This window comes from Aspergillus mulundensis (assembly GCF_003369625.1).
Source record: "Aspergillus mulundensis strain DSM 5745 chromosome Unknown scaffold_2, whole genome shotgun sequence".
NCBI lineage: Eukaryota > Fungi > Ascomycota > Eurotiomycetes > Eurotiales > Aspergillaceae > Aspergillus > Aspergillus mulundensis.
The window spans coordinates 3,395,789-3,500,232 of record NW_020797890.1 but is presented as its reverse complement, the minus strand read 5'-3'; the positions used below and the strand labels follow the sequence as shown (position 1 = coordinate 3,500,232).

At 48.0% G+C, this 104,444-nt stretch overlaps 29 protein-coding genes across 29 annotated transcripts; 17 read left to right on the top strand and 12 right to left on the bottom strand.

Moving 5' to 3' along the window:
- Positions 1-16,526: 16,526 nt before the first annotated feature.
- On the bottom strand, positions 16,527-17,654 carry DSM5745_03770 (opsin family protein; the record flags this gene model as incomplete). The annotated part of the gene is made up of 4 exons (XM_026745786.1): positions 16,527-16,743; positions 16,793-17,280; positions 17,327-17,393; positions 17,443-17,654. The coding sequence occupies 4 exons, from the start codon at positions 17,652-17,654 to the stop codon at positions 16,527-16,529; spliced, it is 984 nt and encodes a 327-aa protein (XP_026606652.1).
- A 664-nt stretch (positions 17,655-18,318) lies between these two features.
- Positions 18,319-23,235, bottom strand: DSM5745_03769 (uncharacterized protein; the record flags this gene model as incomplete). The annotated part of the gene is made up of 3 exons (XM_026745785.1): positions 18,319-21,521; positions 21,772-23,124; positions 23,172-23,235. The coding sequence occupies 3 exons, from the start codon at positions 23,233-23,235 to the stop codon at positions 18,319-18,321; spliced, it is 4,620 nt and encodes a 1,539-aa protein (XP_026606651.1).
- A 453-nt stretch (positions 23,236-23,688) lies between these two features.
- On the top strand, positions 23,689-27,446 carry DSM5745_03768 (putative kinesin family protein (BimC); the record flags this gene model as incomplete). Its single annotated transcript, XM_026745784.1, has 5 exons — positions 23,689-24,150; positions 24,208-24,848; positions 24,897-25,950; positions 26,002-26,454; positions 26,502-27,446. 5 exons carry the CDS (start codon positions 23,689-23,691, stop codon positions 27,444-27,446), a joined length of 3,555 nt encoding a protein of 1,184 aa, XP_026606650.1.
- A 429-nt stretch (positions 27,447-27,875) lies between these two features.
- On the bottom strand, positions 27,876-28,952 carry DSM5745_03767 (uncharacterized protein; the record flags this gene model as incomplete). Its single annotated transcript, XM_026745783.1, has 1 exon — positions 27,876-28,952. The coding sequence occupies one exon, from the start codon at positions 28,950-28,952 to the stop codon at positions 27,876-27,878; it is 1,077 nt and encodes a 358-aa protein (XP_026606649.1).
- A 1,072-nt stretch (positions 28,953-30,024) lies between these two features.
- DSM5745_03766 (sulfurtransferase) lies at positions 30,025-31,110 on the top strand (the record flags this gene model as incomplete). Its single annotated transcript, XM_026745782.1, has 2 exons — positions 30,025-31,004; positions 31,056-31,110. The coding sequence occupies 2 exons, from the start codon at positions 30,025-30,027 to the stop codon at positions 31,108-31,110; spliced, it is 1,035 nt and encodes a 344-aa protein (XP_026606648.1).
- A 653-nt stretch (positions 31,111-31,763) lies between these two features.
- DSM5745_03765 (uncharacterized protein) lies at positions 31,764-33,093 on the top strand (the record flags this gene model as incomplete). The annotated part of the gene is made up of 2 exons (XM_026745781.1): positions 31,764-31,884; positions 31,943-33,093. 2 exons carry the CDS (start codon positions 31,764-31,766, stop codon positions 33,091-33,093), a joined length of 1,272 nt encoding a protein of 423 aa, XP_026606647.1.
- A 944-nt stretch (positions 33,094-34,037) lies between these two features.
- Positions 34,038-34,506, top strand: DSM5745_03764 (RPEL repeat-containing protein; the record flags this gene model as incomplete). Its single annotated transcript, XM_026745780.1, has 3 exons — positions 34,038-34,198; positions 34,279-34,425; positions 34,500-34,506. 3 exons carry the CDS (start codon positions 34,038-34,040, stop codon positions 34,504-34,506), a joined length of 315 nt encoding a protein of 104 aa, XP_026606646.1.
- Positions 34,507-34,882: 376 nt separating this feature from the next.
- Positions 34,883-35,865, bottom strand: DSM5745_03763 (translin family protein; the record flags this gene model as incomplete). The annotated part of the gene is made up of 3 exons (XM_026745779.1): positions 34,883-35,495; positions 35,558-35,575; positions 35,633-35,865. 3 exons carry the CDS (start codon positions 35,863-35,865, stop codon positions 34,883-34,885), a joined length of 864 nt encoding a protein of 287 aa, XP_026606645.1.
- A 249-nt stretch (positions 35,866-36,114) lies between these two features.
- Positions 36,115-38,855, bottom strand: DSM5745_03762 (beta-mannosidase; the record flags this gene model as incomplete). The annotated part of the gene is made up of 5 exons (XM_026745778.1): positions 36,115-36,891; positions 36,941-37,176; positions 37,228-37,658; positions 37,710-38,663; positions 38,722-38,855. 5 exons carry the CDS (start codon positions 38,853-38,855, stop codon positions 36,115-36,117), a joined length of 2,532 nt encoding a protein of 843 aa, XP_026606644.1.
- A 3,356-nt stretch (positions 38,856-42,211) lies between these two features.
- DSM5745_03761 (putative C6 transcription factor) lies at positions 42,212-44,641 on the top strand (the record flags this gene model as incomplete). The annotated part of the gene is made up of 4 exons (XM_026745777.1): positions 42,212-42,435; positions 42,485-43,168; positions 43,262-43,604; positions 43,652-44,641. The coding sequence occupies 4 exons, from the start codon at positions 42,212-42,214 to the stop codon at positions 44,639-44,641; spliced, it is 2,241 nt and encodes a 746-aa protein (XP_026606643.1).
- Positions 44,642-45,247: 606 nt separating this feature from the next.
- DSM5745_03760 (glycosylphosphatidylinositol-alpha 1,4 mannosyltransferase I) lies at positions 45,248-46,765 on the top strand (the record flags this gene model as incomplete). The annotated part of the gene is made up of 3 exons (XM_026745776.1): positions 45,248-46,324; positions 46,378-46,485; positions 46,595-46,765. 3 exons carry the CDS (start codon positions 45,248-45,250, stop codon positions 46,763-46,765), a joined length of 1,356 nt encoding a protein of 451 aa, XP_026606642.1.
- Positions 46,766-47,261: 496 nt separating this feature from the next.
- Positions 47,262-49,079, bottom strand: DSM5745_03759 (uncharacterized protein; the record flags this gene model as incomplete). The annotated part of the gene is made up of 2 exons (XM_026745775.1): positions 47,262-48,547; positions 48,590-49,079. The coding sequence occupies 2 exons, from the start codon at positions 49,077-49,079 to the stop codon at positions 47,262-47,264; spliced, it is 1,776 nt and encodes a 591-aa protein (XP_026606641.1).
- Positions 49,080-50,067: 988 nt separating this feature from the next.
- On the bottom strand, positions 50,068-52,368 carry DSM5745_03758 (DNA damage response protein RcaA; the record flags this gene model as incomplete). Its single annotated transcript, XM_026745774.1, has 5 exons — positions 50,068-51,823; positions 51,883-52,034; positions 52,086-52,165; positions 52,222-52,284; positions 52,332-52,368. The coding sequence occupies 5 exons, from the start codon at positions 52,366-52,368 to the stop codon at positions 50,068-50,070; spliced, it is 2,088 nt and encodes a 695-aa protein (XP_026606640.1).
- Positions 52,369-52,567: 199 nt separating this feature from the next.
- Positions 52,568-54,457, top strand: DSM5745_03757 (Y-family DNA polymerase; the record flags this gene model as incomplete). Its single annotated transcript, XM_026745773.1, has 2 exons — positions 52,568-52,708; positions 52,760-54,457. 2 exons carry the CDS (start codon positions 52,568-52,570, stop codon positions 54,455-54,457), a joined length of 1,839 nt encoding a protein of 612 aa, XP_026606639.1.
- A 1,068-nt stretch (positions 54,458-55,525) lies between these two features.
- Positions 55,526-57,250, top strand: DSM5745_03756 (uncharacterized protein; the record flags this gene model as incomplete). Its single annotated transcript, XM_026745772.1, has 1 exon — positions 55,526-57,250. The coding sequence occupies one exon, from the start codon at positions 55,526-55,528 to the stop codon at positions 57,248-57,250; it is 1,725 nt and encodes a 574-aa protein (XP_026606638.1).
- Positions 57,251-57,904: 654 nt separating this feature from the next.
- DSM5745_03755 (uncharacterized protein) lies at positions 57,905-58,579 on the bottom strand (the record flags this gene model as incomplete). The annotated part of the gene is made up of 1 exon (XM_026745771.1): positions 57,905-58,579. One exon carries the CDS (start codon positions 58,577-58,579, stop codon positions 57,905-57,907), a length of 675 nt encoding a protein of 224 aa, XP_026606637.1.
- A 963-nt stretch (positions 58,580-59,542) lies between these two features.
- DSM5745_03754 (DnaJ domain protein) lies at positions 59,543-61,175 on the bottom strand (the record flags this gene model as incomplete). Its single annotated transcript, XM_026745770.1, has 5 exons — positions 59,543-59,698; positions 59,754-60,769; positions 60,823-60,916; positions 60,973-61,016; positions 61,070-61,175. 5 exons carry the CDS (start codon positions 61,173-61,175, stop codon positions 59,543-59,545), a joined length of 1,416 nt encoding a protein of 471 aa, XP_026606636.1.
- Positions 61,176-61,955: 780 nt separating this feature from the next.
- erg9 (bifunctional farnesyl-diphosphate farnesyltransferase/squalene synthase) lies at positions 61,956-63,528 on the top strand (the record flags this gene model as incomplete). Its single annotated transcript, XM_026745769.1, has 4 exons — positions 61,956-62,020; positions 62,086-63,145; positions 63,193-63,375; positions 63,424-63,528. 4 exons carry the CDS (start codon positions 61,956-61,958, stop codon positions 63,526-63,528), a joined length of 1,413 nt encoding a protein of 470 aa, XP_026606635.1.
- Positions 63,529-64,138: 610 nt separating this feature from the next.
- Positions 64,139-64,781, top strand: DSM5745_03752 (hemerythrin domain-containing protein; the record flags this gene model as incomplete). The annotated part of the gene is made up of 2 exons (XM_026745768.1): positions 64,139-64,204; positions 64,266-64,781. The coding sequence occupies 2 exons, from the start codon at positions 64,139-64,141 to the stop codon at positions 64,779-64,781; spliced, it is 582 nt and encodes a 193-aa protein (XP_026606634.1).
- Positions 64,782-66,502: 1,721 nt separating this feature from the next.
- DSM5745_03751 (A4/G1 family peptidase) lies at positions 66,503-67,342 on the top strand (the record flags this gene model as incomplete). The annotated part of the gene is made up of 1 exon (XM_026745767.1): positions 66,503-67,342. The coding sequence occupies one exon, from the start codon at positions 66,503-66,505 to the stop codon at positions 67,340-67,342; it is 840 nt and encodes a 279-aa protein (XP_026606633.1).
- Positions 67,343-69,553: 2,211 nt separating this feature from the next.
- On the top strand, positions 69,554-70,618 carry DSM5745_03750 (homocysteine S-methyltransferase family protein; the record flags this gene model as incomplete). The annotated part of the gene is made up of 1 exon (XM_026745766.1): positions 69,554-70,618. The coding sequence occupies one exon, from the start codon at positions 69,554-69,556 to the stop codon at positions 70,616-70,618; it is 1,065 nt and encodes a 354-aa protein (XP_026606632.1).
- A 1,520-nt stretch (positions 70,619-72,138) lies between these two features.
- Positions 72,139-73,583, top strand: DSM5745_03749 (uncharacterized protein; the record flags this gene model as incomplete). Its single annotated transcript, XM_026745765.1, has 2 exons — positions 72,139-73,376; positions 73,466-73,583. The coding sequence occupies 2 exons, from the start codon at positions 72,139-72,141 to the stop codon at positions 73,581-73,583; spliced, it is 1,356 nt and encodes a 451-aa protein (XP_026606631.1).
- Positions 73,584-73,784: 201 nt separating this feature from the next.
- DSM5745_03748 (Fatty acid synthase subunit alpha) lies at positions 73,785-79,277 on the bottom strand (the record flags this gene model as incomplete). The annotated part of the gene is made up of 5 exons (XM_026745764.1): positions 73,785-73,904; positions 73,950-78,580; positions 78,627-79,063; positions 79,108-79,134; positions 79,183-79,277. 5 exons carry the CDS (start codon positions 79,275-79,277, stop codon positions 73,785-73,787), a joined length of 5,310 nt encoding a protein of 1,769 aa, XP_026606630.1.
- A 639-nt stretch (positions 79,278-79,916) lies between these two features.
- On the top strand, positions 79,917-86,168 carry DSM5745_03747 (Fatty acid synthase beta subunit; the record flags this gene model as incomplete). The annotated part of the gene is made up of 3 exons (XM_026745763.1): positions 79,917-85,542; positions 85,594-85,709; positions 85,761-86,168. 3 exons carry the CDS (start codon positions 79,917-79,919, stop codon positions 86,166-86,168), a joined length of 6,150 nt encoding a protein of 2,049 aa, XP_026606629.1.
- Positions 86,169-87,138: 970 nt separating this feature from the next.
- On the bottom strand, positions 87,139-87,771 carry DSM5745_03746 (FAD-dependent oxidoreductase; the record flags this gene model as incomplete). The annotated part of the gene is made up of 1 exon (XM_026745762.1): positions 87,139-87,771. The coding sequence occupies one exon, from the start codon at positions 87,769-87,771 to the stop codon at positions 87,139-87,141; it is 633 nt and encodes a 210-aa protein (XP_026606628.1).
- Positions 87,772-88,252: 481 nt separating this feature from the next.
- On the top strand, positions 88,253-90,246 carry DSM5745_03745 (uncharacterized protein; the record flags this gene model as incomplete). The annotated part of the gene is made up of 3 exons (XM_026745761.1): positions 88,253-88,835; positions 88,867-89,078; positions 89,182-90,246. The coding sequence occupies 3 exons, from the start codon at positions 88,253-88,255 to the stop codon at positions 90,244-90,246; spliced, it is 1,860 nt and encodes a 619-aa protein (XP_026606627.1).
- Positions 90,247-91,113: 867 nt separating this feature from the next.
- On the bottom strand, positions 91,114-91,961 carry DSM5745_03744 (uncharacterized protein; the record flags this gene model as incomplete). The annotated part of the gene is made up of 2 exons (XM_026745760.1): positions 91,114-91,426; positions 91,459-91,961. 2 exons carry the CDS (start codon positions 91,959-91,961, stop codon positions 91,114-91,116), a joined length of 816 nt encoding a protein of 271 aa, XP_026606626.1.
- Positions 91,962-94,023: 2,062 nt separating this feature from the next.
- On the top strand, positions 94,024-95,340 carry DSM5745_03743 (fungal specific transcription factor domain-containing protein; the record flags this gene model as incomplete). The annotated part of the gene is made up of 3 exons (XM_026745759.1): positions 94,024-94,202; positions 94,251-94,788; positions 94,834-95,340. 3 exons carry the CDS (start codon positions 94,024-94,026, stop codon positions 95,338-95,340), a joined length of 1,224 nt encoding a protein of 407 aa, XP_026606625.1.
- A 1,018-nt stretch (positions 95,341-96,358) lies between these two features.
- DSM5745_03742 (putative Polyketide synthase (JCVI)) lies at positions 96,359-102,754 on the top strand (the record flags this gene model as incomplete). The annotated part of the gene is made up of 2 exons (XM_026745758.1): positions 96,359-97,042; positions 97,091-102,754. 2 exons carry the CDS (start codon positions 96,359-96,361, stop codon positions 102,752-102,754), a joined length of 6,348 nt encoding a protein of 2,115 aa, XP_026606624.1.
- Positions 102,755-104,444: the final 1,690 nt, after the last annotated feature.

Here is a 104,444-nt window from a genome sequence, read left to right as displayed (position 1 = left end):
TATAATAATATAAAAAGTTAATATTTTTAATTTTTAATTACTTAAGTATTATAATATTTACTAGGTTAGTTAGGCTTCTTAATAAATATTTAAATAGCTTAAAAAACTAGTTACTAAGCTATTTATTTATATTTATACTAATTTTATTTTTATAAAGCTAGTAATAAATAAAGATTAATAGGTAACTTACTTTTATAATAAGTTTTTTAAAATATACTGGGCCTATACTTACTAGTTTAAAAGTAATTATAAAAATATTATTAAGTAATTTATATAAGTTATATAAAACTATTATAAAGTTACTTTAAAGTTTTTATTTAATAATAATAAACCTACCTTTAGTAATAATATTTCTAACTTTACTATTTTTAAAAATATTTTTTAAAACTAGTTTGCTTTATACTTTTTATTTTAAAATAATATAGCCAAGCGCTCCAAAGGCATTTTAATTTAAAAAATTAAAATAATAACTTTATATAAAAATATTTTACTAGATATATAGCCCTAGGTTATAAAAGTAGTAGCCTATATTAATAATTAAATTTTTATTAAAGCTATTAATTAAATAATTTTATAAAAAAGACTTACTAGTAAAAAGCCTTATATTTTAAGTATTTAAATTATTAGGTATTTCTCCTGGGTAAGAAAATCCTAAAAAAAAGCTTTTATAAAATAAAGCCAAGGGCCTTACTTAAATATTTTATAGGTTATTAAACCTTAAATATTTAATAAATTTAGTTTTTTTAAGATTAGCATGTTAAAGCTTATAAAAATATTATTTTTAATAAATCCTAGCTTTATAATTTATAAAAACTATTTTTTATTATTAATATTTAGATTAATTTTTTTTAAACCACTAGTTAAGATTTTTAAACCACCCTCTTGCCACTGTATTACTAAAAATATAAATTTAAATTTAAACTTTACTAAATTTTTTTTAAAAAAAAAAACAAGGGTATTTTAATAATAAGCAAGCTAAGGGTAGTAAAAATATTTAAAAATAAAAGTATTAAAAAAAATAAAAATAAAAAAAGATTTAGGTATAAGGTTATACCTAGGCCTAATTTTAGTAAAATTAAGGCCTTTAATTTATTAAAAGGCTTTTTACCTTTTTTTATTTTAGACCCTACTTTAGAACCTTAATACTATAAAATTCTTATATAAAAATTAATATTAGTTAGTTTTTTTAATAAGCTACTATAACCTTTATAATAGGTTACACGCTTTTAAATTTAAAGGAATTTATTTTTAAACCTAGCTAGTTAATAATTATTATAAAAAGCAAAGCAAGCTTACTCCCAAACTTTTATTTATTTTATTATTAAAAATATAAGGGGAGGCAAAAAACTAAGAATTAAACTTATTATTTTTTTTAAATAATTAATTAAATAAAAGCTAGTATCTTAAAATAATTAAAAAGACTTTAAGTTTTATTTAAATACTTTAATAAGTTACGCAAGCTATATTATTACTATAATTACTTTTAATTTTACTTTTTATAACTATATATAATTTACCTTTTCTACTTTTTATTAAAACCTTAAAAAAAATGCCTTTATTAAAATAAATTACTACCTTTTCTTAAGCACTAAAAGGATTTTAAGAACTATTTATTTAAGGATATGTTTTTTATAGCTATTAACCTTAAATTAAATAAACTTAAAAAAAATAGGAGTATAAAAGGTAATTAATAAATAAAAAGCAGGTTTAAATAAATTAATCCCCTTACTATAGGTATTTATATATAAGTTTAATATAAATAGCTACTTTTTTAAAACTAAAACTTAAATTTATATATATAAAAATTTTAAATTAATTAATTATAAAAATAATTAAGTAGCTATAGTTTTTACCTATTTTTTTAAGTTATTATAATACTTATTACCTTTTTTAACATAAATATAAGATAATATAATATTATTAATACCTTTTTTAATACAGGCCTTAATAAGCCTATATACCTTTAATTTTTAAATAATTATAAATAAAAAAAAAAGCTTTTAAAAGCTTTTAAAACTATTTATAACCTTAAAAAGTTTTCCTACTTTTAATAACTTAATTTAGCTGCTATTTTATATAAATTTAGCTTTATTATAATTCCTAAAAAAAATACCTTTTTACTAGTAAGCTAATAATTTTTTTAGTATATATAAATAATTTTATTTTTATAAACCTTCTTACTAAGCAAGGCTATTTTATAATAGCTACTTTTAAAAAAAACTTTTAGTAAAGTACAAGCTTTAGTATTTTAATAAAATTAAATAATTTTTAAAAGTTTAAATTTTTTAGGATAGGCCTTAGCGCAAGCTCTAGCTTTTTTAAAACTTTTATATTAAAGTTATTATAAATTAATTTTACTTAAATATTATAATTTAGCTATTTTTTACCCTGCTTTTATTACCTAGCAAGCTTTATTTAAATTTTAATATAATTACTTTTAAAAATATTAAAAAAATAAGGTTAAAAATTAAATTTATTAAATACGCTAGTACCCTTACTTATTTAAATATTTTTTATATAATAAGCTACTTATTAAAACACCTTATTAATCCTATAAATTATTATTAATATATAATAAATTAACTTATTTTTTATTTTTATAACACACGCTTTTTTACTTTTAAATACTTTAATATAAATAGCTTTAAAAATAAGATTTTTATTAAAAAATATAAAATTTATAAGTTATACTTTAATATAATATTTATAAATTACTTTAATTAATTTTTTAATATAGGCTATATTTATAAGCTATATAAAGATTTAATTAAATAAAAGGCTATAAAGTAGTGCTTAATTACTATTTTTATTATTAAGGTTAAGTTACTTACTTTTACTAAGGCCTTTAAAATAACTTACTAGTAGTAAAAAGTTTTTAAAATTATATAATTTAATTTTTAATACTAGCTTTTAATTTAATATAATAATAAATAAATAATTAATATTTTTATTAATATTAATATATAACTTTACTTAAAGCTTTATTATATTAATATTTATAATTTATAGCTTAGGCAGAAAGTTTAATATAAAAATTTTTATATTAAATAAACCCTTATTAACTAAATAATTATAAATAGCCTTATAAAAATACTTATTAAGTAATAATACTAGAAATTTATTAAAATACTAGGTTTAGTAAATATTTTTAGCCTTATTTTTAATTAATTTAAAAGTAAGTAGGTGTTAAGGGGGCATGTTAGCTAATAATAAAAATTACTTAATTTAATAAAAAAGTGTTATAGCGCTTTAATAACACTTTAATAATACTTAAGTACCTTAGGTAATCTTAATTAAAATACTATAATACTTATTATTAAATTACTTGCCTGTATAACTATAATATTTATAGTTTTTTAAATATTATAAAGTATTAATAAAAGTATTTAAAATTCTTACTATTTTTAAAAGCTTAAATTATTTATATAAACCCTAGTTAGCTCCAGCTTTTAAATATTATCGTGTTTCTTATTTAATTCTCCAGTATCTGTTTAATTAACAGCTTTCCTTTGCACGGTATTCAAAGGGCCTCATAGGCCACCATCCACCCGTGGGCCGTGTTCTCCACCCTCCCTATATCTACAGGCGCGAGGGTGTACTTAGACGCGACCAAATCCTTCAGGCCCAGGAGCCCAAGGTACCATCCGCAGAATCACAGCAGACAGAACAGAAGCCGTCATCAACGGCGCAACTACGAAGATTGCAGGTTCGAGTCCTGCCCGGGCCATTTCTTTTTTATTATCTCTGTTGAATTTGATGTATTTACCCCTGGACCTGACCCACTACGGCCACCGCCGTTACCGGTACCTATCGTCCATCCAAGATCCACCCCCGCAAAAGTGTGGGCGACCACTGACGATTATCGCGAATTGGTGTATTTGTTGTTCGAGCAGGGGACTATATCAAGCTTTGTGAATCAATATCAAACATATCGGCCAGGTAGCTCAATGGTAGAGCGCTAGTTTTCAAATACGCGTCTCCACCCCAACAGCGATGGGTGTACATTCACGATCATCGGCGCACCGCGGTTCAGTTTTGGGGTTCGGCTGAGAAAAGCGACATCATGCCCGGACATTATCGATCGATTCCTGAAGACGCAGAATAACTAGTGATGCAAGTTCGACTCTTGCCCCGGCCATCTATATTTTTTTTTTCTCCATGATAAATCGACGCTGTCGAGTTGATGGCACGGGCTTGACGCCACAATACGGTACTTGGTCGGAGATAAGGCCAGGAACAGCAGTGTATGAACCCAAGCTAATGATAAATAGGTCAGTACTATATTGCCCCTGTAGTAAAGAGAATAATCAACGCGGTCCTTGACGCCAAGATTCCATGCACAAAGTCAGCCAGCATCCTGATTCCTGATATGATGTTGAGGTGATGGATCAGGTATACACAAGGAAGATTGAGAGAAGATTTAGATTGCTCTGATGATATAGGCCAGGTAGCTCAACGGCAGAGCGCTAGTTTTCAAAATACGCGTTCTCCATCCCAGAGTCGGGTGTACATTCACGATTACCGGCGTCCCGCGGTTCAGTTTTGGAGGTTCGGCTGAGAAAAGCGAAGTGACATGCAAAGGTATCTTTCCTGAAGACGCAGAATAAACTAGAGATGCAAGTTCGACTCTTGCCCCGGCCATCTGGAGTTTTTGCTCTATCAAGAATAAGCATCGACGCTATCAATTAAATTCAATGCGCCTAATGAACCGGATGACTTTCTTAGTGCGACCAAGTAAACAAGATAACTTTCTAATAAAGCCTTATTTTGGCCCTGTTATATAACTTGCCTAGTAATTTACTAGTAAAATTATTTTTTAAGGCTTAACCTTAGCTAAATAAAATAATACCCTTATTTAATAAAATTAATTTTTTATAATCCTAATTAAATTAAGCATTTTAAAGCTATTTTAAATATTTAAAAGTTATATTTATATTAATAAAATGCAGGAATCTTATTAGTTAATTTAAAAAAAAATAATTATTTAAAATAAATAACTTTACACACGTGCTATATACTTATAAAAGCCTTATATACTTACTAGTTTTTTTTTAATATAGCTAAATTAAAGTTATTTAAAGTAAAAATTATAGTAATTATAATAAGAGCTATAATAAAGGCTTTATATATTTACTAGTTTTTTTTTAATATAATTAAATTAAGGCTATTTAAAGCTAATATTATAATAAAGGTAACTAAAATAATAATAATTTATAAATTTCTTAATATTTATTTCTTAATCCCAGGAATTTTTATAAATATTAAATAAGTAATAATATTAATATATAAACTTAATATTAAAGGCTATTATAATATTTTTATTATATAATATATTTTAATATAATTTTATAAAGCTTTAATACTTTAGCCTAGGTATTTTTTTTATATAAAACTTTTATAAAATAAAAATAACTTTTTATATCTAGTAATATTTTTTTTAAAAATTTTTTAATAGTTTTTTAATATTTAGCCTTAATATTATTAGCTAAATAGCCTTTAATTTCTTATATTATTTTTTTTTATATTTTTTTTTTATTTTTTTTAGTTCCCTGTTAGTAAGTGGTGGGAAATTTAACTTTATAAATTTAAAAAGGACTTAAAAAGGTTTTAATTTATATAAAAAGCTTAAAAAAGAACTTGGTGTTAACTTTAAAAATAGAAAAGGTGTAGAAGTAGGAATTTAAGGCAGAAAAGTAGGAATTTAAGGCGGAAAAGGCGTAGGAGTTTATGGTAAAGGGGTAATATATTAAAAATTATAAAAAGTTTTTATACGCCCGCTGGCCCCTAAAATAATAATATATTAGTTAAATTTAAATAAAAGGTAACCTTAATTATACTATATATAGCCAAGTTTATAATATTTATTATAATAAATACTTTTTATTATCCCGCGCTGGGTGGCAGTAAATTAATTTTTTTAATATTTTTAATAGCTTTAATATTTTTAAATTTATTTTATTTTAAGCCGCCCGCGGTGTATTAAATATAAAGGTGCTTTATACTTAAAATTTCTAGCCATGTAGCTATTAAAAATAGGCTTTAAAATATTAATATAAGTATTTTTATAATTTTAAATATAATAATAATTAAAAATAAAATTATTTTAATTTTTTTTTATTTTATATATAGCAGCCAGCGCGTGGCTATAAAAAAATTAAATATTTTATTATTTTATATAGCTATAGGTTTACATAGCAAGGTTAATTAAATATTTATATTTATTATATTTAACCTTTATAAGGGTATTACTTAATTGCGCGAGGACGGAACAAAGTGGAGGCCCGCGTATGATAAATTGTAGGTCCCGGCTCCTAGTCACGTGAGCTTTATTAGGGATTATGTAAAATAGTAAAATAACGCTAATTAACTAAAAAAAAGGGTAATTATATAACCTTAATATATTACTTAAACTAAATAGCGCTAATTAGCTAAAAAAAGGGTAATTATATAACTGCTTTACTTTGCTTTAACCTTATAATATAGTTTTTTTTATTATATAATAATTTAAACCTTAACTTTATAATCTTTTTTTTGCTTGCGGTTTATATAAATAAGTTTAATTATAAAGCTAATTATATTTTATAGCTGCTATAAAAATATAAAACTTATATTTTAATTTTAATAGCACCCGGGCTGCAAGCCTTATAGTACTTATAATAAATATAAAAATAAGGCATGTTTATACTACCTTACATGTATATTATAGCTATTAATATATAATAAAAAAAAAGTAAATAGTTTATTATAGCTATAGGCCTTTTTAACCCGCCCCTTTAATATTTTTTTTTTAATATAATTAATTTAAATATATAACAAGCGTGCCTGCTATAGCTAAAGCTAGATTATTAATATTATAGTATATACTTATTTAATAACTTATAATAGGTAAAAAAATATTATAAGAATATAAAATAATAGCATATATAATAAATAGCTAATTAAGTAACTTGTATAATTAATCTTAGTAAACCCTGGCTTTTTTATTTATTTTTAACACGCCTATTACTATTAATTATATTTACTACCTTTATACCCCCTTTTATACTTATAATAGCTATATTTTTATTATTACCTATACCTTGCCCGCTGGGTAGGCACCCGCAGCCAGCCATTATTATTAATAAAAATAATATTAAGTTAAATATTAATAGCTTAACCGCTGTAAGCTCCTAGTTTACTATTAAAAATAATTTACTTTTATTTTTATAAATTACTAAAGTTAACTTTAGCCCTTTTATACATATAAACCCGGACCATGCTTTCTTACTATATTTATTTTTTTTAATTAATTTTATATATTTAGTTATTATAAATTATAATTAAAAATTATTAAATAACTTTTATTACTAGCTTAACACACACTAGCTAAAAACATGTAGTTATTATTAAAAATAGTGGTTTAATATAAACCTTTAAAAAAGGGATAATATTTATAAGTATTATATATTAGCTAACCAAAACTAAAAGATTTTTAAATTTAGTTTATAAAATAAAATAAATCCTGGTAATATTTTTTTTTACCTCCTAGAATTAATATAAATTAAGAAAATATTAATTATAAAAGTTTATATATTTATTAAGGTTTATTATATTTAAAATTACTAGTATTTATATAAAGGCTATATTATTAACTTTTTATAAAATACTAATTAAGTATATAAATAGCTCCTGCTTTTACCTAAGAAACTTAAGGTATTAATTTTATAACTATTTAATTTTAGTATAAACTAGGGAATACACTTATAATTTTATTATAATTTTAAAGTATAATATTAAGTAGTTAAATAGTAGCTAAATTACCTCTGGGTAAATTATTTAGGGTACTAAAATATGGTTAAAAATAACTATAATTTTATATAGTTACTAAAAAATAAACTAGTTAATTATTTTATTTTAAACCAAGAGCTAGCTAGTAAGCTAATTACCCTAAATAATAATTAATAGGTAAACCCTAATAATATATAGGCACCTAATATAATTATAGTACCTAATTTACTTATAATAACTATAAAGCTTAAGGCTTTATAAGCCATGGTAAATAATACTATTAAGCTAGTGCGTAATAACCCTTATTTAACTTTTTTTTTATTTTATATAACGCTATTATTTAAGTTTAACTACTTATAATAATTACTATTACTAGTATTTTTTACCCTTTTTTTTTATAATAATATAAAGCTAGTTATAACACGCCCGCGCGAGGTATTATTTATAAATTATATTAAATACCTACTTAAATATAAAAGTGGCTATTTTGCATGGTATTCCCAGTTTTAATATATTTACTTTAATATAATTTATTATTAGTAAATAAATTAGCAAGCTAGTTTTTATATTTATAACCGCGCGCCTAGCTAGCAAGATATTTTTATAAAAAAGTTATAAGCAGCTTTTTAATTAAATATAGCTAAATTATTCACGCTGCTAAGTTTTATTACTAGTTTTTTTAAAACTATTTATAGTACGTGGCTATTTTAGCGTAGTAAGAAAAATGGCTTAAAAGCCATAATTAAAAATATTAGTAAGCGGCCTGTTTTTTATTACCATGCGTGTTATTTTAACCACTTATTTTTTAAATAGGCACGGCTTACCTATTTTTAATATTTTTTATAGCTAATTTATATTAGGATAACCTAATATAGTGGTTACTTAAGTATAAAGCATGGTATAATAGTATAAAGGCTATTTATAAATAAATTACATGGTGTAATTTATAAGATAATTCTTATATTATTATAACATGGTTTTATTATTACTACCGCGTGTTTTTTAATATAGTTATTAAGCCTAAATTTAATATTATAAATAATTAGTCTTGCTATAAATAGCAAGGTTAAGGTTTAACTTATAATTATAATATATATTAAATATAATCCGCCCCTATTTTTAATAGCCTTTAATAATTTAATAAGTTATAGTAGTTATTTAAGGCTTATTAGGGCGTGTATATTATGGCTATAAACCCTTTTTATATATAAATTATTATTACTAATATAAATTATAAGGCTATTTAACTACCTTAGTTTTAATAGGAAAACATACTTGCTTATTTTACGCAGGTTATAAACCATGTACTATATTATTATTATAATATAAATTATTATTAATAAAAAAATAAGTAAACTAAGTAAGTTATTTATTACTTTTATTTTCCTATGGCAACATGGTATAATTCTTAGTTAATAAAATTAACTAGTAATATATATTATTATTTTTTTTAGCCTGTAATAACATAACCTTAAATATATTTAATTTAATTATTAGCTTAGGGTGGCTTGTAAATTTAAACATGGCCATATATATTAATAAGCGCTTTTTACTTTATTATATTATTAAGTATATTATAAAGCCTAAAAAAAAAATAAGGTTATATAAAAAGGTTATAAAATTAGTTTTTAAGTATGTTAATACGCGCTGTTTTTTATTATTATTAGTATAAAAAATAATAAATATTTTAATTATAAAGCAAGATTAGTTTACATAGGAGGTTTGCTATTATTTACTAGGCCTATTATTTTAAATATTAAGCTATAGCGTGGTTATTATTTTATATTTTATAAATTAGGAACAAGATAACCTATTTCTACTACTAAATATAGATTATAATAATACTAGTAATAAAAAAAATAATATTAAATAGGGTTTAAATATAGTAGCAAAGTATATATAATAGTTACTAAAGCTTATTAATTTAATATTATTATATTACATGCGCTGCTATACCCTATAACCTAAAGTATATAAAAAGGTTAAAAGCAAGATAAAAAATTATATTATTTAATACTATCTAATATATAGCCAAGTTGCAAACCTAAAAAACTTTACCTATATTAAGTTAATACTTTACTATTTATTTATTAAGATAAATAACCTGTGTATGGTTAATAAATTAGTATTTAATAACTTTTATAACACGTATAAATATTACCGCAAACACCACGGCTATAAAAAAAATAGTTATATATAAAATAATAAAAATATAAAAAATAAAATTAATTTACTAATTTAAAATAATAACACTAGCCTAACTACTAAGGTGCTTTTTTAAAAGGCCATGGTGGCTTAATAACCTGGCTGTAATAATAATCTTTTTGCAGAACCTAATAACCTAGGCTAGCGTGATATTAATTAATAATATAACTAAACTTAGTATATAAAAAAACCTGGTTTTAGTCTAAAATTTTAAGATTTAGTAAAGGTAAATTACCTAGTAAATATATTAGCTTATTTATTAATTTATTTAAATAGCCTAAAGGTTAAGCAACACTAGCTATATAATATTATAATTAAATATTATAAAAGTATCTTGCAGTTGCGTGGTTTACCAGTTCTTTATATAAATAATAAGTAATAATTTATTTTTATATATTTATTACTTTTACTAAGGTAGTTATTAATTAATTTAAATAGCAAGGCTAGTATTAATAAATCTTATATTATTAGCCTGCTATTTATAACCCTAAAATATATAGCTTTTTATATTAATAATTATAAAACCTTTATTATTATATAGGCTGTTTTAACTAGTATTACCATGTATAATATTAATAACTAAACCTTATACTTACTATTTTAATTACTAGTTATATTAAAAGGCAAGGGGGGTTATAATTACCTATAGCCTTTAATATTATTAGCCTTACAGGCAAGTTTTTATAGCATGTTATATTTAATTATTAATAAGAAATTTATAGTAGGTTTAAAATAACTATATTATATTAATTAATAATATTATAAAATCTTTTTAAATTATAAAGCTAAACCCTTTAGTAGCTTAAATATTATTTTAGCTAGGAACTTTTACTAGCTGCCTTTAATTAGCTAGAGCCCTTTTTTTAAGGCCATGTTTTTACTTGTAAATAAAAAAAAAAGGCTAGTTAATATTTATATAATTAATTTAATTTTATTATTAAGCTAAATATTATTTATTACTAGATTACAAGCTCTTAAATAACTTATGCATTTATTCTTATGCTAAAGCACTTAAAAAAATATTATTATAATAAAAAACTAGAAACTTTTTATAACATAAGTATAGGCTAAGTTACTTACAAGCAAGAGTAATACCTTTATAAATATAATTTATATATATAAAAAAAAAAATAATATACACTAGTATAACTATAATTATATATTAAACTTTAGTAAGCCTATAATTATTTTACAGGCTAATTATATTAAATTTAGTGCTATAACTATAAAAATAAACTAGGCTGGAAACCTAGCTAAAAAGCTTATGGTTTTTTTTAACTATTATATTATGCTAATATAAAATATTTAAATAAAAAAAGGTCTTGTAAACAGTACTATAGGCATGTTAATAAATATTATATAGCTATTAAAAACTATAAATCCTACTTAAAAGGCGCTGCTTGCTTTAATAATAACTTTTAACTAGTATAATAGTTTATATACTAAGAAAAATAATAACCATAATATAGTGCTAATTTTTTATATAAAATAAGACTTTTACTACCATGGTGTTATTTATACTTATATATAGTTTTTAGCTATACTAGTGTATATAATAATAATTTATAAGGCTTAGGGTGTTACTATTAAATAAGCTATTTTAAACCTTACTATATATAAAAAGTTTTTACTAGGTTTTATATACATGGCTATATCACGTGTATAATTACTTAAAAAATTATTATTTAAAAAACCTTTTAGCTATAACTAGTTAATTAGCGGCTTATTTAATACTAAAAAATAAAGGTATAAAAATAATTATTTAAGGCGCTGCTAATATATATTTACTATAATTATAAATAATATCTCTTACTACAAGAGTAATAATAATATAGGTATAAATTTAAAAATAAAATAATAATTTAAACTAGCTTTATTAATTAGGGTCCGGCCCTATAAATACTAATTATTTTTTAATAACTTTTTATTAAACTTATTTAATAAACCGGGAAACTTATCCCTACCTTCCTTTTTATTTACTAGTAAACCTACTTTTTTTATAAACTTAGCTATAATACTAAGGCATGTTTTAGTAAATGCCTTTTAGGCAGCGGCGAATGTGTTTTTTTAAGTAATTATTATATTAAATAAGTTATAAAGCTACTTAGCGCGGCCGCGGGTTTATAATTAGGCAAGAGTTAATATTTAAGTAAATACTTAGCTATTTACTAAGTAATATTATAACTACTTTATGGCGCGGCTATTATTTTTTTTTTTTTTTTTATTTTTATATATTTTTTTTTTACGGCACGGGCGGCAGTAACAATATTTTTAATATTAATTTTTAAATTATTATAGTTAATTATTAGCTTTATAAACTATTAGTTAGGGTACTTACTATAATAATTATAATATTTACTTTTTAAGGTGTAATAATAGTTAGCGCAGGTGCTAGATAGTAACCTATTAATAATAATATAACCTATAAATAATTTATTTTCTCCCATATATTAAACACAGGGTAAAAAAGAATGCTTTTTAATAATTTATATTATAATTACCTTTATATTACTAGGTAATATAAAGGTGGCCTCCAGGTGCTTAACCTATAACTTTAACTTTTATATTAATAATATTTTAGCTAGTGCTTACTAGCAGTAGTTATTTATAACCTTAGTATAATTTATAATATATTACACGGCTAGGGCGCCGGGTAATAGTTTTATAATAATATATAAAAATATAGTAAATAATATAGTTATAAATTATTTTTTATAATAATATATTAAAAAAATAATATAATTAAATTTAATTTTAAAAGGTAGCTATATTAATATATAGCTTAGTATTATAAAATTAAGTTTTAAATATTATAGGGATAAATAAGGTAATAGTTATTTATTAATTATTAAAAGTAAAATATAGCTTAAATAATAATAAAATAAGGCTATAGTATTTAACTAGCAGGCTATAAACTATAATAACATGCTTTAAGTAAGGCTTTTAAAGTTATTTAATAGTTAATTTTATTAGTTTAAAGTTAGATAAAAGGTGTTAATAAACTAAAATAATATTAATATTTTATTAAATACTTACCTTTAAACGCTAGATCTCCGCCTATGGTTTATATAAGTTATTTTTAATAATATTTATAGTTAATTATACTTAATAAGTTATAATAAATTTAAACTTTTTTATTACTAGGGTCTAGCCCTAGGAAAAACAAATTAAAAAAAATTACTTATTTATTATTATTATTATATTTAACACCCTTAAAACTAGCTTTATTAATAAGGTTATTTATTACAAGGGCTATAACGCGGGCTATAATAGCTAGCCTAATTATAGTAATATTAAAGTTTATTATTACTATAATTATAAGCTAGTGTAGGTAGCAGGTAAATTAAATAGTATATATAGGTAAGGTAACAGTATTTANNNTTTTTTTTTTTTATTTTATTATTATTATTATTGTTATTATTGCCCGGCATAAAAGCTAAATATATTAGTTAATATACTTATAAGTAAATAAAAGCTATAACTTATATTTATTAGTATATTATACACCTAAACTATTTTAATAATAATTTATATAATTATTACTAAAGTAGCCTAGCATAGTAATATACTTTATAAATAGCTTATGGCCTTGGGCGTAATACTTATAAATTAAATTATTTTTAATAGGTATATTAATATACTACTTAATAATAGCTTCCTAGTTAACAGGGCGGGCTATAATTTTTTTTATTATATTTTTTTTATTAATAGGCTTGCGGAGCGCGAGCTCGCGCTATAAATAATATAATTACTTATAAAATTTTTTTAAAACTATTAATTTATAGCCTAAATAATTTATTATATTAGTAATATAGGCTACTAGTAGCTAGGTTAGTAAAAAAGTAGGCAAGTAAATAAAAAAGGTAGTGCTATTATTACCTTTAGTATTAGCTATTATAATAAAAAAAATTTAAAAAATTAAGGGTTTATAAATTATAGGTTTATATAGGCGGGCTATATACTACTTATATAATTTATTTTTTTATTATTTTTTAAATATTTTTATTAAATTTACTATTATTACGGCTATTAAAAAAAGTGTTACTATTTAAAATAAGCTGTTAATAAAAGTATTAAATATTAAATAAGCTATTAATAATAGTATTTTTAATATTTTAGGTAAAATAAACTTTATTCCGGCCTCGCGCATTACTCCCGGCATTAAAGCTTGCGCCCTAGAAATAACAGGACCTACATATAATAATAAATAATTTTTTTACTTATATATTTATTTTTTTTAAAAAGGCTTATACTAAAATTAATAAATATAATTAATTTAAACTTAGCCCCGCGGTATTAATAAAAGGTTAATATAAACTTTTTTTATATAAATTATATAGTCTTAAGTATAAGTAGCTTATAATAATAAATTTATAAAAAGTTTAAAAATTTTATAATATTTAAAGTTATATAATTATATTTTAATATAAAAATAGTATAATAAATTTAGTGCTTAATAAATAAGTTATTATAAATATATTAATATACCTTATTATTTTATATTTTAATAAAACTTTTTAAAATTTTAAACTTATTTTTAAAGTAAGCCTTCGCGTATTAAAAAAAAGGTATTTTATTATTTTATTTAGGTGCTTGCTATAATATTATCTTAAGTTTTTATAAAAATATTATATATATTAAAGGCGTGTTATATTTATTAATTTACCCTTTAATACTTTTTAAAGGCCTTTCCCACGGTTAAAAATAATTATAATTAAAGGTATATTTAAGTTATTTTTATATAGCCTTTTTAAATAATAAATAAAGTATTTTTAGTGGTTTTTTAACTTGCTAAAAATAATTATAATTATTATAAAAAATATATAATTTTTTTTATTAAACAAGCTAGCTACAAGCAACTATATATTTTATAAGGCCTTTTAAAAAATTATATTTAATATTATAAATTTTTAATAATATTTAAATTTTTATATAAAGGCGCTTGGTATAATAAAGTAATAAGTAAATATATTAAAGTATATTTTATAATATTATTACTTATTAAAATTCTTATTTATTAAGCAGGATAGCTAGGTAGGGATTTATTTAAATAAAATAACTTTATTATTATTAATTATATTATTAATTTTATTTTAAATCTTATAATTATAGCATACTACAAGCTTATAATTATAAATTAATTTTTTTACTTTTTAAAATACTTTCGCGAAGGTTATTACGCTATTTATTACTTACTTAATTTATAAAAAAATTAGTTATTTTATTAAAATAGCGCCTTTTTAAGGTTTTTTATAAAAATTATATAAATAATTTAAATATTATTAAATAAAAAAAAGCTTTTTTTTTAATGGCCCCTTTACTATAATTTATTAAATTTAAACCTAGTATTTATATTTTTTACTTTATAATAATAATATTTAATATTTTAAATATTTTTACTTGCCTTAAAAATATTAAAAAAATATTTATAATTTTAAGCATGTTATTATAAGGTAATCCAGGTAATATTTATATTAAAAATAATTATTTTTAAATACTAAGTATTAAAAAAGTACGCCATAGTAAAATTAAAGTAATATATATAAAATTAATAAAAAAGTTTAGGAGTAAAGTTTTTTATTTTATTAACTTTATAAATATTAAAAGATTTTAGGGGTAAAGGCCTTAGTAATAAAAAAGGTAATATTAATTATAGTAGTATTTTATTAACTAACAAGCTTTTTTATAAATTTATAATTACTAGCTAAAACACGGCGCTAAACTCCTTTAGGCCATTTTTATCAAAAAGTTATCTAATTCACTTGGTCGCGCTAAGAAAGTCATCCGGTTCATTAGGCGGAATTCAATGAATGGCGGGCGCCTCAATGCTTGGTTGGAAGCTAAGGCCAGGCTCCACCTGGGCAGCGTAATGATGAATCCATAGGTCAGTACTATACCTACGTCACTGCCCTGAATAAGAAAAAGAAATCGGCGTGGCACTGACATCAAGGTATTAGGCACAGAGAATCTCCGGTATATGATGTTGAGGTGCTGGATCGGTTAATCGGACAGATTGGAAAGATGTCCCAATAATAGGCCAGGTAGCTTAATGGTTAAAGCGTCGGTACCTAGCGATCCGGAAGAGGCCGGCCACGAGAGCCCAGAGTGAGCCCATGGACGGCGTCTCCACCCGTTTAGGCTTCGGGGCGGGTGTACGAGGATGACGGACTACCGAAGTTGCAGGTTCGATTCCTGCCCTGACCATTTGGACGTTTTTTTATTCGCTCAAGCAATGAGATAGGTCATACAGAGTGTGCGATATTCCAAAATCATGCCATTGCGTGTGGCACATTACTGAATCCAGATAAAATAAATACAGAAGGGCTAGCTATCATAACCATGAATCGTAAATTCAATGTCGCATAAACATCCAACCCCAATCTTCTCTGCTCAAGCAAATACCTCGCTTACATCCCGTTCGTTTTGGACAGTCTGCCCTTTCTGCTCATCCTCACTACTCTCTTCTTTATCCAATCGACTTGTCTCTGTCCCCCTGAGATTGAGAAGCTTGCTCCGTACGATAGACTTCTCTCGAGTCACCATCATCGACGCTTTTAAGCGCCCTCCTCCTCGTTGATGCGGATAGCGCCCTCGTTGCCGAGTCCGCTGGACCAGAAACCGTCGACGTAGAGGTTAGTTCCAGTGGCGGCATCATTGGCAATGACGAGCCAATAGCCAAGAATGCCCTGGATGATAATATCGTGGATAGCAAACAGAATGGTCTCGCCAGTGAGTCCGACCTTGAGGGAGAGTGGACCGACAGCAAGGGTACTGAGCTCCGTTAGCATCATAAGTCCACAACAAGGAAGTAGAGACATACATCGGGTACAGAGCATGGGCCACAAGTGCCACAGTCGCAATAGCCGAGAAGAGACGGCGGGTGTGAGAGTCCCGGTTGTTGGCGGCACGAGTTCCCTTGACTCCGATGTGGTAAATGACGGTTATGAAGGCAATAGCGCTGAGGGCAAACCAAACCCACTTGCGCGAGGTGTTGGGGGCGTAGGTGCCGAAAAGACCAGTAGCCAACATCACCCAGTCGGCGGCAATGGCGGCAAAGAGCGATGCGCCGGGGAGGCCGGAGAGAAGGGTCAAGGCCGCAAGGATCAGAGGATCCGTGATGAACCAGTTGACATAGCGGAGCCAGAGGATCTGTCGGATGATGCCATACTCGGTGTCCGGAGCGTGCTTGTGCTTGTGGTGGTAGGTGTCATGTTTCCAATCCATGCCCTGTCCGGTAGCGAGAGCGAGGTAAATGATAAACGAAACGGTTGTTGCGGTAGCGACGAGGTAGTGAACGACACGCTTGGGCTAGAAAATGTCAGCGGCTGCACCTAATTCTTCCAAAGTAACTCACAAGCTGCACGCGATTGCTAAGAATGTAGAAAACGAGAGACGAAAGCGCCATAAGCACAGTAACAACCCTATTCCAATCAGCACAGTCCACCTGCCCAGAAGCAAGGCTCGTCATACCATAATGTCCGCTTGGCAGCTGTATCGATGCCCTGGATGGATGGTCGGTCCGGGATTACCGTGGGAATGGGAGCCACCGAGGAGGTGCTGGTCCATGTTGAAGTCGATGTCGAATGGGTTGGGATCGGGTCCGGGTAAGGAATGGTCTTGGTGACGATCTCTGTCAGCGTCTGCGTGACAGTGACTGTCTTTTTGAGGGCGTCTTCGATCATTTTGGCGTTGTCAATCATTTTTTGCGATGTTCGTACGGACTATTCCTCCGCTCAAGCCGTGCGTAGCCGTTGTCAACGGACCCCGGGGTCAGACTAGATTTATAGGCGTACAGCAGCCGAAAGCAATGATGACCACATTCAAGGTCTCGATCTGGGTGGAGCGAGGACCGCTGGGTCGACCCAAAGCCGTAGATTCCATTCGCTGAGGGGTGTTACCCCGGGGTGGCATGGCATCGGTGGTCTTACAATTCCATCGTCATACTGACAGAAATGCGTCGTCATCGAATCGCGAGCTCGCCGAAGCTGCCTGGTTCTTGGGCGGTGTCATCGCCGTGGATTGGCTCGAGAGGTGAGCTTCTTCCGGTAGGCTCTGCAGGAGTTGCAAGCAGAAGAGCTGCAGGTCAGCTGAGAAGGCTCCAGTGGTCATCGACGCGGGAGGATGGTGTCTTGGCGGGGCCGGGACAGGTTCCGGCCTCGCCACTGACGACAGTCGCTGCACTGGATGTTGGAGCACTCTTCAAGATGCGCTTCTATTGCTAATATTCACGACTAAAAATATGGTCGAAATCAGGGATGCACCCGGAAGCGTGACCCCGCTAATATACATGTCTACTGGAGAAGCTGTCAAAATCAAGGATGGGCACGGTGCGGAAGAGCGTTCCGCTCACGCTGATCCACCCAGTCCCTGCACGACGTCCTCGCAGCGATCGCACGCCTTGTCTTCGGCGGCCTCTGCGTCTGGAACCACGTAGCGCCAGCACCGAGGGCATTTTGATGCTTGCGGGCTGAAAACATAAGCTGTTCCCTTTGCGCCATTGGGCAGCTCATAATCCTCGCTGTACTGCCATTCGGCATTTGCTATTTCCTCGGGGACCGTTTCTTCGCTTCCGCTCAGTGTAACAGAAGACACAACAAAGACGTCAGCAAGCTCCTCCAGCTTTCGTTGGAGAACGGACTGGCTAGCAGTGCTCGGGAGCTGGATGTGCACGAAAGATTGCAAGGATGAGCCGGTCTGCTTGTTGCCTCTCGCCTTTTCCAGCATGTTCTTGATAACGGAGTGAACGGAAACGATTTCCTGATAGTCTCCACTCAGAGAAGGGTCCTGCCATTCTGAGTCAGGCAGTGCGACAGTGCGTTTCAGAGGGTGCTCAAGTTCGGCTTTGAGCGCCTCCGGCGTGTGTTCCCAAGTCTCCTCCACCAGCAACGGCGTGATGGGACCGAGGACTTCCTGTAGATGCCGGTAGATGTGGAACAGTATCGTTTGGGCAGCTCGCCGGCTAGGGCTATTTTCTGCGTAAGTATACAGACGGTCTTTGATGGCTTCCATGTAGAAAGCAGAGAACTCGAGGTTAGCCCATCGGTTGACGGCACTGACTGCCTTGTAGAATTCGAATTTCTCGCAGGCTGCTCGAGCAGCTTGGGTCATTTCGGAGAGGTGGAGGAGGGCGATGCGATCCACCAACAGTAGTTTATCATACGCGATTCTGTTCTCAGGACGGAAGTCTGAAAGGGCACCAAGAAGTAGTTTGAAAGTAACGCGGTACTTGTGCAAGCTAGTATGGACTGTTTGTAGGACTTGCTTGCCCATGACAACGTCGCGGGTATAGTCACTGCTTGCGGCCCACAATCGGAGGGCGTCCGGGCCTAAAGCGTCGTAGACCGGTTTGTCATTCTCGGATTGCTTCTTTCCCTTGCCCTTTTTCTGCTTCAGAGGTGGAAGAAGAGTTCCGGCCATAATGTCCTGAGGTTCCATGACATTGCCAATCGACTTGCTCATCTTCCGGCCCTCCTCATCGAGCGTAAACCCATGAGTGATCAAAGTCTTGAACGGGGCGCGTGGGGCATCAGTTTGACAGGAAGCGAGCTGGTGTGCTATGTAGGTGAGGAGACCTGACTGGAACCATCCGCGGTGTTGATCGCTACCCTCGAGATAGACATCGGCAGGGCGCCCATGCTCGCCGTAAGGAGTTTCAACCTCTGCCCAGCTAGTGCCGCTGTCGAACCAAACGTCCATAGTGTCCGTTCCGCGTTTGTAGGCAGATTCTGATTCTCGCAACGCAGGTGGAATCCAAGCAGAGTCATTGGCATCGTCCGTCCACCACGCGTTGATTCCACGTTCGTCAATGACGCTCATAATATGCGAAACACTGTCTTTAGTAAGCACAGCCTCGCCCGTGCCGCGGTGGTAGAGTGCGGGAATAGGAACACCCCATGCCCGTTGACGGGAGATACACCATTCACTTCTGTTCTTGACGAAATTCTCGAGCCTCTGGCGTCCTGCCGCTGGTACAAACTCGACGTCGTGGAGAGACTTGAGTGCACTGTCCTGGATATCGGCCACGTCGGCAAACCATTGCTCAGTAGCCCGGATGATGATCGGTCGTTTGGACCTCCAGTCGTAAGGGTACCGGTGTTCGTAGCGGTGCTGCGAGATGAGTTGCCCTTGTGATTTGATGTAATCAAGTATAGCAACATTTCCGTCACCCTGAACACTCTTGCCGCTCAGCCGTTTCGGATCGTCGGGCATCGCAAGATCGGTGAATTTCCCGTGATCATCGACAGGCGCAAATGCAGGAATTCCGCGGGCAAGGCAAGCTTCGTAGTCTTCCATACCGTGTCCAGGAGCGCAATGGACGAGTCCGGTTCCCGAATCTGCGGTCACAAAGTCTGCAGCAATTAGCGGTTGCGGGTCCGAATTGGCTGCTTTGAACAAAGGCCGGTACATGGTGTTGTCTGCTAGCTCTGAGCCGAGAATCACTGGCACAATCACAGAAAGATCCTCCTTGAGAAGATTTTCAAGAGACTCTAGTCGAGACTGCGCGACAAGAAGATGACCATGAGCCGCGGATTCGACAATCGTGTATTCCAGCTCCGGGTGAACAGCGACGGCAGCATTAGCCGGGAGGGTCCAGGGGGTAGTTGTCCAGATAACAGCACTGATTTTCTTTCCATTCAGCAGGGGGTCCTGCTCCAGGTGTGAGGGTACTTTGACCAGTGGAAACTTCACAAAAGCAGCCGTAGAAACATGATCGTCTTTATATTCCAGCTCTGCCTCCGCCAGCGCGGTGCCAGTCGAAGGCGACCAATAGACCGGTTTAAATCGTCGATAAATGAGACCCTTCTCGACCATTTCGCGAAAGATACCAAGTTGCCGTTTCTCAAAGTCCTTGTCCATGGTTTTCCAATGATTTTCCCAGTCCGCCATTATCCCAAAGCTCCGGAATCCGTTCATTTGCTTCTTCACCGTCTTCTCCGCAAGGTTGCGTGCGATCTTCCTTGTAGCAGCGGCTCCAACAACGCCGCTCTCATCCTGGACATCTTTCCGCGCCTCGAGGGCTTTCAACTCAATGGGTAGACCATGGCAGTCCCAACCGGGCACGTAGCGCACCCTCTTTCCCGCACCGAGCTGTACACGGCAGATTATGTCCTTGAGGATTTTGTTCAGAGCGTGACCGACATGGAGGTCACCATTAGCGTATGGGGGGCCATCGTGGAGGACAAACGGTCGATCCGCAGGGCGTTCACGGCGTTGCCAGGCGTAGAGCTCGTCGGTGCATCGCTTCAGGTATTTTGTCTGGTCGGCCGGAGTTACACGCGCCGGGAACGTCGACTTTGGCAGCTTCAGAGTCGACGACCACGACCGCGCCAGCGTCCGCGGCAATTCGGGCATGCTATCGCCGAAGCATATCCTACTTGTAGGACAATTGTGTGAAAATGTCGAGGTTGCGGCGCAGAGGAAAGGTTGCGCTGCGGATCGGAGCTCCAGAAAATAACACGGCTTGGCGTCGGTTTCGAGAAGACCCACCCCCAACAAGGTCGGCTGCAAGGTAAGATTGAAGTCAACCTCAATGAGTAATGGATCGTAGTCTACGAAGTACGTACTTAGTATTACTAGAGAGTCTAGAAGTAAGGTGAATTGGGCTAATGATTTGCCAGTGAATAAGAAAAGAGCCGCGTGAGTTTCGACTGTAATATTGCATGATGCATCAATATATAGTTAAACAGCTTACTGCCCCATTCTTCATGACCTCGAACAGAAGCCCGGGAAATCCAAACAGCTCCGTGTTTCCTAAGCCCCCATCATGTCCACCTTGAGCTCTTTGTCCTCTCCCTGTACTTTCCTCCCATCCACCGAGGAACTCGACGCTGCTTTCAGGACTATCGCCCCATCCTCTGTTCAGCACCATAGGCCTTTCAAGAGCTCGTTCCTCCGCAGCGCTTGCATATGAGCCCTTCCAAATCCCTCTAAGGCGCCCGGAGATCTGGTCATATGGTGTTTCTGAAGTAACAGATGACGCGGAGGAGTTGACAGAGGGGTTAAGTTCAATTCTCCAGCGACTGCGTCTGTACCGGTTGAACGGATACGATCCCGGCACGTTTCCATGTAGAACAATCTTAGTCACGACTAACTGGGATGAAGGCGAAGGGGGAGTTGGGTCATCAAGATCAGAGCTGGGAAATGCTGGCCCGGACGTGGTCGGGTGTGATATGAAGGCATCAAAACCATGGTGAAAGTAGTTGAAGAAGCATTCCGACGGTAATGACGAAGGGTCCAAAGCGCTTGCCTGCGAAAGGCCCTCGTCCGAGTCGTCACTGACACTGTTATTTGACGACTGGTCTGTATCATTAAATTCAATTCCTCTACCTGATGCTGGACTCATGTGGATCATTTCATCCCCGCGGTGACCGCCAGCGGCACGATGGATGGAAATCCTGCGATCGTTCCTACGGTATATTGCATCCGGGGGTCCGAATTCCGCAATGAGATCCTGGGGAGTAGTTTGCGATAATGTTATATATGCTGGTGGTGTTGATCTCCGAGAAACCTCGAGTTTACCAGCACCTAGAATGGTAAACTCTTCGATTTCATCAGCCACGAATTCTTTGCTCTTGCCAGCGAGAGCAGGAGATCGGGGATATTGCGGCTGCTGCGTGAACAATTTAGCTCGAACTTCTGGCCATGATGAGCCTTGGAAAATTGACATAGACGTCGCCGGTAGAGCCGCAGAAGACGAGAGCAAGGCCACAAAGTCGCATTCTTCCGACCAAGCCGAGTCCTGAAGAGGAAATGAGAAAGCGACACCGGGATATGAGAGCACATATGTGCCATACGGGGACGGTGGTGTCGGCGGTATGTATTCGCCAGGATATGAAGGGCCGAAGAGGCGGTTGTAGACATGGCGGAAACCCGGACCCTGTGGGGAGGTTGAATGCTCTTGAGGTTTGGGCGCTCCCTTCAGCACTTCCTGGTTCTTGTAAACTAGGGGTATTTTGGCAAAATCCAAGACTTCTATTAGGCGCAACCTTTGATCGGGGCCATCGAATCGCAAGCGTAGACCGTTTGACGGGAGTTGCAGGGTGACTGGTTGCTGTAGGGGATCCAATGCGGAGTACGCGATATCGATCGCGGGGTAGGTTTGCGGGTGGGCTTTGATACGGCTCAAGACATTATGAAGGGAAGCACCGAGCGCTACGAACATCAGTCGCTGCTGGAAAGGTAGATGGGGGAAGACAAACTGATAAAGCCCAGTCCTTTTCCGGGATAGATCTGAGCCTGTGGTGAAGCTTTTGAGGCACTCATGATAAGCTGCGAGGCGCAATCATGCCGTGAGGGGTAAGAAAAGCGAAAGATGCTAGGATGATTAGCAGTTTGAGGCCGGCTCTTGAAAGTAATTTGTGAGTTGATAATACAGGATTCTTGAGCTTTGTTTATGTGTATCCAGGCATGTCAGTAGCAAGATAGTAGTGGTGTCAAGACTCAGCTTGTATGAGTCCGGTCAGATGGGGATCGGGGACTGAATCATGTGAGCGGAGGGGATGACTGGCCGATCCAAGTCACATGACGGTCCGTGCGCTGGCGGTGCGGTTTGTTTATGTTTTCCTTTTCTGGCCAGCGGAACAACAGCCGACAAACCACCGGAACGATTATTCGGCGATTACGATTCCTCATTCGAATTCTGTGCCTATCTTACTCAATTAAACTTATGTCTAGTCATTGTTCTAGTATCTAGTTGCGACCGTCTTCACTCCCATCATGGCCGGCCCCCAGCGGGCTACTTCTGGCCTTCCTACAAGGCGAACGACCACGCGACAGCCGACTCGACGGGCGGGTTCTGCGATACCAGAAGGACGGACCTCCACGGTGTCACCAGCACTATCTGCGAAAGCGCCCGCAGCCAGCCGGACGCGCGCATCGAAGCAACCGACCGAGCCTGCGAGCGTAACTGCGAAGCGAAAAGAGAGGGACATCGAGCGAGAAATCAACGAAGACACAAGCATACATGTGGTTGTACGATGTCGGGGGCGCAACGAGCGGGAAGTGAAGGAGAACAGTGGGGTAGCCCTTCAGACCGAGGGAGTTAAGGGGCAAACCGTTGAGTTGTCGATGGGCCCTAATGCAGTATCCAACAAAACCTACACGTTCGATAAGGTATTCTCCGCAGCGGCAGACCAAGTCACGGTATACGAGGATGTTGTTTTGCCGATTGTCACTGAGGTATGATCGTCACAAGTGAGATCGACCGCGCGGAAGGCGATGCTGACTACTTTGCAGATGCTGGCTGGGTACAACTGCACGATATTCGCATACGGACAAACCGGTACTGGAAAGACGTACACGATGTCTGGAGATATGACGGACACTCTGGGTATCTTATCTGACAACGCCGGTATCATCCCTCGCGTTCTATATTCATTATTCGCCAAGTTGGCGGAGACGGAGAGCACCGTGAAATGCTCCTTCATCGAACTTTACAACGAGGAACTCCGAGACTTGCTTTCGGCAGAAGAGAATCCGAAGCTGAAGATCTACGAGAACGAGAAAAAGGGCCATATGAGCACGCTAGTACAAGGGATGGAGGAGACGTACATCGATTCTGCGTCTTCAGGTATCAAGCTCCTCCAACAAGGGAGTCACAAGCGTCAGGTTGCTGCGACCAAGTGCAATGACTTGAGTTCTCGAAGTCATACAGTATTCACTATCACGGTCAACACTAAGCGGACGACAGAATCCGGAGAGGAATACGTGTGTCCAGGCAAGCTGAACCTGGTCGATCTGGCTGGTAGTGAGAACATTGGGCGAAGTGGTGCTGAAAACAAGCGCGCGACGGAGGCCGGCCTGATCAACAAGAGCTTGCTTACTCTTGGTCGTGTGATTAATGCCCTCGTTGACAAGAGCCAACACATTCCTTACAGGTACGTTCCAGCAACAACGGGGAAGATTAGGCGCTAACAACTTACCAGAGAGTCGAAGCTCACGCGCTTACTTCAAGACTCCCTCGGAGGGCGGACCAAAACATGCATCATTGCTACGATTTCGCCTGCTCGAGGCAATTTAGAGGAGACGATCTCCACGCTGGATTATGCTTTCCGAGCGAAGAACATCCGCAACAAGCCGCAGATCAACTCCACTATGCCGAAGAAGACGCTTCTTCGCGAATTCACGGCAGAAATCGAGAAGCTGAAGGGAGAATTGATAGCGACCAGACATCGTAATGGAGTGTACATGTCGGTGGAATCGTATGAAGAGATGACCATGGAGAATGAGTCGCGAAAGATTATTAGCGAGGAGCAGCGAGCCAAGATCGAATCTATGGAGTCCAGCTTGCGCCATAAGGTGCAAGAGTTGCTTGCCTTGACGGGTAAGTTCAATGACTTGAAGAGAGACAATGACGACACACTGGCCGCTCTATGTTCGACCAATGATGTCCTCCAACAGACCGACATTGTCTTGCAAAGTACCCGAGCACAGCTGGAAGAAGAAGAGATGCTGCGAAGTGCCCATGAGCAGACTGAACACCAGCTTCAGGACGTTGGCCAAGCCCTCATATCGACCCTAGACCAAACCGTTCACGATATCGGCAGCCTACAGTCAAAGTTAGATCGAAAAGCAGAGCTGGATGCTGCCAACACAGCAATATGGCAAACATCGTCTACTGAGGTTTCGGATGTGACGAAGCAGATTGATCAGCGAGTCGAGACCTTCCAAACGCAGCACGCGGAGCTCCTGGAAACAACGGCAGCCAGAGTAAACGACTTCATTGCCACAGAACTCTCTCACTTTGCGTCCACACGGTCCGATCTATCCGGATACACCCGATCATTGGACATGGCCTACAAAGATGCCAAGGCCGAAACATCTGGCGCTCATGACGACATGAACAATGTGCTTGAAGAGATCAAGGACTTGCGTGAAGAAGTCAAGTCCAAGGTGGGGGAGGGCCTGAATGGTTTATCTGCTGCCGCAGCTCGGATATCCGAAGAGGTTATTGGCGAATTCACGGAGTTCCACAGTCAGGTAAGAGTTAGGTCTTTGCTATGCTATCCTGCTTATTGCTAACAAGCGTAGTTGCACGCATCTTATAGTAATCTCGGAAAGGATCTCAGGTCCATATTTGAGACGATGACTACGCACCTTGCAGAACAAAGGAACGAGATAGACAGGCTAAGGGTTGAACTTCAGAATGCGAACCGCCAAAACATAGAAACGACACACAAGGCTTCTGCCAACCTCGCACAAGCTATCGAAGATGAGCACGTTGCCGCGGAGGCCGAAAGAAACCTTTTGATGGCACAGATCAAGGCGCTGGTCGAAGAATCTCGCCAGAAGCAATTTAGCCGTCTGAAGAGTAAGATTGATGGCGTCAGGACGGAGATTTCATCATCGGGAGAAATGTTAGACCATGCCACCACGCATCATGATCGTCAAGTCGATGAATGGGTTTTCAAGTCCGAACAGTTTGCCAAGGACGTTAACGCCTCGAAAGATGAGGTCAAGACAAGACTGCAAAGTGACTGGGAGGTGAGTGTCTGCTCTGCAGCTCTTGTATATTCTTACTAAGTGTATAGGCCTTTGATCAGCGCAATTCTTCCATTCGAAAGGCGACAGAATCTGTCCACAAGGAGACGGTACGCATTGTCGACGCTCAGATGGACGACATGGGGCGACAAATGGAAGCCCTGGACGATTTTGTGGCCAAGGCACGGTCTCAGAATGGTCATTACCGCGATGCGCATATTTCTACACTAAATACTATCGCCAACGATGTCCGCAAATCCTACTCTTCGATTGAGGAGCGCGTTGACGGCTTGACCGACCGAATGAACCAGTTCCAACAGGAAGCAACCCACCAACATGCCACCCTGGAAGGATCCATTGCTCCACTCTCAGAAGATGTTCGGAAGCCCCTTTCGGACCTTTCTTCCACTATCCAAAATCGGTCTCTGGAAGAATATGTTGCGACTGGCGTCACCCCGAAGAAACGGAAATACGACTACCCTTCTGTCCTGCCAAGCACGGAGCCACATGAGACTCTCAGGTCTCGACTAAGGACGACAAAAGATATGGAAGTTCTTCCATTCAACGACGAGGATAGGCTGTCCGTCCCCGTTAGCTCTCCAGGAAACTCCACCCCGAAAGGCTTCGTCTACAATGATGCCGAGGACGAGGTAGGAACTCATGCACCATCTGTGACCAACGTCAACCCCTCCAACACTGGGCTTAGGGAAGTCGATGCAAACGTCGCCGTCAGACCGCTCGTGTATAGTGTGGACGACAAGAATGCAGCAGACCAGGACGGTTTCCCTGCTGCCAACTCGGACGGTGCAACAGGAACCGACGGCATGGATGAACCCCCAACCAAGAGGCGCCGCTCAAATTCGGCTGCCGTTGAGACTAAGCTGCCAAACAAAATGCTTGCCAGGAGGATGGCTGGTATGATGGAAGGGAGGGAAAATGTCCCACCCCCTGGAGTTTCTAGTGGACGTAGGCTGAGAGGCCGCCCGTCGCCTTGACAGCCTTATTTGTCAGGGCTCTTTACTTTCACACTTCGTGTATTCTTATACCCTAATGCTTTTCTCTGGGTCTTGGTGCCTGGGCGTTTTGAGGAATTCGGGAACCTGTATCCGGGTTTTAGATCGTACTGGTACAATGTTTCTCCCAAGGCTTTGTTTTCCCTCACTTGGGCTTGTTTTGGGTTTTGCTTTCGGGGCAGGCTTTCTCTTCTTGGTGCCAACTTCCTTTGGCTTTTTTCTGATACCTTTTTTGATTATCGGGCCAGTTTTGACTTAGATACTTTCACTATCTTCGTGATTTCACCTGTTCCTTTTCAGTAAATATTTCGGGATCTTGTAGGGCATGGGCTAAGACGTCTTATTGTGCTATCATTTGATCAAAGTTCATGCCACTATGAATTATTATAGATCAACACGTTCCTGCCGTTGTTACTGGCCCTCAGGGACAGCCTCTGGCCCATGGACTTCTTCTCTCACTTCACGGTCGACGCCGGGGGCACCTTCAGTATCCAACTCTCCAAGCGCGCTAGGGTCGTGAAGAGACCCTTCGAATTCTGTCGGCATCCCCCGCTCCCCGTTCTCAATTACCAATTTCAATTCTTCCATTCGCCTGGCAAACTGATCCATCATCTCCTCCAATCGCTGTGAGCCCTGTTCCTTGTCCCTGCCAAGCGTACCGGTTGGTAGACCCGAGGTCCCCTGGACCTGGAGCATGAGTCCACCGTTCGCGGGCTTCTCGCCGGATGAGTTGTTCTCGAACGTAGGCGCCGGGAGGAGTTGTGTGTTTAGGACTTGCCAGGAGGGTGAGAGACTGTGTGCAGATGTTATCGTGAGGTGTCCTTGTGGGTGCGGCTGGTCTTCCGAGGTTTGGCCTTGCGCTTGAACTTGGGCTTGCGATTCGGGTGACGCTCCCTCGGGGTAACCGTCCTTGGGCGCAGGCGGTATATGGTCCATATCAAGGATGATATAGTTATCCCTTACGCCTGGGATGGGATCCGGAAGGAGAGACTCCTTCCTTTCCTGACTAGCCTCCTCGTAATGTTCTTCTGGGTCCTGTTCTTCTGATCCAGCTGCAGGATGTTGGGTTGCCACTTTTGACTTGCCCTTTGACTTTATATTCGGATCAACATCGTGTTCGGGCTCCAGCGAGCGCAGCGCAGCCTCCGTTACTATGTCTGTGTCGTCATCAGAGAAGATGTAGTGGACAGTTGGGTGGTAGTATTCCGAGGTGTGGGTGTCTTCGATCAGGGTGAAGAATGGTTGGGATAGGATGTGCGGCAAGGATAAAGAGGGGCTTTCGTGGTATGGCTGGGCATGGTCATCTTGTTCGGCTTGGTACGAGTCGGTGTTTGCTCCGATGTGCGGGCTTGGGTGGTCTGGGGTGTCGGTTGGCTGCGGTTGCGCGACTTGGTTGATGCTGTGCGGTCGGGAGGACGGACGTCGGAGAGATTGCTTTGATGTAGACGTGGAGAGGGCGGGAGATGTAGCGAGCTTTGGAAAAGACATGGCCGACAGATCTGGCTACATGGTCACGATGGTTGTGGGTTGAAGGTTGGGAGGAAGCGTTGAAGCTCGAGAGCGGATGAGGAGAACCTCTTATCGATAAGCGCGGTCAGATGACTTGGCCAGGCCAGGCACAAGATCCATCCATCCTGGATTCGTGGTGGACATAGACACAGTAGGAGAAATACGATGAGTATCGAGATGAGTAGATGGAATTTGAGAACAATGCAGTATCATTAGACAAATAAGGTATACAGAAAGGGTATCATATCAATCGCGCAACTCCAACGCCGTATCCACTTTGATGAAGTAGTGAGCGAGTTTGTCATTCGTCGTTTTGTTTCCATTCGAACTCTAGTCAAGTTTTAGCAGATGTCAAAATGATTGGAGAGCAGAGCATACTTTGCCGGCACATAGGACATAGACCTTTGGAAGACTCTTGCTGGATCCAAGTCATGAGGCAGTGCTAAACAAAGACATCAGCTTAGGTGAGAGACTGGTGATACTCGGTCATACCATATGGAAGGAGTGGCCGCACTTCCCAAGCACTATAGCGCAGAGTTAGAACCGGACCAGCTTTCCTCATCATGGGGACTGCTCACGCAATGAGCAATCATCGCCGGGAAATTTGCAGGTCGGACAAGTGCCGTCGAACTGGACGCGACAGATGCCGCAGACCTCATCCTCGGGCATATCCCACCGCCAGGTGGCGACCGCGTTCCATTCTTTGAGAGTGACTTTCATGGCCGATAGTAGTAGACAGAAGCGTCGGTGACGTGATGCTCGTTGCTTTTTGGCAGCGAAGGAGGGAAGAAGATCGGTGGATCTAGCGATAAGAAAGGGCAGTTTCCAGGGTAATTCTCACATGGGGGAGATTCGGGAGGGCGCCGACTCCGCATCGCCAACTGATAAGTCTCCAACACAACCATCACCAACCACCACAGGGGCTCTTTCCCTCTTCTCTCCGCGTACTTTAGTGTCTAATTCCATCATCTTCATCTCCAACTCCAATTTCCATCGACCCACAGACCAGGAATGTAAATACTAGTCATTTCCCCTCGCACATTCAACAATCATGGCTCTCGCAGCGATCCGCAGCTCTTTCCTTTCACCGACCCGTTTCATACGACCGACGATGACGGTGTCCCAGCAAATACGAACCCAGACGCAGACTCGTCAGGTCTCATTCTCATCATACCTTGTCACTCCCAAGGAGCTATCAGAAGCTCTGAAAAAGAACCCGTCTACCAAGATCTCTACATCTCCTCGCGTGATACCTCTATGCGCAGCCTGGTTCATGCCCAACGACCCTGAGGGCCGCACAGGGATCGATGTTTTCCGTAAACACCGAGTACCGCAAGCCCGCTTCTTTGATTTGGACGCGATCAAGGACACCGAGTCACCCTACCCACATATGCTTCCCACCGCGGAGACATTCGCCCAAGCGATGAGCGAGCTGGGGATCCGGCGTGACGATGAAGTGGTAGTTTACGATACAGAGGAGCTTGGTATCTTCAGCGCCCCCCGTGTCGGCTGGACTCTGAGAGTGTTTGGACATCCCAAAGTTCATATTCTGAACAACTACCGGCTGTGGGTTCGCGAGAACTACCCGACGGAGACCGGCGAGCATCACAAGCCGGAAAAGACGAACTACCCCGTACCTAGCTACGACTCAAAGCTTGTAATTCCTTTCCGCGAACTGAAAGAGATCGCCAAGGAGCACCGCAAGGAGGGTGCGAAAGAAGTAGAAATTCTTGATGCCCGCTCCAAGGGTCGCTGGGCAGGAACCGACCCTGAACCGCGCCCGGGTCTATCCTCTGGACATATTCCTGGATCGACCAGCCTGCCATTCCAGGAATTGCTGGATCCGGAGACTAAGACATATCTCCCTCCGGATCAACTTCGAAAGGTGTTCGAATCGCGTGACCTGGATCCGACCAAGTCTATAATCAGCTCCTGCGGCACTGGTGTGACGGCTACTATCATTGAGACAGCATTGGGGCTGGCCGAATATGGTGACCCTAGCCTTCGAAGAGTATACGATGGAAGCTGGACGTGAGTTGTCCCTTTTGAATGTCACTTCTCAGATACTTACTATATGAGCAGGGAATGGGCCCAGCGTGTCGATGAGAAAGATGGATTGATTAAGAAAGATACCTAAGCAGACAGCAGCGCTGATCTGCTTCGTCTGCCGCTTATTTCTGAAAGCTTGTCTGACTCGGTGGTTGTCGCAAGTAATGCATGTCTCAAACTCGCGTATGACTGACCGGTAGTCTATCCTGTAGACTGTAATCACCGGCAATGCAATAGATGTACTCACTAGCAAAATATTGAATTGAACTTGCCAAAGCCAAACAAAGATAACCATTATGAGAGTTTGCTTCAGTCTCACTGCGGTGCTTAGTAAGAATGCAACAGAAGGTCCGCCAGTTGATCCGATACTCATTCCGCGGCTTTCAGTGTTCCATCACTTCGGCCGCACTTCTACCTCCTACGTCAGCCAAAACACAAGATGCTGCCGATGAAAACTCTTCATGAACTAGGATCCGACTGTGAGTACCTTGATTCTGGCCTCGCTGTTGATGGACGTGGCTCATGCTCAAATCCTCCGTCCGCGCGCTACGCTACTACCCCCACATTCCTGATCTCTCCGCCGACACCGATCCACAACCTCCTTCAAGCTTCAGCTGACCGAGAATTATAGTCGCAGTTTCTAGAACAGGCTATCTGGAGTAGGGCGTCTGCGCCTACAGCCGCCTACCGATTACACAACCACCTGCGTTTGCCGACTCCGCCACCGAACCGAACACCACAATGTCGGCAGGACGCAAGGTCTTCCACTGTGCCGTGGACGAAACGGCACTAACGACGAACATCAGCGAGATCAAAAAATGGGCGACCAACGGGGCTATCACTCTCATCGTCCCTCTTTACAGTAAGGCCGCTCGGATTTGATCCCCGCCTGCCTCGTCATCCACTCACACTATTTTCAGCTCTCGAGCGCCTTCATGCATTGAAGAAAGCCGGGTCGCAGGTCGCCATCAACGCTCGAGAGGCGGTCCGTTTCCTTGACCGTGCAACCTCGGATAAAGGCAACGCTGCTTCCGAGAGAGTCATATTGCAAGGGCCGATGGAGCAATTTGAAAACTGGAGTGAGGCAGAGAAGTTTTTCTTGCCGGAATTCGAGGAGGAGCCAGAAGCTGCCGGGGCTCCCGTTTCGGCCGGCGAGCCGACTCAGCAGGACAAGCGCGTGGGAAAGGATGGTGACCGCAGGAAGAGCAATGGCGCCACCGACGAACTTTCGCGGATGCTGCTCAGCAAGCTGAACTTCAAAAAGGATTCCGATGCCGTCTCAATCACCTCTACGGGCACTCACAGCGGCCCCGCCTCCCGGCCGTCCTCCAGGAGCTCTCGGACAAGTCCAGAGTTTGCGAATAGTCATGCTACGAATGGGGACGAAGCGAAGGACTTTAAGAACAAGGGACACCGCCGCACCGCCTCCGGTTCTACTATCCCTGTGGTCCCGCCCGTTCTGCGGCCTTTGATCAGTGCACTTCTATGGCAAGTGCACAAAAGTCCCGATGCTTCCAATGCTGCGAAGACGCCTATTCTAATCAGCAACGACCGTAATACGCAAATCTGGGCGCAGAAGTTTGGCATCGGCGCCAAGAACATCCACCAGCTGCGGACTTCCATTCAATACGAGGAAAGAGAGTACAAGAACCGATGCAAATACGTTGAGAAAACCCAGACCGCAGAGCCAAAGCCTTTGCTCTCTTACGAAGAAGAGAGCGACGAGGACGAGCTGGTGTTCGTCCCCCGCGGTCGCGGCAAAGGTGCATCGAAAAATGGTAATTCCCGTGGGGGCAACAACCGCAAAGCCTCAGCGCCAGCAAAGCCTGCTGTGCAGCCTCTGGAGACCACGGTAGAGATTCCAACCCAGCCGATCGACCCGAACTCATTCAGCCGGTCGCTGGGCGTGACCCCGAAGCCGAAGCAGGCGACGGTTGATCTGAGCACCCAGGCTGGTGCTTCACGTGGCATCGCAGGCGCCTCGCGGAACAATGGAAACAGTCGGCGCGGTCCCGCGCGTGGACCATCCCGTGGTGGCAGCCGTGGTCGTGGCAAACTCTGGGTTCCTTGATCGTACGATGCAGGTCCGTCGACCTTAGTGTGTTGCGACGGACTGACCATCAATACAACTTCGCGATAGACCAAATGGTTGCTCTACGAAGCAGGAAAACGGTTGTATCTGCCTAGCCCGGCTCAGGTTCTCTGTCAGTTTCCTTTATGGGTGAGACAAATGGGTATTGCGCGGATGACCATGGATGCGAATCTCGGCGGATGAACGTGTCAAAAACGGTACTATTTCTCCCCGGGTCAGTCACGGAGCATTGTGATACAGCCTCGATGGATTCAGATTCGCTTCAGGTCCAGTGCAGGCGTACCACTTTGCGTTCCTATGACCGCTCATATCATCTCATGCCTTTACTCCTTTACTTTCGGTTAATCTTGGAGAAATCGGGGCTGCTGTTTCATTTGCGACATGGGTGAATGTATATTCCCGTGTCCCGATCCGATCAGCATGCCTTAAAGAGCTAGGCTATTCAACATGCTACTCTTACTCAATTACCAACACCATCTATCTACAAGGACAGGTGGAGTGGGCCGCCCCTCTTTATTGTCCCGCGTTGATTATTGTCGGCATCGCCAGACTGAAATACGATGCCAGTTAGTTCTTTGAATCAATACATTACTGTAGATTACCAGGACTTCTTTATGAGTAATCTTCCTCCTGCAAAGAGCGTCAGTCTACCCCGCGATGATCCCGTGGAACAGTCCAATCACTTGACCAGCCACTGAGCCACTTCCCCTCATCGCTGCGACAACCATGCCGTAACAACGAGACTGCCCTGCCCTGCCAGCAGATCGTACCTTGATATCGTACATATATGTAGCCCCTCCTCCCCCTCCTACTGCTTAGTCTACCCGGAGCAAACCATACTTGCAACCAATCTACTCCATACCACCCACCGGAACCACACTATACCATATCAACTCATCTAAACAACCAGCCATCTACTTACAATGTCCACCTCCCTCGACACCTCCACCCCCACCGTCGACACAACCTCCCTCGCCATCTCCCCCATCGAACGCCGCGACTCCCTCGAGAAGCACCTCATGACCCGCCCCGACCCGCAAGACCTCAAGGACAGGCACATCCTGCTCGATACGAATGTTGCTCCGTGCGCACCACATCCATTCCACCCTCCGTAGCAATGCTGTCTGGAGTAACGTGGGGCTAACAAGGTTCCCCGCGTGACAGGTCGATCCAAGCAATGCGCCAGAAGCTCGATCGCCAGCAGGTCTCGGATAACCTGAAGAAGAATCTTGAGCATCGGCCGGAGAGGGATGAGCTTGTTGAGCGTGAGTTTCTTATTCTCGACCTCTTGTCCTTTGTTCGGGGGGAGGGGTAAGCTAATCGTCGGACTTGGGGCGTAGGTCATATCCTTCCTGCTGACGAGAAGGCGCCGGTTGATCAGTGAGTGAGTGATCTTGGAGATATCTGAAGTCTTAGTATGATGCGGACACGGGGATGAGATATGATTCTACGAAGCGGAAGGATATGACGTTTCTATCAGTATAATGGATGATTGCGCGCTGTCTATACTTGGGCTGCTGGAACGGCTGGAATTTGGTCGATAGGAAATAGGTACAGTCGCTGGATCAACTGGATAGTTTGGTTCATTCATTTGTCATGATCTTCTCTCAAACAGTGGAAATATTGGAGTACCTAATCCGGCACATATAACTTACATCCATCATCATACCTAACTCATACCAGATCAAATCATGCCATACCATAGCACACCATTAAACGCACCAACCCAGACTCACGTCGTAGCGAAATGGAAACATCGAAGACGAGATCAATAAACATCCATCTCCACCGCTGCCGACAAATCCGGCTTCCAACCCTTCGGCCTCTCACTTCCCCGAACCAGAATTCCGTACGCCGCACGCTCGACCTTTTCGACACTGTTCCCCATAATTTCCGCCTTCTTCCCCCAGTCGCGCATAATCTGGTAATCGTGACGGCGCGGGATAGTAACGCCCTCGAACTCAGCCCTGATCTCCCTCAGATCACGCACAACACCAGCCTGCGCGGGAGGCAATCGTGGCAGCCCATCAGACGCATCAGTATGACTCCCCGCGGAAAGCGACGTGACAGCGAAGCGCATAAGTTCACCCGTAAGATCGAACAGGCCCATCACGTAGTCGTCTTCTGTAACCAGAATTTCGGGAGGAAGGTGTTGTGCCACTTGGTCGCGGGTAATGAGAGTTTGCGTCTCGAGGTAGTGTTTGAAGGAGAGGGCTTCGATGAACTCTTGGATTCCGCCGCTGAGATTGCGGAGGTAGCGGTAGTTGTTTAGGCCGCGGGTTTCGGGGACTGCGGAGACGAAGAGATCGTTTATCTGCGTGAAGCGAGATTCGGTGTCTTTGAGGATGGAGGCGGGAATAGGTGCGTTGGCGGTTCGGACTCTGCGTTATGTAGTTGTTAGCATTCTGTTCGGTTGCGAGGTTAGTGGTGGTAGGGGACGAACCGCTGGAGGGAGAAGATGCTGTTGGGACAGGTGTGTTAGCTTGTTCTCGATACGAGAATGGAATAAGGAGCTTACATTTTCTTGCTGAGCGCAGTGATATCACGGCTGATCTTAATCAGTCGCTCGCGGCGGTCGTGGTGCTGGTCCAACTCGTCGCGGAAGCCCTCGAACATTGAGAGGATATTTGGTGAGGCCTCTGACTTTGCCATTGTCGCTGATGAAGATTGCTGCATGTAGTCGTTGCGGAGCGGTATGCCTTCCCAGGAACGCTTGGTCCCCGTCGTAGGAGTGTCCGTATTTTGCTCCATGTGCAGTGCGGAGTAAAGTGGGAGAGGAGCGGAGAGGAAGTTATTCTGGAAGATGTCATTCAGCGCGCTTTACCCGATTGGGATGCTATCGATAAGATAAGGCAGGGCCTGTGGAAGTCTGAAGACAATATATGGGTTGGATGCTTGTAGCTTATTGTTTCTACCTGCGAGGTGTTGGAAGAGAGGTACCATTGAGATCAGTACATATAGAGATGAGTGGCATAACGGCAGAACATGTAAGTCGCGCTATTACTGCCCAAGGAATTTGTACTTGAGCGGCGCATCACCAGGCTTCAGTCCCTTGACAGTAACGAACTGGTCATCGCCAGGGACGATGTCGATCGCACTGTCACTGACACGGACATTCTCTCGCTCCTCAAAAACTAGACACTTGACTGGTTTGCTGGTTCTCAACTCGAGTATCTGCTCGTCTTCAACGTCGGAAATCGTGGTAACCACTAGTCCTCGATCCGAGAGATCGAGATACTTGAACGGCTGCGGCCAATCGACATCCCGAGCCACAAGCTCGCCACCTATCCATACTCTAGCGGCGAGGACATGTGGTTCATCGACTTCATTATCAATTACGCCGTCCAAGATGTTAGTGGTACCGTTGGGTGCAATTGTCACGTCCTCATGGACGACGGCCTCACGGATCTCAAGACCAGTCTTGATCGAGATAAACCTTAATTCCACTTGCCCAGTTTGTTCTTTGCGCAAGCTGCTGACGACCCATAGCTCGTACTTGCTGGCTTTCGGTGGTACTGCGTGGGATACACTCCAGTCGTGGTGCTCTCGACGTACGCCGATGGCGACTGGCTTCAAGACGCGGCTAACGGCATAGAACGCGGGCTTAGGGCGCAAGAAGTAATCCACGATGGCCCAGGAGATGGTGGGCCAGCAATCGTTCAACTGCCAAAGTAGAGCGCCTCCGCAATGTCTTTCATCTCCCCACTGGCGACGCCATCCGCGGTACCCGAACATCATTGTTTCAGCTTGGACGACTTGCGTGAGGTAAACATAGGTCTACAGTTGTTAGTATCATGTGTCACGGACTGCAAATCGAGGTACCTACCTCCAGGTCTGTTGCTGTCCGTAGATTCTCCACCAGGTACGTGGCAATCCTTCGTTCGTGGCCATCCGCTTTGTTGTGGAAGTCCAGAACGTGCGATTGGGGGTATTTGTCGGCTTCGTTCTCGACAAAGTGGTCAATCGTGGCAATGTGAGGGAATGCTTCCATTCCGAACTCGCTGTTGAAACGGCCTCCAAGAGTATCGAATATTTGGTATTTTTCCTGCGTCCCATGCCATACTAATGATCCCATTAGTTAAGAGCATGACAATATCGCGGGGCGGGACTCACCATTCCACTGGTGCATGTCGCCAACTGTTGGGTCAGAGGTGATTTTGCCGTCGCCCCAAGGGCTGCCAGGATGGTAGTATATCGACGGTATTATTTTCTTGACAGCCCGTGGCAATATGTGCTCGTAGATGTAGCGAGCCGGGAAGTCCGTCTTCAGCCAGCTGTCCGGATCCTTGTCTTCGTAGTTGTAGGTGAGACCTCGTTGTTCTTGTACCTGGTAGTCCTCGTTGTTTCCGACCCAGATAACGATGGAGGGATGGTGACGCAGGCGGCGCAGGTTGTATTCGGCCTCTTTCTCAATCGACTCGAGTAACTCAGGCCAAGTCGGATAGTTACCGCAGCCGAACATGAAATCTTGCCATACCATGATGCCGACCTCGTCACAGGCTTGGTAGAAGCTCTCATCCTCGTAGATGCCTCCACCCCAAACCCTATAAAATTTAGACCAGGTTCATATGCTTGAATCGTTAATAGCAACTTACCGAATCATGACTTGATGGCCGGCAGCCATCAACTCAATCCATTTCCGGTAACGATCCGACGTGATGTTCGTCAAGAGGCTATCGGCAGGAATCCAGCATGCACCGCCGCAGAAGATGTCCACGCCATTGATGCGGAAGAAAAACGATTTTCCATGCTTGTCTGGCTGCTGAATGACTTCCGCAGTCCGAATCCCGAACTTCTTCGCGACTTGATGGATTTGCCCTTCGTCTCTTTTTAGAGAAACCGAAATATCATATAAAGTTTGGTCTCCGTAACCATTCGGCCACCACAGAGAAGGATCCTGCACGTCGAACGTCGTCTTTGCCACATCCCCTTCCAAGGAAACCACCTCTGTCCCGATTTCCTGGCCTTGAAGGCTCAGCGTGAAAGTCGCTGTATACGAATTGTTGGTGTCGCTGGTTTCAACTTCTGCAGTGGCAGTAATGTGCGCATTCGAATGACCGTCGTCCAGGTCCACCTCTGTCCAGAGATCTGAAATTCTCGTGGAGTAAACTTCAAGGCGAACTTCTTTCCAGATACCTGCCGTCATCAGCACTGGGCCCCAGTCCCATCCCCAATGATACTGGGCTTTTCTGACGCTCAGCCTCGCAGGGTCTCCATTGAAGCCGACCCATTCATGGTCCGGATACTGGTTTCGGAGCTCCCGAGCTCGAAGCAGTGCACAATCGAATTCAATCTCAATGGTATGATCTCCTTCCGTATCCAACGCTTCAGTTACATCTACCCTATGGGCAAGGAACATGTTGTCGCTCTCCAAAATCACTCGACCGTCGAGCTTGACCTTGGCAAAAGTATCCAGTCCATCAAAGACTATGAAGATTGAGGATCCGGCAGGGATAGTTGGTTTTTGAAAGACATTCCGGTAGGTCCACGACTTCTCATTGACCCATCTTGCGCTCAATTCGTTGAAGCCGATGAATGGATCCTTCAGTCTTGAACAAATGGTGAGATTAGCACTTGAAAAAGCATCGGTCGCCGAGATATACGCACTTGCCGTTTGCCTGTAAATCTTGCTGGACAACAGAGGGGACAGTAGAGACTGGCAACCAAGCTTCAGGAGACTGATCTTCACTGTCCTTGAAGCTCCAGCCCGAGGAAATGATATACTGTGCGTAACTGGCCATCTTTGCTCTTCTGCGCAGGTAGCAGTGGCCCAATTGACAGAATATGGCAGCGAAAGAGGGAGGTTGAGAAGGGACCAGAACAGATTTAACTGTCTACGGCGGTCGTTCAATGAGGGGGTAATCCCGCAACTCAGAGGAGCCAGTCTTTCTAAGCATTGTCGCGGCTGTCCCCTCTTCTGCTCTGATAGTGCTCTGGATGAGAGCTACACGGAGGAGAGGCCGTGCCTCAATTGTCCGCTTAACCTGTTTGGGGGCCACGAGGGCAAGGCAACCCCGCTCCAGATCTGGTTAGGCTGTAACTCGGCTCTTCTCCAGACAACCTCCACTCCACATCCTCCAAGGTCCGGCATCTTTTCGCCTGGGACACCTGACGATTCCAGGATAGAGATCCCTGCCGACGCGCCAGATATCGGTCCATTCCGATGCCCATATTCCCTGGGTCGCTGTCGATTTCACGGATTATCTATGGAACAATGCCAGAACATACCACCTGCCTTCTCTCCGCCACCGGTCCACTGTTGCCCCGCATGGTGGACTGTTTTGGGAACGGCTGTCGCTCCGTCAAGCTCCTGCCAGCGTCTTCTTCGCGTTGAGTAGGTAAGCAATGGCTTTGTGGTCCATGGATAAAGGCTTTCGAAGTCCAAGCAGTTTAAGCGGAGCTTCGCCTCAAACTCGACTGCCGCATTCCGCCGGCTCACTACCTAGTTAGCAGCCTCAAAACAACCCTGCAATCTCTGCCGGCGAAAGGGTCGACTTTAGGCGAAAAGCTCCAACGTTTCGACGCTCGCTAGGATGATCTTCCATAACACCGCTTCGACCACATTCCTCGGGCTATGTCAGACTCCGGATTCTCCATCCATATACGTGCTTGTGGAATGATGTCTTGTCTGGTCGGTCTTGGCCACAATGTCGGCCCCAAATAGCCCAAATCAAGAAGCTCGGTAGACCAAACACGAGCAAGAACTGGTCGGGACCTGCCTGAGATAGGCGCTTTCGGGTTGCTCATCTTGACAGTGATTTGACGGACGGGGTCAGTGCTCCAGACTACCCCTCGTCGCTTAAAATGATTCAGAAATATTGGAGCCACTAATTATCGGATGGTCTGACAGTCTAACGCTCAACGGCAACTTGCAAGCCCCTGCGGTACTTTACCCTGATTAGCAAGCCACTCATAGTTTGCGAAGCTGGGGAAGACTGTGGGCCACCGTCCTTCATCACGGCTCTTCTGATCATCGTCAGACAATCACAGAATGTGATTCTGACCCTCTCTGCGGCTGGCATATGCGGTAGCATAGAAGAGAAAGCCCTTGCGATCCATCCCTCGGTCCCCATGAGCCGGTATCACTCCTTGTCCTCAAGCGAATCCTCCGGCCCAGAGGCGGGAGGTCAATAATCCAGCAGAGTACCTCTTTGTGAATCTCGTTGATAGCCATAAGCACAACATCCTTCTTGCGCCATGTTGCCTTCGGGTCGTCCCGTCTCACAGCGAACCCCGAAGCTTCCGACAGGAGTAATCTATCCACATCAGGCAGACTTCCGCTGATCGAAGACCAAGTTCTACGGCGTCCGCCGTCATTAGCGGATCCTGAGCCTTGAACTTTCGTGGATGGCTATAGCAGAGTCACACCAAGTCCGCGCCAAATCCCTGCAATATCAGCCTAAACACCACGAGACACCTACATCACAGGCCGCCACGGCATCAAGTCATGTTCGATTGGACTCTTTCTTCCAAAGGCGGCGGCATCATTGGCGGCATCGCTACGACCACAATATCCCTGAGCCACAAGTGTGTGTCTGAGCGCTCGGAGCCCAGATGTTAACCCAGTCTCACGAAAACCTATTACTCCTCGTGATGTAGGGTAGGAGTATCCGGTACGTTCTGAGGTAAGGCTGACGCTTTACCCATTTTGCGCGCGCGATTTCAGCAGTTGGCCACTGACAGATGACTGCTAATAGACATGGCAACGGCACCCGGTCTTTCGTCTCACTGCCTAGTGGGGTACGGATGATGGTAGTCCGTGGTACACTCTCCGCGCTCTACCTGGTGATATCGGGTCATCCGTTCACAATGCTCTCATCGTCAACTTTCCGCCTGTCTCTTGTTTTGCCACTGTCTTTCTTCTTCCCGAAGCATTTCTTAGGCCTTTCCTGGTTTGTCGCATGGGACTAATTGTACGAGCACCACAGCATCCAGTGGGCTTCGTGGACGATCCCTTAATCTCCCTGATCCCGTGAGCGCATGGGATATGCAGCGTGAAGGGACTACTGCAGGGCTAACATACATAACTGTGACCTAGTTGCGCAAGCTCAAGTTCAGCACCATGCATTGCGTCTCCTGCATATTCTCCAGATCTTGGAGAGGAGAATAATCGCGCATAGCCGTGGATGATAGGCCGATAATATTTTTTATTCGCCACCCCCAGGATTCCTGCGACCGCTGGGTCCTGAAGAACTTCTAAGTAGGCAGGGACACGGATAATCAGAGTCGAGAAGACCATGTCATAACCATACTCGAAGAGCTTCAGGACGAAGTTGATATCTCTTCAAGAGCCGTATGCTTGGTGTACCGCTTTTTGATCCCTCTTCCGTCCGAGAGGATACTCTAACAAATCATAAAAATGCCATTCAGCTGGCCAATGCCTAAAATGCTTGGCTTCATTTCGATGCAAATAATCTCAAGCGAGGACAGGACGATTAGGCAGCGGTCAGAAGGGCCGGGCAAGCGGCAGGAAGCTTACGACCAGTCATGCTGCGGTGCTAGCACACTGCCGGCAGCACCGTTCTCCCCCCTAGCGATAACAACGTGAGGCAAGGATGCCATCCCCATACCCTGTCGAACCTTGTAAAATTACCATGATTATGGGCCACTTGGGGCACGAAGCAGGGATGGGGCAGCGCAGCCTCAAGTAGGGCTACCGTCGGATGCGGGATAATCGCCGGCATCCCATGCTGCATGAATGATTGCGGGGAAGACAAGAATCAGCATCAGCATGAGGAAGTTACAGAAGAGGGACCGAGGGGCGCTGGCGATCTCCAGGGACTGGCCGTTGACAGGAAGAATCCGTACCAGGCGTATTCTTATTATCCACCCTACATTGTACTCTTGTTCGTTCCCTCCATTTCAGCGCTACCTGTGCTATTTTTCCCTTTCCTCTTTAGCCTGTTTCCCCGCCTTTTCCAGACTTGTCCTTCCTCTCCGCTGGTGTTGTGCTTTTTCTACATCTACAACACCACCCACTTTCTCTCATCGTACCATGCGTGTCTCTTAACAACCCGGATTCTCTGCGCCTCTGGTCGATTTTACGTCCCCCCTTCATCAAGCTACTGCCCCTCCATGTTTCTCCCTTTCCTTAGCAATGTTTCACACCTTTGAGGGCTTCGAAAACCCGGCCGCCTCGACTCCCGCCCGCACAGGTCGGGAGCGGCAGCCCTCCATCGGCCGTCGCGTCACCACCCTTCGTGCCTGTACCTCCTGCCGTCATCGCAAGATCAAATGCGATGGTGAAAAGCCCTGTGAAGCTTGTAGGTGGTATAAAAAGGCCGAGCTTTGCCATTATTCGGACCCTCGTCCATCTCGGAGGTAGGTGGCTGCTTTTCCGCTCTTTCTTCTCCGTGCCTCGGCTCCGCAGCTTACCAGGCGCCTGGAACAGGCATGTCGAGAAATTGTCTACGACGCTAGACGAGTACCGGACCGTCCTAGAAAAGCTATTTCCCGGCGCGACCCCTGAAGCCTTGGCTAATTTACCACGCGAGAAGCTCCTTGAAACGCTGTCTCAACCTCAGGCGCAGGTTGCAAGCACTGGAGCACGCCAACCATCACCCGCAACATCCGCTTCTCACGATGCACACGTCTCGCCAATATCGACAGAAGATGGGAATCTGGAGTCACTCCAGGCCATGCCTGAAGAATCCAACGATCCGCGCAATCTGAGCAGCGAGATCGCGAACACGATTTCTGACGATGTCAACGCTTTGTCGCTTTCCACGAGAGGTCCCTCCTCATATCTCGGCGTCTCGTCTATTAATGCGGTGCTCAAAACGATAGTGTGGCTGGATCCCGGCTCTGCTTCGTATTTCGCCAGTACGCCCCCAAGCGCTCGGCGTCGAGGTTCAGTGGCAGACCTATCCTCATCAGATGGTCAACCATGGGCTGCCCATGATCAACCAGGCACGCCTCCTCAGGTCCATCTTCAAGTTCCCGAATCGCAACTCCTAGATGCCTACTTTACCTATGTTCAACCTTTGACGCCGATCTTGGACGAGCAGTCATTCCGCGAAACATACGCTGCAGGGCACCGCAAAGACGACCGGTGGTATTGTTTGCTGAATATCGTCCTCGCCATGGGCAGTATATGTGCTTCCACCTGTGATGATATATCACACAAGATATATTACTCACGGTGTAGGGCGTACTTGGATCTAGAGTCACTCGCGTCATCTCACCTAGAAACTGTTCAGACTCTTGGGATCCTTGGAGGTTGGTATCTTCATTACGTCGCGCAGCCCAACCTCGCCTATTCCCTCATGGGTGCCGCTCTTCGCATGGCTGCCACCATGGGCCTCCACCGAGAATTTGCCGAGCAATCCGATACATCTAATAAGCAGAAGGCAGCACAACTTGACCTCAAGCGGCGCATTTGGTGGACACTTTTCCTGATGGATTGCTGGGGTGGTGTGACTCTAGGGCGCCCAACTATGGGCCGATTTAGTCCCGCAATTACAGTCAAGCTTCCTCATTACAGGGAGTCGGTAAGCAATCTTTTCAAAAATTAAGCATCGTATGCTAATCGAATAAGGGAAATGTGCTCGATATTCTACCCCTTCTCGAGAATGTTCGCTTTTGCAAGATCAGCAACCAAATACAAGATGCGCTGGCTGTATCTCCGTTGACAAAATACAACGAAATCCTCCACTTTGATACGCAGCTCGTCGAGTGGTACAACAGCCTCCCATATATTCTCAAAGACCATGAACCATGTCCTGAATCTATCGCGAACACCCGAGAAGTCACGAAATGGCGGTATCACGTTCAACGTATCCTGCTCTACCGCCCTACTCTGTTGAGCTATGCCATGCGGCGTGTTCCGTATATTGCTCTAAGGTCGGAGGAGCGGACGGCGATCGAAAGATGCAGAGAGATAGCCGAAACTGCCATTAGGGATATCTCTGCTACCGCAAAGACGCCCCAAATGTCAGGTTGGAACGCCGTGTGGTTCCTCTTCCAAAGCACAATGGTCCCACTACTAGGACTATTCATCAACGACAACACAGTGACAGATCCCCGAGCTACCACAGAGGCCTGCCAAGCACAGGTCCAAGACGCTTTACTCGTTTTTGCGCGGTTACAGCAAGCAAGTCCAACCGCTAGAAAAACCCTCGACGCAGTCTCCAGAATTTTTGAGGCCAGTAAACGTGGCCCCAGTATGGCTGCCGAAACAAACAGCATCAACAGCTCTAACCTGTCCCCTACCTCCCTTCTCATGGCACCTAATATCCTCCCATCTCAGAGTGATATGGGGCGAAATTTCATGGTCACCCACGACAACGGTTTTACGGACCCATTTCCTCCTTCGACCATGGACGATCCTAATGGTCAGTATCTATGGGATTTCCTCAGCTGGAGCGATACAAATCTTGTCCCGATGGCGGATATGGAAAGCATTAACGATGGGAGCCTAATTGGCTCCGATGACAAGCACTTCAAGTATTCAAATACTGGCTTCTTCGGAAATCAGTTATCCGAACCACCTTTCTTCACCAGCCCGTCTATCCCTTATTACTCCTGATGAGCTCACTTTATCTTCTACTTATACTGGGATATTGGACCCTCGCTGACTTTCTTGACTATCTTCTATGTGTTTCCTTCACTATAACCCTCTATTATCACAAAGCACTTATACCCTCACTTTTATATATATTTCCCGTTTTTCTATACCCGGACTTCGATCTCCGCTACTTTCAGCTGGTTCCCTGATACTTTGAACATCAAATACCAGCAAATGTATATATCTATATCCTATAACCAGGGCTGGTGATATGGAATATTTCATACCTTTCAGTTGCAATAGTTTCCCGCGCGTGGATTGTCCGTAGAGAGCGCTGATCATGATACTTACTGCTGAGTCAGCAGGAGTTGAAGATGCCAAAATGCCCAGAATTTCCAGCAACTCTCAACCCACGCCGACTACAATAATAATAAATAATCGCAATGTCGGCAAAATACTGAACAGACACTGGGTAAAGGATCTCAATGATTCACCGGCCCGAAAAGTTACTATTCTAACTTTCATTGACGGCTACAAACTGTACTCGCCCTGCTACGGCTCCCCACGGGCATGACCTGGCCCATACTTGAGACCCCGAAACCATAAAAGAATCGCCAGGAGAAAACAATGGCATCGATCTTCAAAAGGGCGTCCACTATTTACGGCGCCGCAATCGGCCTGCGCGTCATTCTACTATTCTACGGAGCCTGGCAAGACGCCCACTCAGCTGTCAAATACACGGACATCGACTACATGGTCTTCACCGACGCCTCGCGCTATGTATCTCAAGGACAGTCCCCATACGCCCGAGACACATACCGCTACACCCCCTTGCTAGCGTGGATGCTTTTGCCCACGACCTGGGCCATCCCGGGCTTCTTCTCCTTTGGCAAGGCGCTCTTCGCGCTCGCGGATGTCGTGGCCGGCTGGCTAGTCGCGAAGTCGCTGGTCCTAACGCACGGGATGAGCCCCGAGCGTGCCCTGAAGTACGCGAGCTTCTGGCTGCTGAATCCGATGGTCGCGAACATCAGTACGCGCGGGAGCTCAGAGGGGCTACTGGGGGTTCTTGTTGTCGCGCTGCTCTGGGCCGTGCTGAATCGGAGGGTTTACCTTGCGGGCGTGCTTCTGGGGCTGGGCGTGCACTTCAAGATCTACCCGTTTATCTACGGGGTGTCGATGCTTTGGTGGTTGGATGATACGAGAACGAAAACGGGGACGGGGACGGGGACGTCGGAAAGTCGGGAGCCCGAACCCAAATCCAGAGCCACCTCCAACGAGGACGACAGGAACGGAGGCACCCCTGTCGGCGTCTCGCAGATCATCAGCTTCGTCACCCCGTGTCGGATTCGGCTGGCCCTCACCTCCCTGCTCACATTCGCTGCCCTCAATGCGGCTATGTACGCGCGCTACGGAACGCCTTTCCTCCAGCACACTTACTTCCATCATCTAACGCGCATCGATCACCGGCATAATTTCTCGCCTTATAGTACCCTCCTCTACCTGACTGCCGCTTCTTCAGCCAACGCCACAGGCCTCACGGGCCTTAGAGGGCCGAGCGGTAGCTTCGAGTCTCTGGCGTTCATCCCGCAGCTGCTCCTCTCTGTTGTTGTTATCCCGCTCGTCTTAGGAAAGAAGGACCTGCCGGTCACGATGCTCGCGCAGACATTTGCGTTCGTGACGTTCAATAAGGTTTGTACGAGCCAGGTATGTGTTCTCGTCCTTAACCAGGAAGACTTGCTTTGCTAAATTAGGCACAGTATTTCCTCTGGTACCTCATCTTTCTCCCCTTCTACCTCCCCACTTCGTCTCTCCTCCAGAACCCACGTTTGGGAATCACGGTTGCTGCTCTGTGGGTAATCGGCCAGGTACGTCTGTTTGATAGCCCCGTCGTTTTTCCCCTTCCATCTTCCTCCATTCATCACTTCTCCCCGTCAACCGAGATTGACGGCTTGCTGATGACGTACTTGACGACAGGCTCTCTGGCTGCAGCAAGGCTACCTGCTCGAATTCCTGGGCGTATCGAGCTTCGTCCCCGGGTTGTTCCTGGCGAGCTTGGGATTCTTCGCGGTCAATGTTTGGATCCTGGGCGTTATAGTGGGCGATGCTGGGGGTTTAACAGGCGCAGAGAAAGGGAAGGTGGAATGAGTGGTCGCTTACTGCGGAGCGAGAATACCACGGAAGTCTATCTGCCTATATGGCTGCATGGAATAGGCGGGTAAGAAGAAGCCTTAGCCATTCTATCCGGAGGGTTGAGAGCTTGCATGGTCGTGATTGGGGTGTACAGTATAATATAGCATATAGAGATGAACAATCTTATTCTTTTAATGAAGTTAAGCTTTTTATTATTGAGTTACATGAACTAGTCAGCTAGCTAGCTATGCCTGTCAAGCAGATTCTCCTTTCCTTGTACCTGTACCTGATTTCGAATTGCCATCCATATCATAGCATATCATGTCTTTTGATGATGAGTGCGTGGTGAGCGCGATGGCTCCCACGTTGAGATAGAAAAGAAAAATAGGAAAAACAAACGTATTATGGTATCTTATAATCCTACAATGAAAACGATGAGGGCGAGTCGAGTTGGGGAACGACCACCGTGAAGACGAGAATATCAGAATATGCTCAGACTGCCTTTCCCCATTCACACGCCGTGCTTCGGGACGTCCGCGATGATGCGGTACGTGGAAGCATGGATGCTCAGTGGTCTCGTGCGCGGGTATATCGCGCCCACGATCTGGTTATTGCTTCCGTACTGCGCGCAGATGCCGTCTGTGAGTTTGACGAACTGCGCTTCCGGACGTACCTCATGGAGCGCTTCGAGAATCGGTTCATTCCAGAGACCCGTGGCCTGAGTGTCGACTAGCTGGAAGTAAGGGTTGAGCGGGGGACAGGCGGAGTCGAGATCGATGAAGCGGATGCGCATGTACTCTAGTTCCTGGTGAATTTGAAGGCCGTTGATGGAGGCTATGACGAGTTTCTCGAAAGCGTGGATGAAGTTCAGGTTTGTGATCCCGGAAAAGTCGTCGAGAAAGGGTAAGGCCGGGTAGAGCTTTTTGTCGCGGCAGCAGGTTTTCACTACCAGATCGAGGGACTTGAGCTTGGATTTTTCTTTGGGGCGAGTTGTCATGAAGGACTTGGTAGACTCGAAGAGGCATGCGCAGACTTTGCCGGTGAATGTAAGGGATTCGAGGCGTGGGGCTACTTCTCCGAGGAGGCGGCAGAGGTGTGGTGGGTTGACGCCGTCGCCGAGCCAGCGGTTCTGGGTGTTGTCTTTGTTGTAGAAGCCTTCGAGGCTGATGTTTATGTGAAGTAATGAGGGGGGGAGGCGGCGAAGGATCCCGGCGATGGTTTCGTAGCCTTCAATCTTTGGCTTGGCATACGAACAGTGCCACTCGCGAATGCTCGGTAGTGCTTGCGATAAAGTCGTCCAGTGCTGCTGGTCTCGCATGATATTCCAGGCTCCGCGCATGACGAAGGTTTGGACGTCTGGCAGTACCGGAAGCCGTAAAAGACCTGTACGTCCGGCGGGATCTGTTCTGAAATGCCGTACCATTGGGGGTTTTTTGCAATGACCTCCTTCCAGGGTAAGGATACGAGCCCCCGGAAATACAGTCTGCACATGGAGAAACATCTCTTCTAACGTAGCATTGTGGCTTGCATAGTGATATTTGTAGTCAGCCATTGGGTTGGAATGCGGATCTTCCCACGCCATTGTAGCCTGAAGAGCAGCCATATCCGTCAACTCCGCATTCTCATCATTAGACCTCCGTGGAAGCTGACGGGAGGTATTTCTGATCGCCCGCTGGCCCCAAACCGGTATCCATATCTCGACATGACGAACATAGGGTGCCAGATGGGGATGCGCACGGAACCAGCGTGCACTTTCCTCCAGCTCATCTGCGGTTCCCTTGAGCTTGACTGTGACGGCTAATGTTAGCACGAGCAGTTGACAGAAAATAAGCTACTAACTGTGTCTGTAGATCCGATCCTGCACCAATATTCTCCATACAGGCAGGATCAGAGCAAGATTCGACAAAGCCTTTCGCCTCGGATGCCTTAAGGATTTGTGCCAACTCTGCGTAGAAGATTTCCCACTGACCCCGGTAAAGGTCGATGTACGCTCCCCAAACAGATGGTCGAGGATAGTCTCGTGGATTTCGACCGGGAGGTGCTCGAATCGAATTTTGGACTGGCATATTGATGTTCCCGCTAACTGCACATCCTCCATCTCGGTATCCACAGGCGACTGGGGCCACCCCGGGGAATCCGGACCCACGGGGACGGTGAATGATCCTTCATGGGTCGATATTCCGGCGCTTGTACTTCGATTTGATTTTGAGCACGATATCGAATTTGAAACGGAGGAAGCTCTCGGGAGGGCATTGACGGAAACAGGTCGAGGGGGTGGTATCGCGGAGATCATGAAGGGAGAAGGGGACGGAAGTAAATCGGCGGTCATGATTTTTTGTGGAAAGGGAGATTGCCTAGAAACGCCAAGCAGAATTCAAGATCGTCAATCGTAAAGAGAAGAATGGCTAGGGGAAAACCCAAGTCAGCAAGCCAGAAATTAGAGAGAAGATGAAGAGAAAGAGGGCGTAAAATGGGAAAAGAACGAGAAGAAGAATTGACACCATGATGCTGAACATACTCAAGGCAGATTTTGAACTGTCGTACGACGGAGCAAGCAGGCGAGAGGAGCACGAGGGCGCCGCTATATTTGATGAGGGGCGATCAGAAGAATCAGCAAGTCGAATTACGCCCGGCCAGCGTGCTCCATGGTGGAGATGATGCTGCGTTGGAAGCGTCTAGTGTTGGTGGACGGAGAAGAGCAGCACCGGGAATTAGGCCGTCAGGCAGCGTCAGGAAAAGCGACTTCAGTGGATGATGCGATCGTGCAGGGAGCGATAAGGCGCGAGGACAGCAGCAGAGTCGAGATGGGGCGTCAATTCGTCGGCAGGTGAAGGAGAGTAGAAAGAGGGGAGAGGAGGCGAGGATACGAGATTCGAAGATCTGAAGAAAGCCTTGAATCGGGTCAGATGATTTCACGCCGTGATGCCATCGTCCACAGCCAGAAAGTGCAGTGTATTAATAGCAGCCCCCTTGTTCGAGATTCATTCCGAGGCCTTGAATTTTGGTATCACTTTGATGATGGGGCTCGTTCCCACTCGAAATTACTGTCGGAACAGGCTCCCCTGCAGCCGCGGATTGGAGGATCGAATATTCGACTCGTTGACAGAACTCCTGCCAGTCGATCCCAATTTAGTGACGACATCCAGATCAGGATAACCTTCACACCATCCAGTTAGCGCCTGTTTATCGCTTAGCGCCCTGTATAACTGACACGCTAGACGCCTACTTCATACATAGCTTGTGGCTGAGTAACACTCCGGACGCCGTACATTGATAAGGATATATACAACAGATAGAGAGAACTAAATGATTGGAAATCATCGCCTGCGACGAAACCGAAATTTAAGCTCGTCATCACTATCCGAATCCCGCTCCTCACGGACTCGTTTCTGGCTTCTCTGCGTCGTCGTCTTTTGCGACTCCTTTCGCGCAGCTGCTCGAGGCTGCGATGGCTCACTGTCTGGGACCTGGCTGACCGCACGGTCTTCGTGGCTTTCTCTGGTGGTCCGGTCTGAGGAGCGATTGTTGCTCACCCAGTAATGATCTCCAATACCAAAGTCCTTCCGTGCCACTTCCTCCAATGGAACGATAACAGTCTGAAGACGGAGACGCTGCTGTTGTCGCTGATCAGAATCGCGGTTGCGTCTCCGAATGAATTTCTTGAAGTTCTTTCGTCCATTCCACCGCTCATCCCATCGATCGTTGCCTTGGTCTACTGGCTTGATCGCGACTTCCATTTCCTCCACAATGGCGAGTCCCCTTAGTTTCTCGACATCCACATCTTGTAAAGAGGTCTGAAGTAGTTCCTCTTCTTGTTGCCGTCGCTGACGAGCAGCATCCTCTTCCGCCTCTCGGTGTTGTCGGGCCGCCTCTAAGACATCCAGCTTTTGACGCTTGGGCCTAGGAGCCTCCTCTGGTTTGTCACGGGTGCTGGAATCATCCAAGCGCCGCTGAGAGGTATCACCCAACCGGCGTTTCATTGCGGTAGCTCCAGGGAGCAAACTCGAGACCAGGTCCTCTTCCTCCTGGAAGTTGTCAATCTGCTGGGACGGTTCCTCGGATGGCGCGTCTATTGACATCGGTTGCATTTCCTCTATAGGGCCATCTGCCTCTTGTGTATAGACTGGTATAGAATTGATGTCGAAGCCGTCGTCGAACGCCTTCATTTTGGTGACAAGCTTGCGCACTCGAGTACTCTTGACCTTCTTCGGGGGCTGACTCACTTCTTCAGACGGTTGGGAATCAGCAACGGCTTGCACAGTATCACTTGATGGTGGAGCGGGTGTAGGTTCAGATGATGGAACAATCTCATGGCGTAGTGGCCGACATAAGATCGAGGCATCGTTTCCAAGAATCGCATTGAGAAACTCATTCTGCTGAATGACCCGTTGATCAGTCATAAGAGCAACTTCGTTACCCAGCTGCACGGCCCAATCTTGATTCCCAGTTTTTGACTTAAACCGTACAAGCACCACTCCACCTTCATAATTCCTCTGAGACCCGATGCCTTTCTCGCCTGCAGCGTTTCTCATGAACTGTACAACCTCGTCTGGAGAAGTAACACCCTCCTCCACGTCAAAGTATAACGCTTTTCCGTGTCCATTGGTGATGGGATCCTTTAGAATTTGGTGCTGTGACTTGTCGCAAAAAACAAAGATATAGTCTTCGAAGACATTAATTCGGTTGAGGTTCGGCGCGAATGACTCATCTGAGCCGTCGAAGACTTCTTTTCCCGGAGGTGGGAGGTACTTATTTGCATTGGGCCACGCGGCGTCAAAGTCAGCCTCTAGCGGAGACAGGCTTTCCGGACTGTCCAGGTCACTCGGAGTTGACGCGTAGTCTAGGGCATCAACGAAAGAGTAGTCCACAATGTATGTACCATTCACTAACGCTTGTAGCCCTTTGGCGGTGTTTCGCTTCGTTTGGACAACATGGGTTGTCACATTGATCAGGTAATCCTCGATGGTCTTGATATCGTAGCCTTCGAGCCGGTCGCGGAAGCGGGCAAGGGCGTTTTTATTGCTTTCTTTGGAGGAGAAGGAGAAACTCAGGACTTTCGGTTCCCATTTTATGCTAAAGACCACCCAACAATGAGCGACCTGTCCCGTATTTTGAGCTCAGCGAGCACTTACCGCAACGGATGCTCAGACTTCCCCAGGTAGATTATATGCTCCACACCGCTCAACTTCTTGCTGCTCCCTTTTATTTTTTCGCCATCGACTATTGTGCCAGCTTTCGATTTTTCGTCGGTAACGAGGATTTCGGATCTTGTCTTCGTTCGCGACTAGACGCAAGCAGTCAGAATGGGAACCAACAATCCACAACTGCCTCATACCCCATCCCCGGCCTTAACCTGCGATACTTCAATCGTCAAATGCTTTCTGGATACTGAATCATTTGGAACAGCTTCTCGAACTACACGAAAGTAGCCGTTAGTAGATGACTAGCAATGGGCCTAAGCGTGGTCATACCGCCATCTGCCTTGAAACGACCAAAGAGGTACTTCTTTCCGGGCCGCAGCCACAAGCGTTTCCCTTTAAGTTGTTAGCACGTAAATACACGGATGATCGCACATAATCACCTTCAAGAAACTCTCCCTCTGTGTCGAGGATCCACATGAGGGGCACAGTCAGCGCAAACGAGTCCCTAGCATGTCGGTGATGATGAGCGCCAACGGATTATTGTCGGGCGCGGGCAACTGCCGCGGTTCAGAACGCGTGTTCACGTGACTTTCTACCTAATGCTGCCTAGTTTGGAAATGATATCAACGAGCCTCACCCACTGCGGGTTACTTTTGCATTGCGTGACGATGATTCCATGGAGGAAGGAAGAGAACTCAGGGGCGATGTGCCCGTAGACGACGACAAAAAGTCTCCCGGTGTTGACGAAACGCTCAAATATCAGCTTCTAGGTCCGTCCTTAACAAAGGCGGGCCAGGACTCCGTTGACCAGCAGAAGGTAGGCTAAGATGCCCAGCGTGTCACTTCAAGTTGTAACTGAGCATAAAAGGTCTCAGAAATTATCTATAACGCCTCAAAAGGCTCCAAATTCTTCAATCATGAACAAGCCCGTGATGGTGTCCTTACCGAGAAGATACAGCGGATTCTCAATGAGAAGTCGCGCCTTGAGAGCCTGAATTTATCTATTGATTTGCGGTTAGCGGATCAGCTCTTCGCCGAGCTAGAGTCAACCCGAGACCTCTCCCAGTATGTGGTTCACGTGGATTGTGATGCGTTCTTTGCCGCGGTCGAAGAGCTGGATAGGCCGGAGCTCAAAACCGTCCCCATGGCGGTTGGAAAGGGTGTTTTGACGACATGCAACTACGAGGCTCGAAAGTTCGGCTGCCGGAGCGGCATGGCGTCTTTCGTCGCGATGAAGCTATGCCCACAGCTTGTTTGCCTGCCGCAAAACTACGAAAAGTACACGGCGAAAGCTCAAGAAATCCGCGCCATAATTGCTCAATATGACCCTCAATTCGAGAGCGCGAGCATTGACGAAGCGTACCTGAACATCACAGCCTACTGCAGCGAAAACCAGCTCGACCCGGAGGAGGCTGTTAATCGCATGCGCGCTGTAATCCTCGAGACGACCAAGATCTCGGTTTCTGCAGGGATTGCAGCAAACGCAAAAATCGCGAAAATCTGTTCAAATCGCAATAAACCAAACGGCCAATTTCGTGTCCCGAACGATAGGGATGCTATCATGGACTTTATGAAGGACCTTCCAATGCGCAAAGTTAATGGCGTGGGTAGAGTGTTCGAGCGAGAGCTCGACTCAATCGGTATCAAGAAATGCGGCGACATCTTTGCGCAGCGTGCCTACTTGGCAAAATTATTTGGCGAAAAGGCACTTCACTTTCTCGCCCAATGCTATCTGGGATTGGGCAGGACGAAAATTCAACCAGCCGAAAGCTACGAGCGTAAAAGTGTGGGCACGGAGAGGACATTTCATGAAATCAGCAAACGAGAAGAGTTCAGAGAAAAGCTCTGGTCTTGCGCTCAAGAGCTGGAGAAGGATTTGTCCCGAACACAGTTCATGGGTCGTACCTTGGTCCTCAAGGTCAAGCTGGCTACGTTTGAGGTTTTGACCCGGCAACATCAACCCAGAAGGGCCGTGTCATCTGCGAAAGACCTGTTTACATCTGCCCTTCCAATGCTAGAGAAACTCGAGAAAGAGATCCCGAATATGAAGCTTCGTCTGCTTGGTATTCGGTGTACAAATCTCGTGAGCACCAAGAAATTCGACATTGGTTTCTTCGGGGCCGCTGCACGGAGAAAGCCTGCATCGGATACGCCTAACGACTTCACCGGGGATCAAGAAATCAACGCGGAAGAAGCTTTTGAGAAGGCGGCCCGTGAGGAGCTCCAGGATGAGATCCATGATTTGGAGAAGCTCAGTCAAGAAACATCGGAAACTGAAGGCGGCCAAAACGAGAAAAGCCCAACGCCGACCACCACAGATAAACTGCTGGATCAACCGGAGTACTGGGATTGCCCTATCTGTTCAATGCCCCAAATCGCGGATGACAGGAAGTTCAACGACCATGTCGACTACTGTCTATCAAAACAAACGATAAAAGAGGCGGTCCAGGGCGATTCGCCACAATTTCAGCCACAAGCCCAGCCGACACCTGCCAGTTCACGGAAGAGAAAGACCGCTTCTCGAGACAACGTAGACCCCCGGCAGAAACGTCTGTTTTTCAATTGAAAGGAGAGGCTTTACTCGTATATACTCGAGACCGGCTGAGGCATCTATAACGCGGCGACGAATTGGCTCTACACCCAGGCTTGAGGGCTAGGCCTTACAATGGTTTAGATACGATAGGAGAACTCGACCCACGTGGTACCTCGTTAATGATTCTCTCATCCAGCAGAGCGTGCTCTATATGCGGTCCCAAAATCGCCGCGGCTCAGCTTTGACTAAATGACCCACCCACTACGGGGCAGCTCTTTGACATCTGGAGCAGGTTCAGCACAGGTTGAAGGGGACGTTGGTAAAGCCTTGGTAGCGCATGAAGGTCTGGCGCAGTGAACGGCCGCGGATACGCACCTTCGTGTCTTAGAATTAAGACACTACGTGAGACCAGCCTAGATCCCATGCCCCTTACCTCAGGCCCCTTCCGTTGCTGTACGGCGATTCGAGCACCTGTTGGACAGGCAGGGATAGGGATAAACCTGGAGGGGATACCCAACACATGGCTCCCGTGCATCACTGCGCATGCATGTAGCATCAAATGTATATGTATATAATAATAGACCTGGCAAGAATAAGATCAGTTCTACTTCTCCGGCCGTTGATCAGCCCATATAGGCGGGGCAGATACGGAGTATGACCCAACAACCGGAGTGTCGGCTCAGCCAAAGCGACATTTCCCGGTAACTCAAGGTATCAAGGGTCACTCGAGAACAGGATTATATCGGATAGACGATTGTGTCATTTGTATGTGCAGTCCAGGCTGCTGAGCCCCTTGGAAGCGGTTACTGTTGCGGTGAAAAGCGACTAGACCGCATTTGGCGGGGATAAACATCTCGGTCGGCGTGGTGTTTGGCGGCAAAATAGTTAGTTCCACGCTTCGTTCTCGTCATAAAATCTTCATCTCGACCACCTGACTGCCTCCTCTGTCTCTTCCGTCTTATCCCAAGATCTCGCGGGTGGCCTCACCTCAATCGGACCTTCGCTATCGGCTGGCTGGTGCCACCATGCTTGCAGATCTTCGAGGAGTGCCGCAATGCCATAACAAGCCGCCATTTTGTCTGCCCCTCGAATCTAGCAGCAATGACCTACGATAAACAGAGCAATGGCCACCTCGCCAAACCATTTACCCCGACCCTCAGCGCTGCATTCAGCAGAGCGAACACCAAGTCTCCCCTGACTCCGAAACTTGCCAACCCGTCGACAGTCCGTGCTCCCAAACGGCTCGCTCCTCCAGATCATCCCGCAACGACCCCCGCGAGACAGAACCCCGAACCCTCTTACCTTAATGCGAACATCACACCGCGATCCGGCTCGAGGAATAGCAGACGCGATGGGCCTATACTCTCCGCGGGCAACACGCCCCTGCACTCTCCACAATCCTTTGTCCAGGCATCTCCAGCGAACGGACCAACCCCCAGGGCTTACCGCACTGAACGCAGCCCAGCTCGAATTGGCGGGAAACTCGAACTCCCACGGACTGTAAGAGCAAAGACCTTGACCGCCGATTTGAGCACCGCCTCTCGTCCTCACTCCACCGAGTTCTCGGCTGCGTCTCCCATGTTCTTTCACGCTAGTGATGCACGTTCGGTATCGAGCTCCTCCGATGCGGATACCCGGTCAAGAGTATCGGCGAAGTCGTCTTCACCTGCTACATTCATATATGCGAATGGACAAGAGGAAAATCAGCATCTGGCTGAGGAAACTTCCAGACGGCGATCGTCAGGATTGTCCCGGCCTGCGGTTGTGTCTCGACCTACAGCTTCACCTCGGATCAAGTCTCCCCAACTCAACGCTTCGTCTCCTCGAATCTCTGATAGTATCTCTTCCGTCGGCGGACCGCACCTTGACGACTCACCTGAGATACGTTCGCCCGTTCATAGTCCCCCGTTAAGCACCGTCCGACCTGTGCCGGTAATAAGCCACACCAAATCCTCAAGCCTTGATACTGCGCGCGGTACTCCTATTAAGGAAACATACGGGGAGGTCCTACGCCCAAGTTCCGTAACAGTGTCTACTTTGGACTCGCAGGTTGAAGAAAACAATGCTTCAGACGCTCTTCCCGCTCTCAGGCCGCGCATTTTCAGCCACGGATCTACAAATTCTGTGGATAGTCACAATGACGGATTACAGAGTCCTGTTAAGTCAGAACATGGAGGAAGCAGCGGACCGGTCCTCAGCGCGCGGGTTGAACGCAAGATCTTAGATCTAGAGATCAGCAATTCGTCTCTTTTGGCCATCAACCGGACACTTGAGCGCGAAATGAAGAAGCAGAATGCGGAGCTACGGAGATTTCGGCGACTTAGTCGCTCTGGCCGTCTTTCCGTGGCTCCTTCTCGGTCCGTTTCCGGTACTCTATCAATACCAAGCGAGATTGATGAAAGTGGAAGTGAAGTCTCCTCGAATCACTCACAAGAGGAGCCGTCTGAATTCAGCGACGAGGAGTCTATGCTAGATGAAAGCTCATTAGGACCCGACTCGATTGCCGAAGAGGACGCGAAACACGGAAACAAGGATGAAAAACGATTCCTCATTGACCTGGCAAAGCACCAGGAACTCCTGTCGGACAGCCAGAAAATGAATCAGAGCCTCAAAAGATGTCTTGGATGGACAGAGGAGCTAATCAAAGAAGCACAAAAGGCACTCGCCTACAACGTGCATGTCAATGATATCCAACTGGGCGGACGGGTTCTCAGTCCCGATGAGTACGGGGATGGGGAATCCGGCCGGGGACTCCTAGCTGCCGTCTCGCCCGAAGCCGAATTTCCTCCTATGGATCCTCCTGGCGAGGACTCGCCATCGATATGATTATATGCCTCTCGTTTTCACATTTCGTTTGTTAGCGATACCCTATACAGCAACATCAGCCGCGCTTAAGAGCTGCGCTTTCCGAACCCTGCGAATCGCAGATAATCTGTTTCAAGTTATCTTACCCATATACGCTGCAACGGCCCCTCTTCATCGGGACATACTATTTTGGTGTTTTTCTACTTATCACTATGCCGGCGCCTTTTCGGATCACTTTTTCTCATCCTCAACTCCCTTCTGATACTGTGGTTTATACAAGCGATAGAATTTTGCGGTTGTTGATTAGCTGTTGATTAGCTATCCCTGGCCTTTGCGAGATACCCGGGCGCAATAATGAATAATACGAGATGTATATCTTTGTCTTGCAGCTGCTTGGAGCACATTACTTATTGAGCAGGATCCAAATGGGTCATATTATTTCTTCTGCTGCAAAACCTGAAATAAAAGAAGTGGACACACTTCAGTTCAATTACAAATGCATGAAAACATGAAAACATGATCAAATATTTCCTTTCTACCCAATCCAAGAAGTAAAACATGCATTTTGAAAAGCCGGGGTATAACGCTCCAATTCTCAACTCTACCTTTCTAACCTCCCAGTTTCCAAGAACCCCTCTCCCGTCTAACCGGACCAATTCTTTCTCAGAATCAGCGTCAGCTTTCATCAGCTTGACGCTGAGCAACCGCCCGAATCGACCGATGCATCATATCGCTAATCTCTTCAAGCGACATATCTAGAATCTCATTTGCCAATTCATCATTCCGCCTCGTCTGGCGGGCTTCTGGAGATTCCGTCACTTGACTTTGAGTTCGTCGACGGTTGCTGCTCGGTCCAGCCAATCTCGAAGTTGAGGACCGGATATCAACCCAGCCATCTCGACCCTCGCTCTGAGACCGCTGCGGCTGCGGTCGAGACTTGGATCCATGGGAACCAGATCCAGGTGACCTGTCACGGCATGGAGAAGCAGGAGGAGATGGAGATGGGAGCGGCGTATTCGTGATGATCTGGAAGTACGCCTTTTGCTCTGGGTTCGCGGAGATCAAGCGGATCGAGGCGTCGGTTTTGGTATTTTCGAGCGCGATCCAGTCGGATCCGGCTTGTTCTTCGACTGGACTTGAAGGCCGGGGTGTGAAATAGTGCTCTTCTTGCGCACTATTCTCTTCCCCGGTGGTCTCCGTTGTGGTTGTGGTGGGCGGGTTAGGGCTATCATCGCCCGACCCCTGCAAGGAAGGGACGTCGAGGCGAAGGAGGTAGCGAAGGATGGGCCAGCGAGAGGACGAGGCGCTATCGTACGCGTCGAGGTTGAGGTACTCTGCGAGGCGCGACATGCTGTGTGCTTTGTAGTTTGGCTCGTTCGAGACTGGACTCGTTGGATGGTGGTTGTTGAGTGTGACTTGGTACGGGTCTTCGTGCAGATGAGGTGGCAGATGGATCCCTTCGATCACACAGCACACGAAGAGGCAGGCAAGGAAATAGGAGGGCAGAGTCGTATGAGTTCAACGAGGTGGACTGATGAACAATGAGTGTACTTGCTCTCTCGCTCACTGTTGAAGGTAGATAGGGACGGGGATAGATGAGTCTGAGAGGAAGAGATTGAGGAATCAAGACTAGTTTTCTACTAGTCCACTGCTGTACTGACTCAACATTAAGTTTTGATATCTGCATGGTAGTGAAGTTTCTGTTCTCAATCAAGCTGTTGACAGGATCGGACGGAGTGGCCGAGGTTTCCTGCTATGAAGCTCTTGGTAGGGAAGGTATGGCTGCCCGTGGCTGGAGCTGTGTTCCGGCCACCACTATGACTCTACATAGATCTGGACTCTACATAGATCTGTAAGAGGCGTCAGGAGGTCCACCATTCATGGCTTACGGACTTAGTTTATCTTGGTCTACCATGGGCAAACTCTTCATAGTCGTGAACGTTGCGTGAGAGCTATGGAGGGGAAGTTCTATCGGCCTGTAGGTATAAGAACTTTGCTTGAAGATTTTAATGATTAAAAACTTAAGATATGATTCAGGACGCACGTCACCACAAACCAACGGTCGATAATGTATGTTGTCATAGCAGAGTGGGAATGCACTGCGGTATCGATATATATCATTTTATAGATACAGAAAACGTGCCAGCATCATGGAGGTTGATTGAATGTACCGAAGAACAGCACGCTCTAGGAGGGAATAACAATTCGCTACGACGGAAGATACATCTGGCATATTTATCCAAAGCACATGGGGAATAATCGAGCGGAAGAAGTATATAAAAGCGGGTGGAGCGAATTAGGAGCGGCAAGCAATTACGCCTCAACCTTGGGGCTGGAGGCTGGTTCCGGGTCTGAGTGACCGTGCTTCTTCTTCTTCTTTTTCTCGTCCTTGGCCTTCTTTGCGGTGGCATCCGTCATAAGCTGCTCGAATGCCATGTAATCACCTTCGTCGTCTGGGTCACGCTCGGCCTAGGAAGAATCAGTATGCTGTATGGCTACATATGAAAGTGTGGAACCGACGTACCTTTGAGTAGATGTTGCCGGCAATGATCATGGCATGAGCCCGCTCGATGCGCTTCTCCAACTTGATCTTCTTGTCGCCCAACACCTTATCGCAAACGTCGCGGAGGACGCTCTGGATCTCAAGCTTGCTGCCACGCCAGGCGGCCGCGAGAAGCTTTCCAGTTACCTTTACGGAGTACTCTGCTCGCATCTCATCGGTCCAGTTCTCGCCGCCCTTCTCCTCGAGTTTAGCCATTTCCTCCATTGTCAACTGCGCGTCAATAACAGTCGAAATGGTGGTCCAGGCTTCCTTTGCGAGAGTACCCTTGTCCTTGAGCCGGGAGAAGAATCCGGAAATACCGAGGAACTTTTGCGACTTCAGGAAGGAGGTGGCTTTTGAAACATATGTAGCGCCAATGGCGTGGAGGATCTCAATACCGAAGGACTGGATCTTCAGGTTCTCCACCTCAAGTTTGATCTTCTCCTCAAAAGCACGTGTCACGTCGGTTCCCTTGTCGGTCTCTGTCCATACGCTAATCTTATCGATGAGTTTAGTCGCCAACATTTCCACTCGCTCCTCGCGCGCCTTCTGTCGCTCAAGCTCGAAAGCTTGAAGCTTCTCAGCCTGCTCGCGGGTAAGACCGCCCTTCTTCTTTTCCTTCTTCCGTAGTTCGCGCTCCTCCTCTGATACACCGGCTGCCTGCATGCGGATATCTTCATCTGACTTATCCGTGATAGCGTGCTGGCCCAGACGAGGGCGAGGAGTGCTTGTGCCGGACGGGGCGGGAGACGGCGAGGCAGCGCCGGCGCTTGAGCCCGCACCCGCAGCGGTACCTGCGGCGGCACCTTCGCCGGCAGGCTTGCCCTCTTGTTCATTAATATTCAGCTTCTCTTCTGTCTGTGCAGCTAGGTCTTCTTCAGCCTCCTCCGTTGTGATTTCCATCCGAGTCGTAAGGTCCTGCAGCAGGGATATCTCGCCGATAAGGTCGAAGAATGCGTCTCCACCAAAGATCATACCGAAAAACTCGTTCGGGTCCTCTGCTTATTGTTAGCGAAGCTCGTAGAGCGCAATAGTCCGACTCCGAACGCACCGAAGCCCTGGTCCGGGACAGCCCCTTCCTTGCCGTGGGTATCATAACGCTTGCGTAGTTCGGCATCACTGAGGACTTGATAAGCTTCTCCGATCTGGCAATAACCATATATTTAGTATCATCTTGAGGGTTGGGCCGTCAAGAGCATACCGCTTGGAATCGCTCGTGCGCGGTCTCATCGCCGGGGTTCTTGTCTGCCAAGCCAGTTAGACAGGAGATAACGCCATTTATTAGCCATGAATCTCACCAGGATGAGTGACGACGGCAAGCTTTCGGTATGCCTTCTTGATTTCGAGCTCTGTAGCAGTGGGCGGCACGCCGAGGGCGTCGTAGTAGCTGGTATCAACGACCATTTTGGGATGCGGGCAAGACCGCCAGTTGAGTTCCGGCTGATTCCTGGAAGTGCTAGCGGTATCCAGTCAAAAGACAAAGTTCAAGAGAAAGAGACTAGAACAGTGAGACGAGGTCTTCTGCTGCCCCAGGGAAATCCTGCTTGAGAAGCGGAACTATTGTATGCGTGAGTCTTATTATTTTTTTTCTGCCTGGTGAGCTTCCGAAGGCACTTTCGTCATGGCGGGGAGACGAGGAGAGGAGCGGTAAGCGGCGTTACGATATGTCATAGATTACAGCCTGTGCCCCTTTACTATGGCCAAAGGGCCCGTGTCAGAGGTATTGGAGCGTTCCGGCCGCCGAGATGACCCGTCTCTCCAGACCAGACTAAAAACGGGGCTTAGTGCATCCATCAAATTTCTTCTGTTGTCTTCCACCACTCAAATCCGCACCCTCTCCTTTCCCCCTTCTTACTCCTTCTTCTCCTGATATATCTACCTGTCCTTTGCCTCCCCTTCAGCCTCTCCCGGAGATTCCTACCTTTCCGTCTTACTTGCTTTTTCGCCTGCGCTCCCATCACCCTGGCCCTCTTCGTCGCAGGCCCTCCCTCTATTCCCTTCCAATTGGCTTAGGAGCTTATGTACATTACTTTTCTATCGTGTACTAATACGCCAATTTGCTGCTAATATTCCTTCTTCCCGGCGTTTTTCCAACCGCGCCGCACTCTTATTCCCATCCTCCTTCCGTACAGCTCATATTCCTTCACCTTCCCATTCGCGTGTAATTTATCCCCGCTGAACACCATGGGCTTCGGCAACTACATTTATCTCGCTTTTCACCCATCAGAGCTGAGATCTATTGTGCAATGGTTTGTGCTGCTCCCTCCCACCTGTAAGGGCGCAATGGCTGACAAACGCTTTTGGGGACGGTTAGGAAAGTCTGGCACAACCCCGTCCATGAACGCGATGAGAAGAACGAGACAGAGACACAGAAGGCTTGCTTCAAATTCCTGGACCTGACGAGTCGGAGTTTTAGTGCTGTGATCAAGGAGTTACATCCTGAGCTGCTGCTGCCAGTCTGTGTGTTCTACCTGACACTTCGCGGGCTGGATACGATTGAGGATGATACGTCGATTCCGCTCGAAACCAAAGAACCTCTGCTGCGCAACTTCAAAGACTTCCTAGAACAAGATGGTTGGACCTTCAATGGAAACCGCCCGGAGGAGAAAGACCGTGAGCTGCTGGTTCAGTTTCACAATGTCATCACCGAATTCAAGAACATGAAGCCCGCCTACCAAGTCATCATCAAGGATATTACAGATAAGATGGGCAACGGTATGGCCGATTACGCACGTAAGGCTGCTTTTGACGATGCTAGCGTAAAGACCGTCGAAGAATACGACCTTTATTGCTATTACGTCGCCGGTTTGGTCGGTGAAGGATTGACTCGCCTGTTTGTTGAGGCGGAGTTCGGCAACCCTGCCTTGTTGAAGCGTACTCGCCTTCACAAGTCTATGGGTCTTTTCCTCCAGAAGACCAACATTATCCGTGACATCCGCGAAGATGAGGACGACGGTCGACGATTCTGGCCCAAATCAATCTGGTCCAAGCATGTTGACAACTTCGAAGATCTTTTCAAGCCTGAACATCGAGACGCGGCCTTGAATTGTAACTCGGAGATGGTCCTGAACGCACTGGAACATGTTGAGGACTGCCTCTTTTACCTTGCCGGTCTCCGCGAGCAGAGTGTATTCAATTTCTGCGCTATCCCTCAGGCCATGGCCATTGCGACATTGGAGCTTTGCTTCCGCAACTACACCATGTTTGAGAAAAACATCAAAATTACCAAGGGAGATGCCTGTCAGCTCATGACAGAGTCAACACAAAATCTGCGGGTTCTCTGCGACGTTTTCCGGCGTTACGTGCGCAAGATTCACAAGAAGAACACGCCCAAGGATCCCAACTTCCTCAAGATTAGCATGGTCTGTGGCAAGGTATGTACTTTCGTCTTCGCTATCGAGACATCGCTAACTGGTGTAAGATTGAGAAATTTATCGAGAACATCTTTCCATCGCAAGATGCTGAGGCGGCCAAGCGCCGCGTGGCAGGCACCTTGTCGGAGGCTGAGGCTGAGAAGGCCCGGCAGGACGCGGAGACACGTAAGGATGTTATGTTCATGATGGCTCTTATGGGTGTCATTGCTCTACTAGTCACCGCCATCATGGTATGTTTGCCCGCCACTGTTTTGCACCAAAACACTAACTTTTTCCAGATTGCTACCGCATGGGCTCTCGGCGCTCGGTTTGACCTCGCTTGGCAGGAGCTCAAATCGGGCAACTTTAGTCCGAAGAAGTCAATACAGCACGGCGAGCTCTAATACACATCACGAACCGATACTAATTCTAATATACCCCTTCCCAGGCGGCACGACACCATGCCTTATGATACGTATGCAGATATACTACTACTAATATCATCTACCTACCATTTCCGCCCACCCGCCGCAAACCTTCGTCCAACAACCTGTTGAACTAGCACGGATGTCAAATTGCAATCCAGCCTTTCTATGACTGTGGTTGTGCCGAAGAAGTGCTGATATGGAGTGGATTTATCCGACCAGTGAGTACTAGATTTATGTCCTGCAGCTGGCAACGGCTGAGATGGCATACGTCCATTGAAGATCTGGAACATACTGTATACATTTTTCACATTCGTATGAATATAATTCTCTCAATCTACTTTTACTCTATCTCCACGTTCTGCGACCTGACGCATGATATCTCGTCCCGCATCCGATTACCAAGGATTATAAATCGCCTTGTCCTCACAGGCCCGTCAGCTACGGGTTTTCATTTTCATCCGCTCTGCTCTTTGTATCTCTCAACAGCCCTCTAGCTACAATTATTATTTACCCATTTGCCTAAGGGTTATATAGCCTTCATAAAACACCAACAGACCAAAATACCCAAGCAAAATCCACTCCAAACATGGAACCCCTCTCCCCAGCCGACTATCAAATCTACAATCGCCTCGCTTCGCAAATGGAGCATACCGTACGCCCATTCCCTATAACACAAAACCAGAACTACCAATCAATACTAATAAACAACCCAGCACAACGACTTCCGCACAACCTGGAACGACCTCAAAGCCGCTTGCGCCCCATCTCCCCCTCCATCCCCATCCCCTCCACCACCATCAACACCAGCAGAAAACAACGTAGAAGAAGACGACACCTCCGACTACGACCTCATCCTCACCGGCCTCTCCTTCTGCTCCGGCCTCTCAAACCACCACGCCATCGAAGAGCGCCACATCTTCCCGCAGCTCGCTACCCGCATGCCCGAGTTCGCGCCCGGCGGCGAACTCACGGCCCAGCACGAGATTATCCACGACGGCCTTGTGCGGCTGCGCTCTTATCTTCGGGGTTGCGAGCGCTGGCTTGAGGGGGAGGGGCAGGGGTATGGGTGGGGTCTTGATAGGGGAGTTTTGAGGGGGTTTTTGGAGGGGAAGGAGGGGGAGTTTGAGAGGGTGCTTTGGCGGCATTTGGATCGCGAGGTGGAGTTGTTGAGGCCCGAGAGTTTGAGGAGGTGTTTTGGGGTTGAGGAGGTTAGGAGGTTTGTTTTGTAGGTTGGAGGGATCTTTTTAGGATCTGGATGAAGGCTTGGGGTATGAATGGGGCCTGGGCTCGGAGGGCAGACTTGGAAGAGAAGGGGAGAGATGGATATAATAGCGAGTCAGGTTGTGGATAGTTGGTTTAGTCAAGCTAGTGTACTCACTCTGCTCCAAGCCAAATGCGATATCTTGGTGCCTCTATGCTTTGATTACGGGCGTTTTTGTTCTCAGTTCATGTTGAGGGAATACCCATAAGGGCAGACAAACCTGTCGATGCTCCGGCTGGGTGTCTTAGACGCTTGGATAGGTGCATCAGCCAAAATGAGAATGCACACGAGGCATAAGCGAATTTGTAGGATATCATGAGAGTCGTCAACTTGTCAGACAGGACTCAGGAGTAAGTCTCTGGTTTCAGCCATTTACCTAGATATTATAGATGTTATCAAGTCAGTCAGAGCGTGGGTAAGGTGCTCCGGCCTTTGAGGAATGGTAGCCCTAGTCAGGAATGTGCTCTGGATACCCATTCCATTCCAGTTAACCTGTCCACCGTTTCCAAGCGTAAGAGCGAGGGGAGATGAGAGTGATACAGGTCATTGTTGCCCCCAATTCTAGGGTTGGTGAACGTGCTGGCTTGGTCGGTATACACTAGATATTTGTGAAATTGATGCGTTATGGCTCCTGGTATTCGCGCGACAACCGCTAGAGTAGAAGGCACCAAATCTACTCCAGAGTATGTAAGGTTGGAGTTTTTGACTCTGGAACCTACTTTCTCTAGTAAATGGCGCCGAACGACCTCGATGTTAGCAAGCAGCCGGTAGGCCTCGTGCGATGGTCATCGTTCAGGGTAGATACGACGCAATAGCAATGCTTTCCTTTTAAGTCTGATGTTGGTGGCTGGTCAGTTAGGGTTCGGGAGCAGCATTCCTCAGGGTGACTGGCCAGCGCCCAGCGGTCTAGCCTGCTGAAACCGGTTCCAAATGACCATATCAAATCAAAGAAGTCCCCGCCGCGCCCAGAGTGAGTAAGGGGTAGATTGAGGTGAAAGTGATATCGATCTGTTGACCAACAAGTAACAATCAGGTGGTTGAGTTAAAAAAGCCGAACCGCCTTCAAACTTCAAGCTTCAAGCTTCAACACTATTGACTCTCGGGAATTTCTGTCAACGTTGAACGATCAGACGATTGATTGTCAGGCTCAGGGGCGTTCGCACTTCAGTTCCCCTAACGTTCATGAGCTTAATCTTGGCTACCTTCTCCATCGGGGTTGGCGGGTGGGGAGTTCCAGAGAATTAGCAATTTGTATGGAGCAAAGGGAGCCGCTGCTAACCCGAACGAGTAAAGGGTATACAATGCCGAATTTCGAACTATGAGAAGCTTTGACGCAACTATTGAAAAAACGGGATCCGGTTGAGAAGCTATGGCCATGGAAGAGCCGTAGCTAAGGTGTTTCAGGGTAGGTTGACGAGATGCGGAAATCCCGGCCACGCGTAGTATCCCTTTGCGGAGTGCATTATTTTCCGCATGCGATCGTCATCTGCGATGGAGTATGGAGGGGAGGGGATGGCCGGGTAGAAGGCTTTAAGATAGCATGGACGCGCTGCGATGCTACAGGTTAGTTTGTTCTCTCTCCTCTCCTCTCTTCCCTCTTCCCTCGACTCCTTCTTGGGCCGTTTTGTCTCGTCTCGCCTAGGCGTTGCTCGTCCTATATTCAAGCTTCAGCAAAGCCATTCCGCAAAAATGAAGTTCGACCTCACCTCAACCCTCCTAACCACAACCACGCTCTTAAGCGGCGCGCTCTCCCTCCCTCAAACATCCAAGCTTGCCTCTCGTATCGAAGCCCGCTCCCTAAACCGACAATCGCATCCTCTCACCCGCGAAGATGGCCGGCAGTCGGGAAATCAGACAGGCTTCCGAATGGCCAACACAGCCGCTGTAGCATACAGCAACAACTGGGCCGGCGTTGTCCGCGAGAGCGCACCTCCAGGAGGCCCCTACACAGCCGTCAGCGCGACATTCACGGTACCAAAACCCACAGCAGCGCCCAACACAGCAGGAATACAAGCCGGCTCCGCGTGGGTAGGGATCGACGGCGACACCTACAGCGGTGCAATCCTGCAGACGGGTGTGGACTTTTACATCGAGAACGGACTCGTTCACAACGATGCTTGGTTTGAGTGGTACCCCGACTACGCGTACGACTTCAACCTAGCTGTCAACACAGGAGACGTGATTGTGGCCAAAGTCGAGGCACTCTCGCCGAGCGAGGGGGTGGCTATCATTGAGAACAAGAACACAGGAGAGACTGCAACGCAGACGGTTGGTGCGCCTAAAGCCGAGGCGACGCTGCAGGGGGTGAATGCGGATTGGATTGTCGAAGACTTTCAGTCCGGTGATGCGATTGTTGCCCTGGCAGACTTTGAGCAGGTCACGTTTACGGGATGTGAGGCGAAGGCGCAGAATGGAGACTCGCTTGGGCTGGATGGGGCGACGATTATTGAGCTCCAGCAGAACAACAAGGTGCTCACACAGGTGACGGTCAAGGGAAGTAGTGAGATGACCGTTGAGAGTAAGCTGTGAGGTTGCTGTATAATACTATTGCGTTGCCATATAATTTGCGACTCGATTTGGCGGATATATACTCTTATGTTGTAAAGCCTGGTACATACGACCATAGGGTGTGGAGAACAGGGCTTCCCGTCCGCTCAGCCGTACTTAACCCACACGCCGGCTGGTTAGTAGTATGGTGGGTGACCACATGCGAATCCCAGCTGTTGTATGTTTTTTGTTTTTGCGACCGGCGACTGATCAACCAGAAGGTTGCGGTGGAGTAAACCGTGGTTAGTTAGGGCTCGCTGCGCGAAACCGTTTTAACATATGAAGTTGTATTCTATGACTCCGTAGGTACAAAGACCTTTCCAACGATTTTTTCAGATTTCAGAAGGATATGTCGTAGTCTAGGCGTTTCAGTTGCGTCTGTGGGTTCTCCTGGGGAAATTCGAGAAGAATGCCGATGCCGAGCAAACAGTTCGGTGTTCATGATCAACCATTGTCTTCGATGACAAGCAGCCTATCTCAGAGCCTGGCCGTGCTGGTCAGTCATTTTGAAAGACCGCAATGGCTGTACCGTCCAACATACGCTTTGGGGCGTCTACTGAGCCTCGTCTTCACACGGCCGCTACCGAGTCAAAAGCTAGCATCATTTCGAATCAACGAGAACGGCGTCGCCGTATTCTCCGTAGATGCGCGTGGCCATATCGGGCAGCCGTTTGCTTTATCCTTGGAAGACAACAAATTAGTCGCACGGACAGTCAAAAATAATCCATCAGCAACTCATGGCTCATGGCTCCAGAATCTCGAGTTTCCCAAGTACTGGCCGGATAAAGACAACCGTCTGTGTTTTATTGTCCGGAATCCCACCAGGGTCAGCCTTAAGGCACAAATATCAAGCAAGGCAACTCAATTCCTTGTGAACAAGGCCAAGCCATGCGTGGTATATCCCAGCCAACACAGGTCATCAAACAAAGCAGGCCCGGCTGGTCAATCAGACTGTTCACTTTCCGAGGGAAGCCACTCGGATCAGGATCAGGATCAGGATCGATCAACGGCTGCGGGAAACAAATCCGTTCCTGTTTCTTTAAAATTCTGACCCTGTTGTGCATGGGACTATATCAACGGGGACGTAATGCCGCTGCACCTCGATACGAGCCGCGCAAGGGACTTTTGGGATTCAGATTCGACATCGGTCTAGACTAGGAGCTGGATGCTAGCTGTCTTCATGCCCAAGTCGATGAGCTGCATCAATGATCACACACATTATGGCAGTGCAGAATCAACGACTCCTTGCAGGTCGACTCTCGGTTTTGAATTTGACGGCCGTTGGGATCGATTATAACGCTTAAGCAAACTTGCGCCTACGTGGCGGGCTGTGATGCGGCTGTCAGATCGACAGCTTGGGTGGCAGACAACGTAAGGCAGAAGGAGCCCAAACTGATGTCAATGAGAAGACCGGGGTCTTGTCGGCTTCTATCATGGCGACCTTGATGCGAGGGCGTTGAAGGATCAATGCAAGTGATAGAACAGAGGATGAAGCTGAGGCAGCTGGAGGTGTTTCCAGCTGCTCGCCAGATCCGGCTTAGCGTCTTCTGGAAGGGTGTTCACAGTTCTTGATAGGAGCCTGGTGCGTCGTGCGTCATCTCTAACCATTCAGGCCATCCGGGCAAGTCTGCAAAAGGTTGATGGGAAGCTTGGAGGCTCCATACTCAGTTTGCTGGCCAATCTAGTTTGCTATGGCCCCTGATCCAGTCGGGTTTGTCCCAAGACCGTCCGCTCGAAATCTGAACAGGGAGATGGATCTGGGAAACTCACAAGTCAGCTTCCGGAGCTTCAATATCAGGCAGTCGGCTCAGTCATATCTGCATAGTCCGCAGTGAACAGTGGATGTGAAATATGTCGAAAGATTCCAATGTTTCAGGCACTGTACAGCAGGATAGTCAAGGTGCGCTGTAGAGGAAGAAGGCAACGCTTCGGTTCCATCACTGTATACAATCCGCTTTTCTGCCAACCACTTGAGTTCGTCCTTGAACCCTTTCAAACAACTGAATTCCCTGTAAAAGAGGCTTGATACAATTACATCTTGACTAGGAGAAAATCCACCGCAAAGACAATGACTCAGGCTACCTCAGGCTGTGGGTGGGCCAGCAGGCTTATCGATAAGCTCAGGACCACGTTCCCCTCCCAAGGCTCCCAGGCTTCCTCCAGAACAAAACATCAACAAACCCTCTCCTCAGGATGAAGGTCCTCCTCCTTGACGGCGGCCTCGGAACAACACTCGAGTCTCCCCCTTTCAACATCACTTTCACGTCCGAAACCCCTCTCTGGTCCTCGCACCTCCTGATCTCTTCGCCCTCCACCCTCCAATCCGCTCACCGCGCCTTCCTCAATGCCGGAGCAGACATTCTGCTCACAGCGACCTACCAATCCAGCATCGAAGGTTTCGCAAAGACAAACGCGAGTCACACGATCAGCGATGCGGAACAGTACCTGCGGTCTTCTATTCCGCTCGTCCGAGGCGTGATTGCTGAATCTGCGGGGCAACGTCCACAGCCGTGCCGTGTTGCGCTGTCACTTGGCCCCTATGGTGCGACCATGACCCCTGTTGCGGCAGAATACACGGGGGTATACCCAGCCGATATGGACCGGGAGGAAGCATTGAGACAATGGCATACGCGACGGCTGGGTGTGTTTGCTGACGATCGTGAATCGTGGGACCAGCTGGACTATGTTGCTTTTGAGACACTCGTGAGGACAGACGAAGTTTGCGCCGTGCGTGGAGCAATGGCGGAGGTTTGTGTGGGACGTGATCTGCAAAGCAAGCGAAAGCCTTGGTGGATATGCGGTGTCTTTCCTGCCGAGGAAGTGAATGAAACAGAGGTCAGACAATGGGTTAATGCGGCGGTTGGACAGCGCCCTGACGGGCTGCCGCTGCCACGACCATGGGGTATTGGCTTGAACTGTACGCGGATCGAGAACGTCGCAAGGATTGTTTCGATCATGCGGGATGAGTTGCATCGCTTGCTGGGCAAGGAAGATGGCTTCGCGGATGAGTGGGACGCTCCTTCGGGTAAACCATGGCTAGTCTTGTATCCGGATGGCACGAAGGGCGAAAAGTACGACCCTGTCACCAAGACATGGGTCGCGGGCGAATCGGTTGTGCAATGCTCGTGGGATGAGAGCTTCTGGGACGTGGTACAGAAGCAGTCAGAAGGGGACTGGGAGGGAATCATTGTCGGAGGGTGCTGTCGCGCCGGACCGGCTGATATCGCAGCATTGCGCCGGAGAATTGATGGTAATTGAGCTTCCATCAGATGACGTCGATGAGCATGATCTCTGCATTTGCTATCCATTCTTTCACAGCACGGTCCACTCGGTACGTGCCGACTCACGTCGTCTGATGATATTACCGACCGAGGTCCAACCCATCAATTGTCCGAAGGCACGGATATGGGCAGCCGGGACGGACCATTGTAGCTCGTCAATTCTTAGCCATCCCATCAGCTTTGGCAGTGATGCTTGGCAATGCCAATGCATGGTCAAACGATTGATCCGAGCAGCGACCCGAGGTCACGCTCCTCTTGAAAATGAATCTTCGCCGTCTCGATTGAAGAGCTAGAGATGAAATCCCCACTATTAAGTTGCCATGCGAACTTATGGTGACCCGTCGTAGCGGTGACTGGATGATCAGCAGCAGCGATTCTCAACCTCTCGCATGCGGCGCAGGCAGCTATTCTCGTTACGGCAAGAGGTATGATATCCACGATATCCACCATAAGGCGAGCCGTCCCTACGAGTCAGCCGCAGGATTGAAACTTGCGCTCCTCGCGCTGACGATCGAGGTCATTCCTGTTCATGCCCGGTGATCTACGCTCTATAGTGCCGGGGTCATATGAACCATCCACGATCTCAATACCCCAAAAGGAAAGATCGGAGAGCCCCGACAGGGACTGAGCATAGAGTTCAATTCAGCAAAGACAACCCCAAACCCTCCAATGCCCATGAGCTTGCCCGTGCGTTAGTCTGGCACTAAAGCGACTAAACGAACTAGAGAGCGTATTCCGGCCCAACAGAACAAGGCGATGGATGGGACATGCACAATGGGATTATGGATCGAATTCCATCTCCGCGACATGCGAGTCAAATTGCCTACATGGAATTAAACCCAAATCAGCCAGCCGAGGCTCCTGCGCTGGTTCCAGACCACCCCTGTCTTCATGTACGTGTGAGAACCCAACTGCCAGGGCGGGACAGGGCGGGCTGAGCGCACGGCCGATTTCCTTTTCCATCCTTTTAAGACAGGCGATTATTTCTTGGGGGCCAATCATCTGTCGGTGCAATCCCAGTAGGTTGGATCGTATCTTATAGCGCTCCTCTCGCCTTGGAATTGGAGATGCTGAGCTGTGAGCTGCGTCTTGCTGACTCTGTCTGCGTCAAGCGGTGAGGCCAGACAGGACAAGCACTGCCAGCCCTGCCTGGATCAAAAGACAAACAAGAGGGATTTAAAATAAAAAGCAAAAGCTATTGCAGGGAAACAGGCCAGCGAAGCTCGATCGTTTGCTTGATCCTGAGGACTAGACTAGGTAGTTTGGCCATTGTATTTATTTGTCCACGCGGGAGGACGTCCGTGGGATTTATATACCTGCAGACAGATCACATTGACTCAACGGTCAGACTGATTTTATTTATAAACCTGGTTCATTCCCAGAGAAATAGACACTCAGTCAAGTCAAATGGATTCTCTCGCCTGTCAAAGAGTACCCCCCTCACCCCCAGCGGACCCCGACTCAGACCCCCCCCCACCACGCAAACACAACCACACCATGAGCCTGACAGCAACTGTACCAATGCACGACGACCTTCCTTCCCCCAATCCATCTCTGGCCCCCTCGTCAGACCTCTCCCTCTCCACCTCCTCACTCGACCATGACGACCACGACCTCTCCGAAACCGACGTCGACGTCGATGTCGACATGGACACAGACAAAGAAACCCTCGCCAAAATCCACGAGAAACTAGCACACATCAACGACCTCTACGCCTCCGGACAGCCGCTCTTCCCGCGCTCGCTCCTCGCCTCTCTAGACGCGCAAATCGAGAACGCCAACGCCACCACGAAGGCCAGCGAAGCAAACACCGATACCGAGACCGAAGAGACCGGAAACAGCGCCAAACAAGTCACAATCCCAGACCTCGACAGCTCCCCACACACCTACAGCCTCCGCGTGCCCTCCTGGTGCGCGGACTTCGCGTCAACCTATCGCATCAGCTACAGCAGCATTCAGAACCTCACCTGCATCCACCCGAGTTTTCCGGAGGTGCTTCTGCGCGACTCCTCGCCCGTCAGTATATGCTACACATCGAGCCCGGAGGCCGGGCATGGGTTCAGCGGGGCGGAGGTTGCCGAGAGGTTCGCGGAGAGCGTGAGGAAGTGGGAGTGTAGTTCGACGTGCGGGGATCTGAAGAGGGCTCTGGGGGAGTTGGTGGGGCGCGGCAAGTTGAGCAGGGTGCGCAAGATCGTGTGCTTTGGGTTGGGCAGCTTGAGTGCGCACTTGGGGCTGGGGTTGAGTGGGGACGAGTATGAGTTTACTGTTGGGAGGGCGCATGCGCAGCATGCGGCTGTTGGGACGATGGTGGGGGTGCTCCGGCAAGCGGATCAGGGTATGTGTTTGGGGGAGACGGGGGAGGCGAATGGTGAGGAAGGCGGCGCGGATGGGAACGGACAGGGACAGGACAGGGATCCCATGGCTGCGGCTATGAGAGACGGAGAGGAGACGGGGACGCAGACGGAGATAAAATGCTACGCGCAAGACCCGGCCTACAACGACACCGACCAGGCCCTGCTCCGGAGCATCGGGATCCAGCCCCTTGACGATCCAAAGGGGTTTCTTGCGATCGACGAAGAAACGCTCGTGTTCAGCGTCAGCCCGAATGTCCCCGTTAAACAGATCGTCGCCGATGTGCAGTGGCCCGGGGCCATGCTTTGGAATACGGTTTGCGCGGAGGAGAGGGATAGCAAGTGGGAGAAGAAGGTGCGCGATGGAGAGGAGGTTTGGATTACGTATGTTCACCTGTCCCCATCTCTTTTTCTTCCTTTGGAATGATGCATTTGTGCTTGGAGTGCATTGGGCTAATGAATGAGTATGCTAGGCCGTTTACGACCGATCCGGATTCGCAGCGGGTGAGGGATATGGTAAAGCATTATACGAGTGTGCCGCTGCGTGACTCGAATGAGTGGTTCGGCGATTTGACCATCTATGCTCGATGATAGGCGCTGCCTCAGAGGAAGGAAGGGTAAAGATTCTGTATGGTATGCCTCATGTTTTGTGCTTGTCCGGGTGGGTGTTTGATTGATTTTACTTGTTATGCTACCAGGGTGCTAGAGGAATGAGCGCTGGATATTTGTATTCAAGAACACAAAATGCAATGCATTAATAATTTACTTAACAGTCAGAGCACCCAGAATCTATCATTCGCTTTTCCTAACTGCTAGTGCCACCGCAATCGCCGTGTCGTTACAGTGGCTGATCGTAATTTCGACGTTAGTGATTCCCTTCGCCATCGCCACTACTTGGGCTTGTCCATGAAACTAACTCGTCAGCGCAATGTGAACCGGGAGAAAGAGGGTACGTACAGCAACGCTAGGAATGCCTTCCACATTGAGAATCTCAATCTGATTCATCGCAGCCCCAGCACCGGCAGATGTGGTCTGCATACTCTTGAAGACAGCCTCTTTGGCGGCCCAGCGGCCAGTAAATGAGGCGCGGGGATCCGGTGCATTTTGACAGTACTCGCGCTCTGCGGGTGTGAAGTTCCGACTGATGAAGACCGGGTTATCGATGTTGATATTGGCGATTTCTTCGACGTCGACTCCAACCGAGGAAGCTGGGGATGAGCGATTGAGCGTCCCTATCATGGCGTGCAACGTTCCTTCAACCGACGCGGAAGGGGAACCAGCTTCCGGTATATCGGATTTTTCACAGGCATGCGATATCTGGCCATCAACAACGCGGCTGGTGGGATCTAGGAAGAAATCCCGCATCGCGTCGGGGTCATTCCACGGCGGGCGAGTCTTGACCTGCACGAGATTATTCTTGAGCATCCGGGAGACAAACGTGGGGGTTGCTGAGCGCTGCCGTGTCGTCGTCCGTGTTCGGTAATCTTCATACTGCGTCTTGGAGAGCGAAGCGAAGAGATACCGTGGCGAGACCATGATATTAATAGCGCCTTTCTGCCCGAAGCCGAACGACGTCAGCAGGGTAGCTTTGACCTCTGGCACCCTCATAGATTCCATGGGGTAAACGAGGTGCTCGAACTGCCGTAATTGGCTGTCGATGTTATCTGCGTTGCGGTTGCCAGGGACAATCCTTTCCTGCATCATTTGCAGACAGCCGTTGAGTTGCCAGGCACCAGCGCCGGCTTTTGGATGCCCGGTCAGCGACTTCTGGCAGACTGCGAGTAGTGGGTTGCCTTTTCGACGACCGAGATGCCTCATTTGCGTGTTTATGACGTCTCCTTCGTTGACCTCGTTGGCTTTGGTTGATGTCCCGTGCATCGAGACGACTTTGATATCGTCGATTGTCAGCCCCCACGTTGCCAAACTGGCTCTGATGGGAGAAATCGATGGGTCTGAGAGGCGGATGTTGTTTGACCACCGGTTTTTGGCGTCACTGATTCGGAGGCTCGCGGTGTTGCATATCCCTGATCGGTCCTGCCCTGGGGTTGTGACCGATTTGTGGGTGAGGTTGTGGATCTCCGTAACCTCTGCGTCAAAAGCCGCTCTTCTGAAACTCAGGTCCAGTAGAGGAGACTGTTGAGCCTGGCTGGTCTCCCTAGCCGCTGTCAGAATACCCTTTCCCGGTGCCGGAATAGAGCGGCCGATTTGATCGCTGGCCATATGAGTGTAGGCAACAACTCCATAGATAGGCAAGCCCATTTCTATCGCGAGTGCCGCGCTCATCAAGACTTGTACACCACATCCTGCCGATTCAGCGAATCCGCTACGGGAGCTAGCCGTTGGGCGAGAGATATCAGACGGCGTCCGGCCCTTCGATAGTTCTTCAGTGCTGTTGGCTGTGGCTTTGATATTAGCGAACTCGAATGCCAGCTCCTCGCCGTAGTCATCGCAGCCTCCAACGACTGCGACTTTGCATTTCCCTGTTTGTATGGCCTCGCAGCCAATGTCTAGAGACTCGATGGCTGTAGCGCATGCGCCTACGGGTGTCTTCAGAGGGCCGGTAGCCGACAGAAGAAGCATATTCACCCAGGCACCCATCGTATTGACGAAATGTTCCAGGATGATATCTCCTCTCATCTGACGGTCCAGGAAGCGGTCGCGGTACATGCTCTGAATGACTTTCATTGGACCGCCGCCAGAACCTAGGCAATTCGCCAGTTCGGAAACGTGGATGTGTTGGTACATCTCATACGGATCCTTAATCCCTGCGGACAGGAATGCTTCTGAGACACAGCAAAGCGCGTATAGCGTAGTTACGTCCACTTGTTGTATGATGTCTTCAGGGATCCCGTACCGGGCAGGATCCCAGCCTTCGGGTATCCTTCCTGCAACGACCTGATCGAAAGGAACCGCCTTGGGGATCATCAAAACTGCACCTTTCCTAATATGTACCCGGCAGTTATCCGTGTCTGGAATGAGCTGTAGAGTGACGCAGTCGCCGTGGCGCAGCTTGAAAGCCTCAGCAGTCAACCTCGAAGTCTCAAAAGGAGCCAGATCCTCTTCTACCGCCACCTCGTGAAGAAGCTCTTTGCGAGATGGATCGTAGTTGTCAAGTTTGGTGGGCTTGATTAGGCGCAGTCCTGCATGTGCCATAATGTGTTTATGGTACTTTTCCGGCACTTGGTCATCTTGAATCGGAGTCTGGGTGCCTGCGTCCACCCAGCCTACATAAGGCTCACCTTTTACCTGGCCGTCAACGTGCTTGATGAGACCCATGATCCAGGCCATCTCGATATAGCCTTCTAGACTGAACTCCCCTTGGTGCTCAATATCCCACCGCGTCCGAGCGTTACCCCACGGGCCTAATTCCGAGTACCCTACGATTACTGGGACGCGAGTAAGATCGACCATCCCCTTGAGGTTGGGATAGCTTTCGTCTATGTCTGAAAGCGGCGGGAATGGAAGACCCAGCCGGGCTCGTCTGATACTCCGGACGACTGCTTCGGCCTTTGCGTTCGTCGCGCACCCCAAGGCTCGCTCACGAGCATCGTCCTCGGCTATGGCAGTCTGTAGAGCTTGTTGCTGGGATAACCGTTTCCGAGCGTCGGCTATGTCCTTCTTGACATTCCACATCGAGCCAAGGCCACCGGTCAAATCGGCGTATATCGGTGCATCCTCGGCCAGAGCAGTCAGCGCAGGCGTCATCAACGAGAGGATATTGAAAGCCATTTCTTGCTGGGTAAAAGTAAGGACACCCAGCTTTTCCACCTCTTCCGCCACAATGTTTGACGACTGCATAAGCGCTGTGCCTCTTGTCCACCCGATGACTGCCCCGCATACCGTCAAGAAGTTTGACCAGCTCTCCGAGAAAAACCGATTAAAGAGACCCTTTAACCCGATCTTGGATTCAGAGTATAGCCCGTCACCACCAAACGTCCCCTCGTTGCAGGACATTGGCAGAATGACCATGGTTGGCCTGGTTTCAATGCGCAGACGCTCTTTCTCTCGACGTATAAAGCCAAGAAGGCGCAGGATATTCACGAGCATGGCTCTTAGTGAAAGCTCTTGCCGACCTCCCAGAGCGTCCGGCTCCCCAGCTTGCGGAATGGCGGCGAATGGAAGGACGTAGTCTAAGTCACCCATTGTAGGGGAATTAGGACCATAGATATGCTGTACAAGTTTTTCGCAGTCTTGCTTGCTAGCTTGGTTGAAGGGTAAAACAGTCAGAGATGAGCCCTTGGCACCGTATCGGCGATACATATTTTGATAGAACCCTGAGCTTTGTGATATTGATCTGCTCGTTGTGACAATAATACGAGCACCGCCGCTCAAGAGCCCTTGAACCGCACTCGCCGCAATGGAGCTGGGACCGGCGCCCGTAACCAAGACTGCTTTATTGGCAAAGGTAAAGCCTGTCGTAACACCAACATCGAGCATGGCGTGATACAGACTAGTAGCCTTCGGGTCGAACCTCCAATCTTCCCCGTTGCTTCGAGTCTTGATATGGATGAATGGGGATGCGGTAGCATCGCTGGCGCATGGCGAGACGCCCGCAATGATTTCAGAATAATGCTCAATATGCCGTGGAATTTCCCGGTATTCGAGGTGGCCTGTATCTGCTATGGCTGTTTGAGGCCTCATCGGAGGAAGGTTGTGGACGAAAATGGGGTCAATTGAAAGTGCCTCTGTGCCCAAGGAAATAATCTCTTCGAGGATTGGTTGAAGTTCGTTTGAATGGGCATCAAAAGAAAGACGTAGTTCAGCTAGTTGAGCGAATGCAATATCCGAACAGCTAGTGTCCCATCTATTCAAGAGACTCTGCAGGCGACTTTCCATGTTTGGAGGACAGGTACTCGAAGGGCCTTTGCAAATCTCGTGCAAAAGGCGGATTAGTCCCTCGCGGGACCAGTTCCACCAAGAGTCATACTCGCGAGCTTGTTTGAGACTGAACATCGGTTTAATGCCTTCGATGAACTGTTCATCTAGTTCGGCGTTCAACAGATTAATTATACTTTCTAGATCGGATATGCGGGCTTCTGACCCTGCAAATGTTCTTTCTGAATCACGATAATCAATATCGAGATATTTCGCTAATGAGTTAAAGTATGACCTGTGTAGTTCAGAGTTCCGCTTTTTGAATTCGTTCAGTTCAGCTACATCCAAGACGGCTCGAGCAGGAGATTCATGAGTCTCGAAGGCTGGACTTGTCGGTAACAAAGATATGCCTTGAAACGAGGCATACTTCTGCACCAGATTATCAAGGTAAGCTCGTGCTTCGTCGGCACTTGAGAGGCGCACCGCAGGCTCCATCGTGGTTGCAAAGCATAGTGGTATGTATGCGTGGGATCTTGTAAGCCCCCAGCGGTTGTTTAAGTAATCTTGGACATCACTTTGATGGAATCCTGCTGGCATCTTGCTGGATAAAAGCCTCGAGATGAGAACAGACATCGCCTTTCCGGGCGCGCCACTAAACTCTGGGTTGAATGTTTCTGCTAGAGATGACAGAGATTTGTCTTCAACGCCTTCTGGAACTCGACCAAACTCCGCAACTAGGTCACCGGTCAACTCGTTCTGCAGTGTGGATTTCCCTGTCCAATCAGCCTTGCGTTGACTCGATTGGAAGTAGTGGCATACCACCAGATAGATCGCGAATACTTTTTTCAAGCGAGACTTGATCAAATCGGCGACCAAGCTTCTGCGCCGTCATGGCGAGAAGGACATGACCAGTCTGTAGGCTGAGATCCGCACTGGGAATGGCGCTCGTGGGAAAGGCTTTTGGTGGGGAGAGGTGACGCTTCGGTAGACTCGGAGAGCTAGTATTCTTGACCAAAGTGTCTATGGGCCGAGAAACCGGATCAACGCCTGTGTTCTGCTCGTAATAGTACATGATTTCCGGTCGATTGTCATGGTAGGAAAGAAACTCGGGGTTGGACGAGTTTATCGATGGATGACAGTTCGATTCGATATTAGCAGACTTTTTTGCCATGGTCGAAAGGATAGTCCGAGGTCCAATCTCTACGAATCTTTGGATGCTTGACTCGCCCCTAGAGAGCTGTTGCTGGGTTTCGACCCTGCTGGATCAGTAGGAAACAGAAGGCGGGCAAAATATACTCACCATCGCACTGGAGACGCCAATTGATACCTAGAGAATCAAACCCCGGTACTGAGTGCGAGGGAATGGAAAACTCACGACAGCAGTTCGATGAATAGTTTCAAGCCTAGCTCTTTCTCCCCCGGTCTTCGTTCTATCGTGGGGGCGATGTCCACGATCGTGGGAATAGCCATTTTGCGCTCGCTCAGGGCTGCCCAGAATTCCGGTCGTCATGCGGAAGCCAGGTAGGAACTCGGAAGTGCAATATGCAGGCTTTCCCATTGCGATAGTAACTGCCCCACATAGTATGCCTTCGTATAAATACCTAAGCGGACTCTAGACAAGCGGGCTGACATTTCTGCATGGCCGTCACCCATCGTTCATAACGCGTCAGTTCCGCCATGAACTGATTCCCGGTGTATTTCCCGGCAGTATATAAGTCGTGCAGGGTAGGACAGCCCCAAAGATCTCCGAAGGCTCCAAACCTTTTTTTCAGATGGGGTATGACAGTGGGTAGATGGAAGTCTAGGCAGAGGTCGGGGGCCCCGGAACATGTAGTCAGTGCGGCTTCTCATAGCGACGGTGATCATGAGCTTGTCGTACGAGGCTAGGGATACTGGCTCCTTACAAACATGTCAAGCGGGCCAGAAAGAGCCTGATAGAGTGGTGCTGAGAATATGCTGCAGGAAGGAGCCGGTTGGGATGTGAAGGTGGTACTGGACCGTTGGTAAGCATGATCGGCCCAAACACTGGCACCTGGCGATCGCTCCTCTTATCATGCTCAAAGTCAGTCTGGAGAGAGGGAAAGAGTGGGAGAGCAAGAGCATGTCGACATGGCGCTGGAAGAGGAGTCGCCTGGCTCCCGTGACCTCGGCCCTTCAACGCTCCGGCCCGTCTCCGGTTCGTCTGCCTCGCCTTCTTCATCGTCTCCATTCTCTTACAAGGATCTCGATTTGAGACTCCCAGTCCCCAGCTCTCATATTCATTTACTTGAACCACACCGAAATGCCTTCCTTGCCTCCTATTCCGCCCGGGAGGGGACCCATAGCCCTCTCGAACTGGCGTTGAGCTTCTTGGACTTCCTAGTCACTCAGCAAACCGTTTCGCCAGAGGTCCTGTCTACGGTTCGACGAGCATTCGAATCGGAATTCCTCCGCGATGAGACTGAAATACACTCCTTGATAGCAGACCTCACACCCATATCCGAAGAAAGGCAGCAATGGCTGGGGATCTATTACCGATTCGTGGAAGCAAACGACAACAATGCCGCGAGGAGCCCATTGAGCGCCCTTCTGCGACATGCAAAAACCAATGAGTTCCAGCTAATGGCCGTGTTTGGAGGCCAGGGAGAGTCAAGTCGAACCTGCGTCCGAGAATTTCAAGAACTGTACGCTTCGTATAAACCGATGCTGCGACGATTCATTGGAGTGGTTGGCCCCTGTCTTTACGACCTCTCCACTCGTGACGAGTTCAGGTCATACTACAAAAATCAGCCTCTAGACCTAGAGGCCTGGATTGCTGATAGCACAAATGTTCCCGAAATTGGTTTTGTTGCATCCGCTCCCGTCAGTGTTCCGCTCATCGGTACACTCAGCCTTGCTCGATATTGTGTTACCTGTTACATTGCGGGATGTAATCCGGGGGAGATGAGATCTATGTTCCGAGCTACCACTGGCCATTCACAGGGACTGCTACCAGCTATTGTCATTGCCTCTTCGGACTCATGGGATACGTTCTATCAACTTGTGGAAACAGTTACAGAACTTCTATTTTGTCTTGGATGGGAGTGCCACCAAGCTGCGCCTTGCAGCATGGTTCCTGCAGCAAACTACATCGGCGTCGGTGAAGCCAACACGCCGTCGTACATGATGAGCATACGCGGTCTCGAGAGAGAGGAAGTTGAGGCTATCCTGGAACACGTCAACGCTAGCCTACTGGAGGGCAAGCAGTTGTACCTAGCCCTGGTCAACGCGTACGATCAATTCGTGATAGCTGGCCCGGTCGCGCCTTTGCTTCGACTGGATAACTATATAGCCGAGATCGCTAGTAAAGACACCGATCAGACTCAAACACCATTCCGGGAGCGGAAGCCATGTGCCCAGCACAGCTTTCTTCCTGTCAGCACCCCGTTTCATACACCGTATCTCACCCAAGCTGCGGCTCATTTGAAGGAACGGTTTTTTGACTGCCCCATCCATACAAGCCAACTGGCGATTCCTGTCTATCATACTGGTACGGGCCTAGACTTACGACAACAGGGGGGGAGTGCACTACGTATTGCTATAGATGCCATCGCCACTGAGCGGTGCAATTGGAAAACTGCAGTGGCAAGCTACCCGGCATCTCACATTCTTATCTTTGATCGAGGCGGCCTCGCGCCTTTGATTAAACATGTGCGGGAAGGATGCGGCGTCCGGGTTCTCCAAGCTTGTGACCTCGACCCGAGGGATTCAGAAATGGCAACCATGCGAGACCTGTTCGCGCCGAAGCTTTTGAAGACTTCGACAAGGCTGCGGAGCTGGGAGAAAGAATTCCAACCTCGTCTATTGTCTGGGACCAAGACTCAACTGGAGACACGGCTGAACCGAGTACTAGGAGCACCACCAATCATAGTCGCTGGAATGACTCCTACAACTGCGCATCCCGATTTCGTGGCGGCTATCATCAACGCTGGCTATCATGCAGAGCTTGCTGGTGGAGGATATCACAGTCCAGCTGCTATGGAAACTGCTATTTATGATCTTGCTCGCAGCATATCCGAAGGACGAGGGATTACTTGTAACCTGATATACGCCAACCCTCGGTCACTGTCGTGGCAAGTCGATCTTATTCGGCGCTTGTCGCAGAGTAAAGTTTCTATAGAAGGGTTGACAATAGGTGCTGGCGTTCCTTCGCTTGACGTTGCAAGCAATTACATTGAGACCCTAGGACTGCGTCATATCAGCTTCAAACCAGGGTCAGTGCCCGCAATACGGCAGGTTATTGAGATTGCACAAAAGTATCCAACGTTTCCGGTTATACTACAATGGACAGGAGGGCGAGGTGGCGGTCATCACTCGTCTGAGGATTTCCATGCTCCGATCCTCGCTACTTACGGGACAATCCGACAGCACTCCAACATATACCTCGTTGCCGGTAGCGGCTTCGGTGACAGTGATAGTGTATATCCTTATCTAAGCGGCTCTTGGTCTACCGCAATGGGGCGCCCAGCGATGCCGTTTGATGGTATACTACTGGGCAGTCGTATGATGGTAGCAAAGGAGGCTCACACTTCGCCTGCGGCTAGAAGAATCATCGTTGCCACCCCGGGTGTTTCTGATAGCGAGTGGGAAAGGACGTATGATGGGCCAGCAGGCGGAGTCATCACCGTCACGTCCGAGATGGGAGAGCCCATCCATAAGATTGCCACCCGAGGGGTCTGTCTTTGGGCTGAGATGGACAAAACTATGTTTAGTCTTTCTCGCAGCGACAGGTTAACATATTTGGCCAAACACCGGCTTTCAATCATACGAAGACTGAATGCAGATTTCGCAAAGCCATGGTTTGGATGCAACTCCAATGGCGACGCTGTTGATCTAGAAGAAATGACGTATTTTGACGTATTGAAGCGAACAGTGTCGTTGATGTACGTTCTCGGAGAGCGTTGGATCGACTCGTCGTACACTGATTTTACGATGACCATGGCCCAGCGGTGGCTGTCAAGGTTGCCATTCATTGCAGAATCAGCAGCGGATCTGACTCCAAGTCTACTCCAAGAAGCCCCGGATCAGTTCCTTGCGGCATTTGCCAACGCCTGCCCGACTGCCAAAGAAGATCTTTTGAACCCTGAAGACATCTCGTTCTTCCTGATGCAATGTAAGCTGCCAGGGCGAAAGCCAGTGAATTTCATCCCGGCACTTGACGATGACTTCGAGTTCTATTTCAAAAAGGATTCTTTGTGGCAAGCCGAAGATGTTGACGCAGTGGTAAGCCGAGACCCGGAGAGGGTATGCATATTGCATGGCCCCGTGGCAGCGCGCTATTCAAACGTTGAAAGCGAACCTGTGGGGTACATCCTGGATTGCATAAGTGCTGGAGTTGCTGTCCGCTTACGCGAAGGCCTTACGCCGGAAGCGCTCCTCTCCAAACCGGAAAGTGATTTCATCACGCCGGCCTCGTGGTCAACATTATCATCGGATGAAAGGGACTCTACCGAGGGAACGTCGCGTACCTCGATCACTTCGTTGTCGGACATCGTAGATGACCTCTCACTCTCGTCAGGCGGCGTTGATATTTCACCGAGACTAACCCTTCCACCTTGGGTGCGCGCCCTACTCGAGGATGATTTTGTTTTGCAGGGTAACAAGCGTCAAGTCAACCCTTTCTGCTGGCTTACAGATGCTACGTCTGTCACCGTGCTGAGCTACAATCCAGCTACGTCGGAGTTGGTAATCATAGTGCAGGATCCGTGCCGCACCTCATCCACAATGAGGGCTATTTGCTATGATGGAATTGTCATCCGAATTGCAATAGAGCCGCCAAAGGGGTCGGAACCGTTGAAGCTGTTCTACACATTTAATCGAACGAATCCGACCAGGTTACGAGAGGCTATGGAAGAGCGCAATGATTGTATCAGGTCATTCTACCGCCGGTTATGGTTTGAAGGTGTTTTTGGTGCCAATCACCTAGTCGAAGATACGTTCCACGGTCCAGAAATAACCCTAACAAAGAATTTTCTGGACGAACACCTAGCAATTACAGGCTCGGTCTTTAGTGACGACCGGCAAATGATGTCAAATACAGATGTGCTTCCGATCAACGCAGGGGTTATCATTGCCTGGGATGTTATATCTCGACCGTTAACTTTACGTCAAATTGGAGGTGATCTTCTCCGGTTAGTTCACCATTCAAACACATTCGAGTATTCTTCCGATGCACGTCTGCGGCTGGGGGATATTGTGAGCAGCAAATCTCAGGTTCAAGCTGTGTATGAAGATGACGCGGGTGTTGTCGTAGTCGTTGAAGCACAGATCTTTCGCTCTGGGGTGTCGGTCATGACCATTGTTTCGACATTTCTTTTCCGTGGTGCTGACGACTTGCCTATCACTTCTTTTCGGAGAGTGAAAGAGCAGAGGTGGGCATATGATGTCGCAAATGAGCTTGATGAGGCCATACTCGTGAATCGAGGGTGGTTCCAGCGGCGCAATTCTTCGATACCACTTGTAGGGAAATGTCTAACCTTTACTTTTGAAACACTGACCAAATATCATGATGGCCTTTCGGAGCTGCATGTTAGCGGAAACGTCATGTCCGAAACAAATGGCCAACGGCACGATTGTGGTGTTGTTGAGTTCGAGGGCACCTGCACTGGAAACCCTGTGCTGGATTTTCTAGATCGCAGGGGCAAACTGGCAGAGACTCGAACCGTATTCGACAGTCCAGGCTGGACCGGAAAATCAACGATGAAAGTTCAAATGCCTCCAAACAACGAGCCTTACGCCAAGCTATCAAGGGACTTCAACCCAATCCATACGTCACCGATATTTGCAAGTTTAGCCGGACTGCCGGGAACGCTGTGCCATGGAATGTTGACTTCAGCCATCGCTGAGAGAGTACTGGAGCATTTAGGGCTTGAAGGCGACCGCGATAGACTTCATCGGTTTGATGTCAGGTTTGTCGACATGGTGATGCCCAGCGAGAAACTGATCGTGAAGATCGAGCACACCGGCATGATTGAGGGCCGGATGTGTTTCGGTATTCTGGTCAACCGGAAAGAATCCAACGAACGTGTGCTCGAGGCCGATGCTGAGGTAGAGCAGCCGAGGACGGCATATCTGTTCACAGGACAAGGTAGCCAGAGCAAAGGTATGGGCATGGATTTGTATGAGTCAAGTCCAGTTGCACGGGCTGTATGGGACGACATTGACCAGCGGCTCTATGATGCTTACGGTATGACCCAATCTGCCCCGTGGACGCTCGCTGACGATGAAGGATGGTCTGTTTTGGACATTGTGCGAAACAATCCAAAGTCTCTCACCATCCATTTCGGAGGTCGAAAGGGTCGCAGTATCCGCCAGAAATATCTCGACATCACCACAGAAGTCGTGCTTTCGGATGGACAACGAGTCCAAAAGTCAGTGCTAGCTGGCCTCACGTCAACCTCAACATCATACACATTTAGACATCCAAGGGGCCTTCTGTACTCGACGCAGTTTGCCCAACCAGCGATCCTGTTATTCGAGGCGGCCGCGTTCGCCGAACTGCGCGTCAAAGGCTACGTGTCACAGGGGGCCATGTATGCAGGGCACTCCCTCGGAGAATTTGGAGCCTTATCTGCCTTGTCTCGGACCATTCCTACAGGAGCTCTCGTGGAGCTGGCGTTCTACCGAGGGTCGGTTATGCAGGCGTCCGTGGCGCGCGACGATCAGGGCTCGACCACCTATGGCATGGTTGCGGTGAACCCGAAGCGGGCTGGAAAGTGTATGTCCAGGGTTCCATCCCAAGGCCGTATCCCCATAGCTAATCTTGTAGTCTTTACCCAATCTACGCTGGGTTGCCTCGTTAGTCAGATTGCGACGCAAAGTCAAGAACTGCTCGAGATTGTGAATTTCAATATCGAGGGGGAGCAGTACGTTTGTTCTGGAACAGTAAGTCCCGCCGCCGTCTCGATAAGGCCCAGCTAAGGATCTCAACTACAGTCTACGAATTTGTACGTTCTGGGTAAGTTGATCGACCATATATCAGAGGCCGACGGAGACCGCCTAGTCCAAGATCTGAACGAACTACAACCTGTTATCAATTCACTTCTTGCTGGAGCGAAGGCGCTTCCAAGTCCGATTCAGCTCCAGCGCGGAAAGGCCACTGTTCCACTAGAAGGCATTGACGTGCCATTTCATTCCAGTCACCTGCGCAGTACCGTTGATCGATTCCGGCAGTGCCTTTTGCGGCCGGGGTTCTTGGTCGACAATATCGACGTGGAGCAGCTGGTGGGCAAGTACATTCCGAATGTGATGGCGAGGCCATTTTCGCTGGACAGGGAGTATTTCCAGGAGGCGTTTGAGCTTACGCAGAGTCCGGTTCTGGGGGAGATCTTGTCTAATTGGTGATCTTTCTTTACCTTCTCGAGACGAAGATCAGATGTGACTAGAGATTGTTTGATATGATTGAAAGTACTTCACTGATTGCATAAAATCCACCTAAGAACGCTCATAAGCCCTCTCCAACTCCACCAACATGCCCTCAATATCGAAATTCCAAATCTTATGCGACCTCGCCTTGACATCCTCAAACCCCCTCTCCAAGTCCCCTCCAATCTCCGGATTCACCCACTCATACGTCGCACATACCTCACGACTACTCCGCACAAGCCACTGGCTACGCTCATACCTAACATCCGAGTACGCCCTCAGCGCCGCCCCCAGCGCATCCCCCTTCCCCCGCTTTCCACTCGCAATATCCCCAACAGCCCGCTCCAACACCGTCACAAGCGCCAGCGCATCCTCAACCCCCATCCCCGCCCCAGCCCCATGATGCGGCGAGCTCGCATGCGCCGCGTCCCCAGCAACACAAAGCAGCCCCCTTCCCTGCACAAAATACGCCGGAGCCGGGTACTCAAAGTGATCAAACACCGCCCACTTATCAACCCACTCCGCATCAACCATCCCAACCATCTCGATGATCGCGCGCACCGTCGGCCCCCACCCGGCAAACGCGGCTGCGATCTCCTCCCTACTGGCCGCCTGCGTCATGCTCTTCGACAGCGGCCACGAGGCGCTATCTGACACGAACGCAACGATGTTCAAAAGTCTCTGCTGTGCGACCGGGAAGGTGAGGACGTGGGCGTGCGGCCCGCCGTACATGTGCTGGTTTAGGGAGAGGGACGCGCCCAGGCGCGAGAGTGCGAGGGGCATGGGGATCAGGGCGCGGTAGGCGATCTTGTGCGTGTAGTGTGGGTGGGAGGCCGGGTTGGCGGGCCCGAAGAGGAGTTGCCGGATGCGCGATTTCAGGCCGTCGGTGCCGATTACTGTTTCGATCCATTTGTTAGGTGGTGCTTGTGCTTGGGGTGGTGGTGCAGCCCTAACTTAGGGCTGACGTACCGACGTCCGCCTCTGCTCTGCTCCCGTCGCTGAACACGAGCTGCGTCTTCCCTCCGTCACGACTTCCACCCTGGTCCTGGTCCTGGTCCTGGTCGGGGAGGACACTCTCCACCCTCTTCCCCAGCACAACCACCCCACCCCGCAGCTCCTTCAACACCCCCTCCAGAAACTCCTGCCGATGACACCCCTCAAACCCCCTCCTCCCCGCATGCAACCGATACACCTTCTTGCCCGCCAGATCCTGTCCGACTTTGATCCCAGCACCCTTGGTTCTGTCCCACGTATACCCGTCCACAAACTGCATGTAGTCATTCGGGCGCTCTGGGTCCTCGCCATTCCTGGTCCCGACGCGGGTCACACAGTCTTCCAGCGCGCTGTTGATCAGCGAGAGGCACTTGCGTGCGTTGGCTGTGAAGGCGATTCCGGCGCCGGGTGCATGTAAAGTGGAGCTTTGCTCGTAGATTTGCACTGTAACCGGGATGGGGAACGGGCGGTTTGTGAGGCCTAGTGCGAGCACGGTGCCGGTTATGCCGGCGCCGATTATGGCGATGGAGAGGGATTCCGCGTTGGAGGGGTCGGGCATGGGCTTGATCGTGGACGTAGCCTCGGGCATTCTGGCTTGTTGGGTTTGTTTGAGTCAGTGGTGATGTGGGCTTGGTGCTCTCCGACCGTGCCACCGGCCGCTTTGTGTCTTTTGTACCTTCTGGTCTGTGCTATGCCTGTGTTCGTGTCTGTCTCTTGTCTCCGTACGTGTGCCTGAGTGACGCCGGAATAGTCCATCCAGGTCTGTATCTGCCCTACACACTGTTTCAGTGCCAGTGCGGCTGCCGGGGGTATGTGTGTCTTGCCGCGTTACAGAGCCACAATGACACACCGGGCGACTCCTAGCTCTGCATAACGTACTCAGCTCGTGTCCTACAGCGCATTGCGAATCCCGAGACCGTTTGATCATCCGGCGTCGTACGGCCTAGGCCTGGGTTAACTCTCTGACCATCTCCATCGAGGCCTTTCTCCACCCGCGTACGGTATCCTCCCTTGCTTCCCCGTGCATATTGCATATTCCAATCCAGCAAACCAGCCGACGGACGCATAACATGGCAGACACCAGCATAGCCGCCATCGCCGAAGCGCCCGCCCTCTCAACAAGAGAGGCCTTTATCACAGCGCTTAGGAAGACGGAGCGCCAGCCTCACGCTCATGGTCACGCACCATCTCTTGAAACCCATCCATCCGTCGTAAACAGCCAAGGCATAGAAGAAGCCAACGCCAAGCCTACAGTGCCAGTGCCAGCGCAAGCGCAAGACGAAGACAAAGATGTCGAGACCCAGTCCACAGACGAAGAGCCGGCCCCGGACTACGCGAGCTTCAGGCTCACCGTCACAGGCCGGCTGATCTTCTGCGCGCTGGCGGTGCTCACGCTGATGGTTTCGCTGGACGGGACGAGTATTTCGGTTGCGTTGCCGGTGTGCAGCTTAATCCCTATTGCATACAAACACAGAGAGTCTGGTCTACTGACAGATATGGTACGCGTAGGAAATGGCATCGACCCTCCACGGCACGGCAATGCAGGCCTTCTGGAGCGGGACCTCGTTCCTGCTGTGCTCGACGGTCTTCCAGCCGACAACTGCAACGCTGAGCGATATCTTTGGCCGACGACCGGTGATCCTAGTCTGCCTGGTATTCTTCTTCGTCGGCTCGCTGGTAGCAGGCCTTGCGGCGGGCTTCACGCAGATCCTCGTGGGCCGATGCATACAAGGCGTCGGGGGCGGCGGGATCGCGGTCCTCGCTGAAGTCGTCGTGACGGACCTGGTCCCCCTCCGGCTCAGGGGGAACTACTACGGCGTTCTCTCGGCCATGTATAGTCTGGGCAGTGTGCTGGGTCCGATATTGGGGGGCGGGTTCTCGGAGAATGTGACCTGGGTATGTTCCCCCAGCCCGTCCCTGTACCTGTGCAAAGCAGTCACGCCAGGCTATATATCTACAAAGCTCGGGCTTATACTTATAATATAAACACGCAACGCAGAAATGGATCTTCTACATCAACTTCCCCTTCATCGGCCTCTCGACCCTCCTAATCCTCCTCTTCTTCCGCCTCGAACAGCCCCCCGGCACGCTGGCCCAGAAGCTAAAACGCGTCGACTACATCGGCACAACGCTCTTCGTCTCCTCGCTGTCTTCTTTCTTAATCCCCCTCACCTGGGGCGGCGTCATGTACCCCTGGTCCTCATGGCGCACGCTGGTCCCGCTGGTCCTGGGCACCGGCGGCCTCTTACTCTTCACAGCCTACAGCATCAAGGCTACGAATCCAATGATCCCGCACTCCGTCTTCACGAACCGCAGCGCAGTCATCGCCTTCATTACGTCCTCCCTACAGGGCCTGATCCTCTGGGGCGCGCTGTACTACCTGCCTCTCTACTACCAAGCCGTGCGGGAGTTCGGGCCGATCCTCACGGGCGTCGCGCTCTTCCCGCAGACCTTCACCGTTGCACCCAGCGCGATTATCTGCGGCGTGCTGGTGACGATGACGGGGCGGTATCGCTGGGGTCTGTGGGTTGGCTGGGCGCTGTCGATTGTTGGTCTTGCGCTGTTGACGCTGCTGGATCAGCACACTAGCACGGTCGCGTGGATCTTCCTGAATATTCCCTCCGGGTTAGGACTCGGATTCCTCACGGCCGCGATTGTGTGTACTGTGCAGGCGTCCGCGACGAATCGGAACCTCACTGTTGCCGTGGCGATGGTTGTTTTCTTTCGGGCGTTCGGGCAGGCCGTTGGGATTGCGGTTGGGGGGGTGATCTTCCAGAATCGGATGCGCCTTGAACTGCGGAAGTATCCTGAGTGGGCGGATATGGCGGAGGCGTATAGTCGGGATGCGGCGGCGCTGGTGACGGTTATACAGGGGATGCAGCCTGTTGGGGAAGAGGGGGAGGTTGGGAAGGAGAATCTGAAGAGGGCGTATAGCGATAGTTTGCGCATCATCTGGGCGTTTTTGGCGGGCGTGGCAGGGGTTGGCCTGGTGCTTAGTCTGTGGGTGAAGAAGTATGATCTGAATCGGGCGTTGACGACAGGGCAGGCCGTTAAGGAGAAGTAGTCTTGCTTTGAAGTATGCGATGGATTGGTGGTTAGTTAGGGTTTGGTTATGATTGCGACTGCGTGGGGGGTGGAAAATATATATCACACTCGACCCAGACACCTCGCACTTCGGAATGGAAATATACCCAATACATACTGCTGACCAGGCCAAGCATAGTCGTCGATGCCGTAAAATCATAAGTATGCGGACTTTCGACAGTAAAAAAACCTCATGATCCGCTGTTCCACGCCTACAACCAACCCGTTACGAATAAAACAAGCACAAGTAGACCGGTCATAAGTCATATCATCATCAGCACATCACTAGCTACCGAGCTAAATCCCTTACTCCCCAAGAACAACCACCCGTCCCCTCCACTCCTCATCCCCATTAAGCCCATCCACCTCCCACCCCCTCAAACAAACAACCGCATCCAGCCCCCCATCCCCACCCCCATCCGTAATACAAGGACCCAGGTACATCCCCCCAGGCAACGCCCCAAACGTCGGCCGTCTCACAAACGCCGGCCTGCCCAGCCTCCCAAAGCTCGGCACGTCCACATGCGCAAGCGAGCTGACGCTGAGATCCGTGAGCGGATTGAACCCGGCGCCATACAGGATAGCGGATTTATCGGCCGTCCGCTGGATGAGCGTTGCGTATGCGGAGATTGAGGACGGCGTGGTGTGTTCTTTTAGGCTTTTGCGGAGGAGAGATGCAAGGTATGAGAGGGATGTATTTGGTGATATTAGTGTTGAGAGTGGTAGACGCGTGTTGCTGGTCCGTACCATGTGGCCCATGTATGCGTGTCCCGGGTTGAGGGCCATGGCGCGGCGGAGGTCCGCGGCGCGAGTGAGTTGTGTTGTTTCTCCGTCGACTTCCTCTCCTTTATTCTTCCTGTGCGCAGCTCGGACGAGAGAAAGGCGCCGCCAGACCCATGCCGTCAGCGCATCGTTCACCGAGACGCTGGAGACCCCGTGAACGAAATCCGATGGGGTAGACGATGCCTCGTCGTGGATGGCCTTTAGGGCCTCGCTGGAAAAGTGCACGAGCGTCCATTTGTATTCGGACAATATCTCTCTGCTTAGCTGTGTCGGGCGGTTCTGTGTAAAGACGTCCATTTCTTTCGGCAATGGCTGGTAGTTTGGGAGGAGTGGGATGAGGTTCTTCCTTTTGATATTTCCCATCTTCACCTCTGGTTCTGGAAGGACAGTGTCCGGGTCATCCATGAACTTCGCTAGCACATGGGCGATGTAGAAGATCCCCGTTGCGTCGATGATGTTGTGTTGAGCTGCTAGGGTAAGGAGCATCCCACCATTGATCAGCGATGCCTGGATTTCCAGAACCGGTGCAGTGGACTCGGTATAGACGCGCGGAAACGCAGGGCGGGGTGGTGCGACTAGGGCCCCCGTGAGCATGGCGGGGGGTGCTTTGGCGGCATGGAGAGTGACATAGTCCGGGAGGATGGAGGAGAGGTCTTTGATATGCAAAGCTTGGGTCACTTGTCCGGCCCCGTTAGGCAAGTCGACGCTGAATGTGCCGGAGCGGCCGGGGTGGATGTCCTTATGGACTACGACCCCAGCGAGGAAGGGGAATGCTGATAGGAGGCGCTTCGTCGCGCATTGTAAAGACTCGAGGACTGACTCGTGTTGGGAGTTGGCGACGGAGAAGACGAGGAGAATGTGCGTGTAGCTCTTCAGCAGAGGGAGCTGCCCGAGGACGTCTTGGAAGGACATGATGTGCTGCTATGATCTACATGACGCAAAGGTCTGGTGTCTGATATAACTAGCGGTCTGCACGAAAACCACCAGATACACGAGCACCACCACGAGAATGTGAAACAGAAACATGCCACGAGTGTCGCTGTGTAGTCACTGTAGTGTAAGCTCGAGTAACCCATCTGCACCGATTGGGGCGTGGCGTGCTGATCAGCCATTAGTGGCCACTGTGGCCCTACTACTGCCACTAGTATGCTGCTGCAGGCAGTCATGCCCACCAAGGCACGAATTTCAGCAGAAAAACAAAGCATGCTCACGAGTCACTCGTGAGTCGTCACCAGGATGCTGGATCGGTGACCTCGAGGCTAGTCGAGCTACAGTATCGGCCGAGCACCGGGTCTGAGAGCTGCAAGTGATGTGATTGTCAGCACCTAACACTCTGTGTCTGAGCACCGGAAATATACTCCATGACAATGACATTCAACCATTCGCAGTGAGAAGAGCCCGAGATCCGACCGGCAGCGTCGCATGGCCATCGGTCGGCTCTCCAGCGACCTGTTCTGACCCTCTCTGGCACAATTTGGCACAACACATGAAGTTTGAGCTTGGACTGTCGATCTGAGGTCACGTCTAATCTGGGTCCTTGAACGCTAGACATCCGTATTTGGGAGCACACTCGCAGAAACGACAAACAGTTTGATAGTATGCTGGTGGAATGTCAGGGATTAAATCAGGATTTGAGATCTGTTGAACGTACTTGAACCGTGCTTCCGGGTCAACAGACAGTGGCAGGCGGAACATCAAACAATCCATGATTCAGCCTCGACCCGACGAGTTCGTTAGTGTCTGGTCTGCAGAAGATTGCCAGGCCCGTAGCGGGCGATCCCCGTAGCGAGGGAGATCCACTGTGACGGTGGCTGGCTGAGCGCTCACCGACCCCCGAGCGCTCTGAGCGCTGCGTCTGCCTCTGCCTTGGAAAACTGAGGGTGCAGTTGATCTATCAAACGCGATGTTTAGCGATTGAGGAGCCTGGGATTGCGTTCTCTCGCGGGGTGGCACTCCCAGTCAATTAAGAGGTGTCCTGCACTCCCGATGCAGTTGAGATCTTAAGGGCTCCGCTCACCGACATGAGCCGGGTCCATGCTAGAATCCAGCATCCCAGCTGTTCCGCTGCACTGGAGCCACTGCTGGCCCTCTACTGCCGCCGATGCCTGCATCCCCAACCCGGCAGGAACCCGTTCGACGGACAGGCTACTGGTGTTGGCCGCCACCAGCTGCACCCTGCAGCCCAAGCACCACTATCACATCGAGGCCTCTCCGATCGGCTACACGCTCGCTCCAATGTCATTGCTGCCCTCAGTGCTCCAGGTCAGTTCGTTCGCCTCTTTTCATGCACGCGCTGCAGAATGATCGCATACTGGGATTGGCGGGTTCTCTAAGGAAAGTGCATCCTCCAAAGAGCTTAGCACGATAGTCCGTGTTTCTGCCTTGCTCCAGCTGCCCTGGCTTCTCTCTGGAGGATTCGCCAGCGAGAAAGAGAGAAAAAAAAGAAAAGATCCATTATTGCAGGTGCAGAGTCCCCATCTGATCGTGCGTTGCGTGGTGCCATTACCAATTTCTCGATTTCAATTCCAACAAGCGCCTGCACAGGTTGCACCCACGATCCCGGGCCTCTATAAGTCTCTGCAGGCAGCCGGATCCTCGCATCTGCATTCTGCAGTTGCAAACAAGACCGCTCGCTCAGATGTTCAATCCCAAAATGAAGACCGAGACTCTCTCCCCGCCCTCGTCCCTCGTTGTCACCTCGCGGCAGCGACCGGGGTCCGCATGTGAGGAGTGTCGTCGACGCAAGGTCCGCTGTGACCGACAGCGCCCGCAGTGCCAGGTGTGCTATGAAGGTGGGCTGGACTGCAAGATCAGTACGACGCGACTTCCTCGAGGGCCACGGAAGGGCCAGCTGCGGACCCTGCGAACTCGCATCGGTAGGTTGCTGAATGTGAAATCATCAAAGACTTTAGCTGAGCGAGTAGCCGCCCTCGAGCGCTGTCTGGCCGACCGCCACCCCGAGATCGACCGCCAAATGCATGCCCTGCTGGAAGGTGCAGAGCTCGAATACGACTCTGAAGACTCGAACCGTGGTCCGAATCGATCGAGAAACGGCACCGAGTCCGAGTCACCCAAAGGGCGCGTAGGCACGAAATCGCGATCGCCCGAATTGCCGCGGTCGGAACTCGTCACTGAGCTGATGAGAGCTGATCTGTAAGTCTTGTCTTGCAGCACGCCGCGTCGATCGAAGCTGATGAGCAGTGACCAACTTTACTTCGATCGCGTTCATCCGTTCGCTCCGATCCTCCAACGATGGCGATACCACATCTGGTCGAAACAGCAACAGAAGAGCGATGGCCAGGCTTGTCTGCAGTACGCAATGTGGACGGTCGCAGCTTCTCTTTCGGCCCAATTCCGGTCCCTTCGCGATCCCCTATATCAAGAAACGAGACGGATGCTCGATGCGCTAGACACCCAAAACCCAAACCCAAGGCCGGACTCGAGTGCGGGGATAGAGCACGCGCAGGCCTGGGTCTTGATCTGCGTCTATGAATATATGCAGCTCTCGCCACTACAAGCATGGATGAGCGCAGGTCGCTGCTGTCGGCTTGTGCTGGGAATGCGATTATACGAACTGGACGACCCGAATAACCCCGTGATGGTGGCCAAGGACCAAGAGACAAGTCTGCTCGACTGGACTGGACTGGAAGAGCGACGGAGGACGTTCTGGATGGCCTACTCGTTAGATCGCTTCATCAGCTTCCACAACGGCTTGCCATTCACACTGAATGAACAATTAGTACGTCGCTCTAATATGTGCAACAATGCCCAGCTGACTCTGTAGATCGCAACCCGTCTTCCCGGTCCGGAAGAAGAATTCCAAGCTGGCCATCCCGTTGTAACGCCATACCTCCCCGAAGTGATGACGAGGGCCAGCACCGACCGCGTTCAGCCAATATCTTCCTTCAGCGAGTGTATCGTTCTCGCGACAATATGCGGCCGGGCTCTCGCACATAGACAAAAGGTTGCGGTAGAGCAGTTGAGCATAAGCGGCGATGTCTCTGTGCTCGAAGGGTTCTGGAGTCGGCATCAATGGTTGCACGAGATGCTGAACGCTCGAATCCAGATGCTGTCGACATCACCACACGTAGACCCTATGTTGATGTTCGCTCGCATCGTCGCTCAGACAATGGTGCTCTTTCTGCATAGTGTCCTCGAGTCGATCACATGGAAGACGGGAGATCACCTCTTGGGGATAATCGAGTATGAGCGACTTTGCGTGATGGCTGCACATGAGGTGGTGAGCCTCGTCAAGCTGCAGGGGCAGCTTGGATACTTCAAGGTACTTTGACCCTTTCACTCGACGACGGATGTAGCTGACATGTCAGGTTCATCCGTTGACACCGATTCCCTTGATGATGTGTACCGAGTTCTTTGCCGGACACAGCTACCTTGACGCAGGCTTCGACGGCATGCTGCAGGAGGTACTGGCCTGTCTTCAGGATCTTGACAGGGTCAAGAATGCACCACATAGCCCGCGGGTCTCGGTATCCGCAGTCCCTCAAATATAGCATTAATATCGTAACGGCGTCACATTGGTTTGCATGGGGTTATTTCGGCACCGGTTGGGTTGGGCGGAGTAAGCAGGATAGCATCTCAGAGATATAGTCAAAGATTCTTGGTCGTTGCAACCAATAATACTACTGGTAATCTTCTTATATATGCGTTAGAACGCCACTCACCTTACAACCCCTATTTCAACAATTCTTGTCTGTCCAGAGTTAGCCAAGCATTGCACGAATACTCCGAACAGCGACCAATTACGCCAGAAGGACAAAGGCAAAATCGGGAGTGCGGACTATATTTCGGGAGCATTTTCATAATCTACTCCGGTTTCTGTTGCCATATATGGCTTCATGCATGGCACTAACCTGGTGACCTCAAGTGTCCAAGTGGGTGTAGTGGACTGTGGAACATATATCCTGGTAGAGCGACCTCAACGCGCATACCGCATGGCGCGACGAAAACTCCGGGTGTACAGCAAGGATATCGTGAGCGGGAAAACGTTGAGAGCCTGACGTGGGCGAAAAAAGCAATCATAACCTCAATTTCGTGATGCTTGTCCGCCGTTAGAAAACAACTCTTTGCCCTACCATGGTTCTAAGAAGAAGCAGTTGAGGTTTCACCGTCTCATGTCGAGTCGTGGGGCGCACAGTGCAATCTCTTGCGCATATCTCTCACGGCCTGATCAGCGTTGGGGCGCCCTTGAAGCAAACAAGTGAGAAATGCAACGGGAATAATATATGAGTAGTCAATGCGGCTGTCGCATGAAGCCCACGCGATAACACATCTGTTGGTGACATGTCCCAATGGCAACACCAGAAGCAAGCCAGGGCCCTCCTACCATCTCATCGAAACAGAATGTCAATGATTCCAGCACCGCAATGAGCAACGGCAAATGTCTCCCAGAAAAGGAGCGCAATGTCGTCCTCCTGTTTGGCTGCCAATGGCTTACCTTTACCGCAAGCGACTTTCGCCAACTCCGAGCCACTGTCCTCGACGACCCTGAACATCACTGGATGCTTGACGTCCTAGGCGAACTGCCGGGCTACTACCGCGCTGCAGCGGAAGATGCATACCTCCCCTCGCTGAGGACGATAGACGGAGAAAACGACCTTCGAGAGCTGGAACGATGGTTCCGATGCAATGATCTGTCGACAGCGAGGTTTCCTCTGTGTTATACGCAACTTGCGCCGTTACTAATGATGACGCATTTTGTGCAGTACGCACAGTGGAGGAAGGTGGACGATGAGAGAAGCGCTGTAGTTGAGATTGTGGGATTTTGTATCGGCCTTCTCAGTAGTGTTGTGGTCTCTGCGACAAGGACGGGCGATTTGAAGAAGTATGGTTCTGTCGCGATGCGCTTAGCCATGTTCCTGGGGGCACTGGGGGATGTGCAGGAAGCCCAGGAGAAGCATACTTCTCTGGCAATCGCATGGAAAGAGCCAGAGTTGAAGGGAGAGGTGGATATTTTGCTGCATCAATACCCGGGCGTATGTATGTCGTCTGCTCCCGTGATCGAATGAAGACTAAACAGCCAGTCGTATATAACTGTCCAGTATGACGAGAATCGCGCGACCATCATGACGCCTCGGCGGAGTGTAGCTGGCCTGCAACAGACTCTCCAGTCTGCTGGTTTCTCTGCAAACGCGGTCGAGTTTAATGGCCGTTACCACTGGCCAGGCCACGAAGAGATCCTTGCTCCGTTGTTTGCTCTCTGTAATGACCAGCCCAGTCTCCAGCTCCCTGATGCATCGGAGCTTCTTCATCCTCCCCGAGCAAACGCCACCGGAACGACGGTCTGTTCTGGCCCTCTTCATCAAGTAGTGCTCCGCGCTGTCCTCAGTCAGCAGTGTCAGTGGCACAAAACGTTTTCCGCCGTGTACCAAGATCACCTCACCACACCGAGCTCCATAGTCATTGAGTTCGGGCCAGAGCGATGCATTCCTCCCGCTCACTTCCGCCGTCTCTCCCAGCGGGTTGTCCACTTCGCTGATACAGAGCTTCCCGCCACTATAAGCCGCGACCATGAGCTAGCAACACGGCGACCGGCTGAAACCGACATCGCTATAGTCGGGATGGCTTGTCGCGTAGCAGGCGCTGACGATCTACCAGAGTTCTGGGACCTCCTGTGCTCCGGTCAGTCGCAGCATCGCGAAATGCCTCGAGAACGATATGCAAATTACGAGACACCTTGGCGGCCAGAGGCGAGTCAACGGGCCTGGTTTGGCAACTTCGTTCGCGATATCGATGCATTTGACCACAAGTTCTTTAAGAAATCGCCGCGCGAGGCGATGTCGCAAGATCCTCAACAACGACTCCTCCTACAAGTTGCCTATCAATCGCTGGAGTCGGCCGGCTACTTCTCTCATCCGCCTTCAGGTAAGGATATAGGGTGCTATATCGCCTCCTGTACCGTCGACTATGAGCATAACATCAACTGCCACCCTGCGTCTGCGTATGCAGCGACCGGACTTTTGCGGAGCTTTCTAGCCGGCAAGCTCTCGCATCATTTCGGGTGGCGTGGGCCTTCCGTTTGCGTTGATACTGCATGCTCTGGGTCCGCCGTCGCGTTGCATCATGCGTGTCGAGCAATCTTGAGCGGCGACTGCACAGCGGCCCTGGTCGGTGGTGCAAATATTATCACCAGTCCGCTAGCATATGACAATCTCGCAGGGGCTTCATTCCTTTCCCCTACGGGACCATGTAAGCCATTCGATGCGAAAGCCGACGGCTATTGTCGCGGTGAAGGTTTTGCAGCGATCTTTATCAAGAAGTTATCGGACGCAATCGCACACGGAGACCAGGTTCTTGCTACTATTGCTGGCACAGCAGTGGAGCAGAATAGCAACAATACACCCATTGTTGTACCGGATAGAAGCTCGCTGGCGGGGCTTTTTGAGAAGGTAACGCAACGTGCACGTCTCCATCCGAGAGACATCAGTGTCGTCGAGGCTCATGGCACCGGTACTCAAGCTGGAGATCCAGCGGAATATCGAAGCGTGCGTGATGTTCTCGGCGGACCGAGGCGAGCAGCGAAGCTTTCATTGGGCTCGGTAAAAGGGCTCGTTGGGCATACTGAAGGCGTATCGGGGATGATAGCGCTGTGCAAGGTTGTCTTAATGATCCAGAACAGGCAGATTCCTCCCCAACCAGGGTTCAACTTTCTAAACCCGCATATTGAGGCTATGCTAGATGACCACATTGAGATAGGCACCTGCATGAGGCCTTGGGAGGTTGGATTCCGTGCAGCGTTGATCAACAACTACGGCGCTTGTGGGTCAAACGCGTCAATGGTCATTACGCAGGGTCCATGTGAAATCGGTGTCGCGAAAGGAGGTATTCATGCAGAGAACGTTGCCCTGCCATTTCGACTGTGTGGCTTGGACAAATCCTGTCTGCAGGCATATGCGGATCGTCTGCGAGGCTTTCTCTCTCGTCTAGAAAGGATGTCTTTGTCTGATATTGCGTTCAACATCACGCGCAAATCAAATCCGGGCCTGGAGTACCACTGCACCTTCCAAGCGCAATCGAAGTCGGAGCTAGAGGACATCCTGGCCGGGTTGGCGAGAGGAAATGATAAGTATCTGGTGCAAGTGAAGAAGCCTAAGCGACCGGTAATACTATGTTTTGGTGGGCAGGTGGGAAGAAGCGTTGGGGTCAACCGCACAGTTTATGATGCTTTTGCATCGTTCAGACATCATCTTGATTCCTGTGACAACATTCTCAAAGCCACCGGACAGCCGAGAATCTACCCCGGTATATTCTTGACCTCACCCATCTGCGATACAGTGCAGTTGCACGCTCAGCTATTCGCACTGCAGTATGCTTGTGCTCGCAGCTGGATCGATTCTGGGGTGGAAGTCACAGCGGTCATCGGTCACAGCTTCGGCGAACTGACGGCGCTGTGTGTCTCCGGCGTGCTGTCTTTACCAGACGCATTAGCTCTTATTGTACGCCGGGCTGCCATAATCCGTGACAATTGGGGTGCCGACCCTGGAGGTATGCTTGCAGTAGAAGGAGAACAATCCAGCTTGCGGAAATATCTCGAAAACTCCACTGCAAGTATAGCCTGTTTTAACAGCCCTCGGAGTTTTACCGTCGCAGGGTCTACCTCAGCTGCTGATGCCCTTCAAAGAGAATTGGAAAATGATTCGACACTCAGGATCAAACGTCTCGATGTCACAAATGCTTTCCATTCCAGCTTAGTGGATCCATTGCTTCCTGCTCTGTCATCTGTCATGGACGGCTTGTCCGCGAATTCGGCTAGTATTCCAATTGAACGTGCGACCGAAAATCAACAAGAAGAGAGTCTGTCACCGACCATGGTAGCGGACCATCTTCGTCAGCCTGTTTATTTCGGAAATGCTGTTCAGCGTCTCGCTGCCCGTTATGGTCCATCTATCTGGCTTGAGGCGGGCTCCAACTCCACGATCACGTCTCAAGCACGAAGAGCGCTGGACTCGAACGTAGCAGGCAGCACTTTCCACTCAATGAATATAACATCCGCGTCAGCGTTAAGTAATTTGACAGATATCACAATAGCGCTTTGGGGAGAGGGTTTGCCTTGCACGTTTTGGGGATACCGCGGTCGTCAAACGCGAGAATACTCTCCGGTACTGATGCCACCATACCAATTCGAAAAGTCGCGCCATTGGATGGAAAACAAAGCTCTGCCATCACCACCTGATCAGAAGCAAGCAAAGAGCATAGCTGAAAAGAAAACTCCTTTATTCTCCTTTGTCGGGTACGAAGACACTGCGAGGCAGGTGAGAAAGTACCTCATCCATACCGACCATCCTGAACACATCGCAGCTGTCTCCGGGCATATCGCCGCTAAAACTGCGCCAATTGCGCCTGCAACTTTGCTGCTCGAATATGGCGTTGAGTTACTCAGGTCTCTTCCCGAAGGCCAAGGGAAAATACCAAAAGTGTACGATGTGGGCAGTGATGCGCCACTACTACTGGATCAAAGCCGCGATGTGTGGATTGAGCTCTCTTCCAAGAACAATAAGGAATCCTGGGGCTTGAGGTTCTTAAGCCTGGACCGCGGTAATCCTTCCGGTCCTCAACTTCTTCATTGTGCAGCACATATTTTGATGCATGCAGTCAACGATATGAGGTTGCAGGCCGAGTTCACGCGGTACGCAAGGCTCGTCAGTCATGCTAGATGCGCTGAGCTTCTCGCGGACGTAGAAGTTGACGAGATTCTTCAAGGTCGAAATGTGTATCGTTTGTTCGCAGAGATAGTGGAGTATTCCCAGCAGTACCAAGGAGTGCAAAAACTAGTCGGGAAGGGGAACGAAAGCGCTGGACGAGTCGTAAAATCCTACTCTGGAAAGACATGGGTGGATGCCTTTTTGTGCGACTCGTTCAGCCAGTGTGCTGGGTTTTGGGTGAACTGCATGACGGACAGAAGCGAAGATGAGATCTACGTTGCCAGTGGAATGGAGCAGTGGATGCGGTCGCCGTTATATGCGGATACAGCGGTCCCCAGGCCGGATACTTGGCATGTGTGGACGCGCCATCAGCAGTCTGAGGGATTGTTTACAAGCGATGTTTTCGTATTCACACCTGCTGGGGATCTTGCAGAAGTCTTTCTCGGCTTGCGGTATTCGCGGATCGCGAAGAACCTGTTCATCCGCCTCCTTTGGGGCTCGACGCCGCAAGCTGGGAGCAGCGAGGAACAGCCTATTAAAAATAATGAAGGACTGACAAAGGACTTAGTCGGTCGCGTAAGAACCGTCGTTGCCGATTTTTGTGCTGTCGAGCCCAGTGAAATCCGGGACGATAGCCATCTTGCCGACGCTGGTGTTGACTCGTTGATGGCGATGGAGCTTGCCCGTGAGCTGGAAGCTGCTCTCAATTGCACCTTGGCCGTGGAAGCTTTACTTGAGGCAGAAACATTTCAAGATCTTGTCCACGCAGTTCGGAGTGTCGTGGAGGAAACGACTGATGACTTGAGCATGTACAGTGGTATCACATGCAGCCAAATTGACAAGGGCACCGAGCTCACAAACACTATGGGCATGCCTGATACAACAGACTTGGATCTACCATTGGAAGATGTGTTGCATTCCTTTCGCGAGACAAAGAAACTGACCGACCAGTTCCTAGAGGATAACAATTGCAGTGGCCGGCTTCTAGAGTTCACGCCTCTCCTGGTCAACCTGTGCTTAGTGCTGACACTAGAAGCGTTCGAGGCGTTAGGGAGCAACGTCCGCGCTGCTCGTGCGGGCGACCGCCTCTCGCGTATAAAGTTTGATGCGCAGCACGATCAGTTAGTTGATTACTTATACGACCGTCTAGTAGAAGCGAGATTGGTAAAGCTAGACCGCTCAACGATTGTTCGCACGGAGACCAACTGTCCGATGGATTCAAGTAACGTGCTGCTGAAAAAGATCGAATGCGGATACCCGGAGTATGCGGGCGCCTGTAAGCTCACTTTCTACACCGGCAGTAAACTAGCCGCAGTCCTTCGTGGGGAGCTGGACGGATTGCAGCTTATCTTTGGTAATCCGGAAGGACAACGGCTAGTATCATGGGTGTATGGCGATGAGCCGCACAATGTAGCAGGCTACAAATTGATGAGCGAGTTTATCCGGCGATTGGTCGACAAGTTTCCTCCTATCGCAGCCACTAAAGAGACAACCCTGAAGATTCTGGAAATGGGGGCAGGTACAGGGGGTGGCACCAAGTGGTTGTTGCCTGTGCTGGCAGCGCTGCCAGTGCGAGTTGAATATACCTTTAGCGACATATCTCCGGCATTTTTGGCTCAGGCACGTCGCAAGTTCCGTGATTACCCGTTTGTCCGGTACTGTGTGCATGATATCGAGAAACGGCCATCCGAGGACCTTCAGGGAAGACACCATATCGTCATCGCAAGCAATGCGGTACATGCGACTTCGAATCTGCGGGTGTCTACTGGCAATATGCGCCAGGCCCTGCGATCGAACGGTGTATTAATGATGCTCGAAATGACCAGGCCAGTCTTTGCGATAGACCTGGTTTTCGGCTTATTCCGTGGCTGGTGGGTTTTCAATGACGGACGAACCCATGCGATCACAAGTGAGCGCCGGTGGAAAGACGACCTCCAGGCAGCGGGATACGGACATGTCGATTGGACAGATGGCGACTCCGATGAGGTCGGCATCCAGCGTGTGATTTTGGCCACTGCGGGAGCACCCTTGCTCGGCGATATCTAGAGGGGATGAGACGAGATTGCGTATAGTAGAGAAGTATGCTTACCAGTATATAGCTGGCTCCGAAGCACTGGAGACGAAAAACATAGCTCTGACATCAGCAGAAGAACAATTGGGCTTCTCCGCTGAGCAGTGGGCATACCTTCAAGATAACGTAACTCATATCATCCACAAGGCCTGGCCATTGAATAGTTTGCCATATCTCCCGAGCTTCGAAGGGCAACCTCGCGCGCTGCAGATTTGGATGGATCTTGCCAAGGGCATTGCTATCGCTCAACGACACCACGTTCGCTCCTAATTCATTTCCTCCAGTGGCACTGTCGACGGAGGCTGAGCACTCGGAAAACGACGTTCGCGAATTGGAAAGGTTTGGGGGAGCGGGTGCAACGCGGCGAAGTTCGTCTGCGAGTAAATGGTTAACGAGGCGCTCCAGCGGTATCCGGCAATATTCCAGGCAACGAATGGGCGGCTAGAACATTTTTCTGGATCGAAGAAGAGTGGAAGGCCTCCGAACACTTCCCGGTCATGGGGAAGTCTTCGCAAAGTCTCGGTGTTTTCTGAAGTAGCGGAGCGAATGGTTAGGACGCCAGTAGATGTGGCGGTTCGTCATACTGCCAATGTGCTGCTGGGTGAGGGGATACCTGTGGAGACTTACCACGTCGATTATCCCTCAAATCAAGACAGGGCGCCTGTTAGATATGTTTGCGGGGGAATTGGGAGTTTTAAGGTCCCGTTCAAAGCCTGGATTCAACGAGTAAAAGAACGCGGGAGCGGCATGAGAAACCCTGCAGCGCTCATGACAGATTGGCTGGAGATGAAATATAAACACATGTCAGCGCTTGAAGACGATGGGGGAGATGGAGAGAGGAGAGAGGAGGGAGGAGAGGAGGGAGGAGTGCGGGAGGAACACGTGAGGCCGTTTGTCCGAACCTGGAAGGAGTAGAGTCAAGCACGCTGGAGCCCGTTGAACAAAGTCATCTACCATCCGCATCACTCCATCCGGCTAACAATCCCAGAGATGATGCCTCCTTTCTTCTCGGCTTTCAAGACTTATGAAAACTGCTATCACATTGCAAGCTGAACAGAACGCTCTCGGCGGATCTTGCCTGCAGCCTCTGAGACCACCGTTCAGCTCTGGTACTCCGCCGCGTTGAAATCTCTTGCATGGATGAGACTCAAACCGGCCGATCCAACACTACTCGCAAAGGGGTCGCGCTCTTCGGGCAGTCAAGTGCGATAGTGAGCAATAGATGTTCAGCGGATATCTCCAGGCGGCGCTTTACACGGGAATGGCCGGGTAGTCCGGGCTGGAGGGGTGTCAGTAGCTGTTTATTTTCGACTCACCGCGATCATCTCGATTCCGATTGTGGTTGTGGGTGTTTTGGGATCACAGCTTGTCAGAGCTGGACCAGGGTGTTTTGGTTGCGGAAACAGGTGAGAGCTGAGAGGCGTTGATCAATGGGACGTGGTGTTGATTGGTGATTGTACGGTACGATCGCGAGTACGCTGTTCAGCGCGGAGGAAACAAAGGTCGTACGCCATCGGGGAAGTTGACTTGGAAGAAGTTGAGAAAGATCATGATATTTACGGTTTAGCGCTTTGGGCGTCTATCTTTCCTACCTGTATGTCCCCTGCGATTTCCTCTCACATACGTCCCACTAACGATCGTAGGATGGTCGTCCAGACCGGCCAA